Below are 137,068 nucleotides of genomic sequence, written 5' to 3'. Positions count from 1 at the left end.
CATGTACAACGTCTGGAGACACGTTTTTCCACGGTCTTAGATGAACGTAAGTGGCCGCCTGTATCTCTTACTCCTTTTAAGTTGTTACCGGATAGAGAATTATGTCGCAAACCAAAGGGTCGACCTTGCTCGACCAGAATACGTAACAATATGGATATCCGAGAAACAGCCAGTCAAACGAAGTTGTGCAGATGGTGTAGGAATTCAGGCCGTACAAGTCGATCATGCCCTAATCGCAATAGTTGAATGTAATTGTAAAAAAATTAAGTTTGTGAAACTATTAATTGATAAATTGTATTAATGGTTAGTAAAAATTATCAGATTATATAAAATTATTAATTGTTAATACCAGTCAAAACATTTTTCCAACTCTAACATTATGTGAATGTAAAATTATTAATTGATAAATTGTATTAATGATTAGTAAAATTATCAAATTATATAAAATTATTAATTGTTAGTACTAGGAAAAAACATTTTTCCAAATCTAACATTATGTGAAAGTAAAATTATTAATTTCATTTAGGGTTTTTAATTTAATTCGGTTAGGGTTTTTAAGTTAAGGGTTAGGGTTTTTAAGTTAAGGGTTTAGTGTTTTTAAGTTAAGGGTTAGGGTTTTTAAGTTTAGGGTTTAGGGTTTTAGGTTTTTAATTAAATTAGGTTAGGGTTTTAATTTAATTAGGCTAGGGTTTTTAATTTAATTAGGCTAAATTTTTTAATTTAATTAGGTTAGGGTTTTTAAGTTAATTAGGTTAGGGTTTTTAAGTTAAGGGTTAGGGTTTTTAATTTAATTAGGTTAGGGTTTTTAAGTTAATTAGGTTAGGGTTTTTAAGTTAAGGGTTAGAATTTTTAATTTAATTAGGTTATGGTTTTTAAGTTAAGGGTTAGGGTTTTTAATTTAATTAGGTCTAAGGTTTTTAAGTTAATGGTTTAAGGTTTTTAATTAAATTATGTTAGAGTTTTTAACTTAAGGGTATTAATTGTTAGTAAAATTCTCAAATAATATCAAAATATTCAAAATATTCAAAAATTTCTATTTTATTACATCAAATAAACTTCTATTTTATTACATCAAATAATATCAAAATATTCAAAATATTTGTACAAATAAATTTAAATACGGCAATCAATGTCTATGCCCGGGGGATTCAGCGCCACATGGCGGCCGTCGACGGTTACGCGCTGGATTCCTCCTTTCTCTAGCTTCCGGCGGCTGTTGTTGTTCCTCCGGCGGGGATTCTGGTTCTTCCGGTACGACATCTGGTTGTCGGACTTGGGACGATAATCTACCTTCAAAGAATAGTGTATGTGGAGGTGTTTACATCACAAATGGCAACGGTGTTTGAAACCCATACGTTGGTGGGGATTGGTAAAAAGGAGAGCTCCCCGACAGCCCCTCTTGCGATCCCTCGTGCGCTGCTGGCCTATATATCGGCGGTCCACTCGGCATAACAAGAAATGAAGCTAACCGGGCATTTGGCTCCAATCTGCCATAGGACTCGGAAAAGAATACATATAAGGGTTAGGATACATATAAGGGCTAGGAAACGCACCAGGCATCATCTGAAAAAGGCGGTTACATGGGTATTATCGGTTGAACTGTTGCGTCGGGTGACTGTGTCGGTGCTCTCGTTGGGCCTGGTGATTGCATGGCCGCTGATGATGAGCCGGGTGAATGTCTGGGCCTCGTTGAGGGGCTGCCTTCGTCGTCTTGTCGTCTTGGATTTAGAGGTCCGCGCCTTTCCCTTTCGACACGTATTTGCCGCTGCCTCTCCTCTGGCGTCAATAAATACGGCTTGCCATGGATCCTAAACCATGGCATGTATTCTAGAACGCACACTAACTTCGGAACGATGATTGGTTCCCGAGTAGGTATATATTCATATCGATCTTCCCACATTTCTATGTACTTGGACCAGTATCTCATCCAATTCGTATTCAATTGCCGAAGGTCGACTTTGTGTTGATCGTCAAACACCTTAGGATCCACGAGAATCGGTTGTCTACATCCAAACTGTCGTAGCACTCTGTCTGTCTGGTGCGGCTCCATGGTTGCGTAGTTGATCAACACGACTTTCACGTGCCAAGCTTGTGGATTTTGTAAGAACTCTTCCGGGATTACTGCCTGAATTGCCGGATCCTCGTATGGTGTCCATTGAAACTATATGAACATGATAGAAATATTAGTTATATACATAATACTAAATACTAAACATCAATCGACTAGCGAATGTATGGAAATATCTATTTTATTTAAAACTTACTTATGCTTCCGACCGTTGGTCCAATAGAAGCCGTATATCTTCAAGAGAGGATGGTAATCGAGCATGACTTGTCGGATGGTTCCGCCTAATTAAATAAATTTTTAGCATACTTTTATTTTTAAAAATCTACATAATAATTGTAAAATCTAATATAAAATTTACCTCGTTATGAGTGGGAATGTATATGGGTGGTCCACTCGAGGACGTAGAAATGGAAAGCGAAACCGTGCCCACGACTGCAGTAGTGATAGGCAACCTCCGATTTTTGCTCTCATCGGTTGCGCTGCCCCGTACATCTCCCGATATAACGTTGCCAAGACGACAGATCCCCAACTCAATTCACCGGCTGCTCTAAAATCTACGAGTTTTAGCAGCCATCTTAGATGTAGGCGGCTCCGTGACGTGTCGGGCATCAGATAACCTCCAATTAATTGAAGAATGTATGCCTGAGCATATCGGATTCTTTCAATTTCGGTTGAATCTTCATCCGGATCAGGGAATGTGTCACGTAACCAGCCCATCTCGACCTTACCTCCCTCCATTTTCTCCGAAATAGCACCGAAAAGCTCGTAGCACATCGCCCCTCAATCGCTAGATTGGGCAGACCCGGTGACTGGGTTCCCGTCCACCGGCAATCCCAATTGCAGACTGACATCTTCTAGAGTGATAGTGCACTCTCCACATGGAAGATGGAATGCGTGCGTCTTGGGTCTCCACCTCTCGAACAACGCACTGATTAGTTTCGTGTCCACCTTGCATCCCCGGCCTACCGTTGCCACGTGCCAAAAACCCGCTTTCCGTAAGTAGTTCTCTACCAACGGTGATGGAGTAGCATGCATATTCCGGATATTGCATTCCAATACCCGATCTACAGACTTTTATAACAAATAAAAAATTAATCATTATCTAAAAATGCATAAATAAAAAATTCTTAAATAATATATAAAAATTAAATTTAATACTTACCATTTTCATTTGTTCCACCGATATGTGATGCTTATCAAGACGAGTCAATTCTCCGGCCATTGTTGAAATCGTACAAATTTTTACGGTTTAAAAAAAATTAAAAAAATATTTTTAAAATTACTTAAAAAAAGGGAGTTAAGAGAAACTTAATAGGAACTTGAGAGAAAATTGAAATTAAATATGGATTTAAGAGAATTTTTGAAGGAAATTGAAAGGAAATTTGAGAGAGGATTAGTTTGTGAAAAAAAGGGGTGGGGGTATTTATAGTTTTTTTTACCGTTGGGGGGGCAACGGTCAAATTTTTTACCATTGGAGCACTATTCACGAGCGGGGCAAGTCGCGGCCACGTCAGCGCGATTTATTGACGTGGCAGCAAATCGCGTCCTAGAGGGCGCGGTTTGTTGCCATGTCAGCAAATCGCGCTGACGTGGCCGCGATTCCCTGGCGCGTCCCCTGACATCGCGCTGACGTGGACGCGATTTTTCGAAAAATGGACCATTCCGGTAAATAATTAAATAATGGGCCCATTTCGGTAAATTTTTTTAAAAAATGGCTTTTTTCTGTAAATTGCCCAAAAATTCTATCACACCTATGTGCATAGAAACCATAAATTTAGAAAATAGACATGTGTTTAAAAATAACATATAATAAATAATGAAACATATAGTTTGAAACTAATTAATCATAATAGCACATAAAATATGTACGATATTAAAATAAATAAAAAATAGATTAAATTATGAGTAAAATGACATTTAAACATATAAATATATCATATAAACAATACTAAATGCACTATAATTATTTTTATTGATTTTGTCATCAATTGTGAGTTAGTGTCGAATTGAGTTGTGATGCTAATTCAATTAACAACATTATTAATATATATACACCCACTGGTGGAGATAGTAAATTATGCGTATTAAAAAATGTATAAAAAATATTAAAATAAATCCTTGGTGGAGTGGTAAATTTAATATTTTACTAATTCAATTGGTGTGTTTTCAAATCTCACCCTATGCATATTTTTCTTAATTTTTGTTAAAATAAAAAGACTAAAATACCCTCGAATAATATGACTTATTTTAATTACGGAATGACATTTTTGTAATTTCCTAATCGGGTTGGTATCCAATTAACCCCTGACACCATCTTTATCAGGGATTTTATTAATAGTATAGATAATTATAAAAAATAATATGCCACATAAAATAATGCAATGAAATTATTATATTCTTTTTCTCTAAATCCTCATAAATGAAAGTGTTAAAGTAATTTTTTCGTTTGAGGAATAGACTTGATTGCCATTTTTACCCTTCAAATTGAAAGTTTTGCCAATGCGTATCTTTGAGAAATATTATTGTGTAGGGATAACTTCTAATGACAGTTATTATATGTATTCATTCGTTTTATTAAATTTAAACTAAAGTATATGCCAGCAATGGTGACGGCAAAAGGGTTCATAAAAGTTGAGGCATTATATATAAAAGTCAATTAAAAAAACTTAAATGTTAAAAAAATCCTAGAAAATAATTAAATTTCATTAAGTTTTTAATTGAAATCACAATCAATTGAGTTTCTAATCGAAAGTTAGCAATCAATTGAGCTTTGAAAAGTTGTTTTCTATCGAAACCTATAATAGATTGTTAAGTGATGATAGGGTGGTCGATGGATCGTTAAGTGATGATGTGGTAGTTGACGTGGTGGCTGATGTAGCAACTGCCGTGAAAAAAAATGATGATGTGGCATTTGACATGAGAAAATATTAACATAGAGAACTTAATTGATTTTTTTTAAAAATTATCTTACAATGTCTTAATTGATTTTAAGAAACTATAGAATAATATTTAATTTTAAAAAACAACTATAAAAAAATTTTAAAAAATTATAAAAGTACTAGTTTTTAATTTTTTTATAATTTTAATAAAATTTTTAAATAATTTATATACTTTCCTACAATTTTTATTTTTTTATATTTTTCTAAAATTTTAATAGTTCTAATAATTTTTAAAAGATCTTTTAATAAAAAATTACCGCTCTTTTTTGTTTTCCCTTACATGCTATTTTATATTTTATCCTTATGAACTTCTCTCACATCATTCACTTTAAGTCACCAAACACTAATGGCATGTTTGGTTGGCATGAATAACTAATTGATTGAGGCATGATTCAGAGAATAACAATCATTCATATGTTTGTGATACGAGTGGCCCAACCCAATTTAAGGTCCATGATGGAGATGGAGATGGATTTAGTTTCCCTCAAGGCCCAATCACGAGATCCAAATCTAAGCAGTTGAAGTCAAAACTCAATTTATTCGTTCAAGAATATATTATTGGATCTGGTGCCTTAAGTGTAGTATTTTCGTCTAAGTACACTTGTAATTTTTTCGACCAGATTGGTTAATAAAATTATTCATGAAATACATTAATACTTTTATATTTTCCTCACATGGTTTTTTCACACCAAGCAAAATGGAAGCAAATGTTGCTCATTGGTTATCTAATGTTTAACTAATATTAAGCGATATTACGTGATCGGATCGTAGTATAGAAAGACAACTTATATTAGTAGACGAACCTAAACATGTCCTTAGTCTAATTGAAAATGAGCAAACCGATTAAAAAACTAATATGTCATCTATTAAGTCCAATTGGGGAGATGCATTGTCTTGGGCATCGGAGCGGATGACTCCTAGAAGATAGAGACATAGATATAGCTGATTGGACTGACAGTACATCGAACTGGACCTAAGCAGAATAGATCATGAATCCATTTATGGATTTATTCACTTGTGACGTTCATAGCGTGACATACCTAAATCTTGAGTGGCTGACGGGCTATGTATGCGTGACTCGTACACTTTGATGTAAGTAAAAACCTGAGTTCAAATAGATAAGGAACTGAAAGCTGATGCGTTGGGTGTACGACTTCTGCAGTATGTAGTGTCATTCACAACAGTGGAATTCATAGCCCAAACATGGGTAAATGATATCCTCTCGTTGGCATTACATGGTTGATGAAAAGTAAACTTGGCCATAGGTCGTCCGTCTTTGTGATAGATGACTTGATCACTATTTGATAGTGATTGACTTTTCATGAATGAAGATGTAATTGTTACTATGAGATAAAATAGGATCATATTGGGAGAACGCATATTATCCCAAAGATATCAATGATATCTTATGAGGGTAACACACTTATGACAAGGTCATTGGAGGAACACTGAGTAATTGCTTTCGTAATGGTATGTCATTGAGCAGAGCTTAGTCACGATACTATAGTGGAATGACTTCGTAAATAAATGAGTTTATAATTAATAGGTGTAAAGTTGGAACTTAATTATAAATCATTTGAGCCTCAACCATATATGTTCAATTGGTCCCTTCGCTAGCTCGTTGAAACCAGAAATGAATTGCGTGTTTGAATAGAAATGAACAAAATGTATAGAAAAAGAGAAATGGGAAACATTCAAGAATGATTATGGTTTTCTCCGAAATAGAGAAATGGAATCACTTGAAAATAAATGTAGGTTTCCAAATCTCCAGATCTTTTTGGAGTTGAACAACTTGAATACGATCTTCCTCTGCTCCTGTCTCATTTGGTATCAAATTTGGGCATTTTTTAGTTGTTTTCCTTGTACTAAATAAAGTGTTTCACCGGTTTTACTTAAATAGCCTCTAAAAAATTGTTTTTACCTTGAATTTTTTCAAAAAATCATTGATTTCAGTGGGTAAATGAATTCCAATTGATTTGAAATTTTGTATACTATTTCTTGGCACTTTGTGTTAGAAAAAATCCAGTTCAAAAATGATTTTTTTGTATAGCGAAAAATTAAAATTTTGAAAATCAAGTTGATTTGTGATATTTATATTAATAATTTTTTTCCTAAAATTGCACCTATGTTTTGGGCTAGACAAATCCTTATTGTTCACGATTTTCAATTGAACGATCTTCTCCGCTATTCTCGTACCAGAAATTTCTTCGAGTGTAAGTTCAAACACTTTTGAATCAAACACAAAACCAAAAAATATTTTCTTTACTTTCAATGGGAAAGTAAACTTCTCTCTTAATAGAAACCGGTAAAATTGTTATTCTGACAAAATAGAATTTATTCTAGAAAAAAAATCCACTACTTTCTGCCAGGATAACAATATCTCAAAGTTGTACGTAACTTCTTCTATTTTTAGCCCTACCGGTGTCATCTATTTATAGGGAGAGGAAGTGAAACCCTAGTTGAATTAGTAAAAGCATTTAATGTGTATTTAATAGAAAAACAATCCCTTAGTTGAACTAGGAGAGAGAAGGGTAGCAACCCTAATTAAAAATACTAAGGTTTGTCATCCTTTTGTATTCAATATGAGGGGTTTTGGGCCTCTCCTATATCGGGTCAAATTATAAGTGTTTCCTAAACTTCTAACTCAGAACTTTATAATTCAATCCAACCCAATAAATGTTTTTCTATTTTCTAAAATAAAAATTATAAATTAATTTTAATTAACATGTTTTTCTATTTTCTAAAATAAAAATTATAAATTAATTTTAATTAATTACTTTTCTCTAACTCAATTCTGATTCCGGTTAAATCATGGAAACTTTACCTTAAAAGAATCTATGAGAAAATATATTTAATTTTTCTACATTCAACGGATTCATAATAACCAATTAATTTAACTCCATTTTCGAACTTCAATTAATTAATTAATTAAACTCAAGATTAAGGTATGCCACACTTTGAACATCACAATTGAATATATCTATAAACAGATTCAAGATCTATTCTTCTTGGATCCAGTCCGATATACTGTCAGTCCAGTCAGTCACATTTGTTTCTATCTTTTGAGAGTCATCTGCTCCGATGCCCAATACAAGGCATTTCCCAGTTAGACTTGATAGATGAGATATTAGTCTTTCAATTGGTTTGCTCATTTTCGATTAGATTCAAGGCATGTTCAGGTTTGTCTACTAATATGAGTTGTATTTCCGTATTACAATCCAACCACGTAATACCGCTTAGTTTTAGTTTAAACATTAGGCAACCAGTGAGCCAATATTTGCTTCTATTTTGATTTGCATGCAAAAACAAAATGAGGACATTATAAAATTATATTAATGTAATCCATGAATTATTTTTCTTCCTTAATTACATGTTCATAGTTTAGCAATCGCTTAATTGCCGGCTCTTGTGAGTTTGATCCTTAGAATACTATGATGTTCCATTGAACATTATAAATATTACAACTGACCTATCACACTTGCAGATACCGCTTTATTATTTGGATGTAGAAAAGTAATTACTAAAGAAGAACACCAATTTGTAATTCTTAATGGATTGACACCTAAATATGAAAATATTGTTTCAATTATTACCTCGAGTAAGCAAAAGTATGATTTGGCTGGAATTTGTTCTACCTTATTTGATGCTGAAGCTCGACAGATGATGTTAGTGTCAGCTTCTATAGTTATATCTGCCAATGTTTTTGTTCAGTAAAAGCAATCTCAGGTTTAGCTTACTGCTCTTGTATCTCAGTCACAAAGTGATAATGGTCAAAAGTTTGTTTACTCTCAATAAGGTTACTCACCTAGACCATACTATCAAGGACAAAGATATATTGGTTTTAAACCTCGAGGGAGAGGAAGATATTGTAACAATTCAAGACCTCAATGCCAATTATGTGGCAAAATAGGGCATATTGTATCCAAATGCTTATATTAATTTGATACATCTTTTGAGGGCAAAATTTCTCTTTCTCTTATTGTGCTGCTATGACAGGATCACCTTCACCATGACCATATCATCAAGCCAATTTTTGTGTACAATCACCTACAACTACTTTTGTACCTACTCTATATATTGCTTCACCACAAACACCTACTACTTATATACCTGTTCAACAACCATTGAACACATGCCTTACTCTTCAATAGATGTTTAAGTCAAACACTTGTTATAATTCCCCTCCATTGTATTATATAATATTGTTGTTGTTGCACCTACTTTTGTTCTAAACACAAATCTTTTTTCTTTAGTGTTTGCTTCTAATATAATATCCATACCCACTGGTTTAGCTTTTTCTCAGTTATGTTCACCAACTATTGTTTTTTGTAATGACTTGAAAGTCAATGGTGTCAAAGAATGTGGTTTCGGGATCCCATTTCTTTAGTGAATTGAATTTTTTTATAAGTAATTTTGTAACACCCCTTAACCTGATTCGGTCACCAGACCTAAGCTACAGGATGCCACAATAGATAACGAAACATATAACATTTGTAAACACATTTAAACTAAGTTTCAAACAGACTTATGAAAACCCTTAAATCAACCCGAGAACACGTAAGGACTTAATTGTAAACTTAACAAAAAGTATGAAAATTTTAGTAAATAAGGGTCATACGGCCGTGTGTCCAAGCCGTGTGACAAGTTGTGATTATTTGTGCCTGAGTTACACGGTCGTGTATCCTATTAAAGCTGTGTGGATTAAAATATAAAAATTTAACAAAATTTCACACGGCCAGGTGGCTAGGTCGTGTATCTAACTAAGACCGAGTGGAACAAAAATTTACCTCCTTCAGTGGTCACACAGTTGTGTCACCAACCCATGTAGAGAGACACGACCGTGTGCCAGACCGTGTGCAGCATAAAGTGCCTTTAAAAGTAAGTTACCTAGTTCATATCATACCAAAACTCATATTCATACTTATACCTAATGTTAAACTTGTTCAAACATGTCAAAACACACTTTAAAACATTGTCCTAATCTTCTAACCAATATGCCATATTGGCAACCAAAACAAACCTAGCTAACATGAACCATTTCATGGCATTCAACTACTTGTAATTGGTTCGTGACGAAATGTGCAAGTATACACAATCGTTATCAAGTAATAAGTAAGTAAAAAGAGTATCGTCTCCACAGGGACTGTATCTATTAATCAACAATTGTAAAATTAATAATTCACAAATTGGTTAAGAAAATAAAATATTTGAAAGTGATGGATGTCCTAATTAAATTAACAACTACTATGCAAATGAGATGAAGTAAAATGCAATGGATGTTTAGCAACGATTCACAAGATTTAATAACAATAACATAAATAAGCTAGAACAATTACAACTCTTAATTTAATTCATTCATTATCATGCTTAATAATGTTCTAGAAAAATTCAACTCGATCATTTATGAACTTGGAGTCTAAAATCATAAGCTTTTTCAAGATCTTATATTTATCACTTAGTAAAACATGCATATTTTTATGTCAACATTTGACTAAGGATTCTTTAGAATTTATGCAAAGTAACAGGGACGGGCCAGGTTTGAAACAATTTAATCACATAAATCTAAAGTTATGCAAGGTAATAGTGTTCATTCGGAATTATTACGAACCTTTAATCTATTTTAGTTTGGATATAAATTAAGCATGCATATTTCAATTATTACGTCCATTAATCACCATCTAGTCCGAATTAAGCGATTAATTCTAATGCAGTCAAACATACCTTAATGCATGAACAACATGAATGATTTTAATTGGAAGCATAAATAATTGAGGCACAGAACAATATAAACATGAATTGAACGAATTGAATCAAGGCATTGCAACCATTCTAGCTGGACAATTTAATTCATCATTATTAATAGAAAGGCAATAAAATAATTTGCAAACATGTTTATTAACTAAGAACAATTTAAAGATAACAAAAAAAGAAACTCTGAGATGAATTCGGTGATTTCCCGAGAACTATCCCTGGTGGCTTCCTTCAATTTTCGCCGTTGCTCCGATATAAATTACTACTAAAGGTGGCCCACCAAGAGAGATTTTCTCTCAAGAACTTCTTACTAGGGAAACTCTCAAAGAGAGGATAGAGAAAATGAAGGAAAATGGAAGGCTTTAGGCGTGGAATAGAAAAAAGAATGAAGTGAGTGATAAATTATTTGAAAGGCGAATGAGGGGTGGTATTTATAGATGAAAGAAGGCTTGAGAGTTTTCTAAAAATAACATGAACATCCCTTGAAAGTCTCTCATTCATGGCCAACCATAATTTATGGAAAGAGGGGTTGATTTTTGCTTGATTGAAAGAAAAGGGTTGGACGACAACCATAGGAATTTGTTAGGGATAATTTGTGATTTTTTACACATGTAGATACCCTTAATTAATTGTTCCAAAGCTGGTTGGGCTGCTCATTGTTGAATTTGGACTCTTTCCCCCTTAAAGGACGGTTTGGGATTCAATGTGAAGAGCAAACTTATTCCTTCCATCAATCCACTTCCTAGTGGCTTGGAATTAATTCCTTGAGTCCAATACTCAAGCTTTGTTGTCCCATATTGATTAATATTCAACTCATGTCCATGTGTCATCTATAATAGCTTCAAATATCCAACACATTGGTGTACCAAGCTGCAACAAATTTAGCACATAATTATGTATTTACCAAAATGTAGCAACATAAAGTAAATTATGTAAAATTAGAATTTAATTACTTAAAATTACAATCTTACTTTAATTATACCCAATTTCTCAATATGTGCTAAAAATACACAATTTGCTATCAAAATGCTCAGAATTTGCATAAATTGTTAGTTAAAAGATGTGTAAAAAGTCTATATAATTTAGAGTTATCAGTAATATATCAGTCCAACCTATCACTTGCCATCTCATTTTCATAGTCATAAAACCATACCAATTCTATCATATTAACACAATCCTAATATTATAATTTGGCTATACATATGCTTTTAGCATAACTTATTAAAGTGCCATAATACACATCTTTAAACATCTTATCAAACAACCAAAATCATCATCATCATTATATCAAACCATTGAACATTCAAAACCACAAAAGTACAATTCCAACCCTATATACATGCCACATAACCAAGTCTAAATCAATTGAGAAACTACTAAATTAGAGGTAGGGGAGTGCGTGCTCCAAGTTGATCCGATCGACGCGTTCCACAAAATATCAACTATAGAAACAAAACAAAAAAATGAAACTGAGTAAGCATTATATATTCTTAGTAAGTTCATATGAAATTTATACAACGTACATTGACCTTAAAATAATTTAAGCAATTAAATTCATTTGGTAATTAACATGGCATCCCCGGTTTCCTTGTACTTTCATAAACATTTACATAAAACAACTAAATTGTTAGTTTACTTATACATCAAGCACTTATAATGCAATTCACATATACATGTACAACAATTTAATATAGCATAACATATGACATCCAATTCATATTCAATTTATAACATAGATACTAGAATATTTATTCATATTACATCCAAACCATTCTCAATTCATACATATAACAAATGATTTCACATTTAATCTTTTTATTCATATCATATTCATTTAATTATTGTTTTCTGTAACACCTTAAACAAAAAAAGTTACCATTTCAAGCTTACTTAGGCCTTAAGCATTTCAAATACCAATCATTTATCCTATTCAAATTACGATTAAACAAACTCAAAACATGCCAAAAAAAATCATCCTAAGTGCCTCACCAATGTACCCTCATTGGTACCACATTTTATATCTTCAAAACAAATCAACAATGCACCATCCAAATCCATGTTTAATGTATGCCAAAATCACTAAATTTAGCCTAACCTAAAGCTACTTAAGACATCAAACTTTAAGTTTCATACACATCAAGCCTTTGGTCAAAACATATATTAACATTTAGCTTCAAACAAAAACATATACTTATAACTCAATTTAAATTACATTCACAAAACAACTAACAACCAAAGACATCCAAGGTACATGCCATTACAAAATTAAACATCACCACACTTGAGATTGGGATTATTGTTGGATGTTGAGTCGGTAATCAAAGAGAGTACCTAACCTGCACACGAAAAACAAAACTGCACACTGAGTAAAACTCAGTGATATTTCTATAATCCAAACATGTTAAGACATGATATGATACATGAATGCTCAAATTGAATTACATCATCATACTACTATCTAAACATACAATTACAAGATATCACCATTTCAATTAATTTCATACACACATGCCTTGGTTCATATTAAACACTTACCATAGCCACAAGCTAATGATTAAACACATAACTTAGTGATATCATCACATGGTAAGATATAGTACATAAACATAACATCTCTTAAATCATACCTTTCCTATTCATGAACATTCATACTTTAATTATTGGTACATCATACTTTTCCATATTTATCATAGTGAAGTCAATCGAAACCCTTACCGGAGCTCACACAAAGTATGCTAAACGATGGTCGAAACCATCCCGTTTCTATAATCGATGAATATTGTGAAGACAATTAAAACCCTGATACATGTTTCCTTTGTGCCATAGTCCAACTATGGTATTACATATGCATTGCCATGGCCCTACCATGGTCTTACATTCGTAGTGCCATAACCTAGTTATGGTCTTATCATTAGAATGTCATAGCCCAGCTATGGTCTTACATATAAACACTGTCATAGTCCAACCATGGTCTTACGTCCATAGTGCTATAACCAGGTTATGGTTTTATCATCATAATGCCATAGCCTAGCTATGGTCTTACATATAAACACTATCATGGTCCAACCATGGTCTGATGTTTGAATAATTGCCATAGCCTCACTATGGTCTCACGTGCGAATGCAACTTGTCTCCATTGATATAAAAAATTATCATTTTTGTAACTTTTTACAATTCTTGTTCTATCAACAATCAATTTAATATCAACAATTTTACATCATTTTAAACTTTAATGTTCATAAACACTTAGAAATATAATTAAGTTCATATTTGTAACACCTCGATTTTTGGGGTCAGAAGATTTGAGATTTGTAGGTAGGGTCAGTGGCTAGATCGAGAAATTAGGTTAGTTTTCACATTTTAATGTCAGATTTGAGTTTTCTTCTAGCTGTCACTTCTATTTGTTTCTCCTTTTAATTTTGTTTGAAATCGTTGGGTTCCGTTGGACTTCGTTTCTTTTTGGTGTTCGGGTAATTTAAGGAATCGAGTGGGGAGAAATTGTGTTGAGGAGGTGTTTTGATCTTCATTGGTGCTTGGAATCGTGAATTCAAGTATGTGGTTGAAAACCTTTTTGTTCTTTTAACGAATTACTGCTTGGGTTCTACGATATTCGACAATTTCGGTGTGTTTTCGCAATTGTTTGTTATAAGTGTTGTTTTGTTTTGAGTTGATGGTGAATCATAGGAAAATCTACAATTTCTAGTATACTTTTGAGTTTAGGTAATTGAGGGGTCGATTTGGTGGAGAATTACGTGTTATTCAAGCTGTTTCGGTGTGGTTTCGTGACCACACGGGTGGGTCACACGGTCGTGTGAATTTGGGAATTTAGGGTTTTTAATGATTTTTGGGGCCACACGGGCATGTGTCCCCACACGGTCGTGTCTCCTCTACTATTAATTTTTAGCACTTTTGGAAAGTGAGTTCACGGGCTGCTCACACGGGTGTGTGCCCCTCCACACGGGTATGTGTAGCCTTCACATGGGTGTGTAGACCCCCACACGACCTGGGCACTTCCACACGGTCGTGTGGCCTTGTGTCGCCAATTTTTGTAGTGTGTTATTTTTTGACTTGTTTGTGATCATGTGTGTTTCGACCCACAGTTAGGCCTTAGCAAGGGTGGTTGGGACTCTATTGGCTCGGACATATCTGTTATATGCAATCATTGCATTAGTTATGTGACTCGTTAATGTGATATTGTCTAATAAATGAGTATTTGCTTTAGTGGTTAAGTGATGTGGGTGTGTGTGATTGTCTGAAAATTGTGTACATCGATTCTGTAATTGATTGACTGATTACGAGCTTCTGCGTCTGTGTAATTGTCAGTGTTTGGTGTGCACTCTTGCATTTGCATTATGATTTCGGGTTTGGGATATGAAGAGAAGGAAGTCTGATCTGATTTGGAAATTTCAATTGCAATACGTCTGTATAGAGGTTTACCGCACATTACGATACTTCTTACAGCTAAGCTACATACTGTTATTTACGTGGCTTTGTTCCACAAGCATGGTGTGTAGGGTTGGATGGGCCTTTTAAGGTCCTATATGGTGTGCAGGGCTGCTTGAGTTTCTTATAGCTCATTTGTGGTGTGAATGGGGGACGAAGAGGTGTTTGGCTGGATGGGTGGGTTTCATGTTGATGCATTTGTTCCATATTTTGTCTGCTGTCTCTCTGACTGCGAGATTAACGGTATATAGATCGATGTGTTCAGTACTGATGGTTCTGTTTTGGTTGTGATGATTATTTGGATATTGGATTGCCATTGTGATTTTTTTTAATTTTATCACTTAATTTTCATTTTTCTGTTATTTCGAACTGACACTGAGCTCGTGTAGCTCACCCCTCAATTTCCCTTTTTTAGGTATTTTTGTATGCTGCTACTGGACTCGGCATGTCCGAGATCTCAAACAACCACGTTTAGAATCAACTTTAAAAGTATTTTTATAAATTTTATATTTATAAATATATGGTTTGAACTGTAAATTTTATTTTGAATATTGTGGTATGAATTTTAGGTTTTACGCATGTAAGCATGTTTTGGACTGAAATTTTTGTAATATTGGGATTTTACAAAGGAGATTTTTATGTAACTTAAATACCGTTTGTTTTCTAGATGGTTAAAATAAAATTTTTCCTACGATCACTTTGGTGATCAATGTAACCTCCGAGATTTGGTCTAAACTTTTAGGCTGAGTTTTGAGGCGTTACATTTAGTGTATCAGAGGCAGGTTTGCAAAAACTCACCCTGTGTTTTTACGTATCTGTATGCCTGCGCGTTCATTTTTTTAAAAAAAATTGATAACCGTACCACAGTATTTTAAAATGATATGTGTTTCACTGACTTTGAGGAGATAAAATGTCTAAGACTCTGATGCTGGTTCGGGTAGAAATTCAAAACTGTAAGATTAGAAATGTAGATTTTCATATTTATTTTGTGTTTATTTTCTAAAAATGTAGATTAGTCACAAGACCAATATGAATTCTGATGGTAAGCATGATCTTGAGGGTCAATCTGGTGAGACTCTCGAAGAGTCGTTAGCTTCTCTAGGACGTGAGCTTGTTCATGAGTTAGAAGTTAATACAGTTTCGCCAGCTTCGGGTAGCAGTAACCCGAAGGTTAGTATCGAGGCATTGACTCTGGTGGTGAAAGAGGCGTTTGAGAAAGTCTTCGAGGCAAGTTTAGAGAGGAATAGAGAGTTAGTTCAAGGTAGATGCGTGGATTGTGGGAAGAAAAGGGATCGTAGCCTTTTAAGGTTGGAGCCTTGGTCTTCGTAGCGTATAAGAATGCAGTTGGGTGTTAGTAAAGGTTATGCAGATGGTTCTGGTAATGGGGTGAGTGTATCAGATTGTGGGCACAGTAAAAAGTGCCATTCGGGAGACTGTTGGGAGAAGTTGGGAGTGTGTCTTAGATACGGGATCACGGATCATCGAATTAGAGAGTGTTCGCGATGACATTGAGACAGGTATGACTGTAGGTTGTAGTTATTTTGTGTGTTATTTGTGGGAATGACATTGATTGCTTATTCGTTGGATAACGTTTGTATGTGTGATGAACAAATATGTATCTGCTTCAATGACCAAGTGTTCTAGTTGTTGTTTGAGGTTTTAGGTTCGAGTGTCTATGTATGCAAGTACGTTGATCTGGTTTAGAGGTTAGATGTTCGGATTATAGGTGTGAGATTTAAATGTTTAGTACGGTAGCACTTTGGGTTTAGAGTGCGCAGTGGGAGCATAGTGCTAGAGTTTGTTTTAGACCACTGTTCTGTTAGTAGGAAATTTTGGGGACGAAATTAAGGAGGGGTGAGTTGTAACACCCTGATTTTTGGGGTGAGAAGATTTGAGATTTGTAGGTTCAGTGGCCAGATCGAGCAATTGGGTTAGTTTTTACGTTTTAGTGTCAGAATGGGCCTGTTGGTCTGGTGGTTGGTTGTGTGTTAGTTTAGCTTGGGGTTTCGGGTTCGAATCTTCATGTGCGTTCAGGGGAATTTGTGTTGTTTTTGTTGTTTTTAAGTTTTAAGTATTTATTCATTTAGTTATTTATTTTAATTTTAATTTATTTTATTTTTTGGAAGTAAAAGGGAAAAAATCCCAAAAAAATCTTTTTTTCACGTTTTTTTTCCTCTCTGTTTTTTTCATATAAGTTTTTTTCTTTTCTTCTTGGTTCTTCTTTTGAGATTTCACAAAAAGAACTTTTTGCGTTCCTCTGCCATTGATTTCTCCTACCTGTCACTTCTATTTGTTTCTCCTTTTAATTTTGTTTGAAATCGTTGGATTTCGTTGGACTTCGTTATTTTTTTTGTGTTTGGGTAATTCAAGGAATCGAGTGGGGAGAAATTGTGTTGAGGAGGCATTTTGATCTTCATTGGTGCTTGGGATCGCGAATTCAGGTGTGTGGCCGAAAACCTTTTTGTTCCTTTAACGAATTGCTGCTTGGGTTCTACGATATTTGACAATTTCGGTGTGTTTTCGCAATTGTTTGTTATAGTTGTTGTTTTGTTTTGAGTTGATGGTGAATCATAAGAAAATCTATAATTTTTGGTATACTTTTGAGTTTAGGTAAATGAGGGGTCGATTTGGTGGTAAATTACGTGTTATTCAGACTGTTTTGGCGTGGTTTCGGGACCACACGAGTGGCCACATGTGCGTGTGTCCCACACGAGCGTGTGTCCCACACGGGCGTGTGCCCCTCCACACGGGTGTGAGTGGCCTTCACATAGGCGTGTAGACCCCCACACGGTTTGAACATTTTCACATGGCCGGGGAAAACGGACGTATGGCGTTATGTCGCCAATTTTTGTATTGTGTTTGTTTTTGACTTGTTTGTGATCTTGTGTGTTCTGATCCACGGTTAAGCCTTCGCAAGGGTGGTTGGGACTCTGTTTTGGCTCGGACATATCTGTTATATGCAATTGTTGCATTAGTTAAGTGACTCGTTAATGTGATATTGTCGAATAAATGAGTATCTGCTTTAGTGGTTAAGTGATGTGGGTATGTGTGTGACTGTCTGGAAACTATGTACATCGATTTTGTAATTGATTGACTGGTTACGAGCTTCTACGTGTGTGACCTCACGTATACTACCAGCGTATCTAACGATATTCTAAATGGTTCAATGGACATAGTGTTATTACGAGATTATACAAGTTTGATACGAACTAGTACAAGTATTTACATGGAGATAGTTTGTATATATGATATACGGATAAACGGTAGAGATGTTACATGTACATGGAATTTTGATAATTGTTTAATTCATACATGATTATCAGTTTTTATGTGTATACATGGCTAACTTGGTGAATGGTTATGTGATAGGCTTTCGCCAAATTGAATTAAGTTATGCTTTGAATTACTTACCTAAAATTATGGTTATATGATAAGTTTAATTCCATGTTTTACGAACTTACTAAGCTTAATTGTTTACTCTGTTTATTTTTCCTTGTTTCATAGTGTCTATGAAGCTCGTTCGGATTGGAAGTCGTGAAGGGTTGCATCACACTATCAAATAATATTTTGGCACTTTTGACTTATATATATTTGGGTTAAATGGCATGTATAGGTCTTTTGGCTATTGGAAGCCCATATGTTTTGTAGTGTTGTAGCCATTTAATTTGGCTTGAATTTGATTATGTATATATGTAAATAGCCTTATAGTATATGATGTATGGAAGTTATATGAATGTCTTTATTTTGAGTTGGTATTTTGGGTATCAAATGGTTGAGATTTATAAGTGGCATACATGCCAAGTTTTAGGCACAAAGATTTCATATATGTGTTTGACCAATTAGATACATTTGGATACTTAGTTTGCATGATTATGAATGATCATTTGAGGTGCCTATATGTATCATGATGGTAGGTGATATTATTACATGTTATAAACTTGATATTGGTTGGTTTTGAACACCTATTTATGCCATGGTGGTATGCATATTAATGTGTGTAGGATGGTAACAATTTGGGTGAGAAATATGGCTTGAAAAATGACCTATTTTTATCCACACTGGTAGAGACACGGGCATGTGTCTCAACCATGTGTCCCATGTAACTTCCTTAGAAATCAAGTCAGTAGCTTCACACGGCCTAGCACACGGGCGTATGGCTTGGCCGTGTGGCACAAGTCAGTATACTCTCCAGTTTTTACACGGCCTAGCACACGACCTGGCACACGAGTGTGAGGCCATTTTGAAGGGTACACGGCCTGGCACACGGGCGTCTGGGTTGGCTATGACCTAAGTCAGTGAGTTACACGGTGTCGGACACGGGTTAGGACACGGCCATGTGACCCCATTTCGAATGCCCACATGGCCTGAGACACAGGCGTGCCTCTTGACTGCGTGAGACACACGGCCTAGCCACACCGGCATTTGTCCCTTGCACTTTGAAAAATTGCAATGTTTTTCTAAAAATTTCTTGAGTACTCGATTTAGTCCCAAACCACTTTTAATGTCTATTTTGGGCCTCGAGGGCTCATAATTGGAACCATATAAATGTTTATGAATGGTTTTTGAATTGAATAAGAAATGTACATGAAATGTTTGATTGATTGAGTTATAAGTCCGGCAATGCTCTATAACCCTGTTCTGACGTCGGATATGGGTTAGGGGTGTTACACTAAAGCTACTTAAGACATCAAGCTTTAAGTTTCATACACATCAAGCCTTTGGTCAAAACACATATTAACATTTAGCTTCAAACATAAACATATACTTATAACTCAATTTACATCACATTCACAAAACAATTAACAACCAAAGACATCCTAGGTACATGTCATTACAAAATTAAACATTACCACACTTGAGATCGGGATTGTTGTTGAATGCTGAGTCGGAATCAAAGTGAGTACCTAACCTGCACACAAAAAATAAAATTTCACGCTGAGTAAAACTCAGTGATATTTCTATAATCCGAACGTTTTAAGACATGATATGATACATGAATGCTCAAATTGAATTATATCATCATACTACTATCTAAACATACAATTACAAGATATCACCATTTCAATTAATTTTATACACACATGTCTTGGTTCATATTAAACACTTACCATAGCCACAAGCTAATGATTAAACACATAACTTAGCGACATCATCACATGGTAAGATATAGTACATAAACATAACATCTCTTAAATCATACCTTTCCTATTCATGAACATTCATACTTTAATGATTGGTACATCATATTTTTCCATATTTGTCGTAGTGAAGTCAATCGGAACCCTTACCGAAGCTCACAAAAAGTGTGCTAAACGATGGTCGAAACCATCCCGTTTCTATAATCGATGAATATTGTGAAGACAATTGAAACGCTGATACACGTTTCCTTTGTGCCATAGTCCAACTATGGCATTACATATGCATTGCCATGGCCCTGCCATGGTCTTACATTCGTAGTGTAATAACCTAGTTATGGTCTTATCATCAGAATGCCATAACCCAGCTATGGTCTTACATATAAACACTTCCATGGTCCAACCATGGTCTTACGTCCATAGTGCCATAACCAATTATGATCTTATCATCATAATGTCATAGCCTAGCTATGGTCTTACATATAAACACTGCCATGATCCAACCATGATCTTACGTTTGAATAATTGCCATAGCCTCTTTATGGTCTTACGTGTGAATGCAACTTGTCTCCATTGATATAAAATATTATCATTTTCGTAACTTTTTACAATTCCTGTTCTATCAACAATCAATTTAATATCAATAATTTTACATCATTTAAACTTTAGTATTCATAAACACTTAAAAATATAATTGAGTTCATATTAATGAACTTACGAAGCTAATTTGCAATAATGGCTCCGAGTTTCTCAATCAATGATCGACGTAATATCAATTTGTTATTTTCGTTTTCAATTATACGCATCAGTATAATCTAATATTATGCAATTAGGTTCATATATTTCACTTAAATATAAACTAAAATTAAATTGAATGAAAGTTGCGCCCAACGCTAGTCAGATAAATCGGCGAATAATTAGTGAGCCCAGCTCTAGTTGGATAAACCAATGATATTTGCGCCTAGCGCTAGCCGAATGAATCGACGATGTCAATTATTCATTTGCAAGTCTATAATTTTTACTTTTCATAACTAGATATCAAATTTCATAATTTAATAACACTTCCACTCCAGTTATTTACTAATCATACATTAATTTATTTCATAATGTCACATTCCATAAACCTCCATTCAATTGAGTTAACTTATACCTCTATAAACTTCCATTCAATTTAATTAACAATTACATTAGGAATATATATTAAGGCATCAGCTCAAGTGCCATCTATCTTATTTATAAATCTTTATATGAAGTTTGAAAAATAAATTTATTTTTATTTATTTATTTTTTATATATCTTAAAAAGATACCAATAAAATTTAAAAAATTGATATACATATAGTATTTTCAAGGAAAAATAATCTTTAATACTTCAACTTTATATACTTCAGAAAAAGTATCTATGAATTTGAACAATTGCCGTGAATTTAGACAACCATGTCCTATTTCATTTTGCACTTCACTTTTAAATGATTTTTACTAATTTTTAACTTTTTTAAATTTTAATTAATGTTTTAATAAATTATAAATTTTGAAACAACCATCCAAGTTCATTTCGGTAAAACATCAAAAATATTTCTTCAAAATTCTTTTTAAATTTTTGAATTTTTTTATTTCTTTTGCTAACACGGCAACTAATCTAACACTGCCACATCAGCAACTGTCACTAACATGGAGGGCCATGTTAGCACCATTAACAGCCACATCAGCACCGTACCAATCAAAGGGCTTAATTGCCGCAATAGATTGAGGACTTAATTAACTGTGTTTTTCGCGGAAAGGGCTTTAGTCAAAGGTAAGGGCTTATATACCCCTTTACCAAAAAGTTGAAAGAGTTCCACGACATTTTGTCCAATTTAAGATTCAAGGATCAAAATCCATTCAGGAACTACAAGTGTGCAACATAAGATCAGAGCAAAGCAAACTTGAATCTAATCAGAAAATTGTTTCAAAAGCAAAAGAGAATTCCTAATGTCAAACCGCCACCAGCAGCGGCTGAGTAGCAGATATGAAGCAAAGAATCACAGCCTTCTTCCGCGTCTGCCACCCTTTCTACGAGTACTATCGGTGGGAATGGGGGTAACATCCTCTGAGGTAATGAAAAGGTTACATGTCAATTCACAAGAGTTGGAAGTAAATGCACCGAATGTAAAAGAGAAACAAAAGGGTGAAAATTTTGTACCTATGCGTCCAATTTTCATGCCAGAACGAGCAAGGGCTCTAAGTGCTGACTGGGCACCAGGACCAGGTGTCTTGGTTTTGTTCCCTCCAGTAGCTCGAAGCTTTATATGAAGGGCTGTAATACCCAATTCCTGCAGATGATAAACATGAATGAACATAAATTCAAAGCATTTAATCACACATAGCACCATAACTTAAAAGGTAAAGCAATAACTACTGACCTTGCAGCGTTGAGAAACATCTTGTGCTGCAAGCATGGCAGCATAAGGGGAAGACTCATCCCTATCAGCTTTCACCTTCATACCACCTATGGTTGTAAAATATGCAGGGATTAAGTAGGAAAAATACTCTTCATAGAAACACCTCCGAGCAGGGGCATGAATATCAGCACAAATTGCAAAGTCTAACTAACATTTTATTATAGCTTCGCAAATTTCATTACTGTTGTCCAGTAGTTTAATTAATAAAATAAGATGTCAAAAGAACCATTTTTGAAATACAAGCAGCATAAACCATACCAGTAATGCGAACCATTGTTTCCCTTCCAGACAAATCTGTCACATGCTGCGAATTCAATGATATCATTTTAAAAGGGATGAACTACCAGGAAAATAACAAAATCAAGGAGAAGCCAATAAGGCTATTACTTACAATAAATGTGTCATTAAATGAAGCAAAAATGTGAGCCACCCCGAAAACATGCTCGCCATCTCGTACAGCCGGCCCAAGGGTAGTATTCTCCTCCTTGGGATCCCTAACCTTTCTCCTCGACTACAAAATATACCAAAAATCATTGAAAATGCCACCTAATCCTGCCTTAATCTAACAAAAAGAAAACTTAAAGAAAGCCATTAATCTAAATAAACACCATTGGCAGAGAACACACGGTTAAATCTAATTCCAATATGAACTTTCCCTTTACAAGACTAAGACAAAGCTTTGGGCGTTTCCAGTATCTATTTAGCTTCAGTTTTTTACAAGCATAGAAACATAACAAATAACAAAGAGAGAGAGAGAGAGAGAGAGAGAGAGAGAGATTACATAGTTTATTACATTGTTACAGTTAGTATGCAAAATTCCACTTCCTTTAAATTTCTATTTTCTGTATACCCAAATCCTAATTTTTTTCCTCAGCTACCAAACAAGACTTAGATTAAGATTGAGAATCCAAATACATGGAAAACGAGACTTACCATGGTTATCAGGCAAAATGAGAGACTGAGAGAGCTGTCAAATTAGGGCTTTTCCAATTTCAGCTTTCGAAGAGATGCTGCGACATTAGGTGCAGTATTTTATAGTTAGGGTTTTGATAACATTGAGAGTGAATGACGAAAAGAGCCTTCAATTAGTTTAACTTTTTATGGCTTTTGCAATCAACTTAAGAATATAGCCTTATATTTTAAATTATTATGTATTTAAATATGTTAAAACTTAAAAGTCCCTATACTTAAAATTCAGTCCATTTACTTTAATTTTAGGAAATTAAGACCCTTTACTTGTAATGATTTAAAATTTTTGACCAATTTAATTGACAGCACTGTCCAAATTTATTGCTTGTCACATTAACATAAAAATCATAAAAGAAGAGCAAAATAATTTTTTGACCTTCTAACTTTCTTTACAAAAAGGTCATTTTAATTTTTCATTTAATATTTTTATATTTTTTAGTCATTGAACTTACGCTGTTTGTCAAATCACCTCTAAAATAGAAGGAAAAATTAACATTTGTTAACTTTACTAACGTGACACACACGTGGATTGCTACACGAATGCCACCTTAGCAATTAATATTTTTTTTAAGATTTAAAAAAATAAAAAAATTATAATTTTTTAAAATTATCATAAAATTATAAAAAATTAAATATATATATTTTTAAATTTTTAAAAAATTAATTAATTGCTAACGTGACAATCAACGTGTATGCCACGTCAACAAAGTTAACAAACATTAACTTTTCCTCATTTTTGGATGATTTGACAAATAATACAAGTTCAATGGTTAAAAGAGGGGAAATTTTAAATGAATTGAAATGATTTTTTTATAAAGTTGGAGAATCAAAAAAGTCATTATACGTTATTTTTTTAACCATCAACTTTTACTATTTTTTTTTCTCAGCTTATTTCTTACTCTTCAAAAGCAGGCAGTTTTAAAAAACAAAAAACTAAAAGCTTTTTCATTTTTCAATAAAAATCCTTAAAATATTTATTTATTTTATTTATAAGTTTCCCAAAACTATGAAAAATATAAAAACTGCTTAAAATTATAAAAAATAAAAAAAATGTAATGTTTACTCTTTGAATTGTAATAAGATGGTCCCAATTTTTTGAAGCCCAAAAACCTATTTTACTATTTAAAAAATAATAAAAATTTAATAGATATTTATAAACTTTTATAATTAGATTTAAAATTAAAAATATATTATTATTTAAATAAAAAATCCTTGTCATGTATTATTTACTAAAAGAAAGAAAATATATTATTATTTATTTGTTGAAAGGTTTATTTGTACCATAGTTGGCCATTACCTTTCAAATCTAGAATGGGTTTGCTGTCAAAATCTCTATTATTTTCCATTACTCCCATAGGAGCTGTAATAGAATAAATAATAATTTCAAACTTATCAATTAATTAATTATTTTTTACAAAATACCTAAATTGCCCTTATTCAATTTTAATATCTTGGTTTCTAGACAAAAAGAATACCCGTATTAACTTCTAAAAGCTCCTTTAAAAGTTGTCCTTAATATAAAATAAATTTAAAATGGTCAAACTATTTTCCCTTCAAAATTTATTTCTAATTTTTTTAATAAAATTGTTATGTAATAGTTTTTAAATAATTCACTTTTTGTCTACAACAGTATCCATATTACAAACAAAAATTAGTCAACTATTTTTCATTTTTTTCATAAGTCAAGTTTATGCTTTTACATTGTTTAGAATAATAAAACTAAAAAGTATTTAAGATTTTATTTCTAAACTACATTAATTATATATGTATACATATAACCACATTTTATAACAATTTTATCTTTCAACATTCCTTCCTCATAATGCTTTATTATATTCGTAATATTACAAATTTCTTCTATTATATTTCAAAAGCTTAAGCATATATTTTTCAAGTTGTTTACATCTTTTAATAATGTTTCATCAATAATTTTAATTAATAGGTTGTTATTTAAATAATAACAATTTTATAAAACACAATTCGTGCATGGCATGGGATAGAAAATTAGTGTATATATATATGTGATGCTCCTTAATTTTATAATTAAGTAAATGGATATTTACTTTTAATTAAGTAAATAGGTATCAAACGGGTAAGAGACTAGTATACACATTTGTTTCTTACGAATTCAACATTTTTTGTAATTGGGGTATTTGGGTTTATTTATAAATATTTTTACTTTTAATTAAAATGAAGAGTTTTTATAAATGAAATAAAAAAAAATGGAGCTTATACTTATAGGAAAAAGCATAAGAGGTTACTTCAACAAAATGTAAAAAATTTTTTTAGCATTTATATTTTGTTTAACACGGTAGATTCAAGTTATCCATACAGTAGGTATCCATGCTAGGTTAGATCTTAAAGCCTAAAATAACAGTTAGGTTGATGAAAATATTTGATTCATACGATAGTATTATACTGTGAAGACTCAATTAGAACGTTTTGAAGTTTATGAATCAATTTAGAGTAATTTGGATCCATAGGCTGAGGAAAAGACTTGCTTGATACGATACTATTTGTCGAAACCATCTTTTGAAAAACAAAAAATTTTAGGTTGTCGACTTTTTTAAAAAATTAAAATTGGGAGTCGCCACCAATCTTTATTAGGGTGTGATTGGATCACCTAAAAAACGGCTTTGGTCTACGAGTTTTAGAAAAACGGATCCGGGAGTCAGTTACGTATGAGGAAGGATTAGCACCCTCGTAACGCCCAAAATTGGTACCTAGTTAATTAATTAGTGTCTTAAGGTCGAGAATTTGGAAAAAAACGTAATCCTTAGCAAAACTTAAAAGGCTACGTATTAAGACCCTTATTATTTCCGAGAAAGAAGATACCACACCCAATGCGTTAGGGCACAGCATTCTAATTTTCCCCAAAATGAATTGGGTCAAAATACTTGCACAATAAAATTTTAAAAGAACATCCACTTATCCAAGATTTAAGAAATCACACCCAATACGTTAGGGCACGATTCCTCTAGAATCCCAAACTCGGAATATTTCCTTTACTTTAAAAGAACATCCACTTATCCAAGATTTAAGAAATCACACCCAATACGTTAGGGCACAATTCCTTTAAAATCCCAAACTCGGAATATTTCCTTTATTGTTTTTAGAAAAAAAAATTTTCATTTCGAGAAATCAATGCGTCACATCCAATACGTTAGGACACAACTTGTTGAATTCCCAATAATGAATTCTTATTTTTTGATTAAAGAGAAATGCTCGATTGTTAGACTTAACGAAGAAAATCGGAACCCAATACGTTAGGGCTTAATTTCCTTGAAAATCTTAAATTCAAGCATTCTCTCAATTTTGAAAAGTTTGAAATCGAGTAAAGAATGATGTGATGCTATATTAAATATACAATGCAATAATAAATATTACAAAGGCCTAGAAATAATATAAATAAATGAATAAATAAAATCAATATACATAATAAAAATAATCACATACAAAATATCAAATAAATCATAAAAAACAATTTTTTTAACATATAAACGAAAACATGAATTAATAATCGAATGAAGAAAATAAACAAAATATAAAGAATAAAAGGCACATAATATATACATTGAAATTAAAAGCCATACACATAATTTACATATGTAACTTTGGATTAAAATTTATAAAAGCAGAATATATAATGCATTTGTGAAAATAAAATATAAATTATAAAGTAAGTGTTAAAAAATACATATATTTGAGCATTTAAAAAAATAAATATATTCATATATATATACAAGTATATAAAAACTGGTTAAAAATATTAATATGTATACATACATATATATACAAAGATAAATATAACATATCTAGATTATAAAAAAATAATTATATATAAATAAAATAAAATAAAAATAATTACCTCGTATTAAAAAATAAATATGCGAAAAATATTAGTTTTTAAAAAAATATAAATACGCACATAGAAACAAGTATACATATATATAGCTAAAATAATAATAATTACATATGAAAATAATAATAATATTAATTACATTAACAAAATTAACTAATTTTAAGAAAAATATAAAAAGGATTAAATTGAACTACAAGTAAACAAATTTGGGGTCAATCTGCAAATAAATAAAATTTGGAGGACTAAATTGAACGAGCGAATTACATAGAGGGGCTGGAAGGGAAATTTTCCCTTCTCCTCTAAAACGGTGTCGTTCAAAAGGATTAAATTGGAATTTAAAATAAATAAAAGGGTAAATTAAAAAATAAAGAAAACTTAATTACAAAAACATTAAAAGGCGGAGGGGCTAAATAAAAAAATAAATAAAATTCGCAGTGGTATCACATTCTCCCTTTTTTAAAATCGTGAATAAGTAAAAAAAATAATCGAAAGAAAAAAATAGTAAGCCACCTTTAAAAAACTGCCAATCGTTCTTTTTTATTCCTCCTCCTCTTTTCTCTTTTTTTTTTTACAATGAAGGGAGAGGCCTCTATTTATAGTTGAGCCTCCCAAAATCCAACGGTACAGATCAACGGTTGAGATTAAAGGGTATCTACAAATTAAATCTCTAAAATTACAAAATCATATCTTCTAAGATTACATATCATATCTAAGATTGCATATATCATATCTAAGATTGCATATCATATCTAGGATTGCATATCATATCTAAGATTGCATATCATCAAAAATTATGTTTCCATATGTGAGCCCGGGCTAAAATTGGGTATTACACTATTACTCTGAAGACCCAATCTAAACATTTTAAACTTTAGGTATTTAAAGCCTAAGCTTACAAAATACCTAATAGAAACAATAGTATCAATTTAAGGACTCAATTAAAACGGTTTGAAGCTCAGTAAGCAAGCAATTTAGAGAGACCATTGATGCAATTGAACCAAAGGAACATGACTTTTAATAGGTTTGGAAATTTAGAAACCAATATAAAACGACCATACACAATTCAACGCTAGAGAGCAATGAAATTAAAGCAAAAGGCAATTTAAAGGGACCAAAGATGAAATTGAACCAAAAGTAAAAACGCTAGAAGGAGGGCTTGAACCTCCGACCTTGTGGTTAACAGCCACACGCTCTAACCAACTGAGCTATTCCAGCCTTTTGTTGTTAAGCTTTTCAATAGAAAGCATATTCATGGAACCTGGCTCTGGACAGTGGAGTCTCTTTTGTAGCTATATTAACTCAAATCTTGAGAACTAACCCTTCATTTGTTAAGCAGATGAGCAGCATGTTTGAAGCTACTTGGGTGTCCACCCTACAGTCCCACAACTTGGAATGAATATTGCAGTTTGAGCCTCCAAGAAATCACAAACAGCTTTGGGTTAATAAATGAAGTTGAAGTCTATTTTAGCCCAATTCCACATGTCCTAATTAATTGTCAATTTGGGTGTTGGAAGCCCAGTGTAGGCGGAATCAAAATTACAAGTACATCTTTGGAGTTAAAACGGATGAAACTAAAAATAGACACCAAGATTAGCTCTAATACCAATTAAGTAGAAACGTTAGCGGTCAATGATGTTAGAAATATACAACAAAGATAGAAATTTGAGTTGTTTGATTTTCTCCCCTTTTTTATTCAAATATTACCTTTAATTCTTCTAATCCAAACTCTTATTTCCTCTTTTCTATTTTAGTTATATTAATTACACATTAATTGTGTTTTGGATATAGCTTCTCATGTCCCCTTTAATTAATTTGTTGTTTTATTTTTTGAATTGTTTATGCTTGCTTGATTTAGAATATCCTATATTTTAAATTTAATTTAGGCTTTGATATTAAGTTTTAAGTTTGGTTTTTTTTTAGATTTTAAATTGTGGATTCAAATGTTAAGCTTTTAGCATTTAGATTTTTTATATATTTAGATTTTAATATTTTTAAGTTTTAGGTTTTAAATTAAAAATTCTCAGATACTAAATGTTAGGCATTTCAATAGCAAGTCTTAAATTAAATTTTGATTTAGATTTCTTAGATAGATTCCCGAATTTAAACATAAAATCCTTTCACTTAAACCAAAGGGAAATTACTTTCAATAGAAACGACCACACACAAGTCAACGCTGGAAAGCAATTAAATTAAAGCAAAATGCAATTTAAAGGGACCAGAGATGAAATTAAACCAAAAGCAAACCCGCTAGAAGGAGGGCTTGAACCTCCGACCTTGTGGTTAACAGCCACACGCTCTAACCAACTGAGCTATTCCAGCTTTACGATAGGCGAATTATATTATTTATATTTATATTAAAAACATAAAATTAGTATTAAAAGATGTTTACATTGAAATTTATTCAGTTTAGGAGAGATAAAGAAAGAAAAAAGACGTTGGCATTTTTTCTCATTTATGTTTTTTTATTATAATAACCATGTACATTTGTTTTTTTTTAAAAGAGTAGGGGATTATTTTTTTAAAATTTATCATTTAAGTAAAATATTTTTAAATTCAATTGCTTTTAAATTTTCATTTATAATTTTTTTAAATGATCAGAATCTATATTGAGATTATTTAAAAATTTAAATTAATAAAATATAATTTTAGGATATAATTTATACGAAAACGATGTTTAATGATTTCCTTTAACCATCAAATCTATAGTAAAATTTTAGATTTTTTTATATTTGTTTGACCATAGAAAATTGAAAGGAATAATTCAATGAATATTTCTAACTACAATTACTCACTCTAAAAAATGAAACTCATCTTTAATTTGCTTAATAGTAGTTGCTTTTGAAGATGTAGGATGCCTAAACAATGTTTTTATACTCTTAAATTAATTCGGTTGGTTAACCGAATTAATTCGGTCGGGGTCGGTTAATAATTTTTTGGAAATTTGGTTAACGTCAATTCAGTTCGAAATCAGTCGATTAATCGAATGATAGCAAGATAAATTCGTATTTTTAATATATTTATTTTTGGCTAATTATCAAATAAAATGATATTAAATTTGGATTTTTCTTATCAGGAATGAAGTTGGTGTGCTGAATTCAAACTCTTACAAAAAAAAGGGCTAAATTGGAACAAAAAGCAAAGAGGAGGGCTTGATTGAAAGATTGAAGATTCAAAGATGATTGGATAAAGATTGAAGGGTTGAAGATTTTTTTAAAAAGTGGCTGGATAAAGATTGAAGGATTTTTTATATTGTTACAACTCTGTAATTAGTTTAAATTCTAGTTTAAATTTGATTTTTAAAATTTAAATTATTTAGTGATAATATTTAGAATTATTTAGTGATAATATTTAGGAAAAATCTAGCTAAATTTTAACACTAAAAATGTGTATAAATACCTAGTGACTACAACCAATTGAGCACACTTCGGCTTTGGATTTGGCGTTAATAAATTCTTTCTTTTTTTTCTTTCCTTTTTTTACTTTCAACCTTTTTGGTTTAATTACCTTCCAAGGCCCTTTCTCTTTCCACTTTCCATAATTCCATTTAAATCATTTATTGTAATTCTTTTCATAATTAACTAAACCCTTTTTTAGCTTTACCCAGAAATTGCTCCAATAAAACAATCGTGAGATACGAGCCCGCTAAAAAAAAACCTCTCAACGCAGTATTTTCTATCTCTCTTATATATGGGATAGTATAAATTCGTCCCTTAAAGTTGATTCAACTTCGATTCAAAAAGTGCACGTTGAGTTGGAGTTGTTTGGCGTACAGTTGGGAAGACAAATTGGTTGTGCTATGTTCGAATTCCCACGAAAAAATTGGTGTGTCTAGGTGGGAAAAGCCAGTTGAATTTCGTCAAGGGAGATAGAGATCGGATTTAAACAACCCACGCGGTTGAGGCCGTTGATTCGAGTTGGGCTTTTTAGAGCGCAAGACTGTCAAAATCTTAAATTGCGAGCACGTGTATCGTAATTAGAGATTTGGAAAGAGTCGGTTTGCAAGTCGTATCGGGATTGACTACTTAAGGAAAAGTTAGCGATCGGGACGCTTTATAACTAGCTTATTGCTTGGAAGGGAAAATCTATTTTAAGGATCGATTCAAGATTGGAGTACACCGAGGCTAAGGTTAAGCTTAAAAAAATATTTTATTTATCCATTTATTTTATTTTCTTAAATTTATTTATTTTTCGCATTTTTGAATCTGTTTTATTTTAATTTCGTATTTTCTTCTTTATTTATCTTAACCAATTTAAACCCCCCATTTTTTTATTTTTAGCATTTCTACACATAGGTCATGGGCACAATTGTGACCGCGACTTCAATTTTGGTCACGAAAAAAGGCGAAATTAGATAGCCAGACCCTGTGGATTCAATCCTACTGCTCTATGCTACTAATTACTACTATTTTTTCGTAGGAATTTATATTTAGTGGTTTCGACACCCATCAAATTTTGGTGCCATTGCCGGGGCTTGGTGAAAATTTTTAATTTTTATTTGTTTTCTTTATGACCAAGTCAGAATCGGGGGCTCTAGCATTTGAACCGGAGATAGAAAAGTTGACTCGTACACTTCGAAGAGAAGCTATTGGACGTGATAAACAACCCGATTTTGAAGAAGGATCTTACACTAAAGATATCTACTCATCTGAAGATTCAGACAAAATGACAGATCAAACTATACGCCAACTTGCAGCTGCACCAAATGAACAACAACCGCTATGTATAACTTATCCGGTGGGCGAAACACCGTTTGAGTTAAAGTCAGGATCAAATACATTTATTGCCTACTTTCCGCGGTTTAAAAAATGAGAACCTACATACTCATCTGAAAGAGTTTCACATGGTTTCTAAGCATGAAACCAGAAGGAGTAACTGAAGATCAAATAAAACTACGAGCTTTTCCTTTTTCATTAGTTGATTCTGCTAAAGAACGACTGTTTTATTTACCTCTGGGATCTGTTAATACTTGGACTGATATGTCTTGATTGTTTCTTGATAGGTTTTCCCAGCAGCTCGAGCAGTCGAATTAAGGAGAAGTATAGTCGGAATACAAAAAAAAGAAGTAGAGTCACTCTATGAATATTGGGAGCGATACAAGAAGTTGTGTGCAAGTTGCCCACAATATGGTATGTCTGAACAATCACTCCTACAGTATTTCTACGAGGGGTTACTCCCAATGAAAATGAAGATAATTGTTATCGCTAGTGGAGGGGCTCTTGTGAACATGACTCCCTAAAGAGCTAGGGAATTAATTTCGACTATGGCTACAAATTCTCAACAGTATCGACCAACCACCTATGAAAACTACGAGAAGAGTTCATGAGTTAAGTACTCCTTCTATAGTAAATAAAATTGATGAACTTACTAATGCGGTTAAAAATATGCTTGCAGGACAGATGAACCTAGTTCAGTTGTGTGGGATTTGTGCTAAGCTTGATCATTCTACCGACTCGTGCTCGATTTTACTTGAGGACACAGCTGCACAAGTAGATGTTGTTGGGAACTTCCCAGGGTCACCTCAAAGACACTATGATCCATATTCGAACACATACAATATAGGGTGGAAGGATCACCCAAATCTAAATTATGGATCGAACCCTCGATACAATCAATCATATCAACCAAGGCCACCTCCGCCTCAACAATATCAACCTCCAAAGTCATCTCTTGAAACCATGTAGAAAGGCTAGCCGTTAGCACTGAAATGTTCCAACAAAAGACTGAAGCGCATCTCCAGGAAATGGATCAAAAAATAAGTAAGTTAGCTCTTACGGTTAGTCGTTTGGAGAACTAAGGAAAATTACCATCTCAAACTAAGCCGAACCCACGTCCAAATGCAAGTGCTGTAACCGTAAAGGATGGAAATGAGTCAGAACTAGCAGCTCCTACTGAGCTGATGCCTTATAAACCATTTGTTGTACCTCCCCCATACTCTGGAAGGCTCGCCCAAGTTAAAAAGGAATGAGAGGAAAAAGAAATCCTTAAGATATTCCAAAAGGAAACCCTTTACTTGATGCTATTAAACAGGTTCCACGCTATGCAAAATTTTTAAAAGAACTATGCACTAGAAAAAAGAAGCTCCAAGGAAATAAATGGGTGAATGTAGGAGAAAATGTTTCTGTAGTACTACAAAGGAAAACCCCGCCGAAGTGTAAGAACCAATGTATGTTTTATATATTCTGCAAAATAAGTACTATTGGCATAAATAAAGCCATGTGTGATATAGGAGCATCTATTAATGTAATGCCTTTATCTATTTTTAAATTGCTAAACACGGGTCCTTTGAAAGAAACGGGCGTGATTATTCAATTGGCAGATAGGTCATGCATATATCCAAAAGGGGTGCTGGAAGATGTCCTCGTAAAGGTAAATGAACTAATTTTTCCTGCAAATATTCACATCATCGATATGAAAGATGACCATTCAAGAAATGCTTCTGATGTTCTACTTGGAAAACCGTTCTTAAGTATCGCACATACAAAGATTGATGTTTGAAGTGGAACATTCACTATGGAATTCGACGGTAGGTGGTAAAATTTAATGTTTATGAGGCGATAGGCCAACCTAGTTCAATGTCGAATATTTTTAGTGTTGATATTATTGAACCACTAACGAAATTTCATTTTGAGTATCATGAAGGGGATGAATTACAAACTGTACTTTCTAAAAGTTTAGACCTCAATACAATGGATAAATTGAAGGAGATAATGACGTTCAGAGAACTAATTCGAGAAATCATAGTTCTATTGGAGACTCTTCAATTCCCTAGAAGCCAAGGTAAGTATTTTGAACTTTCTCCTTCTAAAACTAAACTGTTGCCTTCTATTTTGCAGGCCCCTGAGATAGAGCTTGAACCATTATCGGAACACTTGAAGTATGCCTATCTAAGTAATGGAAACACTTTACCAGTAATAATTTCCAGTAAACTTTCGGGATTGGAAGAGGATAATTTAATTCGAATCTTGAGAGACTACAAAGGGGCTATCGGATAGACGATCGTCGACATAAAAGGATTAAGTCCCTCATCTTGTATGCATAGAATATCGATAGAAGAAAACGCAAGCCTAAAGAGAGAAGCTCAAAGACGCCTTAATTCACTAATGATGGAGGTTTTCTAAAAGAAAATTCAAAAACTATTAGATGCTGGGATGATCTATCCAAATTCTAATAGTAATTGGGTTAGCCCAATTCATGTGGTACCTAAGAAAACTGGTATGACTGTAATAAAAAATGTAACAAGAGATTTAGTTCTCACTCAAGTCCAAAATGGGTGGACGGTCTGTATAGATTACAGGTTGTTGAACTCTTTAACTCGAAAAAATCACTTTTCACTTCCTTTTATTGATCGAATGTTAGAATGTTTAGCAGAAAAAAACTCACTATTTTTGTATTGATGGTTATTCAGGTTTTTTCCAAATTCCAGTAGCACCGGAGGACCAAGAGAAAATAATGTTTACATGTCCATTTGGCACATTAGCCTACAGACAGATGATGTTTGGACTTTGCAATGCACCAGCCACATTCCAGAGGTTTATAGTAAGTATATTTTTCGACTATGTTAAGAAAATAATTGAGGTATTTATGGACGATTTTACAGTTTATGGCAATTCTTTCAATGACTAACTGTCAAACCTCGTTAAAATTTCAGAGAGATGCCTAAAATTTAATCTAATTCTTAATTATGAAAAATGTCATTTTATGGTAGATAAGGGATTGATTTTAGGGCATATTGTTTGCGTTGAAGGGATCATGGTCGATAAGGCCAAAACTGATGTTATCAAATCACTTCCATACCCTACGACTGTGAGGGAAATTCATCCTTTTCTTGGTCATGTAGGTTTTTATAGGCGCTTTATTAGGTACTTTTCTAAGATTTCGCGATCGCTCTGCAATCTCTTGTAAAAAGATAAAGAGTTAAAATTTGATCAAACATGCAAAAATGCATCCGAAACTTTCAAACAAAAGCTTGTTTCAGCTCCAATAGTACAACCGCCAAATTGGGACTACCCTTTCGAGCTCATGTACGATGCAAGCGACCAAAGTGTAGGAGCTGTCCTTGGGCAAAGAATTGGGAAGGAACCTCACATTATATCCTATGCCTCTAAAACATTAGATGCTGCTTAGAGCAATTACTCAAATACTGAAAAAGAATTATTAGCTATTGTTTTTGCTTTGGAAAAATTTAGATCGTATTAATTAGGTACTAAAGTTATTGTTTTTTCTGACCATGCAGAGTTGAAATATTTGATCGGGAGAAAAGAGGCAAAACCTAGATTGATTTGATGGATTCTTCTCTTATAAGAATTCAATCTCGAGATCAAGGATAAAAAAAGAAGTGAGAACCTAGTAGCTGATCATTTGAGTCGAATTCCCTTCTCAAAAAACTACACACCTCTTAAAGATGACTTCCTAGATGAAAGTCTTCTGTCAGCTCGGACAGTTTACCCATAGTTTTTAGATATGGTAAATTACCTCGCTACAGGTATTGTATCTTCTAACTTATCACGTTCTGAAAAGGACAAGCTCAAAAGAGACTCATGATATTATATTTGAGACGGCCCATACCTATAGAAACACTGCTCCGATCAGGTAATTCGACGATGTGTCGCAGAAACTGAGGTACAATCTATCCTTTCCTTTTGTCATTCTTATGCTTGTGGAGGGCATTTCGATCCTAAATGCACTGCACATAAGGTACTTGAGTGTGGATTGTTTTGGCCACACATATTTCGTGATGCTTATTTATTTTGTAAAACTTGCGATAGTTGTCAAAAAGTGAGGAATTTAAGACGAAAGAGTGAGATGTCCCTAACACCTATGCATGTATGTGAAATTTTTGATGTGTGGGGCATCGATTTTATGGGGATTTTTATTTTATCATTTAATAATGTTTACATTATTCTCGCTATAGATTATGTATCTAAATGGGTAGAAGCTAAAGCTACCCGACATGCTGATGCTAAAATTGTAGTGGATTTTCTAACGAACTCTATCTTTTCCAAGTTTGGCACACCGAGAGCATTAATCAGCGATCGAGGAACTTATTTCTGCAGCAAGGTAATTGATACTCTACTGAAAAAGTATGGGGTGACACATTGTGTGGCCACGACTTATCACCCACAAACAAACGGTCTAGCAGAAGTTTCGAACTGCGAAATAAAGTTGATTCTGGAAAAGATCGTGAAACCCAATAGGAAAGACTGGAGCTTACATTTAAACGATGCATTGTGGGCGTACCGTACTGCTTACAAGGGACATATAGGAATGTCCCCTTACCAACTCATATTCAGTAAACCATGTCACCTTCCAGTGGAGTTAGAACATAAGGCATTTTGGGCACTAAAAAGGATGCAACATGGAGTTGGACGTCATAGGTAATTATCAAAAATTAGACATTCAAGAACTCGAAGAGATCCGGCGAGACGCATATGAAAATGCCCAAATTTATAAAGACAAAACCAAGGCGTTTCATGACCAGAAAATATCTCGCAAACAATTTTTAGTTGACCAAAAAGTGTTACTTTACGATCCTACACTAAGAATTTTTTTGGGTAAGCTTCGAACCAAATGGCTTGGTCCTTTTATTATTACTAAAATATTTCCTCATGGTGCAGTTGAAATTAAAAACAAGGAATCCGGTAAATGTTTTAAAGTCAATGGTCAAATGCTAAAACCCTTTTACGAGAACTTTCAAGTACACGTGGTGGAGGAATTATTTTTTGAGGAGCCGAACGATTAAATTTTCTAAGTCGTCGAGCTAATGACGTTAAAAAAAAGGCTGTATAGGAGGCAACCCATATTTATTTTTATTTATTTTATTTTATTTTGAATTCTAGTTTAGTTTGAGAATTAAATAAAATATTATTTTAATACATTTGATCATGCTGTTTTCCAGGAACAACCACCTTCACCTATAGACGAATGACTTCATCGCATTGAAACTCGTATCGAAATAATGGAAGCCAACATCTCAAACATCCTCACCATTCTACAAAGCGATCACTTCCATCGCCCTCCGCCCATTAAATATAAATGGGGAGTACACTTTCTCCATTCATATTATTCTTTTTACACATTTAGGGCAATATAAGCTAAGTAGGGGAAATTTTCTATCATGCCATACATTCTTTTTGCATGTGTTTTGCAAAGAATAATTTCTTAATTCGTTTTGGAAATAAACCTCTAATTCTTATGTTTAGTTTATTTAAATAAGTGGGTGAACCATGAAAAACTATTGCTAGCTTGATCAATGGATATTTTGTAGAATTGAAAATGTGATGCCTTAGTCAATATTTCATGAAAATTGTTGGTCTTATTGAACTTGCCTGATGAAAGTACTCGTTAAAATAAATAAATAGTTTGGTTAAGAGTGAAGATTCAGAAATGTGACCAAGTTGAGTAACTGGGATGAGGTACTTGGGTTGTCATCTCATTTTGCGTCAAAAGGTTTGGTGACGAGTCGAAGCTTGTAACACTCCGCTAATCGAGCTGCCTTGAGAAATAAATCTATTAGGAACATGTGAAGCTAAGTAATCGGGATGAGGTGCTTGAGTTGTCATCTCATTTCGCGTCAAAAGGTTTGATTATGTCTCGAATTCGTTAAAAATAAAAAAATTAAACAAAAAGAACGTGCCAAGTTGAGTAACTAGGGTGAGGTGCTTGGGTTGTCATCTCACTTTTCGTAAAAAGACTTGACTACGTTTGAAAAAAAAACACAAAAAATGTATATAGATATAAATAAAGGCATATGTTGAGTATGACCGTTTTGCATGTTTGATTGAGCCTAAATTTAGTGAAATAGTTGAGTTTGACATATTGTTTGAGATTTTATAAAATGCTTATTGATTGAGTTTAGCAATTGTTTATTTTTGATTCACCTAATTGTTTGATGTATGCTTGACTAGGAAATGGGGTTTTGATTTTGAAAGGGATTGACAAATTATTTTTAGTGGATATCATGCTTGAGGACAAACATCGACTAAGTAGGGGAAATTTGATTTCAAGATAAATTCGTATTTTTAATATATTTATTTTTGGCTAATTATCAAATAAAATGCTATTAAATTTGAATTTTTATTATCAGGAATGAAGTTGTTGTGCTGAATTCAAACTCTTACAAAAAAAGGGCTAAATTGGAACAAAAAGCAAAGAGGAGGGCTTGATTGAAAGATTGAAGATTCAAAGATGATTGAATAAAGATTGAAGGGTTGAAGATTTTTTTTAAAAGTGGTTGGATAAAAATTGAAGGATTTTTGATATTGTTACAACTCTGTAATTAATTTAAATTCTAGTTTAAATTTGATTTTTAAATTTTGAATTATTTAGTGATAATATTTAGAATTATTTAGTGATAATATTTAGTGATAATATTTAGAATTATTTAGTGATAATATTTAGAAAAAATTAGCTAAATTTTAGCACTAAAAATATGTATAAATACCTAGTGACTACAACCAATTGAGCACACTTCAGTTTTGGATTTGGCATTAATAAATTCTTCTTTTTTTTTTCTTTCCTTTCCAGCGTCAATTCCCATCCTGTTTCATTCATTTTTTTTACTTTCAACATTTTTGGTTTAATTACCTTCTAAGGCCCTTTCTCTTTCCACTTTCCATAATTCCATTTAAACCATTTATTATGATTCTTTTCATGATTAACTAAACCCCTTTTTAGCTTTAGCCCGAAAATTGCTCCAATAAAACAATCATGAGATACGAGCCTACTAAAAAAAACCTCTCAACGCAGTATTTTCTTTCTCTCCGGTATATGAGATAGTACAAATTCGTCCTTTAAAGTTGATTCAACTTCAATTCAAAAAGTGCACGTTGGGTTGGAGTTGTTTGGCGTACAGTTGGGAAGATGAATCGGTCATGCTGTGTTTGAATTCCCATGAACAATTGGTGTGCCTAGGTGGGAAAAGCCAGTTGGATTCCGTCAAGGGAGATAGAGATCGGATTGAAATGAACCACGCGGTTGAGGCCGTCGATTCGAGTTGGGCTTTTCAGAGCGTAAGGCTGTCAAAATCTTAAATTGTGAACACATGTATCGCAATTAGAAATTTGGCAAGAGTCGGTTTGCAAGTTGTACCGGGATTGACTACTTAAGGAAAAGTTGGCGATCTGGACGTTCTTGGTCGTTGTAACCAGTTTATTGCTTGAAAGGAAAAATCTATTTCAAGGATCGATTCAAGATTGGAGTACACCAAGGCTAAGGCTAAGCTTAAAAAATATTTTATTTATCTATTTATTTTATTTTCTTAAATTTACTTATTTTTCGCATTTTTGAATCTGTATTTTAATTTCGTATTTTCTTCTTTATTTATCTTAACCAATTTAACCCCCCATTTTTTTTATTTTTAGCATTTCTACACATAGGTCATGGGCACGACTGTGACTGCGACATCGATTCTGATCATGGAAAAAGGCAAAATTAGATAGCTAGTCCCTGTGGATTCGACCTTACTGCTCTATACTGCTAATTAGTGTTATTTTGTCGTAGGAATTTATATTAGGTGCTTTCAACACTCATCACTGAATTAACCGAACTTAATAAATAATGTTATAATATAGAAGTATTCGGTCGGGGGTCGATCAGTTCGGTTAATTTTTTGGAAGTATAAATTAATCGGTTGGTTAATTCGTTTAATTTTTTATATGTTTTATACTTGTTTTAACCAAAAATAAAAAAAAAACATATAAATTTTGGTTAATTCGATTAACCGACCGAATTAACTGAAAAAGTTTAGTTCGGTTAAATTTTTTTGAAAAAATTTCAATTCTATTAACGATTTAAAAAGGTCGATTAATTCGGTTAATGGTAGTTCGAGTCGGTTAACCGATTGAACACCACTAAAAAGTGATAGAAAATGACCAAATTTGTGTAGTAGCCCAAGTGCTAAGGTTTTAGTATACTTCTCCTTGCCCTAAGTTTTATCCATGACAACTCTTTTTCTCCCATTTATTTTTCCTTAATTTTGGAAGAACGATTAATTTGTCAAAACAGCCCTCCGAAATTTGCTTAACCTAACCATTTATAACTTCCTTCCTAATCAAATTACAATTCTGGTTTTCCTTTTCAACCTAAACTAAAATTTATTTCCCTATTTCTTCCCCATTCTTTCTTCATCTCTTCTTTTACAATTATTTTTTTCTTTTGCTGGAAATTTTATTTTGATCCCAAGTTTGAGATTCAGACCCGTTCAATCCATCTTTCGTGTCAATTTAACGTAACACCATCAATTTTGTTTCTAACGTGTCAAGATTGGTAATCATTCATATTTTTGATTTCATAGAATCCTAAAACTCTGGAATAAACATTGTTCTTGTCAATCTTTCAAATTGGATACGAATCTTTTATGAACTTTCCCAAAAATCTTGATAGTTTTGATAAATCTTAAAAGTTGATATTAATTCTTGTGTTTTGTCGATCGAAAGTCCCATTATAGGTATTCCGAATCAAATTCGGACATGAGGATCATCGTACGAGACCCAACAAGTTAGGTGTGTGTTCTTTTTTGAGAAAATCAAGACAAAATTGAACCTAATCCAGACAAAAAGACCTACCACATGGGCGTGTGGGCCACTCGTGTGGACTGTACGACCTCGCACATGGCCATGTCACTCCGAAAACCTTAAGATGTTCGACTTTCACATGACATGACCTCACACACGGTCATGTCTCACCTGTAGGTCAAAATTTCCAATGTCACATGACTACAATCTCTTACACGATCTAGCCACATGGTCATGTACCCCTTCCACACGGCCCAGAGCTTCCCACACAGTCATGTGTCCCTTGAAACTTGGAAATTATAATTTTGACCTAAAATTTTATAATTTGATCAGATTAGTCCCTTAATAGGTTTTGAACTATTTTTAGTGAACTAAATTATGGAAATAGGTCCCTGATGATATTAGATATGCTAGAAGCCATGATTGATCAATTTTATATGCTATTTAATTAAATTTATGAATATTTTCATAAATAATGAATAATATATAGTACCTTTGTATCTATATACTTGCAATTGAATGAATAACGTGCCCTATATTATTATCAATGCTGAATACATGCATAGCTTGAATTTCTACTGATTGACCATGTGATAGATTATTTATTATGCCTTAAATGCATTGCATGGGGTGGGTTGATATGATCGGAGGAAGTAACAACAATATATCTGCATTTAAATGTTTGTTGTGTACCTATAGCCAAAGCAGATTCCAACTGCGTCATTTTGTTGTACATTCACAACCATCTGACAGCTTTTATCTGCGAGTATGTTGTACTTCCACGACCATTGGCAAGTTTCATCTGCAACATTTTGCTGTGTACCTATAGCTAAAGTAGATTCCAACTGCATCATTTTTGTGTGTGTCTACAACCATTGGCAGTCAAGGCTGCCATATAATGGTGGTTAATCCACAAACTGGTGTTATGGTGGTTGGAGTTCTGGAGAACTCAATGTGGTGTGTAACGGTGGGGGTAGGATAAATATTGTTTAAATCTGAAATTGTATAGCATCTTTGATATCATGTTCATACAAATCTGGAAATGATGTTATGAAATTTATGAGCATATGAGTGGATACACATATTTAAATGTGTGTATATTTTTATATGGTTATAGTGGGCTAATCTGAGAATTTGACTATTTTGAAATTTGTGATTGTGAGTTCTAATGCTTAAATGATGATTACATTGAAAAATCGTACTCTGAATTAAATTGCTATATATGATAATTACTTGCAATGTTATTTAATGTGTCCTAACAACTGTTTTAATTGATTTTATTGTAAATGAACTCACGTTGAGTGTCATAGCTCACTCCCCCTTTAATTTTCATCATTTCAGATAACCCACTAGGTTAGGACGTGGGCGAGGCATCCGGAGGGACTCGACTTAGTTCATTTTTTATCTTAATATTTTAAGTTCCTTTAAATTTTTTTATTTCCTCAAAAAGATTGTGTTATTTATTTATAAACCGTGACATGAGACTTAGGATTTAGGTTTTATTTTATTTTGGATAACATTAAACCATAAATTTTAATAAGGCTATTAGACTATTATTATTTGATGAACTCCGATTTTATTAAAAACATAAGTAATTGTCACCTTTTCCGCTGTTAGATAATAAACAATGCTTGAGGAATAATAAATAATGTATTTAGCAAAGTTTTCTAAACAAATTAAAAAAATGTTTTAAAAGGATCGTTTTCAAAAATACTGATAGATTATTGAGCCACTTTGGTGACTAATGTAATCTTCTGAACTTGTGTCTAACATTTAAGTCGAATTGAAAAAATTATGAAAAATATATAATAAATGATCATATTAAAAAAAATATATTCAAAAGAAAATATACTCAAGAGAAATTAACTAAATTAAATGTGTTCAATAACAATATAAAAGTATACATTGATTAAATCATGTAAAATGTGATATAGTCCAAATTAGAGTTGAAAATATTTTGTAAAAAAAATAGAGTTGAAATTTTATATTAAAACAACGAGTTGAAAATATAATAAATATTGTTGAATTTAATCTTTAAACACTTTAAAGTAATTTAACTGTGTCTAAAAAATAGGAAAAAAAAAAAAACTTTGTTTTCATTACCACCCTGACCTTCCATGCCATAACAGCAGCTGGTGCTCTTCTTCTGACTACCATCATTTCTTAAAGCAAAAGTCAATTTAAAGGGACCGAAGATGAAACTAAACGAAAAGTAAAAAACGCTAGAAGGAGGGCTTGAACCTCCGACCTTGTGGTTAACAGCCACATGCTCTAGCCAACTGAGCTATTCCAGCTTTGTCGTTGAACTTTTCAATAAATTAATTTCAATATTGGAAAGCATATTCATGGAACCTGGCTCTGGACGGTCGAGTCTCTTTTGTAGCTATATTAACTCAAATCTAGAGAACCGCTCATGAAGTTGGATGATTACAACTAAACTAATCCTTCATTTCTTAAGCAGATCAGTAGCATGTTTCAAGCTACTTCGCTATCCACCCTACACACCCAAAAGCTTCAATAATATTTGCAAAAGGATTGAGAAACCCTATATTTTCAACCTACAATTTGTATATTACGTTTAGAAAAACAGCTTTTCAATTAATTACTCAAAAATGAGATTCATTAGAAGCAACGACTTCTTCCGACTTCCAAGCTGGGCTATTTCTTGTTTGAATTGGAACTTAGATAAAAAATTTAAAATTTAGACCCCCTCAAACTCGAACAAAAATAATTATTTATTTTTTGTATAATAATTATAAATAAAACATAAACAGCAATGTCTAGACAAAGATGTGAACTAAAGGTGATTTTTGGGAGGTAACCCAATTTATTTTATTTTTTATTAATTATATTTTATTTATTTTAATTTATTTTGGGCGTGGACATATTTTTCCAAGTTTTGGTCAAAACTTTTTACCTTTGTAGACACGTAATTTGAGGCTTGTTTTACTTTAAATTGCCAATAGATTTTAGTCCATTTTCAAGGCCCAATGGCCCACTATTGCTTTCAATTTTAAAGCAAGGTTTCGAAACACTAAGATCTTATGACCGCATAATGTGAACACATTAGAAAAAAACCATTCATTTCAGCCAAACAAAATTAGAATAACAGACTAAATTATTAAAAGATACCGTTTTTCTAAAAATTACCAGATTAGGTCATTTTTTTCTGAAAAATTACAGGATTAAGCTAAATTTACGAAAACCTTACTAATTGGAAGCATTTTCAATTCTAGTTGAAAGCGTTTTAAAGTGATTTGCAAAAAAAAGCTTCCAACTAGAAGTGTTTTCTACCCTATTGTCTTTTTTATTTTTTTTGATGCCACTTCTTGTGAAAAAAAAACCTTATAAAAAAGTCATTATATAGACACCAAGTCTCATTTCCCTTATTTTTAAAAATTAAAGACAAAACTTTATACATTAAAGTCCAACAAAATAAAACATCATAAACTCTTATACAAATATTATCGTTGTAAAGAAAGTCCAATAAAAAAGGAAAGACAAACTTACACATATAGTAACACATAATATTTTATATATAGATATTAAAGTGTAAAAATTAATAGAGATAATATAGTGACACATATTTTAGTTTTTATCTTTGAATATGTTAAATATATATTATTTTAGCTTTAATTTTTAAAAATCAAGTGTAGCCTTTAATCTTATATTGTTAGTTAAAAGAGTAAGTAATCCCATATAATCTAGGAACAAGCTGCAAATAGATTATAAGCCCATATATACTCATATCCCATATCTCATCGCTTAAAAAATAAGGAAAATGAGACTTGGAGTCTTTATAAAAACCTATTTTGTAAGCTTTATTTTCACAAAAAATGACACCAAAAATAAAAAGAAGAAGAAACAAACATTGGGCATCCCAATTAGAAGTGTTTTCCGTAAATACAGCCTAATCCCGTATTTAAAAAAAAAAGACTTAATCTGATATTTTTTTAAAAAAAAGGTATTTTTTAGTAATTTAGTCAGAATTACAAGTAATTGAAAATGAATAAAACATTTTGATAAAAGTTAACTGTTAGTGGTGTCAATAATAAAAAAACCTTAAAAATATACAAAATAGATAAAAAAAAACAAAAAGGAAAAAAAGATTTGAGAAAATCAAAGGTATGTTCCTTTTATTTTTTGGCTCTCAGCCATTTTTTTAGTAGGCATGCATGTAAGAATAATTGGGTGTGCCTCCAATGACGGCGACCACTAGGCCTCTATGGTTGATGGGCACAATGAACCCTTGGCTTCTTTTTTTGTTCCTATCCTCTTTCTTTCTATTTTTTTTCTTTCATTGTCTTTTTTACTTTTTCTTACAAAACTTAAGAACCCAAAAATAAAAAATGGGAGCCTCTTCGGTTCTTATTTTCAAAAGTAAAAAGAAAGTTTATTAAGATATAAATTTTTTAAAAATCATTTTAGGAATTTTTTTTAAAAAGAGTTTCAATTTATCGACCATTGTGCTCCGGGGTCGGAGAAGAACACAGAGTAGAGAAGCAAAGGAAAAAAAGAGGAAGACATAGACATACTTTTTTTTTGGTAATAAAAAATGAAATCAATTACAATCAGTCATGTGGACAATGTGGGAAATCCTTTGTTAAGCTTGCCAGTATGTGCGGTGCAAAATTTGCATTTCTTGGAATCTGTTTGATGACCACACGCCAATCACGCTTACAGACTTCTTGAATTCCTGAGACCAAATCTCTATTCGTATGTCTCTTAAGGCCACCAAGGATATTTTTGACAGCTGTATCACAATCAGTTTCTACTCTAACTTCTTTCCATTTGGCGCTCCATGCAAATTGTAACCCATCGTATATGGCCTAAAGCTTAGCTTGTTCAACACTGCAACTACCAATATTCCTCCCAAATCCCCAAAACCATTTGCCATGCTCATCTCTTGTGACAATAGTTGAGGAAGCGAGACCAGAAGATGGGTTGCGTGCACCATCGACATTCAATTTGAAGAAGCTAGTGGGAGGTGAGAGTCATCTACAGTCCTTTCTACTAATGCTGGAAGGGACCCCGATCTTTTCTGGCCTCATCTAGATACACTTTGCCCAACCCCACGAAGATTGAATGACATTTACTGAATTCAAAGGAATGTCATGAAAAAATCTTAAAATCCTTTTGTTTCTATAGTCTCCAACAAACAATGCTGAAAAAGGATGACCAAGCCACGTCTTGGAAATCTAAACTGAGATCATTTCTTAAATTTGCTAAGATCCAATCCTACAAAAAGTAAGTGAAAAATTGGGTAAAGAGGTTCGAAGGGAGAATCTGTTTCCAAACATCCTTAGCATGTTGGTTTCTAAGAACGTGGATACAAGATTATTCAACAAAACCACAAGTTACACAAGAAGGGTCATTAGAAATCCCTCTTTTACATCACTCCAAATTAGTCAAAAGGCGCTCCTTCAAGACTAGATAAAGAAATTGACGAAATTGTTGAGGGCCTTCAAGTCTCCAAACTAAGTTTCATTTGTCATTAAAGAATTTTTTAAGAGCATATTGTAAGTTCACTTCACTATATAGACACCATTTGTAGACCAACTAGATATAAGAGAATCTTGTCCAACCAAGGGATTAGGTGCTGGAATTCCTGCAATATGTGAAATAACATTGCTATTAAGAAAACATAAAAAATAATCCCAATTCCAATCACCATTGGTGGAAATAGCCTTATTCAGAGTGATAAAAGTGTCAATGAAGGAAGGGGAACGACATTAATTAATAAGAGGACCAAAATTCGCTTACTAATTGTCTGTCCAAAATTTCACAATGGAACCATCACCAACAAACTAGAGGAGGCTTTGGCAAAGAAGGGGCCAAACCTTTGCTAGTGAATTCCAAATGAACGAGTAGTTACTCTCTGAAGTGTGGAAGACATACTTTTTCAAAATAAAAATGAAAGAAGCAATTGAGTTAAATCAATTTTTTTTCTTGCTTTTATAGAGGCACTAATAGGATTTTTTCAAATGAGCCCCTCCGTATTTCTGAGGTTGCAACTAGGGGCTGCCTTTTGACACAATTGCAACTCTAGTCTATTCGGTTTTTAATTTTGTTCAAAATTTGAAATTATGAGCAAATTAATTGCTCTTTTGGTCCCTTTATTTTTCACAAATTTATTTTCTTTTATCTTATTTGGTTTCTTTTATTTAATTTATTTGATTGATTTTCTTCCTTATTTATTTATTTATTTTATTTTGATTCAAATTTTAGTTTTAATTCTAATTGAAAGTCTTATTTTCTCTTATTTTAAATTCCCATTAATTTTATTTACACCCTCTTATGTATTTATTTCATGCATTTTAGTTATATTAATTGGACATTAATTTTATTTTGGATATATATTCTCATGTTTCCTTTAATTATTTTTTACTTTTATTTATTTAATTATTTGATTTAAATTTTGATATATTGATTTGTTTATTATAGGTTGATTTGTAATTTGAATTTATAATATCCTATTTTAGATTATTTTGATATATTCTAAATTTAAGTTAGGTTTTGATATTAGAGAACCTGATATTATTAGAAAAAAGTTTGTTTTTATTTTAATTTTTTTATGTAAATGTAAGTTTGTTTTTATTTTAATTTTTTTTATGTAAATGTTAAGTTTTTAGAAGTTAGATTTTAAATCTTTAGCTTTAATATTTTAAGATTTAGGTTTTATGTATTGCATTTTAAATATTAGGTTTTAAATTAAATTTTGATTTGATTTTCTTAGATCTTATATTTTAAGCTTTTCAATATTAAGTTTTAAATTAAATTTTGATTTTTCTTAGAATTTAGGATTTTCAACTTTAGATTTTGAATTAGATTTTTGAATTTTAGATTGCTAGATTTAAACACAAAATCTTTTCACTTAAATTAGATTTTTATATTTCTTTGGATTTTATATATTTCTAATTTCAAATATTAAACTTAAATTAGATTTTTTTTCGATCTTAAGTTCTAGATTTGAATGATATGTTTTTTTTTAAGATTAGATTTTTAGTTTCCTTTTTATTTTAGATTTGAATAAGATTTATATTTTTGATTTTAGATTTATGTACTATCATTTTATTAGACTTTAATTTTTATTTTCAATCAGATTTTAGATTTTTACCGTTTAAGTTTAAGTTTAAGTTTAAATTTTTATTTTAGTTTCCTTATGTCTAGCTTTGTTAGGTCCCCTCGACCCAAGCAATGTTAAGACAACTTGGTGGCTCAATTGGGGGACCGATTTTGATAGTCAACCTAGGAAGGGTTTGGTGTTAAGTTCTCTTATGTTATGTGTTGTATATATTTGATTCATTGATATGTATATATATTCTTTATTCATTGATTGATGTTCAACTTCATTTTTTTTTATTTTACATGTATTATAATTGTCATTCATCTTGTATCATGAATTCGATTCTACATTTAGATTTGCCCCATTAAAAGGAATGGTCTCAGGCTTTCGTGCGGCCTTTGCCACTGCATAAGTTTAGAGACCATTTCATGGTTAAGGCTGATGTAGCGTTCATGTGACATCATCACTGCATACTCTATTGAAGCCTTACCTCCCAATGGCTAACCTTTCTAAAGGGAACACATCTATCACGAATGAAGTTATTTCAGACTTGGGTTTCTTGTGCATTAGGGTCAGCTATAAGCCAACAAGTAGTTTCCATTTTAATGTGTAAAATTATATATAGGAGTTGAACCTAAGCTTCGATAGAATTAAAACCTTGTAAGTTGCATCATTATTTTTTGTTACTCATGTTAATTTGATGATTCTCTATCCTTTTTTCATAAATTTGTATTAATATCAAATACTTTTTGTTTCTTGATCTTTTGTATAATAAATCATTTTATTGGTGAGATGTACTTTGTCAGCATTTTTTGTTTAGTATGAGTGTGTACATGTCTTTCAGTGAACATCATGTTTCTTGATTACGACACATATGGTCCAATAAGATTCTTTTTGGTTTTATGTTCATACATTCGTCTTCCTGAAGCATAGTATTTGCATATAATCATCACATTATTAGTTTTATAAACCTTTGTTTTGTATTCTTGAATACTTATAGATTCATTATTCATTCATAAAGGTCCGCGGATAGTTCATTCATACTCCACCTTGTCCTAGGCTAAAGATGACAGAAGAAAGGATAGCTAGATTGGAAGAGCATATGAACACGCTTATGGAAAAGATGGCCACATTATTTAGAGAGAAAGAGAAGAAGGGTGATGGAACTGTTGTAATGGGAAACCATTCTATCCAAAAATTACCCTACAAGGAGGGAGAGTATTACCATGAGGGAACGCATGTTTCAACACTAGGGGAAACCATCCAAGTACCTAAGCCGAGAGCTACCCTAGAGGAAGAAGAAATGAAATGACTTGATAAGGGAAAAGTCATTGAAGCTCACCAACTTGATTTGCTTAAGGAAAGAATGAGAGAAATTGGAGGATTCGATTCCTTTGGGTCCATAGAGGGCGAAGGCTTATGCCTTGTTCTCAATGTGGTAGTACCTCCGAAGTTCAAGGTACCCAAGTTCGAAAGGTTTGACGAAACTAGTTGCCTTGTCACTCATTTTGTCATGTACCGCTACAATATGGTAGTATATTCTAGAGACAAGAAGCTTCTAATGCACATTTTCCAAGATAGCTTAACCGAGTGTACTTCTCACTAGTACATAATTAGTTAGAAATCGATTCTGTACATAGAAAGAGTTAGTTTGAGCCTTCATAGCACAATACATGCATATTATGGACAGGCACTTGAAAACTTAACCTGATAACGCTAAATTATATAAACATTTACAACACTTTCTAACTAGTAATTCATGAAAATTATGTATTTTTTATTAAAAATTTGTCAAATTGGATGAATTTAAAATAGAATTATATCTTTACTTAATTACATGCTAATTTTACATATTTTTTGCCAATTCGAAGTAGTTTGAAGCACTAGAAGAAAGAAGACAGCTGTGATGCTTACCTATTGATGCTCAATGCTATAACATTTCTACAACATAAGCCATGCAGACATGGGTTGATAAATAATCAACATGAGGCGCCTCAAATTAAGTATTTGGACTCTCAAATTCACCTTGACCCGGCTTTCAAATGGGTCACTGAAGCTGGGCCTACTGCCAAGAATGAAGCCCAAATTATCCACTAAAGGAGGAAAGAGGCCAATCGGCCATGGGGATGTCAAACCGTCCAAGGAGGACTTGGTAAACCACCAAATCAGCTTCTAAAATAAGCAACCAACCTCCATTTCCACAAAATATGCAAACAATCCACTCCCTCCACCTTTTCTCCCTTAAATCAAGCATGAATCAAGCTAACATCCTTCCCAAAATACCAAACCATCCATCCACCTTCTTTAACTCAAGGGGCCGACCACCTCTAAGAGAAATTCAAGGGGAATCAGATGCTAAAAATAGCAAAGAATCTATGGGGCTCTCAAGTATAAATAGTGGAGTTACATTCAATTCTCATCATGAACTCATTCTTCATATTTCATTTCCTCTACACACATCCATCTCTCTTTAATTCGTTTCACTTATTTTCCATTCATCCATTTCCACTTGAGAGAGTATTTGTAAGGTTTAGAGAGCAGCCACTTTCGACAATATTGAGAGCTTTTATGCTTGGCAGTCATGACAAGAAGAGAAGAACAAATGAGGAGCAAAGTGAGTAATACTATAGAGATCCACCAGAAACGTCTTAGTAATTCTCTTTCTCTTCAATCTTTTATTTTTGGTCAATTCAAGAAACATGATTGCAACTAAGTTTTTTTCTTTGAATATAATCATGATTGCTTAATTTTGTTGGCATTAGAATGATTTAATTTCCTTAGCTTAGATTATTTAGCTTTGCTAAAGGTGTTCTGTGCATTTGATTTGTTTATTCATTTAAGTAAAACTATGAACATGTTTCTCATGCATTGTGAATGAAGGGAAGTAATTGAATTAGTTATTTAATCCAATCAAGATTATAATTAATTGACACAATACTTGAATGATGTATGTTTGATCACTTAGTGATTGAATTAGTAATAATATTAAAATTATGGTTACTTACATAACCTTTGTATGATGTTTGCTTATGAAATTGTGAGTTGGTTGAACATAGAAATGTGCTAGATGAACTTATTAATTAAGTAAATACAACATTATAACTTAATTTAATAGGGTTAATAAATTGTCAACTTGCCACGAAAAAATCTGTAACATCTTTTAACATTGTTTAAATAATTCTAAAAGTTTGAAAGGATAATTATTCTAACACATGCATGCTATTGTGGTTAACTCTTAAAAAGTTGCATAATTCAGTGTTTATTTTATTTGTGAGCACACTTATTTTAATTTTTAGGGTAATTAGGAAATTCGTCACACTTTTTATTTATCTCTTCACCAACCAACTTGTTAAGTGTTAATTTTGTAACTTTTGATTTACATTTACAGTCTTTGTGGAGAGGATAACTCTTACTTACTACTTTATTACTTGTCAACGATTGTGTACACTTGCACATCAATTAAATATTTCAAGACAAGTTTTTGGCGCCATTATCGGGGACTGTGATTTAATCATTACTTGTCAAATTATTTTTTCAATTTGGTTTAGTTTTCTATTATTTTAGATAATTTTTGTGATTTTTATTTTAGGAGTTTATGAGCATTGATTGAATTATTGCCTTACTTCCAGTTGACCCTGAAATCAGACGAACTTTCAAACGAAGAAGAAGAGAAAGACAAGCCTAGAGACAAGTTGAAGAAATGTATCTTGAAAACCAGAATCAAGATCAAGGGAATGAAACTGCTTATGCTCGTAAGCCAGTCCTTGTTACTGATGATAGGTACCAAGCTATAAGACAGTATGTCGTGCAGTTTTTCCATGAGCTTACTCTGGGTATTGTTAGACCTAAGATCGAGGCACCGCAGTTCTCGTTCAAGCTCGTGATGTTTCAGATGCTTCAAACAATGGGATAGTTTAGTGGGATGTTTAACAAGTTTGTCCAACATCCAATCAAGGAGTGGCTACAGTAAATAATATTTCCTTTTGGCCTTGTTTGACTTCCTGTAATCCATATGAATCCTTCATCCTGTGATTATTTTTGCAAGAATTAGCTCATTGTCGTCATTCTTAGTCATTGTAATTCCATCATTTTTCGGTGTACACTGAATAAGGCTCACCCAAGAATTTTTAGAGATGGGATAAATGATTCCGGCTTCTAACCATCGAGACTTGAATTTCTTGGGTTAAATACTCGAGATTGGATCAACCTTTTTTGTTCATCGATATATCCCTTTTCATTATTTTCTAGCAATAACTTGAGAGTACACAAAGAAGAACTGTTACTTCGAATATTTGTAATAGTCTACTCGATGCCCTTCTTATGTTTTTTCAAAACCACAGATAGCTCTACTTTTTGAAAAACTATTGGATTAATGACAGGTGAAATATAAAAAGAACCTACATGAGCATATCTCAGGTGAGGAGGCAAAATCTTGAAGTTTAACTCGCGTGGTTCTTCAATTGACAGTCTGGGTTGCTTGTATACACAAAATGATAGCTATAATGACGTAAACCAAACTTTAGGAGAGAATCCTTTTGAGTTAGCTTCCAGCAAAGCTAAACACTCATCTTCTTCATCTCGATTTGGAGAGTTAGATGAAGTACCTTCCAACGGATCATTTAGAGAGTTAAGTTCTAATTTTGTAGGAACTGACAAATCTACCTTGGAAATAGTAACACAATCTTTAACTTCATTAGGAAATCTTATGTTCTTGAGTACACTAAAGGTCACCTGTTCATCTTAAACTTGTATGGTGAATTCACCTTTCTACACATCGATTAATGTCTTATCGGTTTCCAAGAAAGGCCTTTCCAGGATGTTAGTACTTCCTTATCTACTTCAAAATCTAAGATAATAAAATCAACATGAAATATGAATTTATCAACATGTACCAATACATCTTCAATCTTCTCTTCTGGATGTGCTATTGATCTGTCTACTAGTTGGAGTGTAATAGTAGTCAGTCTGGCCTCACCAACACCTAATCGTCTAAACACTGACATAGGCATCAAGTTGATACTCGATCCCAAATCGCACAAAGCTTTACCACAATAGGTTTCTCCAATATTGCAATGTCTGGTGAAACTCCCTGGATCTTTCATCTTAGGAGGCAAATTGTTCTACAAAAATAAGCCATATTTTGTAGTTAGGGCTACAATTTCAAATTCCCTAAACCTTCTTTTCTTAAAAAGGAATTCCTTCATAATTTTCGCGTAGTTGGGCATTTGATCTAGGGTTTCCAAAAGTGGAATGTTGATATGCATTTCTTTCAATACATCCAAAATTCTCTTAAATTGAGTATTCTGCTACTGCTTCTAAAATATTTAAGTATATGGAGGCTGTAAGAACTTAACTTTTGGTGGACAAGTCTTCTGCGACACTTTTTCTGTATTAGACACAGGTGTCAGATTATCAGTGCTGATTGGTTTAGGGTTTACCTCAATACAGATCACAAAATTTGGCTTCTTGAAGGTGGGAGTTTCAACACCCGATTAAACTTCCTCTTTGTTTTGGACTACAATAGTCTCATCTTCAACCTTAACAACTTTGGGCTCCAATGACCTTCCACTTTGCAATGTGACCACCTTGCAATGCTCTTTTGCCGAACTTATTGGTTTTTTAGTGTTGCCAGGCAAAGCACCTTGTGGTCTATTTTGAAGTTCATTGGGATGCTGATCTACTTGATTCTTCAAATTTCTTAAAGTGACATCATGCTTTGCAAATATGCTTTCAACAAGTTGTTTTGAAATATTCAGCTTGCGGAGGTTTATGAACTTGTTGAAGAAACCTTGACGGTTGATTAAGTCTAGATTGCATATAAGTGTTACTAGGACCGGCTCCTTAATTACTCCATAAGAAATTTGGGTGGTTTCACCATGAAGGATTGTAGTAATTTAACTACAGTCTTGACCCACTTTTGTTTTGATTCTGATTACCGATGTAGTAAATAGACTCTGGGTTTGATGGGCAATTTTTGAACGTGTGTCCATCTCCACAATAAACACAAGATATGTTTTCAAACTTGCTTGGCTGATGTCCTGTCATGCTATTGAAACTGTTAACAGTAAAATTTTTAAGCATAGAGGACATAGAATATACTTAAGCTACAAGAGAAGTAAGGGTACCCACTTCATGTACTCTTGCCACTTTTCTTCCTGTGGCTACTCAGTTGATTGGCCACTAGTAGTTATTGCTAGCAATTCTTTAAATAATTTCGTAAGCCTCATTGTAGGACTTAGAAAGAAGTGCTCTATTTGCAGAGGCATCTACCTCTATTCTCGTGTGTATGTTGAGACCATTATAGAATGTCTCCAATTGGATGGAATGTAGGATCCCATGGTGAGCGCATTTTTATAATAATTGTAATACCCTAAATTTTAGGGTTAGAAGTTTTAAGGTTTATGGTTATGGTTAGTGAGAGGTTAAGCAATTGGGTTTATTTTCACATTTTAATGTCAGAATGAGCCTATTGGTTCAGTGGTTGTGGGTGTGTTAGTTTACCTTTGGGTCTAAGGTTCAAGTCCTCATGTGTATTAAAGAGGAATTAATTTTATTCTAGTTTTGCTTTTTAATTTTAAAGACTTATTTATTTTTATTTTTATTTTAAACTTTAATCTGAAAGAGGGAGTTATCTCAAAATCTTTTCACACGTTTCTCTTTTCTCTCTTTTTTTCTCATGTCAGTTCTCTCTCCTTCTTACATTATTCTTTTTGTTTTCCTTTATTTTTCTTTTTGGTCGGAGTATTAAATTGTTGGGGGGCTTTTTGCATCAATTTTGTTTGGCAATAAATCTTTGAGTTTAGCATTTCAATAGAGGAATTGCATGATTAGTTTGTTTAGGTGTGGAAATGTGTAAGTACCTTTGAATTTTGATTTGATTTTCTAGTATCTTCATTATTGTTTATTAAGGTTTTAAGATAGTTTTGTAAGCTAGTAATTAAGTTACAGTTTTATGGAAGAATTGATCAGTTCTTGGTGCCCAGGGTGCTGATTTAATGTGTGTTTCTAAACTAATAGAGGTTAGGGACCTTTTATTGAAGAAATTCTCAATTTTCAGTCTATTTTGGTATGGTTTCGTGACCACACAGGTGGCCACACAGGTGGCCACATGGGCGTGTGCCGTACATGGGCGATTCACATGGCCGTGTGACTTTAAGAATTAGGGTTTTTGGGTGAATTTTGGTGTCATATGGCCTGACATACGGCCACATGGTTACTGTTTCGGAATTTTGTAAATTTTCACACGGGCATGTGGCTTGGACACACTGTCATGTCTCTTAGCCACACGGGCGTGTGAGTTTTCCACACGGTCGTGTCTACATTACTCCTTAATTTGACATTTTTAGATAGTGAGTTACACGGGCTACTCACATAGCTATGTAACTCAGTCACACGGACGTGTATCTCCTCCATACGGTTGTGTGCTTCTTCCACACAGACGTGTGCTTCTTCCACACAGGCGTGTGCCTCAATTGCATGGCCATGTTATTCTTCATACGACCTAGATCTTTCCACACGGCCGGGGCACACGACCGTGTCGCCCTATTTCGTAAATTTTTGTTCTGTGGTGTATTGTGGCTCGTTTTGTATTTTTGCATGTTTCGACTCTCGGTCAGGCCTTTGTAAATGTGTTAGGACTCTATTTTCCACTTAGATCCGAGTGCTTATTTACAATTACAGGATTTAAGTTAATTGTTTGTTCATGTGTTTAGGTGATGTGATAAATGAATTTGAGGTATTTTTGTTATCGTTACATATTAATTATAATGGAAGTAAAGCTGATTCTAAAATTGAATGACTAAATATGAGTTGCTATATTTGTGAGACCATTAGTGTTTGGTGTGCATTCATACATTTGCATAAAATTGTTATTTTTGGTTGCGAAGAGAAGGAAGACTGATTTGACAGTTGAACTACAATATTTCTGTACAGCAGTTTACTGCATTATTTTATACTTATGTAAGCTCAGCTGCATATCTTAATTCGAGTGGCTTAGTTCCACATATGTGGTGTGTAGGTTGGATGGGCCTATCAAGGTCCTATGTGGTGTGCAGGGTGGTTGGGCTTGCTATAGCTTATTTGTGGTGTGCAGGGTGGTTGGAGAGGCATTTGGTTGGTTGGGCTGGATTTTATTCGGATGTATTCATTTCACATTTATGTATAAGTCTGTCTGTATGATTGTGAAATTAATTGCTTAAGAATTTGAATAGTTTGATGTGTTTCTGCATTGGTGTGTTTTGGAATAATAACTCTATGTTACGTTTGCTATTGGACTACTTGTAAGACTGATTATTTGATATAAGTTGTTTGTATTCTATCTCTGTGCACGTATCAGAATTATTCGCTTTGCTACTTTGTCAACCACTTTTTGATTTGATTTTGGACTCACACTGAGCGCGTGTAGCTCAACCTCCTATTAGTTTCCTTCCTTTTAGGTAATTCTGGTGTTTTGAAGCTAGACTCGACAGCCGAAAGTCTTAAAAAGTTATGGTTTAATTCGGTTTAAATAAAATTTTCATAAGTTTATGCGGTGGTTTTAAGATTATTTGTATACTGATTATATAAACTGTGGTATGGGTTAGAGTTTGACTTTTCAATAATCTATGTGTTTTCAGTTTTAGGCAACATTTCAGAACTTGCTCACATGGTTTTTAGATAGGTTTTTGCTATCGTTTCAAGGTTCTTACATATTTGAGAAAAACATATATTTTTCGTACAACGTTTATTCTGAAATTTTGAATTTCAAATGGAAACTTTTGGTATGTTACGAAGTTGTGCAAGAAGTGTTAATTTGATTTATTTCCAGTTGTTTTCAACGTCAAGTAGTTATTTTTTTTCAAAAGATTAAATAAGTTTTAACTAAATTCATAAAGATGAAGCAATCAATGATATTTCTTAGTTTTAATCAGAGTTTTTGTTTCTGCCACTTTGTTGGCCAACGTAACCTTCAGAATTCGGTCTAAACTTTTAGCTCGGGTTTTAGGTGCTACATTTAGTGGTATTAGAGCCAGGTTTACAAAAACTTGACCTGTGTTTTTACGTTTCTGCATGCGCATGTATTGAAAATATTTTCGATAAACTATACCATAGTGTTTTGAAAGGATTTGTGTTTTCACTGAATTTGCGAAAATGAGATGTCTGAGACTTCGATGCTGGTTCGTGTGAAACTCTAGGAATGTAAGATTAGTTCCATAAGATTAGAACTGTAATGTTTAGATATTGATGCTTGTATTCGGTTTTGGTATTGAAGATTTCTTAAGAGTAGTTTCGAGGTTCGATATGGATTCTGGTGGTAAGCGAGATTATGAAGATCATCTTGGTGAGACTCTCGAGGAGTCGTCAACTTCTTTGGGATGTGTGTATCTATTCAGGAGTCAAAGGCCAAAGTAGTTTTGCCAGTTGCGGGTAGCGATAAACCAGAAGTTGTTACCAAGGCATTGACTCGGGTAGTGAGAGAAGTGTTAAAGAAAGTTTTCGAGGCTAGTTTAGAGCGAATTAGAGAAATGGTTCACAGTAGATGTGTGGATTGTTGGAAGAAGAGAGATCATAGTCCTTTGAGGTTAGAGCCTCAGTTTGCGAAACGTGTAAGATCGCAGATGAGTGTTAGCAAAGGTGATGCGGAAGGTTCTAGTAGTGGCGCGAATGTTTCGGTCTGTGGGCATTGTAAGAAGCGTCATCTGAGTGATTATTGGAAAAAGTAAAGAGCGTGTCTTAGATGCAGGTCCACAGGGCATCGGATTAGGGAGTGCCCTTATCAACATTGAGTCAGGTATGGTTGTAGGTTATTTTGACTTTGTGTGTTATGGTTGAGAATGATTTTATTGATTATTCGTTGGAGAGTGTTTGTGTGTGCGTTAGTAATATAAGATTGTTTTTGTAAAGGTTGAGTTTGGTATGGTAGTGCTTCGGGATTAGAGTGCGTAGCGGGAGCGTAATTGTGGGATTGGTGTTAGACGACTATTCTATTAATGGGAAATTTCGGGGACAAATTTCTTTAAGGAGGGGTGAGTTGTAACACCCTGAAATTTAGGGTTAGAAGTTTTGAGGTTTGTGGTTAGGGTCAGTGAGTAGGTTGAGCAATTGGGTTTAATTATTATGACATGAAAGAGTTAGATTAATTGTATTCTTTAACTGAGAATTATTAAAACGGTTTTAATGATGTTACGGAAGAAATCCATGGCAACTTAGCTATTTACTAACCCATGAAATCACATTTATTTAATTATTAATTTTTTCTAGTATATTTCTATGTTCAACCAACTTATTAATTGTCATAAGCAGGCATCATTTAAGTGAGGTAATAGTGATATATATATTGAAACAATTTAATCACATTAATCCTACGTTATGCAAGGTAATAAATTTCTTTCGATATTATTACTAATTTGACCTAGTGATATTTATATACTAAAACAATTTAATCACATTAATCCTAGGTTATGTAAGGTAATAAATTTCTTTCGGTATTATTACTAATTTGACCTAATGTATCATAAAAAGATCAAACATGCACCATTTAGATATTTTGTCAATTAATTATAATATTATTTTGATTAAATAATTAATTTGATTGTTTCCCTACATTTATAATGCCATTAATAACATGTTCATGATTTTACCTAAATGAATAAGCAACCAAGGTACATAACATTATTAATAGAATTTTAACAATCTAAGCTAAAAGAATGCAATCAATCTAACAACAAAAAAATTAAGTTATTTTAATTAAATTAAAAACAAAAAATATTTAGCAATCATGTTCATCAATTCAAAACAAAATAAAAAGTTAAAAGGGAAAGAAACTAGAAGACAAATCCAATATTTTTCTGTAGCTTAGCTTGTGTTCTTTTTCCTCCTTTCTTCAACTTTTCTCTTTCACACAATTGCCTTCAAGATGTCGAATTTTGCTACTCAAAGAACTTCTGGAATGCTTCTCTCAAACTCTTGTATTGCTCTCTCAAATGGGAAATGAAAGAATGAAGAATGGGAAAAGAGATGGTGAGTGAGGGATGAGTTAAATGAGTGAATAACTGGGGGCTATTTATACTTGTAGAGGCTGACTATTTTTAGCAAATGAGAGCCTTGAAAATCTCTCTTCACATGGCCGGCCTTTGTTTTAAGGAAAGTGGATGGATGGCTTTGCTATTTTTGCTTGATTCATGGGAGAGAAACCTTGAAATGAGGAGGGGAGTTGGACGGTTACATGTGGGAATTTTGCGGCTGATTTTAAATGTTTTACCAAGTCTGGGGTGGCTGATTTGGGCACTTCTATGGACGGCTTGGCCTTCTCTTCCTTAGTGGATGATTTGGGCTCTTATCTTTTTAGCAGGTTGTCCATTTTTGCTGACCCAATTCTTGAGTTGGGTCAAGAGAATTTCCAGAGTTCGATAAGACTTTTAATTGGGCGTCCAAAGGTGACCATATATCAACCCTCTTCTACATCACTTATGCTATGGAAATGCTATAGCATTGAGCATCACAATATGAGCTTCAAGATTGCCTTTTTCTTTAGTGCATCAATTGTCTAAAAAATGAAAAAAAAATCATGTGTTTTAGTGTATAAAATGATCAAATTAGCAAATTCATCTTACTATCAGCTAATAAGACAAAATTATAACAAAAATCCAAAATTTGTTATCAAACACTTGAAAATTGTAAGAATTATTAGTTTAAAGTGCTAAAGATAACGTTAGATTTTAGAGTTATCACACCCCCAAACTTAATTCATTGCTCGCCCCGAGTAATGACACTTTATAGAGGCAAAAACACATAATTGTAACGTACTAAGCATAATTAATTCTTTGTATGGTCATGCATCAGTGAAATTATACTCAAATTAAATTTTTGCAAATATGTAACTCAAGTATATCTATCTTCCAAATTTCCTAAAGCATTAGAGTGCTATTAAAAATTATGAATTGAATGCCTTCTCCTCATGAATGTGCACTAAGTTCTCTCCAATCAATTTTTGTTTCCCTTGAGTAATGCTAAGCAACAATCCTAAAGTTTAAATTATGTCTTCATATGTTGAGCTTAGTAATTCCTCTCCACTAATGTAGTAGGTACATGAGTCTAAATCAATAGGTCTTTAACATGGTAGTAATGTGGCTTGGGTCAAGGTAGGAAAAAGATAGAAAAATTTTAGGCTAAACCCTTAGGCTCAACTTACCTCAGACTTTCCAAATGCAATTATCTCCAAAAACTCCAACTTATTTTCAATATGCTCTTTGTACTTCCTTTTTTTCAACAACTAAAATTTCTTTTTTTTTTTACAGCAACATACAAATACCTTTTTGAGCATACAACTATATATACCTCAGTATTTTGTACTTGTATTGAGCATCTTGTACTTCTTTGTAACTCCCTCAAACTTAAACACAAAAATATTCTAGACGAATTAAGTCTAAGGTTTGAGAAAAATAAAGATAAGTATTAAATAAGAAATGACTCATTAGTATAAGGTTTAGAAAAAATCAAGTCATATAGCTCAAAAGTAGGGTTTCAAGGGATAAATATTTAGTAATTACTCACCTTAGTTATTTAGTAATTACTCACCTTAGCTTTTGTTTTTAACATTTCAATTCCATTACACAAAAATAACTATCTAAGTTCTCAAGATTCATAAACAATTAATATATATAAACACATTTAAATACACTATGAACTTACCTAATGCAACCAACAAGCAAATTTGTTTATAGGAATTATTCTGCAATTTTTTCCTTTTTCCCCTATGATTTTTCATACGATTCAATCCTTGATATGCAAGAATCCAAATTTGGCTCCATGCACCAAGCTCTCCTTCCATGGAGTTTTTATTTCTAATTTTCAGTAGCAAGACTAATTGTAGATGATGACTTTTATTATTATTATTATTATTATTTTAACATATGTTTTATTATAATAATTTTATAAAACACATAATTTTTTAAGTCAATTCCCCCAATAACCATCCATAAACATTAAAAAGGGTCTAATTACCATTTAGATCCTTAAACAAGCATTAATAATGCATTTTAGCTAATAATCATCAATAGCGATTAACTTTTACGTCTTTTATGATTTAGTCTTTTTTCCATAATTAACTATCTACTAAACACAATTTTCAAACCAAGCTCCAATCCACCCATATATTAGCTCCATAAATATTAAATAATAATATTTTTTAGCTCAATTTATGAAAATGAGTTCTTGATACCTCATTTTCCAAAATCACAGACTTTCGGTACACATTACTTTTACCTTGACTAACTAACAAATGAATAAAATCTATTAAATCATGATTCACTATTATACTATATTTAACTCAAAAATGTTAATTAAATATATCTATGGACTCTCTTGAAAGAATTTTGATCCCAAAACCACTGAAAAATGGGCTATCACAACTTTCCCCCTTATGAAAATTCATCTTCCAAATTTTTATCTGTGAAAAGAGTTAAGGTACTAAGATCTCATTGATTTTTTTCTATTTCCCACCTATTTTCCTTTGTACCATGACTGTTCCACAAAACTTTCTCTAACGATACTCATTTATTTCACAGTTCTTTTACTTCCTATGCTAATACTTTGGCAGGTTCTTCACTGTACTATAAATCGGGCTGCAATTCAACCTCATCAGGAGTTATCACACGTGAAGCATAGAAATCTAAAACACACCATGCATCTTTTCGAGTCCCAGAGGTAACGCCAATTTGTAAATCACTAGACTCATTCTCTCTATAATTTCATACAGCCTTATGACTTTCGGGCTAAGCTTTTCTTTTCTGTTGAACCGTAACACTTCTTCAATAGGAAGACTTCAGTAATACACTATCAATTACCTAAAACTTGGTATCTTTTCGTTTTACATTCGCATATGACTTCTAATGGTCTAAAGTAGATTGTAAATGATCTCAAATAAACAAAACCTTTTCTTTTGTTTCATATAACAAATCAATTCCTGCTAGTTTCTTATCATTCAATTATGATTAATACAAAGAAATTTGGTATTTACATCTGCATAAAGTCTTGTAGTGTCATTCTATTATTTAATTTATATAAATTATTATAAGTAGCATTAAGTTTGACGGAACTAACATTTCACTATAAACTCTAAAATTTCTTAACACACATAAACAATTTCAAAAACACAGATTCCTGTAATTATCCTAACTGACCACTGAAGTTTGAAAATTTTCTACAAGTTTCTGTTTAGCTAACCGTTCTGGAACATACTTCCTCAATTCTTGAATTCCCTGTAAAATACCAGTTTAGTTATCAGCTCGACTAGAATAGAACTATCACATTCTCAATTCAGGTGACTATTCCTAATTTTTAGAAATTTCTAGCTTAGCAAATCATTCGTCATATTAGCTTTTACCCGGATGATAATTGATGATTAGATAACAATCTTTCCATAACTCTAAACATCTATGCTAACTCAGATTCAATTTTGAAACTTCTGTTAACATATATTTTGCTTGTTTGAAACTCTGTTGGCATTTATTTAATCAAACAAGACTGCCATTTGTAACAATTTCATCAATGCTAGAGCTATCATCAAAATCCTTGAACAAATCATCTATAACATATAGTGAATCCTAGAGAACTATGCACTTCTATAATAATTCCTGATGTTTCCCTAGTTCATAATTATCAAGAGTTGGTTCGACGTAACTCAGGCATTTTCAGTGGTTATCAAAAGATCTAGAAAAACTTCTCGAAATTAGAATTCATATATACTATTTTTCAAAAACACTTGATTCTCTCATAAAATATGCAATATTGTTTTCCAATGTTGATCATGTTCAATATAATTCCTCATGTTGATTTAATATCATCGATATCATAGCAACAATTTTGTTCAAATATAGCTAGCAAATTCTGTCTATTAGATCTGTAAAACGACTAAGCGATCGATAATCTATGCGGTGTTATCAGAATCTCACATTGTTTATATCAAGTATGGAAAGTAATCTTCGACACATATGCTTCATAACTCTAAGCTGATAACCACCTGGTCGAAAATCAATACTAAAAAAAATAGTAGTCCTCTTTTACTAAACAAGTAGCTCATCTCTATAAAATAACAAATACTAATTCTTCATGGTATCTCTGATATTCTATCTGTAATCATTATACAATTCTCATAATCTCATCTTTCTTTTTCATAAAGATAGTATCATTTTTCCATATTACACACTCGGTCGTATGAAACCTCTAACAACCAACTCTTGCAACTGTGCCTTTAACTCTTTTGATTCAGTCAAAGCCATTTTATATGAAGCAATTGATATCGGAGTATTTTTGGGCATTATCTCAATTGCAAACTTAAATTATCATTCTGATGGTAATCCAGGTTCTTCGTTAAACATATCAGTGAATTTCCTGTCTACCGGTAACCAATCAATCTTCAACTCTGATGCTCATGCATGTAAAATGTAAGTTAAAAATGCTTCACATTTTTTACAAGCCATTCCCGAAGTAGAAATCACAGGTATGACATTTATAGCACAATCAATTTTGTCTAACTCAACAGTAATTAACTTGTTAAATCTAATATCTCAAATCGATTTATTTCTCACTACGATTTACTACCGCTTCATGCAGAGTGAACCAGCCCAAACTCAGTACTACATCAATCTCATGGAATGATGATAACATGAGATAAGTAGGAAAAATCACAACCCTAAATTCTCAGTGAACACTTTTTACAAATTGAACTGACCGTGACATTTTGAGCCAACGATTTAGTTACTAAAACGTCAAATTCAGTCTGTTTTATTGGTATGTTCTTTTTAGATACTAAAATGATATAAATGTAAGAAGGAGTCGACCAACCACCAATGCATATATATTAATATCAAAGAGAAAAAAAGTACTAGTTATAACATTTACGGTAGAAGCCTCCTCTCTGGCTTGAATGGCATAAGTTCTAGCAGACACCCTTATCTCATATCCATATGTCTTAACCTTTGTTCAATCGCGAGTATTTCCAGCGTTACTACTTTGTCCTGGTTGTTTGCCTCTTTATGAAACAGACATCTATCTAACAACTTGATTTTCATTAATGCTTGACTTCTTTGGTCAGCTTCTCATAAAATGTTTGGTAGATCCGCATCGAAAATAGGCTCTGATCATAACTCGACACACATCCCTGTGAAACTTTCCACAATAATCACAAACAAATTTATCATCATTACGGACATTGCCAATACTGACTACCGACTTCAATTGGAGTCTTGAATCATTTTGTCTTGATTTTTTTCTTCCTGTGAATCCAAATGATGTGAAATTGCAACTAAAAGTTTCTTTTGATTTTTTCGAGAATGGATTTGAAAATAATTTAGATACATTTCATTTACTAGAGTCACGAAATTTCATTTCAGCCTTTTTCTTACTATTACAGATTTCTTCCATTTTCAGCGCTCAATCAGACAAAACGATGAACTCCCATATTTCCATTTCTCAAATCAACATTTTAATTCCATCATTCAATCCTCCTTCAAACGAACATAGATCTCTTCTTCAGTTGGTACAATCTCACGTGCATACTTACTAGGCTATATAAACTTTCACTTATATTTTGATATAAACTCATAAATATTAATTAAATATATATACAAACTGTTACAAGTTCTGAATAAATCAGGCCATATAGCTCAAAAGTAGGGTTCCAAGGGATAAATATTTAATAAGATTGGCTTCAAAGACTCAAACTATCAAAAAAAATTTTGCCATACCTCCTAGGATTTTGCCTTAATGAAATTAATAAGTTAATTCTAAAAACTTAAGCTTTCATGCATTCTTAGTTTTTCTAAGGAAATCATGGTAGTCCTTATACACAATCACTAATATCTATACACAAATCATAACTTAGTTAGCATAAAAATACTTGGAATAATAAGGATGTTATGCATACACTAAAGCTAGCATTATTGTGCAAAAAAAAAAATTAAATTTTGTGCAAATTTCAATTAAACATACATTTATGAGAAAATTAATTATCTCAGATTACAATATGGTCCCCCCACTAAAGAGAAACAAAGTCCTCATTGTTTAAAAGCACAAGGTAGGGTCCTAGAAAAGGGAGGTGGGTCTAATTTGATTGCTTAAATACCAAACCTTTCCTTGATAGAGCCAATCCTAGACATGCACATTCTCATTGCCACACTTCTTATTTTATGATGAGCATATTATAATCCAACACTTTTTATTCATAAATTACACTTACTTATTGTGTGAAGAGGGAAAAATAAAAATAAAAATATTAAAAAGTATTTAAGCCTAAAATATCCTAAAATGTTAAGGAAAATAGAAACCCCCTTATTTATTTGGTAGAATCATCGTTGTTCGATATTGTTTCCACCTCTTCATGACTTCGTTCCTCTATCCGGGGTAGCAGAATCTTCTTGCTCGGTCTTCTGAGTCGGAGTCCAACGCTCAAAAATAAAATCTTGGACAATTACACAAGCTAACTGGCGATAGGTTGAGCGAAACTGTGAGAAGGCATTGACGGTTTTGTGCGGTGGTGGTAAGGTAGGACGACAATAATAGGGAGTTGGTGAAGGTGCGGTTGGAAGTTGGGAAGATGAAATAATGGTCGGTGATAGGTTTTGCTTCGAGAGATAAGGGTAGTGGATCTACTTTTGGAAGGAAAGGGGCGACAATTGAGGGTTTATAAGGATGGTGTAAGGGTGGCAGTTTCAGGTTTAGAAGGGGGTGGTTTAGGGTTGAATAGGGTGTAAGGGTGGCAGTGGAATGATTTAGAAAATGATATAAGGGTGGCGGCTAAGTTAAATAATATATGAGGAAACAAATTAAAACAAAACTAAAAAGAGATTAGTACTTAGGTCAAAACGACCCTTTATTCCACACATTTTTTAAACTAAAAATTTAAACAAAATTAAATAATAGCAATTAGAATAAAATAAATGGCAATTGAAAATATAAAACAAATAATGAGCTTCAAGACCAAAGGAAAATGACTTTCAATAGGTTTGGAAATTTAAAAACCAATATGAAACGACCATACAGATTTCAACGTTAGAGAGCAATGAAATTAAAGCAAAAGGCAATTTAAATGGACCAAAGATGAAGTTAAACCAACGCTGGAAAGCGATTTAAAGGGACCAAAGATGAAATTGAACCAAAAGTAAAAACGCTAGAAGGAGGGCTTGAACCTCCGACCTTGTGGTTAACAGCCACACGCTCTAGCCAACTGAGCTATTCCAGCTTTAAGATTTTTGATAAAGTTAAATCTAATATTGAAAAACATATTCATTGAACCTGGCTCCTGACAGTGGAGTCTCTTTTGTAGCTATATTAACTCAAATCTTGAGAACCACTCAGAGACATAAAAGCTTAAAAATATAAGCATTAATGGCTAAATTAATCCTGGATTGGAATTGACTTAAATACTTTACGTACTTCTGAAGGGTTTAAAGGTTAATACCAACATAGACATAACTATATACGCTCAAAAAATATATGATATTATTGGTCAAAATTGCGACAATGTTTACATTTAAATAGTAAAGATAGCTTAAAGAAACATCATATTATCTAATAAAGTGTGATGAATTATGTACAAATTTTACTGTCGTTTTGGGTAAAAGTATCCTTTGTACTTATTTATTCTCTTTTACTTAAAAAAATCTTTATACGTTTCATAAAATAGTAAAATAAGTGTTTTTTTAATTTCAACTATTTTTATTATTAAATGATTATTTGGAATTTGTTTATATATTCTCTGCATATATATATTTTATTATCCCCATGATATATGTTAGATATTAAGGTTTTATTCTTCAAATAAAAAATTAATTCCATATTTTTTATTGTTATTGTTTAATAATGAATTTTTAACAAAACGATCCATTTATATTTTTATTTATTTAATATGTAAAATTAGTTTTGCGTATTTATTAAGCACACGTGTTCCATACGTTCAAAACAACTGGAGCGTGGGACCAAAATTTTCAATCACCACAACACGGTCACTTTCAGTTTAGTTGGTCAAGTTTTATGTTTTTCTATTCCTTTTTTACTTTATGTCGACTTAAAGAGAAAATTATACAATTCTAGAATAAAGCCCATGAAATTCGTACGGTATATATTAGATTTACGGTAAATATTTATTAAACATTTTTATAAAAATTAAATTAAAAAATTAATATAAAAATCAATTGATGCATTAATTATAATAGTAAATACATTGTGTTTTAAGGTCAAATCAATAAATTTTTTTATTGATTTATTATATATGAAAATAAATAAAAACACCTTCATAAAAATATAATTTAATTTGTATATAAAAATGTAATTTAATAATTTCACAATTGAGTTAGTGTCCAGTTGGTTCGTGATATTAATTCAGTAAAATACCTAATATAAGTATATATACAGGTGCGAAGCCAAGAATATTGATTAAAGGGTATATTTATATAAAATAGACATGTTGAAAGTAGGCTCGACCCATAATGCAATTTTTTAAAAATTTGGGATAATATTGGCCACCGAAATTAACAATTAGAAAAAAAATTATTTAAATACTCAAATTGCATAAAATATTGTAATTATTTAAGCAGTAATTATTTTACCAAATTAATATTTAAACACTACTTTGTATTAGCTTAGCAAATTAAACTAAAAAAATATTATAAAAAATTATAAATCCTATAGAAGAAATCAAATTAAGAAGAAACTTTGAAAACCTTTGAGAGGGCAAACAAAAAATTATTCTATTTATAAGCATTAATTATAAGATTTAAATAAAAAACTTAAAAAAAGATTGAATTGAACTTCTACAAAATTTATGGATCGCAACCTGCCGGTCCTCCTAATTTTGGCCCACATACATATTCTAAACCATGCAATTTGGCTCTCTTGAAATCCTAAAAAAACTAAACATGAATTCCTCTAATCGATCTCCTGAAAACATCTTACAGCTTAGGATTCAGAATTCTAACGTCTCAATAATCAATTTATGCTAGTAATTGTCCAATTTACGTGCCAATATAATTGTATATAGGTTACTATCAATTATGAGTAACGATTATTTCATTTTACAAAGTAATTCTTTTATCACGGTCTATTGATTTACTAGAGATCTTGGGATTCATGCTGTTTGAATCCCATGAATTTAGTTTTTAGTTCTATTCCTGGTGAGGCCATTTTGAGAGTAGTTATTGCAACAATTATACGACTTGAAATTCCTAACTTTTTACTTATTTGCTTGCATCACTTTTAGGATTTTGTCTAGTTAATGTCATGAATATATTTGAAGAAGAGATTGGATAAAAAAATTTTACTTTCAAGGATCCTAATGTGATATAATTACTTTATATATCCAAGAACATATGGGATGGTTTTATGAATAATTATCTCTATGCTTTTTTTTTTTTTTAACAATTCAATTTCTAGTGATATGAAAAATGCGGTTTCGGAACCTCATTTTCATAAACCGAATTCGTAAATATAAAATAGGAATATAGTTTGATAAACTTTTGAATCGACAAACTACATTTTTATTCATTATATTAGTAAAATGACATTAGAATGATTTTTTATTATTAAAAATTGAATATTAAGATTTTTTTTATTACAACTAGAATTACACTCTTGGTTCATATCAAATTATACCATCATTATAATTTAAATTATTCAATTTTGAGTTACACTTTTATTAGTATTTGGATAATATAAAACTAGAATTATAAATATAAAATAGATACATTAACAATCAATATTTAAATAAATTCATTCAAGTAATATCTAAACAAGTCACAAAAAGAAACTTTGAATTTCATTATTCTTTTCATTCAGATTTTAGTTATGGTTTGAAGTTTTTTTTATTGTTATAACATTTTAATTATGAAAATAGTTACTGTATTTTAATTATTTTTGAAAACTTGGATAAAATTAATTTACATTAATAATTATTAAAAAATAAAATTATATTATTTAATAAATTTAAATATAAATAAATAAAATCATGTGCAATACATGTGATCAATAGGCCGCCTTAATTAAGTGATATAGTTACCTTTTTAACCCTTTAAAATTAATATTTTAATGTAATTCCTTTTATCCTCTTCATTAAATAGAAAAAAAGAATTGTATTATTAATCCCTCTAAAAAATTAATAATATCTCCCTATTTTTTAAATTTTATCTAGGTCATTTAATAGAATTTTTTGTCTTTCACCCCTACATGTGACATTAAATAACTGATAATAGACAACATGTTAAATTTTATCAACTTATACTATTATTGTTATTGAAATATTAGTTGAGAGAATATATATCAAAGATATGCAGACTTCATTAGTTTTTTTTTATGTTAAGGAAAATGGATCAAAATCATTAAAATGGGTAAAGTTGTTATAAACAGTTGGTGTGTGGGAATAAAAATAAATTAATGAGAAATTAATAATGGTTTTAAGATGGGTATCAATGTCACTTTTTTTAAGGTTTCATTTACTTCAACCTATATGTTAGTGCGCAAAATAGTTAGTAGCAAATGAACGTCAAGAATACAAAGAAACCCAATGATTGTTGATGTTTTGCACTGACAGAAAAAATTCACTAAGTATTGAGCGGAACATAGCAAGAATATCAATTTCTATAAAGAATTTTTGCAATAAATCTTTATGGAACAATATAAGAATAATAGAAGATAGAGGAAATTCAAAAGAAACAAAAGTTTCTATATTTTTGGTGTACCATACAAATGAAATTCTATTCTTATATATAGAAGTTCTTAGGTCTCTTCATAACGACATACTATCCAATCACATCTTTAACAATAAACATAATTATTTAATAAATACCTACTTGAATAATCATGACTCTTTATTAGTAATTAAGTGACATAATTCTTAGTAACAAGAGACATAACCCATCACTGTGAATAGTGACAACTCTAAGGTTAATAATCAAGTGACATAACTTTTAAACCACTTGTAACTTTTCAATTATAACTATTGGAACATTATAAATTTTTTGAAAGTGTTCCAACACAAACATCATCTTATGAAGCTAATGTAAAATTAGCTAAGAAACATGTTGTATTGAGATATAGGTTTGAGTCCCACCATGCGCAATTGCGATGTGTGAGTCTTTGTCCTAGCTTGTGCAAGTCCTATTTGTGGGTTTTATCTAGTTTGGTTCGGTTGTTTCTGGTTTTTTGTTTACTATGCTTTTGTACAGGTTTGATTCTACATTCAAGGGCAAAAAGAGAGGCCAAGCAGGGGCACTGCCTCCTTTAAAATGGAAAATTGTTGCTTTAGGCCCCTAAAATTCATAAAATCTTAAGTTAATATATAGTAAAATTATAATTTGGCCTCACAAAAATGCTAGAATTTCAATTTAGTCATTTCAAAACCATAAAAAATATAAGCCAGTATAAGGGTAAATTTGTATTTTTAACTCTCATAAAAAAATATAACTTAATTCTAACTTTGCCCTTGTCTACATTTTAGTTGATCTAAATATATTTATACTTGTATTATTTTTATAATTATTTTGTAATTTTAATAGTAATATTTTAAAAAAATTCTTTTACATTACCAAATTTTGGCCATGCTTATAATATCATATTATTGACTTGAGAAAGAAAATTGTTAAACCAAACATGGAAATCATGACAAAATCTTAAGGCACCTTAATAACATAATACCAACTAATCAAATTTCAAATAATGTGATAGTCAATGCAAACCCGAAATCTTATGGTTTAATGCACATTTATTTTGAAACAAGGACTGATGCATTTTATTAGAAAGAAGATAAAAGTTAAAACACTCATAATTACCCTTCCGCCTCATTTCCCTACCCATCTAGCTGGCAACAGATTAGCTCAGCAAAAGGGCGGTGCCTCGGGGATACCCCTAACAACCCTAAACTTAAAACAATTAAAGGAACCCTAAGGAGTTGAAAAAAAACAACCAAAACAAAAAACATTTCATCTCCTAAACTAAACAAAATCAAACTATCCTAATCCATTCATCTTCCTCACCATATCAAACGGCATAGATGCATCGGACAATATTCTTTTGAGAGTGGCAGCCTCGCACTAGGCTTCAATTAAACCTCTTTCCTTTTTCCCCACATCTCTAAAAATTGAGCTCTTCAGATTATCTCCTAAAGACAGAGATTCAGCAAAACAACTTCGGGCATAGTTCACAAAAAAAAAACCAAACTTTCCACCGTACTCCTTTGTAGTGATTGCTTCGACCTCTAGTGGAGCCTCTTCCACTCAGTATCTTGGCTCCTCACACCAACATCCCCAAATGGACATTTCATGTACAGCTTTGTTCACCGAGCGTAGGACAAATTGTGAGGTAAAAGCTCTAAATCTCTCCCTTCTCTATTGAATTTCCTTCATTATGTTCCCTATTACAGATCTGTTAGTCATTTGGACTTCTAATTTCTTCAGGATCGTGAGTGCATCCCCTTCGACGCAGATATTGTTGAAACCCAGTTCTTCGAGTAGATGACCACTCGTAAACAGGCATATGCTTCAACTGTTACTGGGTCTTGGATGCTGTTCAGCGGGTAAGCACACGCCCCTATAATCTACCCTAGATTATTCCTTAACACTATGCCTGCTATCCCTTTTTGTAACTACTTTTGATAGGAAGTATCAAAATTTACTTTAATTGTGTCTCCTTCTAGGGGTTCCCATTGTGTCTCTCTTTGTAAAAAATGGGTTGTTGAAATCTCCTCTAACTGGCTTAGTTCTGCAACATATGCTTTAACAAATTTGACCACCTCGCTGATCCGCTCTCTTATTCCTTCATGCACTAATTTGTTTCTGTAATGCCAGACTGCCCAAAAAGATACTGCTCTATTTATGTTCTATGTATTGTTGTTTTCCTCGAACACATATGCTAACCATATTTTCCACTCTTGATGTATATTTGTTTGCGAAACCATCAAACCCACCTCTTGAAGCACATGTTTCACAAACATACAATCTCAAAAGATATGCGCTATTGGTTCGTCCTCCATAGCACATATCGAGCAGAGGGCCTTATTCCTTAATATCATATACTGAAGATTTTGAAACGTAGGCAAACAATTATTTGTAACCTTCCATAGATGTATTCTAATTTTATTTGGGATGTTAAGACTCCAGAGTCTTGTATAATAAGTTTTGAGGGCATCGTTTTTTAGATTAGTATCTGTATAGGCTTCACTCTGGTTTGTTGTAATGCACCATTTATCTCTACTTTTAACGGAGTATTCTCCCATACTATCACATCTCCATACAAGAGTATTTGGCATGGAGCTGTTTACTAGAGGGATGGACAAAATCTTTATGGCTTGCTCCTCTGTAAATAGTTCTTCAATTACTTCTGCTTTTCAAGTACAATTTCCTCATTAATAAGGTCAACAGCAGTAGTGAATCTAACATTAATATTCTAAACTATAACTTTCCCATCCTCAGGTCTTGGAACCTAGTTTTTGTCCCAAATGTTTACCAATCTTCCATTCCCAATTCTCCATCCAATACCTTTTTGTAAAATGTTGTGCCCCTTAAATGCTCCGCAACTAAAAGACGGGTGAACTCCTAACTCTGCGTTCATGAACTCCTTTCTTAGATAATATTTGGCTTTCAATGTTCGTGCGAATAGGCTTGAGGAATTGGTAATTAGTTTCCAACCTTGTTTTGCTAAAAGGGCTTTATTAGAAAATGATAGATCTCTAAAACCAACTCCCCCTAACGCCTTTGGGGTACACATAGATTTCCAAGCACACCAATGTATACCTTTATTTGTAATTAAATTGCGCAACCAAAATTTACACATCAGACCTTCTAATTCTCGGCATAACGAAATTGGCAAAAGAAAACACTGCATGGCATAAATTGGGATAGCTTGTAAAACAGATTTAACAAATATCTTCTTCCTTCCAATTGAAAGATTTTGAGCACTCCAACCACTACACCAAAACAGGCTTTTAGCGGCGTTTTTTTAGGCCTTTAGCGGCGCTTTCACTAGCACCGTAAAAAACGTCGCTATTGACAGTGTCGCTAACTTTTGCGGCATTTATGTGAAAAAACGCCGCTAAAGATCATGTTCTTTAGTGGCACTTTACCCACAAACACCGCTAAAGAACAAGAACTTTAGCGGCGCTTTACCCACAAACACCGCTAAAGAACATTACCTTTAGCGGCGCTTTACAAAAATCGTCGTTAAAGAACATGATTTTTAGCGGCGCTTTACAAAAATCGTCGTTAAAGAACATGATTTTTAGCGGCGCTTTACACACAAACGCCGCTAAAGAACATGATCTTTAGCGGCACTTTACCAACAAACGCCCCTAAAGAACATGATCTTTAGCGGCGCTTTTATCACAAACGTCGCTAAAAGTACGGTTCTTTAGCGGCGTTTATAAAAAAACGCCACTAATTTTGGCAAATTTGTAACATCCAATTTTTATCCATATACAATCCTTCTTGTAACATAAAATCCAACCAAAAACGGCAAATTTAAATGATACTTCAAATTCAATGAAAGATATATATATGATAAAAATTGATAATAGAATTATAATTCAAAATATTCTTACAATAATATTAAAATTAACAATGTTAAAAATATTCTTACAATAACTAAAGCACATTAAAATGTTTACACAATCACCTTCCAGAAACAGGTGCAGCAGTAACCAGAAGGAAAAAAAAGAAGAAAAATACACAAATCCAGAAACAACGGTTTTTGCCAATCACAAGAATGACAGATTACTTAGAAGTCTCCTTGCTTTTGCGCTGACTCTCCCATGCTTCCCTCACTTCATTTATCCCAGATGACACATCTGCAATGAACATCCATTTTTAACATTTACTGTCAGTCACATATAATCACAAGAATGATAACGAACCTATCATGACCTTAACCATTGGTTTCAATTTCCAGTGCAAGATTACCAGTGACTTACTAGGGACAAGAAAGTCACTCATCAGATTTATGATTTTAGCCTAACTTCATTGTATAATTACAAAGCAGAACCTATGACTAACTTCATGCTGGGCAGTGTTTACCTCAAATCATAAATTACAAAGCCTACCTTCAACATGAAATTCCTTAAATGATGTGGATAGAAAGTGGTGAACATGATTGATTCAGGTCATCGCTTGATAAAATTCAAAAATTCAGTACTTACCATCTCTTGGCTGGGCACCTTTAAATTTTCTACTCTCTCTGCCAGTAAATTTATGATTAAAGACATTTCCTCTGGTTGTAACAGATCCACCTCAGAAAATTAAAACCAATAAACAAAAACATAATAACCAACTAGCAGTCAACTTGTCAAGTCAAAGCACTCACGCATAAATCATTGCAAATAAAAACTATACACAACCAAACAAACTTCATAAGGCAATCAAGATAAAGTATAACTTGAAATAAACCACAAAAGTCTACCTTTCTGATACTGCTGATCAGTGATAGGCTTCTTATTAGCCTGATAATAAATGGTACAAATAATGGGAAGAAGAAATACTGATGGTGTGGTAATCTATGGAGTCAGCTACAGAACGCCTCTCCGACTCGAGTACAGAAATCGCTTCTTCAAATTTTAATTTCATTACCGCTTTCTCACACTCCTTTAATTTCTTGGTAGCATCAGGATCATTTTGACCTGATTACAGAGGGAGGAGAATATATTTCAGACATCACAAACCATATGTCACATGTTAATGCAGGGAAATTATATGAATTTCATGGGAAAGGAAAAATAATGCATCAACAATAGAGGCAAAATAAGCAAGGGAAATAAATACAGTTAACTCTAAATTGAATCTATGGAAATAGGCATCACTAGCAAGAACCCTCTTCCAGGTCCTTAAATGATATCAGCCAGAAAACCATATCTAACTTCTCTAGGCATAAATTTCACTAGACCAATCTTAGACAGGATGATGTAAGAAAGGTGGATCCATCTGCAATGAGTATTAATTGCAAAGGAACATGGCAGTATATCTCAGGTAAAACAAGAAATAACATCATAAGATTTTCTCACTCAAAAGCAAATTTATGCATACATGCAGCTCATAAAATAGAGAACATGATAAGACTGGTAAAGTTATCTCAAATCTAAAGTTACCAAGCACATCTCACCACCCCATACAATCTCTAATACTAGAAGGAGAAATAACTTGTTAATCTCGTCTTAAACAGAAAAAACATCTACAACAGAAAAGTTATCTCAAATCTAAAGTTACCAAGCACATCTCACCACCCCATACAATCTCTAATACTAGAAGGAGAAATAACTTGTTAATCTCGTCTTAAACAGAAAAAACATCTACAACAGGCCATAGGTGTCAAAAGGAAGAGAAAAAGAAAGAGAATTTCTAATAAAATTAAAATTATTTATTAGAAGGGCAAAAACTTGCTACAATTATTAATGAATTAAAAAACATGTAAAAAGGATTCATGAGAAATAATTACAGACAATAGAAACCTCTGAATGAAAGAAGTTAAACAAAGACAATGAAACAAAAATCTTTTTGAAATATTACAACCCAAGCACATGTTGAAAATCCTTTAGTGCTTCCTTAAACTTCCCCATGGCAAGATAAGCTGCGCCTCGTCTGTAATAACCCTGTAAGTTAGAGAACTATCAGAACAAGAACAAAAATATATTCTGCATAAGAGGCTGAATCACTTCAGTAGATAAAGCATGCCTTTGAATATTTAGGATCCATTTCAATTGCCTTAGTAGCATCCTTTATGGCACTACCATATTGTTCGAATTTGGTGTGAGCTTCAGCACAATTGAACACAACGAAATTGCAAAAATCATTATCATAATCCTCGTACATGCATTTGACTATAAACATTCTGCACTTTCTCTATGCAGAATCAAACACTTTAAAAAAAAGCCAATGGAAGAAATACTTGTTAAAAAAAAACTAAACGCAACCAGAATTCACTTCAAAGAGTTCAAACAAATTTCATGCCCTCCAAGCCAATGGAAGAAATAACCCACGTTGCTTAATAAAAGCTCTATGTTGTTTATAACAATTTTACTTCAAAATAGAAGTGTTCAATAGGTATAACAAACAAGAAGACAAAGTCCAGACTAAAGAGAAAATATATCAGCACTAAAGATGAAATAAAAGACCTCCCTAAAATCCACTGAAATAGGAGAAAGGAAAATGAAAGAAAATCTCCCGAAAAGCACCCAAAATAGCTCACTGAACCCAAGAACCAAAAATAAATTATGAGATCCAAAATCGACAGGGGTGAAAGGATAAATTTAACATTAAAAAATGAAAGAAAAAATAAAGAATTAAAAAAGAGAATTAAACGCGTTCCAAGTCAATTTCAAAAGGAGGATTGGGGATTCTCATCTCATATTCCAGATACTCTATAAGGGTCCATATGTTCAAGAACTGCAAGGATGAAGCAAATAACAAGTTCTAATTTTTCCAAAGAATTCATTATAATAATTCCAAATGTAAATTCAATTGCAAAGTAACCTGATATGGCTTTCTGGCCCCAGTTTTTCCATCAGCTTTCTCATCAAATTATCCTCCCTTCCTCTTTGCCTTTCCTTCACAATTTGCCGCTATATGGCCCATCTGATTGCATATGAAGCATTTATCTTGCTCAGGGGTGAAGACAATCTAAAAATATTTCATAAACCCTGTTACTTTTGGGCCAGGAGGGAACATGATAATAGAATGATAAAACATCCTTCGAAGTAAATGATAACAGAGAGAAAAAAGTGGTATCATTTTCTGAGTAAACGAACATAAAACGTAACTGAAATGCAGAAGAGAGTGAAAAATTAAAATAGATAAAGAAGTTGTATGTTGAAGGAAATGGAAATAAATGATTGAGAAGAAGTTGAGAAAAGGAAAGTCACATGAAGAATTAAAACAGATAAAGAAGGAAATAAATGATTGAGAAGAAGTTGAGAAAACTTTACCTTGGGTATGTTGAAGGAAAGAAAGAGGCTTCAGAGTCACATGAGAAACAGATAAAGTATGAGCTCTTCTGAGATGTATGCAAAAAGAGGGAGAGAGGGGAAGATGATGATGAAGACGGTGGTGGCAGAGAGAAACACTTGGGTGTTTTGAGGATACCAATTTTAGGGGGGAAAATTTAGGGATTTCAGGGGGGAATTTTGGAATAAAAGCGCGTAAAAGTGAAACAATTTTTGCGGGGTTTTACTATGCTAATTTATTTTATAAATTGATTTATTTTTTGCTATCATAAAAAAGCCGCAAAAAATTATTTCATTTTGAACAAAATGACGCCGTTTTACTATGCTAAATTTTTTTTTATAAATTGATTTATTAATTATACCTAAATATCCATATCAATCTATTACTTTTTTTAACTTATTTATTAATTCTATTTAAACTAATATTTAAATATATCAAATGGTTTAGATTAAAATTTTTAACTATAAAAGCATTAATTAATTGTATAAAATTTTATCATTTAACAAATCTCAAGTAAACCTTAACCTTAAACCCTAAATTAATCATTCAATACATATAAAGTCTATCTATTATATATCTTTTAAATAATTTAAACTATACTCATAATTTCAATATATTTGATTTATTATTATCTCTTTTACAATTATATAAGAACATATTTAAAATATAATTTTAAAAAATAATTAATTTAAACCCAAAACCTTAACCCGACTCTTGAATCCCTAAACCTTAAATCCTTAATCCATAATCCCTAACTTTTAACCCCTAACGCGCTTAACCCTTAAACCCCTAACCCCTAAACCTTAAATCCCAACCCCTAAACCATAATCCCTAAACCTTAAAATATGAACTCCTAAACCGGCCTTAAATCTTAAATAAATCATATACCCTAAACCAAAAACCCTAAACAAATTTATTATTATCTCTTTTACAATTATATAAGAACATATTTAAAATATAAATTAAAAAAATTAATCTAAACGCCCAAAATCCTAACTCGACCCTTAAATCCCTAACTCTTAACCCCTAACATTTAACCCCTAAACCCATAAACCCCTTTCTCAGCCTAAAAAACCTAGCTAGTATTAATTTCTAGTGGGTATTAGACCAAGTAACAACCCATAAACCCCTTTTCATTCACTTTCTTTGATTTATTTAATCGAACTATCAAAATTTATTATTCTTAAAAAAATTATTCTATTTTTTATTCTTTACAACACAACAATTTAAGTTTTATGATATTTTATTTTACTCATAATTTAATATATTTTTCTAGTAAAGTAGTTAAAATAAACTGTGATTGAAAAATAATAATAAATAGTTAGGAGTTAGGACTTCTCTTTAATAAAAACATTTTGTATTAAACAATATTATTTGTTATCATTTAAATGTAAATTTGACCAATATATAATAAATACAACGAAATATCAATTTTTCAACTTATAATAAAAAAATATAATTGAAACATTACTTGAGAATATATCAAAGAATGAGATAATTGAAATGGTTTTAGAATTTATTATTATTAGCGGTGCTTTTTCAAAAACGCCGCTAAAGGCCCGAGTATTAGCGGCTCTTTTTCAAAAACGTCGCTAAAGGCCCGAGCATTAGCGGCACTTTTTCAAAAACGCCACTAAAGGCCCGAGCATTAGTGGCTAAAGGCCCGAGCATTAGCGGCGCTTTTCTAAAAACGCCGCTAAAGGCCCGAGCATTAGCGGCGCTTTCTCAAAAACGCCGCTAAAGGCCCAAGCATTAGCGGCGCTTTTTCAAAAACGCCGTTAAATGCCCCAAAAACTCAGAAAACGGTGTCGTTGGGCTTAGGCTTTTTGCGGCGCCTTTCAAAAAACGCCGCTATTGCTTACTTTTAGCGGCGTTTTCCAAAAGGCGCCGCTAATGCTTGACCTTTAGATGTGTTTTTATAAAAGCGCCGCTAATGCTTGATTTTTAGTGGCGTTTATTATCCAAACGCTACTAAAAATGCCGCTAAAAGCCTGTTTTGGTGTAGTGAACTCTTGACTCTTTTAAGAAAATTTTCTTTTATATTGACAAATGTATTTTTTTCTCTCTCCACCATCATAGGTAACTTAAGGTATTTTTTGGGATTATTCGAAATTCTTACCCCAAATTTGTTTCCAATTCGAATTCTGCCCCTTTCCATTGTATTATTGCTAAAATAAATCATGGTTTTATCAAAGTTTACCAATTGTCCGTACATATCTTCATATTCTTTTGTAATTCCCTTCATAGTCAACGCCCCTTCAACTATGGCATTTCTAAACAATATGTTGTCATCTGCGAAAAAAAAAATGTGTTAAAGGAACCCCCCTCTTCCTACCTTGACTCTTTCTATCTTCCCTTCTGTTTTTGCTAGGTTTAGTAATCTTGAAAAACCTTCTACACATATAATAAACATGTATGGACTTAAAGGGTCACCTTGCCTAAGCCCCCTAGTCGGTTTAAAATTCCTTCATTGTTCCCCGTTTAATAACGCTGAATAAGACACTTATCACACATCTCAAAATCAATGTCACCCAATTTTCACAAAAATTGAGGCTTCTCATCATCCTTTCCAAAAACCCTCACTCCACCCTATTATAGGTTTTGCTCATGTCAAGTCTTAATGCAAAATTCCCATGCCCAAATCATTTCTTTTTGAAGGAATGTAAAACCTCATAAGCAACTAGAATATTGTCAGTAATTTGTTTATCAAGCACAAACGCACCTTATGTTTCTCCAATAAATCTGTTAACATTAAGATGATTTTGTAAACGGCATTACACAAACTGATTGGTCTAAACTGGCTCATATTCTTTGGTGTTTGAATTTTGGGAATCAACACGATATTGATGTCATTTATCACATCAATCTCCTTATGGTTGTTCAATACCTCCAAACAGAAATTGATAATGTCTCTCTTTACAATATGTCAAAACTTTTGATAAAAGAAAGCGGGAAAATTGTATGTTGAGAAGTTTTTAGTGGTGTCATTGTTTTCAAAGCTTCGATTATATCTTCTTCCTTAAAGTTGGCTTTCAGTTCTTCATTAATACTGCTTGGTATACACGACTATATGTTGTTCATAAGCAAATTGCAAAAACTCAGAGGCTTTGTCGACAACAACTTTTCAAAATAGTTTTTCGCTAATTCCATTAATTTTGGTTCTCCTTCCACCCGTTTCCCACTCATGTCTTCTAGTTCTTTAATAGTATTCCTCTACTTATGGTAGGATGCAAAATTATGAAAGAAAGAGGGGTTTTGTCTCCCATTCGTAGCCAATTAACTATCGTACGTTGTTCCCAAAATAATTCCTCCTTATCAGCTTCCATGTTTAGGGCTAATTTGATATCCATAATTTTTGCTAGTATTTCTTCTTCAGGATCTTCATTGTTCAGAAACCTAGCTTTGCATGCAACTCCACTTTTCATTGTTTGCTCATTTTTTTCATTCGGCTCCACTTCATAAGAAATTGTCCCAATTCTTTGATTTTTTCATGTAGCTCATTCTCATTCCTTGCCCAACCTTATTTTACTTGATCCTCAAAGTCTTCTTCAAGGACCCAGTCAGCATTGAACCGAAAGGGGGATGACATTTTGCCAAAATTGTATCCCTCTTTCCCAGTGTGTCTATTAGTACTGGAAAATGATCTAAAAAACTATGAGGAAGGTGAGAGACTGCATATTCTGGAATTATAGTCCACCGATCCAAATTTGCCACTGCTCTGTCCAACCTTTCTCTTATATTATTAGTGGCCAGCCTCTCCCACACCCAAGTAAACCATTATCCTTGGAAGCCCAAAATACTCAGATCACACTCCTCCAGCAGATCCCTAAATGCTTCCATTTGTCTTTCTTCTCTCAACCTCCCTCCTTTATTTTCAAAGGAGAACATCACTTCGTTGAAATCTCCCATGACCAACCATGGTGATTCGTTTTCAACCTTTAGTTTTCTCAATGAGTTCCATAATTCTTTCCTCATACTTACAACAGGAGCTCCATAAAAACCTGTGAACCTCCAATCATCTTCCCTATTATCTTCCTAAAAATCAAAATCAATATGAGAATTGGAAAAACTCTTTAGAGTACTATTAACATTGTCCTTCCAACCAAGTGATAATCCCCCCTTGACCTATTTGCACTGACGTCTATCCCATTGATATAGCCACATGATCTTCTTATTCGTTCCATCTTTCTTAAGCTTACCTTTGTCTCTATAAGAAACAAAAGTTCGGGCTGAATCCGTCTCAAGCTATTTTTGAGATGTCACACCGTCCGTGGTTGCCCCAACCTACGAACGTTCCAGCTCAAGGTTTTCATTGCGACCAGTCAGCCAGCTTACTAGAGGCCATCGATATAATATTTTTTGAGTCTGTTTCCATTGGTTTGCTATTCCCGTCGTCACCATAACCTATCTGTTGTCTCTTCTTCCCACCTACTAGACCGATAGGGTAATCTTCTACATCCACCTTTTCTCTATCCTCTCTAGGAAGTTCTAAAGAACGTTCAACCCCTTGCCTAAATGCCCCATTGCCTCGATCATTATAATAAGTATACCACTTTTTCCTTTAGTTCTCAAAGTTTTTTTTGTCTATTTTAGTTCCTAACATTATCAAAAATTTTTAGTTTATTCCATTGGACATTAAAACCTAATAATTGAGATATTCAACGAATCAGACATTACCACATGTTATACGATAACGTTATCATGGAAAATCTTTAAAAATTTAAAAATGGAAAAAATAATTTAAAATTTACATAATTATAAATTACAAAAGAAATATAAAAATATAAAAATTACTATTTTTAAAATTTTAAAAAATATTTAGAAGTTTTAATATTTTTAAAATTTTATAAATCACATTTACTAGAGCTTGAACATGAGATTGTTGTTGCTTAGAATGATATCACCTACTATAATTGTTTTATAATTCAATCAAATGGAATTTATAATAACTGGTAGATCTTTTTAGGTGATAAATTGGATAAACTTTTTTTTCAAATTATTTAAATACATTTAAATAATAAATAAAATTATTTTTATTAGTTTTATCTATTGTTTTCAAAGATAAATATCATTATTAGTTTTTCTCAAATCATATGTATCTATACCTATACTTATTCTTAAGACTTTGATTTAGCATCATGGGTTAACCGGATACCAACTAGGTTGGGGCAAGATCAAAATACCTCTCTTTACAAAGTAAATTGTATTATTTTGGGAGGTACTATATACTCACATAATAATATTTGAACTCATGTCTTTTTAATTTTTCATATTTGTACTTTACCATTCAACCAAAGTTGTAATTTATATCAAATTTTTTATTTCTTAAGGTATCCTTCTGGAGCGAGCTCAATAACTAATCCTCCGTATTCTACACGTCCATTAATAGGGTATATGCTGGCCACAATTTTTAAAGTTGCTCCACACCTAAAGCGAGGATCAAACTCTCGACCACTGGTTAAGGTAGGAGAGACCATTGCCATCTCACTTAACTCCCATGGTTAATTTATATCAATTGTAACAACTCGATTTAGGGCCTAATCGGAATAATAGTTTTGAAACCTCAAATCTGTAGTAAGAAAAATTTATTCCGATTAAGTTTTAATGTTTATTGTGTGATTGAATGACTGTGTGGAATTTTTGTTACGAAATTTTATTGTTTGGGTATCCGAATTAATATTTAGGACTAAATTAAAATAAATGAAAAATGTGTGTTCTAGTTCATAAAGGTACTTGATTGGAATGAGTTTTTAAATTAGGGGTCCTTATATAGTAATTAGACCATTTTATGTCATAATGGACAAAAATAGACATGAAAGGGTAAAAATTTAAGGAAGAGTAAAAAGGGCATCTTTGTAAATTGGTAATTAAATGGACTAAAAGACAAAAAAAGCTAAAAAGCTCAATAGTAAGTCCATCTTTGCCCTATTTTTAATGCTCTTTACGTTTTTGAAACCCTCATAACACGATCTCTTTATGTTTATCATTTATTTGAGCTAGGGTTGATGTTTGAAAATTTACCCATATGAGAAATGATTCTGTTTTGATGTTTAATGGTAGAAAATGAATGCTCGGTGTGTAGTAAATGACTTTTACTGAGTGATTTTCGATGAAGTTGTAAAAAAAAGACTAATTTGTAAAAAGTTGTAAAATGTGTGTAAGTGTGTGAATAAATGGAAATTACGGACTATTATAGTGATGAAAATGGTTCGGTTAGGCTTAAAATACAAGAAAATTGAATAAAAAATTTTTACGAGCCTAGGGGCAAAAGTGTAAATTTGACAAAGTTTAGGGGTAAAAATATAATTTTTTCAAAATGTGAATTTAGGCTAATTTGAGTAGCAGGATGAATAAATGAGTTAAATGTGTTGTTATAGATCAAGGAAAAATGAGATTCCGACTTAGAAAGGGGGAAAACAAAGAATATGACGAATAAGTCCTTTTCACCGATTGTGCTACTGAGGTAAGTTTTTATGTAAATAATGCATCCTTTTTAATTATGTTATCATATTTTATTACGTTTTTATAAAATGTGGCAGAATATTGAATGAAATTGACAAGTATCGAAAAGTGAGAAATTTCTCGGTTTAACATTAGGAATAGAATATGATACAAGTGACATGTCACTAATGGCTCAAGTGTGGTACTATGTGAAGGCCACTTTGAGAAGACATAGCTTTGGTCACAAGTGTGGTACTATGTGAAGGCCACTTTGTGAAGAAGGTAGCTTTGGCAACAAAGGTGGTACTATGTGCAGGCCATCGGATATCCGTTATTATTCCGATGTGTTTAACGGGAAATGACTAAGTGTAAATGAATATGACATGTGATGAATAAGTGCAGGTATGTGTGTGTAAACTTATGAGCAATTTACTCGATATATAATTGAACTTTGGTAAGATTGGTACATAGTAAGTGTTACAAAAAAAGTTACTATAAAGAAAACATGAAAGACTGAAATTTAGAAATAAAATAGTTTTGGATAGCAGCGGTTGTGTGACTTTGAAAAATCACCAAAAATGGTGGAAACTGAATTAGAAGTTGAATAAGATGTGAAATAAAATATTATTGAGTCTATTTTCATATAAAAGAAACTTTGTAAGTAAAAGAATTTCATATTATGAGATATTTTAATTTTAGTGAGATAGGGTCAGAATGATTTTGGAATCCTTTATTCTGAATTTAGAAAATCATTAAAAATTGTAAAAATATAATTATAGGTTAAAATTTATATGTTTAGAATCCTTAATGAGTATTTTCAAAATAAACAAATGAGAACATCATCTAAATCCTGTAGAAGGAGATAATTAATTTTTAGTGAAGAAGGGTTGAAACTATCAGATAGCAGAACAAGGATGAATTTAAAGAATAAACTGTACTTATTGGATAAACTAAAAATTCTAAAAATTTTATGGTAAGAAGATATGTGAGTCTAGTTTTGTGGAAAATTATTAGATCTTAATTTGGAGTTTTTTCTCTCAAGATATAAATAATTAAGTGACCATGACTCGAGTAGATAGCTTGAGATGAACATGAATAAATAGTGGAACTATGTGCAATTATGATTGTATTATCTTGAGAACATATTGTGAAGATTAATAAAAGCCTGTTAGTAAATCACTTATTATTTACATACCTACTTACTAAACTACAATGCCGACCCCCCATTCCTTTCCTTTTTCTCATAGTGTCACAGATGCTAGCTCGAGTTGGAGGTTGTTGGAGATTCTATCACACTAACAAGTTTTTGATTGGTATTGTATCAACGATCTTCAAGTATTTTTAAGTCTATGGCATGTATAGGGATTTGATTATGTGTGTATATGTTATTATGAGTTGGCATAAAATTTTGGCGTATAATATTTGATGGTTCATTTTGTATAAGGCTATTGAGGTTGGCTAATATTAGTTAAGTTATATGTTTATGATGTTGTATTTTGTGGATGTGCAAACTTGCATGACTTGGTTGAATGAGTATGTATTGGGCCTCGTAGGCCCTATTTAGGGACTTAGAGATAAAAATTTGAAAAGTTTTAATTTGGATGAAGTTTTATGGCTCGGTTTAATACGTTTACAAGTGTATGTGTTCCGGTAATGCCTCGTACCCTATTCTGGCTTTGAATACGGGTAAGGGGTGTTACATTTAGTTATATCAGAGCTATGGTTTAGTCGATTCTCGGGCTAACATAGCGTGTGCAAGAGCCTAGCTATACATGCTATATGTGACCTGTGATAGTGTGATATCTCCCGACTCCGATTAGATTATTTTTTTCAAAGTAGAGATGCTTTGCAACCGAGCTACCATCGATAATGCTAAAAAGGGATAAGTAAGCTCGTATAACTTAGTGAATATGTTGATCTGCTTAAATTGATCTTTGTGATTTGCAATGATATGTATGTGTTAATGGATACAGTACAATGGATTAACCAAAAGTTGAGGAATATGGATAAGATGTTATCGTTCCAATTGAACATTGCATTTTGATGCATTAGAGTGAGTTTTTGCAGTGAATAAAGTGAAAATTTATTTTGCGATGAGCTTATTATGATTGATTGATATTCATATGTGATAATGTTGAATGTATTACCAAAATATTTGAAAATGTGTTTATGATTAATAGAAACCTAGAGATGTGTAATCAAAGTACATGATATTGTGTTGGTATTAAATGCTATATTGTATGTGTGTATGTATGAGAGTCAAAACTTTAAAGGCTTTACAATCTTCACCCGCTTACCGGTATATATGACGAAGTTCACGAGATTTATATTGAATAAGCTCACAAGTGGGAAAACTAAAGAGTTCAGTGGTGGAATAATTAATGATGTGATTAGAGACGGGAATGATTTAGCGAGCAAAGACAGTTATGAGAAAGATATCAGATTATTCTAAAGATTACTTGGAATGCACAAAGCCACAGCTAGAGGAGGAGTTAATTTCGGTTAAATCGACTCATTCAAGTATGATTTCTAAAGATTGTATTTATTGGGAATTCTTCTAAGTTGATTTTCTTAATGAATGAAATATTATGAGATTAGTGATGACAAAATTAGTTAGAAGAATAATCTTTGAAAGGTAAATATGTTTGAGTATGACAGTTACAGTTAAGCAATTTACGACTATCTCTTTTAGGTATTCTATGTGTTTATATATTCTCAAAGGCATTTGTAATTTCTCGTTTTCTGATGAAAGTATCGTTGGTCTGATTGATCTATGATTGACATTCCACTATCTTCTATTGGTATTCTATTTCGTTACATCTGAGGTAAAAAGTTGATAATGAATTTATATGAAACTATTCTTCTGTTTCTTTTGGCTGTTGTTCTATTTACATCTATATGGAAAATGTACTATCTCTATTACAATTGATTTCGGAATGTATGAAGAGTGTTTTTTTTTCTTTTGGTTTTCTCTGAGGAATCGTCAGTATCTCTATTATTTCATATGAGTGGTGTTCTCAGACATTTAGTATGGTCTTGTATCTCAGATTTCATTATCTCGATTTTCTTATCATCCTTATTGTTTAATTTATCAAGTATGGCTTATTTTTGGAGTTGATATTGGAAAAAGTGTGGATTATGACAGTCAAGTTCAAATTGTATACTGATTTTCTTTCCTCGGGTAATTTTGATTGTTATCAGTGATGTACTATTGAACGGATTGGAATGTGTTTTATTACTAGAATGTAAAGTATCGAATGTCATTACGAATTGCTATAGTACATCACTGATAACAATCAAAATTACGAATAAATGGAAATTACGAATTGCTATAGTGACGAAAATGGTTTGGTTAGGCTTAAAATACAAGAAAATTGAATAAAAAACATTTTACGAGCCTAGGGGCAAAAGTGTAAATATGACAAAGTTTAGGGGCAAAAATATAAAATTTTCCAAAATGTGAATTTAGGCTAATTTGAGTAGGAGGATGAATAAGTGCGTTAAATGTGTTGTTATAAATCAAGGAAAAACGAGATTCGGACTTAAAACAGGGGAAAAACAAAGAATATGACGAATAAGTCCTTTTCACCGATTATGCTACTGAGGTAAGTTTGTGTTTAAATAATGCATCATTTTTACTTACGTTATCATATTTTATTATATTTTATAAAATGTGGTTGAATATTGAATGAAATTTCCCGGTTGAACATTAGGAATAGAATATGATACAAGTGACATGTCACTAGTGGCTCAAGTGTGGTACTATGTGAAGGCCACTTTGAGAATAGATAGTTTTGGTCATAAGTGTGGTACTATGTGAAACCCACTTTGTGAAGAAGGTAGCTTTGGCAACAAAGGTGGTACTATGTGCAGGCCACCGGATATCCGTTATTATTCCGATGTGTTTAACGGGAAATGACTAAGTGTAAACGAATATGACATGTGATGAATAAGTGCAGGAATGTGTGTGTAAACTTATGAACAATGTACTCGATGTATGATCGAACTTTGGTAAGATTGATACGAAGTAAGTGTTACAATGAAAGTTACTATAAAGAAAACATGAAAGAGTGAAATTTAGAAATAAAACAGTTTTAGACAGTAGCGGTTATGTGAAATTGAAAAATCACCAAAAATGGTGGAAACCAAATTAGAAGTTGAATAAGATATGAAATAAATGCTTATTGAGCCTATTTTCATATGAAAGAAACAGTGTAAGGAAAAGAATTTCATATTATGAGATATTTAAATTTTAGTGAGACAGGGTGAAAATGATTTCTGAATCCCCTATTCTGACTTGGGAAAATCATTAAAAATTGTAAAAAAAAATATTTATGGGTTAAAATTTATATGTTTAGAATCCTTAATGAGTCTATTTTCAAAATAAACAAACGAGAACATCATCTGAATCCTGTAGTAGGAGATAATTAATTTTTAGTGAAGAAGGGTTAAAACTGTCAGACAGCAGAATAGGGATGACTTTAAAGAATAAACTGTACTTATTGGCTAAACAATTTAAAAATTTTATGGTAAGAAGATATGCGAGTCTAGTTTCAGGAAAAATTATCAGATCTTAATTTGGAGTTTCGTCGCTCAAGATATAAATAATTGAGTGACCGTGACTCGAGTAGACAGCTTGAGATGAACATGAATAAGTAATGAAACTATGTGCAATTATGATTGTATTATCTTGAGAACATATTGTGAAGATTAATAAAAGCCTGTTAATAAATCACTTATTATTTACATACCTACTTACTGAGCTATAATGCTTACCCCCCATTCCTTCCCTTTTTCCTATAGTGTCACAGATGCTAGCTCGAGTTAGAGGTCGTTGGAGATTCTATCACACTAACAAGTTTTTGATTGGTATTGTATCAACGATCTTCAAGTATTTTTAAGTCTATGGCATGTATAGGGATTTGATTATGTGTGTCTATGTTATTATGAATTGGCCTAAAATGTTTGCTTATAATATTTGATAGTTCATTTTGTATAAGGCCATAGAGGTTGGCTAATATTAGTTAAGTTATATGTTTATGATGTTGTATTTTGTGGATGTGCAAGCTCGCATGACTTGGTTGAATGACTATGTATTGGGCCTCGTAGGCCATATTTAGGGACTCAAAGATAAAAATTTGAAAAATTTTAATTTGAAGTTTTATGGCTCGATTTAATACGTTTACAAGTGTATGTGTTCCGGTAATACCTCGTACCCTATTCCGGCGTCGAATACAGGTAAGGGGTGTTACATCAATTTTTTCACAAATATTTGTTACATAATTTTATTTTTCATACACATTGTAGGTGTGTCATAATTTGCTCATATATTAAGAATTTGACTAAGTTGATGTCTCGAATTACCTGGATACCATCTTAGTTGGATAATGATGAAATTACCTTTTAATTTATTATATATATATTAAAATACAAGTTTGATTTTCTCTATTTTTTTCAAAAAAAATATTTTATTTAGTTTTTTTTCCAAAATTATATGTATCTATTATATTTGTAACATCCCAAAAATGGGGATAGAAGAATTGAGTTTGCAGTTGATTGATTGATTGGATTTAAGCTTGAATACGCATGATTGTTAAAGTGTGTTAATGTATGTTTTAGTGTAAGTTATCATGATTTGTGTGATCTATGTATGATATACGATATGTTAGGATAGGAAAAATTGGGATGAAAACACGAAATAATATGTATAGGTGTCAATGTGTCATATGTAATTTGGGCATGTTTTGTTATCCCTGCAATTTAGTCTTGATTTTTATGCTATGCAATTGAAGTCCCTAAATGGTATGAAATGGCTTGAAAATTTGCTTGATTAAGTCTTATTTGGATAATTCCATAATTTTACTCTTGATTTTACAAAAGGGTTTTACTAAAATTATGATTTAATCCTTAAACTTTGTTTTAAAAATTAAATACGTTTTACTTATCAGTTCTAGAATTTTCTTTAAATTATTGCCTTTATTAAATTGTTTTATATTGTACACATGATTTAATTATTGAATTAATAATGTTACTTATGTCGTATGTTAAATAAGAAATGAATATTAGGCTTAATGGTTTCCGTGTATCTAAGTCATTTTATTGGAGTTTACTAAGGGTGAAATGAATTAAAAATATTAATATTGAGACTTGACTATGAGTATTAATTGTTATATATAGACTAAGATGGAATGTGCTTGAACTATAAGTTAAATAAGTTAATAAAAAATTTTGAGTAAATGTGTAAGCTAATAAAGAATATGTAAGTCGAAATTGAAATAAATATATATATTTAATAAATAAGATTAAGTAAGAAGTAGGCTTCAGGCCTAATGGTTAAGTGATAGCTTCCCTCCTTAGAGAGCTTAGGTTCAAACCTTATTCTTATTTCTTTTTCTTTTAATTTTCAGCAAGCTAGAATAAAAACCAGACAAAAATAAATATTGTCGGGGGTAAACACTAAATAAGAAATAGGCTTAATCTTAAAGGTTAGCATGCTAGACACGCTAGAGCCCTTCCCCGGCATTAGCCCAACGGTTAAGGCATTGGTACCCCTACAGACCCAAGTTCTAGCCCCCTATTTCCATTTTTATTTCATAATTTCACCAAAAACACAAAAAAACCATATCAATATGATTAAGCATCAACAACTAACAAGAAATGGGTGACAATCAATGGTTAAGTGTTAGTTCCCCCTTAAGAACCCGAGTTCGAGCCTCTTCCTCCACTTTCATTTTAATTTCAATTTTTGGAAAATTATTGTGAAAACTTCAAGTGTAGAACCCTAGGAATTTAACCAATTCTTTCCTAATTAGAATTCATATCTTACTCTTTCCTCAAAATTCCAATAGAACTAGAATTCTACCATCCTTTTATCTTCTTTTCCTAATTAGATTTTCAATTTGCTGCTTTTCAAATCCCAATAGAAATTTTCTTTTATTTCTCTTCCTTTACATCATATTTTTCATCATTTACTATTGAATATTTTCTTTCTCATATTGGATGAACCTCGTTCTTGATTTCTTAGGGGTATCATCAAATAACATCCTTAATCTTCGCCAAAGAATCGGTAAGTACATCTCAATTTAGTTGTTTAATCTCAATTTTCTGTAGAATTTCTATCCACGTTAATTTTGCGATCAATTAAAGGATCATTTATGGATCTTGACAAAATCTTTTGGGCAATCTCCAACAATGGATTCAGGCACGCTTCCACATGTAGTCTTACTTTTGATTTGTTCTTGATGATCTGACATGACAAATCCTGATTTTATTAAGTTTTGTATCAAGATCTTGTTTTACGGTTCTGAGAAGTGGTATCAGAGTCTCGTTATGTTGAATAATTGAGAATGAATATTTTTAGATTAATCCGTTCTTGAGAATTTATGAATTTGGTGTTTCCATTTTTTGGATTTATATTAAAAGTTTTAAAGTTATATGTTGAAACTTTGAATTTTAGGATTTAGAATATTGATTAAATATACGTTGAATCTTTAATTAGGATTAAATTTTTTAAGTTTTCTTATGAAATTGGTTGTAAAGAAATTGGTTTAATATATATCTCTTGTGAGATTGGGTTCAATGTATATTTCCATTGACGGTTTGACTATTGATAGTTTGTTGTCTTACATGTATTCCATTAGAACTAGGGATTTCCTTCATTAATGTGTATATTTCCATTATTCTTGTTTGGCTTTAATGTATATCTCGAGGTTCAATTTTGTTTAGTGTGGTAGATCCTACGTTTCAATTTTTTTTTGTTGCAAATATTGTATATTTGCAAATCGTGTAAGTAATTCAATTTCTTTTTAAAATCCTATACGACATTTGGTTTAAGGAAAAAAAGGAGGTTGACAGTATGGAAATTGATTGATACATATTCACATGTTTTGATTGATTCATATAAATATGTTTCGTATATACGCATGGCTTAATTCATATATACTTGTTATTATTATATATACATTTATATATGTGATTTTTTTAATTTGATTGAAAGATGAGATTAAGAGAAGTATTTTGAAACAAATAAATTTAGATTTTGGCTTTAAGTTTTAATTAAGGATGTCTAATATTTTAAATAGATTAGTTGAAACAAAATGCCGCCAAAGTGACATCTTTTGCATAGATTAGTTTATTTAAAATATCAAAATAATTATATATTTTTGTGATTCATGCGTTTATTAATTGACCCAAAGATAAGTTAATATTTGATAGAATTTCAACGGCATTTGTGGTGATAAATATGTGACAATTATATGGTACTTTATATGAGCAATAAGTTAGTCCAAAGATTGATTAATTGTTTGACATAATTTATTCTTAATATTTGATTGCTATAGCAAGAGTATCACTTACTGTTAATATTACTATCCAAAGACTTGATATTAGTGTTGTGTTTGGTATCTTGAGATGGGATTAGCCATTATCTTGAATTTATTTTTTAATTATAAATATTGATATGAGCTTGTTTTTATTTGTTTTTGTTCTTTATTCAGCTAGTTCATCTTCTGTCACCACAATATATGCTAATATAAATTCTATACCTATGCTTAATGGGACTAATTTTAAGGAATGAAAAAGACAGTTAGTTATAGTGTTTGGTTGTATGGACATAGACCTTACACTAAGGGAAGAACAACTTGCACCTATCACTGCGGAAAACACCCTTGATGTTAAGTGGGATTTTGAGAGGTGTGATCGTTCAAATCACATGAGTCTAATGATCATGAAACAAAATATTCCAAAAGCCTTTAAGGGTATATAATCTGAAGAGATTACACAGGCCAAGGGTTTCCTTGACGAAATTGAGAAACGTTTTGTTAAAAACAATAAGGTTGAGATGACATCACTTCTGACTTCTTTAATGTCTACGAAGAATAAGGGTCAAGGAAACATGAGGGAGTACATTATAAAGATGTTCCATGTTACTTCAAGACTTAAGGCACTTAAGATTGAGCTCTCTGAGGAATTGCTTGTTCTTATGATTTTGGTATCCCTTCCTGCGCAGTTCAATCAATTTAAAATTAGTTATAATTGTCAGAAGGAGAAACGAACTCTAAATGAGCTCATTTCTTATTGTGTGCAAGAGGAAGAAAGGTTGAAGCGTGATAAGTTTGAAAGTGCTCATTTGGCCAATGCCTCTAAAGACAAGGGCAAAAAAAGAGAATATCATAATGAAGCTGCTAAGGGTCCAGCTCAAAAGAAACAATAATAAGCTACATAGAGTTGTTTCTTTTGTAATAAGTCTAGACACGTGAAGAAAGAATGTGCCAAATATCATGTCTAACGTGCAAAGAAAGGTATAATTCTTAATTTGGTCTATTTTAAGGTTAATTTAGCTTCAGTATCTAGAAACACTTGGTGGATAGGTTCTCCTGCTACTACACACATAAGTGTTTCTATGTAGGGTTGCCTGAGTTTTCGAAAGCCAAGTGATGGTGAAAGACACATCTTCGTGGGCGATGGAAAATCAGTAGAAGTGGAAGCAATTAGGCATTTGAGGTTCTTATTAGGAATTGGTTTTTATTTGGATTTAAAAGACACTGTTATTGTATCGTCGTTTAGACAGAATTTAGTTTATGTTTCTTCGTTGGAAAAATTTGGATATTATTGTTAATTCGGAAACAATCAATTTAGATTGTCTTTAAATTCGAATGTTGTTGGAACTAGTTATTTAAATACTTCTGACAACATTTATTTGCTAGAAATATTTGCATCCTATAATGAAACCTTGCATGTGGAATCACGTGATATTAAACACAAATTAAATAAGGAAAGTTCAGCATCATTATGGCATAAGCTCTTAGGACACATCTCAAGAGGTAGAGTTGAACGCCTTGTGTTTGATGGTATTTTAGAGTCCCTTGACTTCACAGATTTTGATGTCTGTATCGATTACATTAAAGGAAAATAGACCAAAACCAAGAGATTGGGTGCCAACAAATCTTCAAACGTCTTAGAATTAATTCATACTGATATTTGTAGGCCATTCCCTACGGTATCCTGGAATGGTCAACAATATTTCATATTATTCATAGATACTCACGTTATGGGTACTTATATCGCATTCATGAGAAATCCCAGTCTCTGGACATGTTTAAAGCTTGTAAAGCTGAAGTTGAGAATAAACTCAACAAAAGGATTAGGAACGTCAAATCTGATCGTGGTGGTGAGTACTACGGTAGATATGATAGTTCAGGTGAACAATGTCTAAGACCATTTGTGAAATTCCTAGAGGAATGTGATAACATCCCATAGTAGACCATGCTAGGATCACCCAGTATGAATGGTGTAGCTAAAAGATGAAATAGGACTTTTAAAGATATGGTAAGGAGCATGATTTCTCATTCTACCTTACTTGAGTCCCTCTCGGGAGAAGCATTAAAGACAACAACTAACATTCTGAATAGAGTACCCACTAAAGCAGTTGCGAAAACACCTTAAGAGCTTTGGGTAGGTCAAAAGCCTAGTCTAAAGCACTTTCACATTTGGGTAATTTTCATGCTATGCATTCATAATTGATCATGTCATTTGAATATATTTGTATATGTGACCACCGATGAGTTTAGTCATGATTGATATGACAAAGATTGCTTTTATCCTATATGGATATAGTTGATGGACGAGATTGTTATAGAATACCTGTTATATGATAGTAAATTTTGAGCTCATAAAGTTGTACATTTATCAGGAAACATATATTGCCTAAGTGGGAGATTGTTAGATTAAAATCCTCAATTATGGATACATATGTATAATGTATAATGCTATTATAAAGTGTGATACAAAATTAAGTGACTAATTATGATATAAGTATCATAGGTTTTAAAGTGTTATGGAAATAATGTGTAGTTATCGTAAGTTGTATTTATAATATGATGAGGGGCCAAATTATAAATACCCAAAACTGATTTAATAATAAAAAATTTAAAGAGGTAATGATCCCCAAGAAATAGGGTTATCTTATATATCTTTTCCATCCCCATCAGATAATTATACTAAGAGAAAAACTATTTTCTTGAAAGATCAAAACCAACTATTTTATTTGAAGATCAAAACCTTCTGGCAATGCCTAATAATGGATTCAGGTACGCTTCTATATATAGTCTTGTTCTTGATTTGTTCTTGATGATCTGGCATGACATATCTTGGTTTTATTAAGTTTTGTATCAAGATCTTGTTTTATGGTTCTAACATACAAAGCCCTCTTCAATAGAATCCAGGCTCTTTGGAAACCAATTGGTTCTTTCCAACTAATTGATACTGACAATGGTTATTACCTGATAAAATTCTCCATGCACCAAGACTATTCCAAAGCCTTGACAGAAGAGTCTTGGGTTGTGTTTGGAGGTTACCTAACAATCCAACTATGGAGTAGGGACTTTTCAACAAAGGAACCTTACCCTTCTAGGATTGTGGTATGGATAAGGATGTCAGGGCTGCCATATAGATTTTACAAGAAAAAGTTGTTGAAAGTTGTAGCAGGGACATTAGGGGAAGTAGTTAAAGTTGACTATAACACGACATAAGGTCAGAGAGGTAAATTTGCAAGGTTTGCCATTGTTGACTATCTTAATAAACCACTCAAAGCTTTTGTTAGTATTGATGGTGTAATGTATGGTGTTGAGTATGAGGGGTTGCCATAAGTCTACTACCAATGTGGATGTTATGGACACACTTAGGAGAATTGCCCGAAAGTGGTAAAAGAATTGGTGATTGTGCGACGTCTGAAGAATAATTTAAGAACCTTACCCCCGTCTATTGAGATGATAGCAGTAGGACAAAGTGTTTATGGACCATGGATGCAGGCGTTTGACCGAAAATTTCGCTCGGCAAAACCAGCAGCAGAAAAGTCGATTGGAAAAGAGTAGGTTGGGGGAAGAAAAGTTCGAAAAATACGCGGTTTGACATCCTTACTGAGGTGGAAGTATCAAATTTTGTGGAATTGGTAAGAGCTGGCAGTGTTAAAGATGTTGAGATCATAGAAGAAAGATTTAGAAAGAAACATGACAAAAAGAAAAGTCGTCTGATTGAAGGGGAATGAATTGCAAAAAATAAGGGTTTTGGAAAACATACGGGTTTGGCTAATGGCAATTTAAGGGAAGGGAATCTAGTGGTGGGCCATTATAATTATGATAAAAGTATTACACATAGGCTAGTTGGTAATGAGGGTTTAAGAGTCCTGCGGGTAGGTGAAATGAGTGGATCCAAAATAGATGGGCTAGACGAGATGCTCCCTATGGTTATTGAAAAAGAAAAGACCCTTCAAGGCACATCTAAAAAAATAGTGCTTATTGTCGATGGTTGATAGTACTTGAAAAAACATATGTTTTCTCCCTACTGATTGGTTAATTTGTCCCTATTTAGTTATCTTTAGTACATATTTTAGCATTTTCAATTTAGCAAATTGTATTTTATAACTTAGTGGATCTTAGCCTATTTATCCTTAATTTTGTCATGTTTTAGTATTAATGTCGCTGGATGAGTATTTCTAGATTGCCTTTATAATTGTCATCGCACCTGGCAGTTGTTCGGATAAGAACAAAAATGTGTAAGTTATCCAGTCTGGTACAACTAACTTGTACATAGAGAGGCAACATGATTTTGATGAAAGGACACCTATGCTATTTGGATAAATTTTAATATTCACGTGAAAAGAAAAAAAGAGGAGAGAGGCTTTTTGGGGTATTATCTTCTTCAACCTATCTTTTGAAGCTTTTCGGCTATGGCGGCATAACCCTCCTATGGGTGAACTGACGTGAAAGGGATGTAAACCAGCTCTTGACGAGGAGCCTTGAGTGCGACACAAGAGGGAATAGAGGATTCAAGTCGAGTTGTTTAGGAATAGTATTCTCCACTTGTTTCTTTTATTTTTTCTTTTATAAACGCTGGTGATTACTTTCTATTTCATGTTAGTACAAAAGTACACATGATTTCTAAGCTAAATGTTATTTTATTCAATCTTGCTTCTACTGTTTAATCTTTGGGTTTGAATGTTTTTAGAATGGAAGTGTTATTGCGGTCACTGACACTGGAAAGTGCAGTGATAGTTCAAGCTAACAAGTATGACAATGAAAGTTGCTTGAGGATTAGAGGAATTTAATCCACTTGTTCTTAATAGTGTTCCATTGCCATCATTGGAATGTGTGGTTAATATGCATGTTTAAATCTTAGATTAAATATAGAAGTTAAGCTTGGTAGGATATTCGTTGCAATTTAATGCATCGACAATCACCTATCCTTTTATACCTTGTGAGCACTTAGTATTCTGTTCAATATTCACGTTCAGGATCTCAGTTTATCATTATCATATTTTATCTTATTTTTTTCAATTTATTTCTTCGACAACTACTCTCATAATTTATCTCGATTCTATCTATTTCTTGCACTAACATTGATAGACAAAAGACAACCATCCTCGTGGGATCGATATCCAACAGAGTCATATCTGTATACTATACTTGCATTGGCAGTGTACGCTTGCACATTATTGCTATGACGTTAAACAGCTGATCAATGGTGATAATAATCCAAGGGTGGCACGTGGAATGAATGGAGCATGCAAAAATAAAGGACTTATGATTATGAAAAATAAAGCACTGTTAGTGAAAGAAATAACAAAAAAAGGGGACACAAATTGTGAAAAAGAAATGAGAAAAGAAGACCCGCTAATCTTATACTGGCAGAATGGGTTGATTCCATCTCAAAGGAACTTGATGGTTCAAAATGGATGATTGAAAAGTCTGGTCCAAATCATACGGTGGGTGATCCTGTGGAGGAGTGTATACACCAGGAAGATATCAGTGTTCCAAGAATTTTGAACATTCTACAAGGAGAATTGTCTCCACCAACACAGTAAGTGTGATTCTTCCTTTTTTTAATTGATTTTATGATTTTTAAAATAATTTTTTGGAATCTTTAAGGAGCAGCTAGCAAATTTGTTATTGTTTTGCAAAATATGTTGCAACTACAAAAGCTGGATATCCTTATTTTGATGGAAACAAGGGTGAGTGGTAAAAAAGTAGATGATATTATCTGGAGGACTCGTTTTGAATACTCATATAGGGTCGAAGCGAAGGGGTTTCCGAGGGGTATTTGGCTTCTGTGGAGGAGTAACCTAAAAATAGAGATTCCTGAAGTTTTGAATCAACTTCTTCACTATAAATGTGTCAGAAAAGGGAGGGGAAAAAGTATCTTTTTCACTACGGTTTATGCGAGCCTTAACGCATGTAAATGAAAATCAATGTGGAGTCAGCTAACAAATTTTGGAGTATAGGAAAATGTTCTATGGTTGCTTGGGGGTGATTTTAATGCCATTATATGTTGCAATGAAAGAAAGGGAGAGGCAGGGAATTGAGCAGATATTGAAAATTTATTTCAAAAATTTTGTTTGATAATGGTTTGTAAGATATGGGATTTAAAGGGTCATCTTGTTGGGAAAACGGGTTTTCAAAATGCAACGGAAAATAAATTTAGGGAAAAACCAGAGTTGTAAAAATTTTTCCAAAGCAAGATCTTGGTTGTGATATCTAAAGTAATAAACATGTTATCAAAATTGTACCTCTTCGATTTGTCTAGGATGAGCACTTCGACCAAGTAGTTTTCTTCGCTAGCTTCAAGCTCATGTTTGCTGAGTTTGGGCTCATTTTGAATTAGAAAACTTTTCACAAAAATTAACAATGGTGTAATTTTGTAATTTCTCTAAAGTTTTGGGTCAAGTTATAAATCATAAAAATATCTCTAGAAATTTTCTGAAATAATCTCATCAAAGAATTTTCTCTCTACAACTTTCTATTGAATTCAAGTGTGCGTAAATAATGACCCAAGGCTTTCTTTATATAGGGAAAGTATAGAGAGTTCAGCTATGATTAAACTTAATCACTTTAATCTTAAATTAATATAATAATTATCAAGATAAATATTATATTAAATTTAATAGTAAATCTTATTAAAATAATAGAATGTTTATGTACAAGATAAATATTAAATTAAATTAAATATTAAGATAATAACTTTAATATTAAATTAATAAAATACTATTAAGATAAGTATTAAATTAAATTTAATATTGAAGTATTAAAATATTATTATTTTTGGAATAATTAATCTAAAATTAAATTCTCTGGTAGAATTACAGTAGGAATGCAACTTTTTCATAGCTCAACCACTGATGACCAACCGCCGTCGGCCACCAGGATGCTGCCCTCGCAGCCACTGGTACCACTGTGTTCGGTGATGAAATTGTGACACCCTTACAACACCTCGAGCTGGTTCTGCTATTGTCGATTCGGTCTAGTTCAATGACAACTCAATCGGTCTGGTTTAGCCACCGGTTGGACCGTCGCCTCAGTTCGACCAGTTTTTTGGTCTTGGTCTCAGTTTTGGCCTCTCGGACTCAATTTACGATCTCAGGTCCAACTTTCAAGTTCAATTACCCATGGGGCCAATTTTCTGACTTGAAAATTAACTTCTAAAAATATAATATTAATTTTAATTGATTTGATTAACTTATTTTTACTTGATCAAAATTAATTTTTCAAAACATCACTTAGATTTTCCAAATTAATTTTTTAAGAAAATTCTTTAATCAAGTTCTCTAGTTGAACAATTCTTACGACCACCTAATTTAATTCCACATTGAATCAATCGAATCCATTAAATTATTCCCAAAGTCGTAGAATTTTCTTCTAATTCAAATGTAGTCCAGTCGAGCTTTTGTTGAGCTAGTAGAGGGACCAACCAGACATATACAATTAGCATATAGTGATTGCAATTATGTCTAGAAGCATCATTCTGATAATTTGTAATTACTTAATCATGGAGTTAGTCCACAAGAAGTACCATGATTGAAAAGTCCTTATGGTATACTTTTTACAAAAGAGATTCATCCAACTGCTTTGTCCAATGACCTCGTCATGTGTGTGTTACCCTCATATGATATCCTTGATTCCTTTAAGCTAAATCCGCTCACTCAATACAATCTTGTTTTATCTCATTGTCACTATTGTGTCTTCTTAATGATTAATATGATTATTTTTGACAAATGACTGTAATAAATTGCTCGTTCGAGAATAAGCAACCCAAGGCCACGTTTCATATTGATCAATCTACACAATGCAAATGGGAAGATATCATTAACTCTTTAATTGAGCTATGAATTCCATTGTTGCTAGTAAAGCCATGCCATACACTAGTTATGTACCCAACATACTGACTATAGGCTTGATAATTTTTAGAGCATAAGCCTTCACTTATTTCAAAGCACATGAGTTGCATACGCATGGTTAGTGACTAACTCAGGATTTAGATAACTCACACCATGAATGTCACAAGTGAATTAATTCAAAAACAGATTCAGAATTAATTCATCTTGGGTCCAGTCCAATGTATCTTTCTACCAATGAATACATCTACGTCTCTACTAGTGGAGCCAACTGCTCTGATAGCCAAGACTAGTCATCTCCCCAATTAGAATTGTAGACAACATAATAATCCTTCCCAATAATTGAATCAAATGCTCACTTTGATTCTTTTAAGAGATTACGGGCTCATTTAGATTATATATTGAAGTAAGTTGTCTTTCTCACAATGTAAACGTTCTTTTCAATGCCACTTATCTTCAGTTTGAACTTTAGACAATCAATGAGCTAATATTTGCTCGTCACAATTTCGCTATGCATACAAAATATAAAAGACAACAAATACAAAAGAAGTAATGGTGAAATGTGAAATTAACTTTATTTATTTATTCATTGTTCAAATAAATAGAAAACAGTTACATGTTTACTACAATATGAACACATTTCCCAACACCTCATTCACTTAGAGTCAGGGTTTACTTTTTCAATGTTTAGATTAGTATGTTTGTAGTGCTGCTTGTATGGAGCATTTTCACGAATCTTCTGTGACTCATCTTCATCAGATTGGATTGGATCATAGTCCAATCTACTTTTCTGTGAGAGTTTGTGACTTGCTTAAGTTAGAATGGTCGTTTTGTTTTTTTGCTTTCTAGCTAGACCATGACAATTTTGAGTTGATGTTAGCTAATTCTTGGGTTAGGGATGGTAGAGTTGTATTGGATATTAATAATTTCCTCTCTAAAGTCAAAGAGTGGAATTTCAGCTCTTTTGGTCATATTAGTGGCAAGAAAAGATTGCTTCTGGCTAGGCTAAAAGAAATTAAGAAAAAACTTGATCAGTATCCCTTAGAGTTTCTCTTAAATCTTAAGAAACAACTTAGTTTGGATCTTAAGGAGGTGCTTAGTCAAAAGGCGAGTTTGTGGCAACAAAAGATCCCTTGTAAATGGGCATGTGAAGGAGATCGAAATACTAAGTTTTTCATGCTAGCACCATTAATCGGAGGAGGTCGAATAGTATAAGCATGTTGAAGCTTAGTGATGAAAGCTAGTGCAAGGATCTTGAAATCTTGCAACAAATGGCCACTCAGTTCTATAAGTCTCTATTTACAAAAAATTTATGAACTTGGATTGGACTTGTCCACTAAGGGTTTTTTACAAGATGTCTGAAAATGAGGTTAAACCCTTGGAAATGTCAATAACAAATAAGGAGGTCCAGAGGATAGTGTTCGAGATGCCACCTTTGAAAGCACCTAGAATTGATGGGATACATGTAATTTTTATTAGAAGAAATGGACAGTGGTGGGACATAGTGTCTGTGAATTCTTGAGAAAAATTTGGAATCGTGGTAGGTTTGATAGTTGGCTTAATCATAGGTTATTCGTTTTGATTCCAAAGGTGGAAAACCCAAAGTCGCTAGCCCAATTTTGCCCAATTTCGCCCAATTAGTCTTTACATGGTATTGTATAAAATTATGGCTAAGCCCATAATTAATAGGCTAAAGTCTTTGATGCCAAAATGGGTTTTACCGAATTAGTTATTTTTTTTCTCAAGAATGAGTATTATGGATAACATTATTGTGGCTCAAGAAATAATTCACTCAATGTGCAGGAAATCGGGCAAAAAAGGATGGATGGCATGGAGGATATGTTAGAGGATATCAGTATTCCATTTGGTGTCCAAAATCTTATTATGCACAGCATTAGCTCGACAACCATGCAAGTTATCTAGAATGGGAGCTTATCTAATGTCTTTACACCTTCTAGTGGAATAAGACAGGGTGATCCTTTGTTGCATTATATTTTTATTCTTCGCATAGAACAACTGGCTCATCTTATTATTAATGTCGTTCAAAAGGAAGAATGGAAACCAATTAAACCATCCAAGAATGGTACAAGTATCTCCAATCTTTTTGTTTTTTGCTGATGACTTAATCTTATTCAATGAGGCGTCTGTTAAACAAATGGTGACCATAAAAAAGGTGATTAAGGATTTTTGTGGCAGATATAAGCATCAAGTTAATTAACAAAAACTCAAATTTTTTCTCGAAAAAGGTGGACCATGATTTGAAGATGAGTATTAGTGGTGGACTTGGTTTCCCCCATGTGGATAATTTGGGGAAGTATCCAGGTGTGCCACTCCTTGATTAAAAAGTGACTAAAGATACCTTTCAATATATTGTGGACAATATGCGTTAGAAATTGGCAAATTGAAGGCTAAATTGCTTTTGCTAATAGGTCTTATCACGCTAGCTAAAGTAGTGCTAGCAGCCATTCCTACTTATTTTATACAGTTGTCGGTTATTCCAAAAGGTATTTATTTTGATATGGAGAAGTTTATCTGTAATTTTTTTTGAGGTCACTAAGAGGAGAAAAGGGGGATAAATCTAGTGAAATGGGAAGATATATGTAATGATACAAAAAATAGGGGTTTCAGATTCAAGAAGATTGATCGTTAAAATGATGATTTCCTCATGAAAATTGGATTTAATATTGTTCAGAAGCCAGACCAATTAAGGGTGCAGGTTCTTAGAATGAAATATAAATGGATAGGTACACTACCTCTTGTGTTATATGCAGGTAAAGCATCTCGTTTATGGAAGGGGATTTGCGGAGTTTGGGCTAATGTACGGGAAGGAATAATTTGGAATGTAGGAAAAGGTCTTGATGTTGATTTTTAGAGAAACAATTGGGTTAAGGAGTGGGGTCCTCTAGTGAATGTTTGTACACAAACTGACCATGTACTTGTTGCTCATGTTCTGGTTATAGATATGGTTTCACCGAGTGGGGATTGGAATTGGGATTTATTTAAACCTGTCTTGCTGCCTCCAGTGGTGTCGACCATTTCATCTTAAAGTCCTTTAGGATGTGGATGACTTTTTTGGATGGGGTAAAGATAAGAACTATAGATTCACGATTTGCTTCTATTTGTGGGGAGGAAATAGTTGAAAGTCTAACAATATGCTTTTAGTGAAATCGGAACAGTGGTTTTATGACCACATATCTGAAGCTGAAAAATTTATTTTATTATTATTTTATTGTCTATAGTATAATAGTAGTACTGTATAAAAATTTCGTTAAGAAATTTTACCGTTTACATGCTTAATTTTATAAAAAAGACTAAATCACGTAAAGTGCAAAAGTTGTGTTCCAGTAGCTAAAAGTATTAAATAGCTATAGAACTTTAAATTTTAAGTCCTTATATGGTAATTAGACCAAAAATGTGTTAGTGGATGAGCATGGTTTGGCATTATTTAAATTTGATTAATTTTTAAGGTTAATTTGGGTAATTAGTAATTAAAGTTAAAATTAAATAAAATAAAAACAAGCTTTTATCTTTATTCTTCAACTTCAACCGAATGTTAGGGTTTGGGAAGCCATTGTTGAGCTTTTAATTTCGACAACTTCTCATTGCTTGATTGTAAGTGATTTTTATCCTGTTTTTAATGCTTTCTATGTTTTCGAGATCATTGTACTTAATCTAGCTAGCTCGGGGACTAATTTGTGAATCTGTTAAAGTATTAGAGTTTTTCCATGAATGAATATAGGTTGTTTTTGATGTTTGATGGAAGAAAATGGATAGTTGTTGTTAGATAAACAACTTTTGTTAAGAGATTTTTGATGAAATTGCCAAGTAGGAACTAGACTGAAAAATAGAAATTTTTACATGGTAAAATTGTGAAATAAATGAAATATAGGGATTTCTAGGGACGTAATTGATATTCGGATATGATGGGTTGTGGTGAAATTGCATAAATTTCCATTTTTATGAGCTAGGGACTAAATTGTAAGAAATTAAAAGTATATGGGAAAAATTTTAATTTTTCTAAAGTATGATTTTGGGTTAAATTGAATAAATTACTTATTGAATTAAGCTAAATTTATCTGTATAGATCAAGACAGTCCTCGTACGGCTTTAGATCAGGGTAAATAAAAAGTTTCAGATTAGTCGCCTCCGTATCTATATGTACTCGTCGAGGTAAGTTCGTGTGATTAAAATGTATTGATATGTTTTATATTGATTTATACATGAATTATGAGTTTCCATATGTATATACGATTGCATATCCAATGACATACGACGATTACCGAGCCCCGTTTGAACCTTAGGAATTCGTAGGATACATAAGACATCTCATTAGGGTTTACATGATTCGGGTGCTGGTCCTGAACGTCCTACCAATGGCCGAGGTTTGACATGTGTTGTGGATACTCCACAACATGTGTGAGCAGCATCATGTAGCTATGTTCTGACCCACAGCTCGTGTGAGCTGGCCCATATTCACAGCTTATGTGAACATTCTGATTCACAGCTCGTGTGAGCATACATGTACAGGATTTGCTGGATTACAGTTATATGTGTTAGCACACTATATGTAAGAGTTCCAACGATATTTTAAATGGTTCAACGAGCATTATTGTAATACGAAATGGTAAGAGTTCGATACGGGCTATTACAAGGACACATGCGAATTACATTGAAATGTTGTTACATGGTATATGAAAAATTGAAATGGGTGATACATGTATTTAAAACATAATTATATGTTGTACTGATCTGTGTTTATATGGTTTCTGTATATGTTCACATGGCTAACTTGTTTGATGTATATGCATAGCGTTTGGCCATATTATGGTTGGGACATGCTATGTTAACTTATCTATTACGTGACTAAATGGTAAGTTTTGTTTTATGATTATACGAACTTACTAAGCTTTTATGCTTAATTGGTGTTATTTTTTGTCCTTTATGAATCAGAAGCTTGTTCAGGTTGAAAGCTTGTCGGAGTTATATCACACTAACCATCGGCTTTATCGGTATTTTTGGATGTTTTGATTTTGGTTATAATGGCATGTATAGAAATTTTGGCTAATGTTGGCAATGTGGTTTGGTTATTGAAATGGCTATTTGGTTTGACTTGTGTTACGGCATTTTGATGATGAAATGAACTTATTTTTGGCATGTAACTATTGATCTTAATATGGTTGATGTTTGGCTTGTTTTGTTTGAATGTTGGAAGATAGAATGAAAGCATAAATATGCATATTGTATATGTGCCTTGTGATATGTTGAATATGTGGTGAATTGGTACCTTATTATGTATGATTTATATGGTTATGTAATACCAGTTATAGAATGGCTTTTTGGTACCAAATGGTTTCTGTTTTTGGTAAGTGAATTCAATGGTATGTATTGATATAGTTTGAAGTTAATTTTTTATTTTGGCCAACTTGAGTACATGGTAATACATGTTTTGAATGTTGTCATTTGAGGTGCCTTTGGGCATATTGGTTGTGTGTTATTATACCATGTGTGTATAGCTTTATTATGCATGAATTTTGTGCCTTTTGAGGCTTGTTTATTGGTGCAAAAGTGGTTGTAGGTACTTGTGGTTATGGGTGAGAAAAATGGCTTGTAAAATGGCCTATTTTTGTCTACACGGGTAGAGACACAGACGTGTGTCTCAACTGTGTGTGACACATGGGCAGGTGACACGGCCGTGTGTCCTATTTAGTTTCAAAGGGTTGGAAGTCAGGCTGTTAAACGGCCGAGCACACGACCTGACACACGGGCGTGTGAGGGTATTTTGAAGGGTACACGGCCTGTCGCTACTTCGAATGCCCACACGGCCTGGCCACACGGCTGTGTGACCCCTGTAGTGTTGAAAATTTTCACTATTTTCTGAAAATATTGAGTTTCCAATTTAGTCTCAACTTTTTTTTAACGTGTTTTTAGGGCTTCGATGGCTCGTATAATAGACAATATATATGATTTTGATTGGGCTTAATATAATTATTGATATGATTTGAAATGTTTGAAATTTATGTTTGTGTTATTTGAAAACTCTGGTAACGCCCCGTAACCCTATTTTAGCGACGAATATAGGTTAGGGTGTTACATTTATTAGTATCAGAGCCACGGTTTAGTCGATTCTAGGATTGAACGTATTGTGTGTGAGTCTAGCTATACATGCCATTATATAACCTGTGATTGTGTGATATCTCCTAACTGTTTTAAAACATGTTTTGCTATAGCAATGACATCCAACTGAGTTGACTTTGATGAAGTAGAAATCAATGTGCAAGCCTCTATTCATAGAGTACCATCGAGCGGTACAAGGCCGTACCAGAGGGCCGGAGAGGAGAGGCTAAGGAAACCTTCTTCCAGATGATGAGTGAATGGTTTATCAAGTTCGTATGGACGAACCCGGGTGTTCAACAACCTCCACCCCTCTTGTTCCCCAACCGGTCCCCATCATTCCACAAGGTATGGAACCAATTCAAGTTAGTAGGTTGCTTGTTGATAAGATACGTAAGTACGGGGCTGAAGAATTCAGAGCTACTGCTAAAGTTGATCTCAAGAGAGTAGAATTCTGGTTAGAGAATACAATCAGGTTTTTTGACGAACTATCCTATTCACTGGCTGAATGTGTTAAGTGTGCAATATCTTTGTTGAAAGATTTGGCTTATCACTGGTGGAATACATTGATTTCTGTTGTGCCCAGAGAGTGGATCACCTGGGAATTCTTCCAAACTGAGTTCCAAAACAAACACATTAGTCAAAGATTTTGGGATAAAAACGTAAAGGATTTCTTGAGCTCAAACAGGGTTATATGGTTGTGTTAGAGTATGAACGGGAATTTGTTAGACTGAGCAAATATGCCCGGAAGTGTATTCTAACCGAGACTGTCATGTGTAAGAGATTCAAAAAAGGGTTAAATGAAGACATAGAACTTCTAGTTGGAATTCTCAAACTGAAAGAATTTTTTGTATTGGTTGACCGATCACATAAGGCCGATGAGCTGAGTAATGGGAAAAGATATGCTGGTTCTGAAACTAAAGACTCGAGAAAGAGACCGACTGGGAAGTCATATCAGTAGGCATCAAAGATATCAAAAGAACATCACAACCATTCTACAACTTTAGTGGGGTACTTCAATAGAGACAGAGGTAACCGACGTTCGAGTCCTAAATTTCAGGCTACATCTGTAGCAAGTCTGGGTAGTGTCAAAGATACCAGACCCAAGTGCAAGCACTGTAAAAGACCACATTACAGTGAGTGTTGATCAAAGAACGGAGCGTGCTTCAGGTGTGGTTCTTTTGACCATATTAGAGATTGCCCAGAGAAATCTAAGAAAGAGAGAGTTCAGACTACGAGACCAAGCAACACAATTGCGAGAGGTAGACCACCTCGTAATCCAAAAAATGTGAATGTTAGTCATGGAATAACAAAAGACCCTGCTGTGAGATTCGAGGCTCGAGCACCAGCTAGGGCTTTTGCTATTCACGTATGAGAGGATGCTTCTGCGCCATATGTTATTACTGGTACTTTCTCTATTTTTTATACTGATCTTACTACTTTGATTGATCCGGGATCAACCCATTCATATGTTTGCACGAATTTAGTTTCTAGTAAATATTTACTGGCTGATTTGATGCTATCACCGTTTGATGAATTTGACGTGATTTTGGATATGAATTGGCTAACTCTACATGATATTATTTTAAACTATAGACAAAAGCTTATTGTATTGAAATTTCAGAACAGTGAGACACTTTGTATTGAATCAAATAGCGTTAGTGGGTTGCCTGTTGTTATATCAGTCATGTCAACGTAGAAATATGTGAGAAAATGTTGCAATGTTTACCTTGCTTAAATATTGGATACTAAAGTGTCTGAATTGAAGCTTGAATAAGTGGCAGTGGTTTGTAAGTATCCTGATGTATATCCAGAGGAGTTACCTGGATTACTACCAATCAGAGAGGTTGAGTTTGCTATTGAACTAGTACCGAGGACACCATTGATATCGATAGCACCTTACAGAATGGCTCCTACTGAGTTGAAAAAGTTGAAAGTATAGCTGCAAGAATTGACAGATATGAGTTTTGCTCGACCCAATTTTTGACCTTGGGGTGCACTGGTTCTATTTGTTAAGAAAAAGGACAAATCAATGAGATTGTGTATTGATTACCATCAGCTCAATAAGGTTACAATTAAGAATAAATACCCGCTGCCTTGAATTGATGATCTGTTTGATTAGTTGAAAGGTGCCACAATATTCTCGAAGATTGATCTTTGTCCTAGCTACTATCATCTATGAGTTAAAGATTCAGATGTGACAAAATGCATTCAAAACCAGGTACGAAAACTATTAATTTCTTGTGATGTTGTTTGGTTTAACTAATGCACCTACAGTATTTATGAATTTGATGAATAGAACTTTTAGACCGTATTTAGACAAATTTGTTGTGGTTTTTATTGATGATATTTTGATATATTCACGAGATGAGTCTGAGCATGTCGAGCATTTGAGAATTGTGTGAGATAAACTACTTTTTCCTAAATTTAGCAAATGTGAGTTTTGGCTCTGAGAAGTCAATTTTCTGGGACATATAGTTTCGGCCTAAGGCATCAAAGTTGACCCGAGTAAAATTTCAACAGTTGTTGACTGGAAACCACTGAGAAACATATCCAAAGTTAGAAGTTTTCTGGGATTATCTGGTTATTACCGATGATTCGTCAAAGGGTTCTCAATGATAGCTACACCGGTGACGCGACTATTGCAGAAAGATGTGAAATTTGAATGGTCTAAGAAATGTCAACAAAGTTTTAATCAGTTGAAAGCACTGTTGACCGAGGCACAAATTTTGGTTCAGCCTGAATCGGGTAAAGAATTTGTGATTTACAGCGATGCATCTTTAAATGGTTTATGTTGTGTTTTGATGCAGGAAGGCAAAGTAATAGCTTATGCTTTTAGACAGTTAAAGTCGCACGAAAAGAATTATCCGACACATGACCTAGAGTTGGCAACTATTGTGTTTGCGCTAAAAATTTGGCAACACCATTTGTTCAGTGAAAAAGGTCATATATTTACCGATCATAAGATTTTGAAGTATCTAATGTCAGAAAAATATTTCAATCTAAGACAACACAAATGGCTTGAACTGTTAAAAGATTATGAGTTGATCATTGATTATCATCTGGGAAAAGCGAATGTAGTTGCTGATGCTCTAAGTAGTGAGTCTTTATTTGCTTTGCAAGTGATGAATACGCGACTGACATTATCTGACGATGGTTCAATCTTACCTGAATTGAAAGCTAGACCGATATTTTTACAGCAGATCTGTGAAGCTCAGAAGTGTGATGACGAGTTACTAGCTAAATGGGCACAGACTGAGTCAACTTTTGATTCAAAATTCTAGATAGGAGCCGATGATTGTTTGTTATTCAGAGGTAGAATTAGTGTACCAAATAATACAGAGCTTATTTAGAGAATCTTGCACGAAGCTCATAGTGGTAGCTTATCTGTTCATCTGGGAAGTAATAAAATGTACAGTGATTTGAAACAAATGTACTGGTGGTTGGGAATGAAACGTGAGATTTCTGACTTTGTATCAAGATGTCTGATATGTCAATAAGTTAAAGTTGAACATCAGATACCTTCTAGATTACTGCAGCCAGTGATGATACCAGAGTGGAAATAGGATCGAGTTACTATGGACTTTGTATCAGGTTTACCCTTATCTCTGAGAAAGAAAGATACTATTTGGGTTGTTGTTGATCATCTGATGAAGTCTACACATTTTATTCCGGTACGTACATATTACTCTTTTGAGAGATTAGCTGAAGTATACGTTTCTGAGATTGTCAGATTACACGGGGTGCCAGTTTCCATTTTTTCGGATAGAGATCCGCGATTTACATCACGATTTTAGAGAAAGTTACAGGAAGCTCTAGGTACGTGATTGTATTTTTGCACTGCATTTCATCTTCAAACCGATGGTGAGCCCAAGCGAGTAGTTCAAATTCTCGAGGATATGCTTCGTTGCTATGTATTAGAGTTTGAAGGCAATTGGGAGAAATATTTATCGTTGGCTGAATTTGTGTATAACAACAGTTTTCAGTTGAGCATAAAGATGTCACCGCATGAAGAATTCTATGGTCGTAAATGTCGAACTCCATCATACTATACTGAGCTCAGTGAGAGAAAGATTCACAGGGTTGATTTGATTCATAAAACTGAAGAAAAAGTAAAAGTGATCCGAAATAGTTTAAAAGCATCTTTAGATCGTCAGAAATCATATATGGATCTTAAACGTAGAGACATAAAATTTTAAGTTGGTAATAGAGTATTCTTGAAAGTACTGCCTTGGAAGAAAGTTCTTCGGTTCGGTCTCAAAGGGAAGCTAAGTCCGTGATTTATCGGGATGTATGAGATTACTAAAAAAATCAGACTTATTGCGTATCGGTTAGCTTTACCGTCAGAATTAGAAAAGATTCATAATGTTTTTCACGTGTTTATGTTACGACAGTACTGATCTAACCCTTCACATGTTATCACCCGACGGATGTTGAGATTCAGCCTGATGTGTCGTATAGTGAGGAACCGATTAGGATTTTGGCACAAGAGGTGCAAGAATTGAGAAACAAGAACATAGCTTTAGTAAAATTTCTCTGGCAACGACATGAAATAGAAGAAACCACTTGGGAACCCGAGGAAGCTATGAGAAAACAATATCTAAACCTCTATTATGGTAAGATTTTCGAGGATGAAAATCCCTTTAGTGGGAGAGTAGTAACAACCTGTTTTCAGTGAAATCGGAAAAGTGGTTTCGGGACCACGAATTCAAAGTCAAAAAAATTATTTTATTAGTATTTTATTATCTACAACATAATAGTACCATTGTATAAAAATTTCGTTAAAAAAATTTACCGTTTACATGCTTAATTTGATAAAACGGACTAAGTCGCATAAAGTGTAAAAGTTAAGTTCTAGTAGCTAAAAGTATTAAATAGCTATAGGAATTTAAATTTTAAGTCTTTATATGGTAATTAGACCAAAAATATGTTAGTGGATGAGCATGGTTTGGCATTATTGAAATTTTGATTACTTTTTAAGGTTAATTTGGGTAATTAGTAATTAAGGTTAAAATTAAATAAAATAAAAACAAGCTTTCATCTTTATTATTCAACTTCAACTGAATGTTATGGTTTGGGAAGCCATTCTTGAGCTTTTAATTTTGGCAACTTCTCCTTGCTTAATTGTAAGCTATTTTTGTCCCCTTTTTAATGATTTCTATATTTTCGAGATCATTGTAGCTTAATCTAGCTAGCTCGGGGACTAATTTGTGAAAATTGTAAAGTATTCGAGTTTTTCCATCAATGAATATAGGTTTTTTTATGTTTTATGGAATAAAATGGATAGTTGTTGTTAGATAAACAACTTTTGTTAAGAGATTTTTAATGAAATTGTGAAATAGGGATTAGATTGAAAAATAGTAATTTTTACATGGTAAAATTGTGAAATAAATGAAATATAGGGATTTTTAGGGACCTAATTGATATTCGACTATGATGGGTTGTGGTGAAATTGTATAAATTTATATTTTTATGAGTTAGGGACTATATTGTAAGAAATTAAAAGTATAGGGGCAAAATGGTAGTTTTAAAAATATAATTTTGGGTTAAATTGAATAAATTACTTATTGAATTGAGCTAAATTTATCCGTATAGCTCAAGACATACCTCATACTGCTTTAGATCGGGGAAAAGATAAAGTCTCGGATTAGTTGCCTCACATCTATATTTACTCGTCGAGGTAAATTCGTGTGATTAAATTATGTTTATATGTTTTATATTGATTTATACATGAATTATGAATTGCCATATGTATATACAATTGCATATCCAACGACGTACGGCGATTACCGAGCCCCGTTTGAACCTTAAGAACTAATAGGATACAAATGACATGTGGTTAGGGTTTACATGATTCGGGTGCTAGTCCTAAACGTCCTATCAATGGTTGAGGTTCAGCATGTGTTGTGGATACTCCACAACTCGTGTGAGTAGCATCATGTAGCTACATTCTAACCCATAGCTTGTGTGAGCAGACCTATATTCACAGGTCGTGTGAGCATACATGTACAGGATTTGACGGATTACACTTATGAGTTAGCACACTATGTGTGAGCTATCCCTGGTATCCAACAGTATTCTAAATTGTTCAATGGGCATTATTTTGATACGAAATGGTAAGAGTTCGGTACAGACTATTACAAGGACACATGCGAATTACATTGAAATGTTGTTACATGGTATATGGAAAATTGAAATGGATGATACATGTATACGAAACATAATTATATGTTATGCTCATCCATGTGTATATGGTTTATGTATGAGTTTACATGGCTAACTTGTTTGATGTATATGCATAGGGTTTGGCTAAATTATGGTTGGGATATGTTGTGTTAACTTACCTATTATTTGACTAAATGGTAACTTTTGTTTTATGATTATACAAACTTACTCAGCTTTTATGCTTACTCGGTGTTATTTTCTGTGTCTTCTAGTGAATCAAAAACTTGTTTGGGTTGGAAGCTTGTTAGAGCTATATCACACCATCTATTGGCTATATTGGTATTTTTTGATGTTTTGATTTTGGTTATAATGGCATGTATAGAAATTTTGGCTAATGTTGGCCATGTGTTTTGGCTGTTGAAATGACCATTTGGTTTGGCTTATGTTATGGCATTTTGGTGATGAAATGAACTTAGTTTTGGCATATAAATATTGATCTTAATATGGTTGATGTTTGGCTTGTTTTGTTTGAATGTTGGAAGATGGAATGAAAGCCTAAGTATGCATATTGTCTATGTGCCTTGTGATATGTTGAATATGTGGTGAATTGGTACCTTATTATGTATGATTTATATGGTTATTTGACACTAGTTATAGAATGATATTTTGGTGCCAAATGGTTTGTGTTTTTGGCAAGTGAATTCAATGGTATGTATTGATACAACTTAGTTTGAAGTTAATTGATTATTTTGGCCAAATTGAGTACATAGTTATACGTGGTTTTAATGTTGTCATTTGAGGTGCCTTTGGGCATATTGGTTGTGTGTTATTAGACCATGTGCGTATAGCTTCATTATGTATGAATTTTGTGCCTTTTGATGGCTTGTTTATTGGTGCAAAAGTGCTTGTAGGTACTTGAGGTTATGGGTGAGAAAAATGGATTATAAAATGGTCTATTTTTGTCCACACGAATAGAGACATGGGCATGTTTCACCTGGCTATTCCATCCAAGGTAAGATGTCGCCTAACTCTTACATCATTAGTAAGTGCCTTATTAACATATGCAAGCCAAAGGAAGACTCGTACCTTTTGAGAACTCGGTAAATGCCAAATTTGATGCCATACTTTACCTCTTCCTATAACACCTTTAACCCGTATCCGTCACCAAAGCAGGGTTACGAAGCATTAGCAAAGTTTTATAATCAAATGAACATAAATTTCAAACATTTCAAATCATATCAATAATCATATGAAAACCAATAAAAACCATACATATTTTCACTTATACGAGCCCTCGGGGCCTTAAAAACACGTTAAAAACAAATCGGGACTAAATTTAAAACTCAAAAAAATTTAGAAAATAGTAAAAATTTTCAACTTTGCAGGGGTCATACAACTGTGTCCCAGCCTGTGTCTAAGCCCTGTAACTCACTAACTTGGATCACACGGCCAAGCCACACACCCCTTTGAAATAACCTCACACGCCTATCTGCCAAGTCGTGTGCCAAGCCGTGTATGCAACCCTTTGCATAAGGTGAACATTGATGGTGTTGTGTTCACAATGTCTAGGAACGCTTTAGTCGAGAGAGTAATCCAGATAAGCATTGTAAGTGGATTTCTGGTTTTTCTAAATATATTGGTTGTTTCTCTGCTCTTAATGCCAAGCTTTGGGGAATGTTGGAGGGTCTTTAATTAGCTTAGACCTTAGACCTTCAACAAGTTGTGCTAGAGATGGATTGAATGGCAACTATACAATTGATTCAAGCAGAGATAGTGGAGGTTTACCACTCGGCTGTGTTATGAGCAATTAAAGATCTCATTCATCATTTCTAGAAGATTCAGGTTACACATGTGTTTCGAGAGGGTAATCGAGTTGCTGATGGTATAGCAGCAATGTCATTTTCAAGGCATCAGACAGGAGTGTTTATCTGTAACCCTGAATGAAATCCTTCAAAGGCTACATGATGATTGGATAGGAGTGACTTGGCCTCAACAAGGCTAGTCATAGTTTTTTCTTCTTGTACAAAAAAAATACAATAGATTAACCGCATATTTTATTGGGGATAAACTCGGTTTAAGCAACGAACAAGTGAAATAGCGAAGAAATTGAAAATACCAAAAACAAATATTTTACATGGAAAAACACCTTTAGGGAGGATAAAAAACCACAGACAAAAATAATTTCACTAAAATGATAAAAATGAAGAGTACAAAAGATGAAGATAAACCTAAAACCCAAAATAAGAACTCTTAAAATGTAAACACAAAATTCTCTGAAAGCTTGTAAAAACTAATGCCGAAATGTGTAGTGGGTTATTTTTCTAGTGTGGAAAAAGGGCCTATTTATAGGCTAAATTTACAAGTCAAATAATAGTAAAATAACCTATACTAATCAGAGTTTATGTGAGAAACTTAAAAAAAAATTTTAACTAAGAGAAGAAAAGCTAAAAAATACGAGGCATAACTTTACAAATCTCCACCTTGACTCGTATTTTCACAATGTCTTCTTTGCCAAAGCCCACCACGGGCTTGTCTTGAACTACGCAAGATATTAATTGAGTCAAAGCTGTGCTTAGAAGTTGAAGGTCTTCTAGTCTTCGACTTGTGCACTACCAAATCAAAACTGACCTGAGTCTGATTTCCACGAACGCAGTGCCCTATCTTTTCAAAACCTGCATCTATAAGAGGATCTTTCTTATACAAAATTGTCATACTCTTTTCCCCCATGAATAAGTTGTCTCCGCTTCAAATGAGTCGACTCCGACTCCTTAATAGATGAGGGACATCCTGTTTCAACGATGACCATTGATTCTTCTAGAACATAAAGACTGACAATCTTTTCACCTTTCATCAAAATGAGAGCCCCACGGGATAACTTAATGCCACTTGACTCGATGTTAACTTTACAACCCTTCGAGTACAAAAATCTTAAGAAGGTAAGATTTTTCTTTAAGTCAAGCACATGTTTGACATCTGACAGTGTCCTAATTGTCTCATCATCCATCTCGATTGGGAAATCATCAGTTGAGGGTTAAGGAGATTGATGTGCACAAGACAACATTTAGGACTCGGTACGGTCATTATGAGTTCCTAGTGATGCCTTTTTGGACTGATGAATGCACTAGTAGCTTTTATGGATCTGATGAACCGAGTGTTCCAACCCTATCTGGATCAGTTCGTGGTGGTATTTATTAACGAAATACTGGTGTATTTGAAAACTGAGGATGAGCACGATGAACACCTCAGAGTGGTTCTACAGATTCTGCGAGAAAAATAACTATACGCCAAGTTCAGTAAATGTGAGTTCTGGTTACGTGGAGTAACGTTTTTGGGACATGTGGTTTTTGCTGAGGGGATTAGAATCCTCAAAAGATTGAGGCTGTCTTGGATTGGAAGTAGCCTAAGACTGTATCTGAGATCTGTAGTTTTCTAACACTGGCGGGATATTATCGATAATTTGTGGAGGGTTTTTCTTTGATTGCCGCACCCTTAACTAAGCTGCTACGTAAGGGTGTGTCGTTTAACTGGACTGATTTGCAGTAAGAAAGCTTTAAGAAGCTCAAGACTGTACTAACTTAGGCCCCTGTTCTTATACAGCCAGAGTCTGGAAAGAAATTTACTGTTTACAGCGATGCATCAAATGTCGGTTTAAGATGTGTGTTGATATAAGAGGGTAAGGTGATTGCGTACGCGTCTCGTCAGCTTAAGACTCATGAGGCAAATTATCCGATGCATGACTTGGAATTGGCCGCAATAATATTCGCATTGAAAATTTGGAGGTATTATCAGTATGGTGAGAAGTGTAGCATTTACACCGATCACAAGAGCTTCAAGTACCTCCTCACTCAGAAGGAGATGAATCTTAGGCAGCGTAGAAGGATTGGGTTGCTTAAGGACTATGACTGTATGATTGAATACCACCTTGGTAAGACTAATGTGGTGGCCGACGCACTGAGCCATAGAGTCATGACTGATCTGAGGGTGATGTTTGCTTGCCTCAGTTTATTTGATGATGGTAGTCTGTTGGCCGAACTTCAAGTTAAACCAACGTAGATAGAGCAAATTAAAAGTATACAGATAGAGGATGAGTTGTTGGGTTTTTGTTTCCGACAGGTTGAGAGTGGGAATACCGAGGATTTTGGATTGAATAGCAAAGGGGTGCTCTATTTCCATGGGAGAATCTGTGTACCAAAAGATACTAAATTGAGACAGTCTATACTGCGAGAGGGGCATAGTAGCCCTTATGCTATGCATCCTGGCAGAAATAAGTTGTACCGCGACCTTCATGAGTTATATTAGTGGCCAGGTCTTAAGCGAGAGGTTACCGAATTTGTGGCTAAGTGTTTGGCTTGCTAGTAGGATAAGGCTGAGCATCAGTTACCTTTGGGGTTGTTGCAGCCAGTTAAGATTCCACTTTAGAAGTGGGAGCGGGTGACTATAGACTTTGTTAGTGGGTTACCCCTCACACATAATAAGAAGGATTCTATATGGGTCATCATGGATTGATTGACCAAGTCCGCCCACTTCATACTAAGGGTGAGCATTTGGTCGAATCGAATCGAAAATTTTCGAGTTAATCGAGTTTTCGAATCTCATTTTATCATCCTAACTTTATTTGAAGTTTTCTCGAATCGAGTCGAGTGAGATGGAATTCGAATCGAATCGAATCGAATATATTTGTTCGAGTTAAATTTAAAAAAATAATTTTGGGTCCTTGTAACCATTGTCACCCATCGTAATAAAATTTGTTCACATTAATCAAATTTTTTATTAACTTTCATCACTTCATAATTTATTTATTAATTTTTTATATATTGGTTAGCTTCTTTGCTTGCTTAGTTGTTTCAATTATCTTCAGATTCTTGTCACTATGTATTTTAGAATTAAAAAATATATTAAATGTTAAAATATGATTTTTTAATAAAAGTTATTTTAAAAATAAAATGTGAAATTAATACCAATATAAAATTTTAACACGAATATTTTATGGCATAATTAATAATTCAATTTTAATATAAATATTTAATACGACTAAACAATTCAATAATATAAATAATATAAAATGTGAAATTTAATTTAATAATATAAATAGTAGATATAAATAAAATTATTACTATTTATGTTTAGTGATTTTTTTGGATAATTTTGATTTTTTATTTGAGAGTAAAGGGTGAGAAGTAAAAGTTTAGGGGAAAAATAAAAAGTTTTGGGGAATAAAAGTTTGAGGGAAAGTAAATAAGGGGAGTAAAATTTTGGAGGGAAAATATTAAAAAAAATTGGAGGGGGGAGGGTTTGGGATAAATGGGAGGTGGGATGGGAAGAGAATAAAAGTTTTAGGGGAAAAGTGGGAGGGAGTAAAAATTTTGGGGCAAAATAAAAGGTTTTGAGGGTTTTTGGGAGTAAAATTTTGAGAAAAAATAAATGGGAGAGTAAAATTTTGGTGGGAAATGGATTTTGGGTAGATTGGGGGGTTAGGAGGGGTAGGGAGTAAAAGTTTTGGGGGGAAAGTAGGAATGAGTAAAAGTAAAAAGGTTTGGGAGTTTGGGATAAAAATGTAAAATATTATAGTTTGATATTCGAATTATTCGAATTATTCGAGTTATTCGAATTCGAAAACTCAACTCGATTCGAACTCTAAATTCGAAAAAAAAATTTGAGTTGATTCGAATAACTCGATTAACTCGATTCGTTTAACTCGAAATTCAAAATTTTTTCAATTTTTTCGAGTCGAATCGAGTTTTGCTCACCCCTACTTCATACTAGTTCGTACCGACTACTCTTTCCAGGAGCTGCCTAAACTGTATGTGTCTGAGATAGTGAGACTGCATGGGGTACCGGTTTTAATAATATCTGATAGGGATCCTCGCTTCACGTCTCGGTTTTGGAAGAGGCTCCATGAAGCTCTGGGTACAAGGTTGAACTTCAGTACTGCGTTCCATCCTCAGACGGATAGTCAGTCAAAGAGGGTGATTCAGATACTGGAGGACATGTTAAAGAGTTGCGTGATTGATTTCCGATGCAGTTGGGAGGATTACTTGCCTCTAGTAGAATTTGCTTATAACAACAGCTATTAGTCTAGCATTCAGATGGCACCTTACGAGGCATTATATGGTCGTAGGTGCCGCACACCTTCATGTTGGACTGAGTTGGGCGAGCGACATGTTCTGGGCCCTGAACTAGTTTCTGATACAGAGGATAAAGTTAGGTTGATTCGAGACCGACTGAAAGCAGCATATGATAGGCAAAAGTCCTACGCTGACCTGAAGTGTCGAGAGATTGAGTATTCGATGGGGGACTTCATTTTTCTCAAGGTCTCACCGTGGAAGAAGGTACTCAGATTTGGTCGTAAGGGCAAGTTGAGCCCTAGATTTATTGGACTTTACTGTGTGCTTAAGCGAGTGGGACCAATTGCTTACCAGTTGGAGTTACCTCCGGAATTGGATCGGATTCACGACGTGTTTCACGTCTCTATGTTGAGGTGCTATCACTCTGGTCCCACACATATTGTTCCAGTAGAGGAGATTGAGGTTAGACCAGATTTGACTTTCGAGGAAGAGCCGGTTTAGATACTGGATCGGGATGTAAAAGTTCAAAGGAGGAAGTCTATTCCACCGGTTAAAGTTCTCTGGCGTAATCATAGCATCGAGAAGGCCACGTAGGAGCGTGAGGATGCGATGAGTCTATTCTGATCAGGTAAAATTTTGAGGCCGAAATTTTCTTTTAGGGGGTAGAGTTGTAACGCCCCAAAAATCTCTTATATATTTATTTTTGTATGATTGTGATATAAATATTTGTCTACTTTAGTGGTTATCTATTCTAGGAGTGTTTGTGAGGTCCCAAGTTCAAGCCTTAGCTTGGGCAAAATTTTTGTTTTTATGAATAAATCCCTACCTCTAGTCACTAGGTTCCTAATTAGTTGTTGGTAAATTATTGTCAAAATAGGTTCGCTGGTCTGGTGGTTAAGGTGTTAGTTGGCGTCTGGGAGGTTTGGAGTTCAAGTCCTTGCGCTAGCAAGGGGGATATATTTTTTCTAGTGGTACCGTAGAGAGTTTGAGTGGAACTGAAATGCCGATGTGGTAGAGGTGTAGTGGGAAGTGAGGAGAGAAAATTAAGGGATTTTGTATAGGGAGAGAGAGTGGTGGACGGTTTTCGGGTGTTTGAGTTGTAGTGGGAGAGTGTGGGAGCAGATTGAGGGATTGAGTGGTTATCTGATTTAGTTTAGATTTTCTTTTTTTTCTCTCTTTTTGGAAAATTTTTTTCTCTCTCCAATTCCAAATTCTAATTTTTTTGTGTCACCTTGCACATTGCCGAAATTCTCTGATCTCCCTCTTTAGTCTTGTTTTTCTTTTCTTTCACTCTTGTCGAAATTCTCCTTGAATCCTCTCTTGTCAACTTTCATTTTCTTCTTTTTGTTTGCTATCGACTGCTTGTTGAATTTTTTCTTCTCTTCTCTCTGTTTTGGCTTCTCCATTAGTCCATTCCTTCTTTAATCTTTGTTGCCGTATTTTGTCATCTCTGTTTTGCTTTCGTACGTTGGTGGTAACTTTCGTAATTGTGGTGTATTTTGATTTATGGATTCTTGTTAAATCGGTCGACCATTTCTTTGTTGAAGGTTAAGGGCTAGAGCAATATGGTTAGCGTTGGAGCGGAGTGGTTTTACTGTTACTCGTTTAATAGGTAAGGTGGTTATGTTTTGTGAATTAGGGGAAGTTTTTCTATTCTTTTAATTATAAAGATGTGAATTGTTGTTAACATTGGGTTTTTCAGAATCGTCAACAGCGAATTGTGGGAGTGGTGACCTATCTTGCTTGGATTCGTAGTTGGGGGTTGCTCGATTTTGAAGGTGCTGGTGATCTCGGAAGTGCATTTTCGTCACAAACAAATTAGGTTTGTAAACACAACTCTGGAAACGAAAATCGGTGAAAAGCCAAAAAATATGATTGTCGACGCCACACGGGCGTACAACTGCCCGTGTGGTAGGCCGTGTGATCGAACATGGGCATGTGATCGACGAGGCTAGCCATGTGCAATTCATGGGCCAGGTCAAATTGGGCCATATGGGCCACACGGGCGCGTTGTCCCCACACGGGCCTATGGGAATATTGGGCCAGGCCGTAAGATCCGTACAACCAAAACCATTTTGGGCTGTGTGGGCCACACGGGCGTGTAGTCCCACATGGGCATGCAGCATGAGCCGTGGGCCCATTTTCATTGTTTGACTACTAAGGTTGCCCGGTTGCCCGAGTCGACTGTGGACCTACTGTAGGGTCAGCAAGTTTACCTAGACCCCTAATTGACTGAAATGATTGAAAAACTATTCTATGCCTATATAAGATAACTATGTACATCTGTATGTTGAGCATGCTATATACACTATATTGATTATATGTGATACCATGACATGTCTGTATGATGCATTACATTGGGTTGGGAATTGATATTAATTGGAGGAAGTGTACTGAAAGGCTTCAAGCCTAACTTACTGGCAGGTCAGCTACAACTATTGTCTAGTGCCGCATTTAGTACTATTTGGAGTGTAGGGATGGGTGGGTTGATTATATCCCTACATGGAGTGTAGAGGCTGGTTGGGTAAGATTTTATAACTACATAACTGTCACTGTTACTGTACTGTGATGGGCTAAGGCCTAAACTGATACTGATACTAGTATTGAAATGGGTTTAGGCCCAAATCAAGATTATCTGTTATTGTCTGTTTGTTTGCATGGGGATTACACACTGAGTTTATGTAAACTCACCCCTTCTGTTTAATCTGTAAATTTAATCCCCATACATAGGTGGATCAGTGTGGTGGAGGACTCAGCGGTGGCCACACGACTCCTTTTTGTTATTTGATACTTATTTACGATTTTAAGTTTTATTTTGGGGTATTTTTCTGTAATAATGGCCTCTATGGATTTTTACCTAAAATTTGGATTTCATACTATTTTTTGGTTATATCTGCTAGAAGTAGGTAAAACTCAAGTTTTCAAAATAAAAGCATCGGTTTTCAAACTCACTATCATGTGACATCGCCAGATTCGGCCGTAACATTCAGACCGGGTTGGGGTGTTACAAGTTTGTATTCTCTAACCACCGAATTATGCTCTTTCTTTCTTTCTTCAACCCCATCATTCTTCCCAACAACATCTAGATTCAATTTCTTTTTAAGCTCGACTAACCATTCCACGCTTCAAACAGTGATCGTGTGGACTTGCTCTTTCGAGTTAGTTTTAGTGTTACTAGGTAAGCTACCTTACTGTCTCTCCGAAACTAGTTTAATAAGCTATCCAATCCGATTTCAAGACCTTGAATCGATGCTTGCTAATTTTTCAAATTTGTCTTAGTGTTCTAAAATCTAGTTTCAGACACTGAAATAAATTTAGCTAACATCTCCTCAAGGTTCGGTTTCTTTTCTTACTGATAAGGTTGCTGAAAATCCGAAGGGGGTCGTGACCTTTGATTACCTTGACCATCCCAAGAGAAATTTAGGTGATTCCTCCATCCTAGATTATAATAATTTCTATATGAGTTATTTTGAAGTCTAGATCTGAAGGGTAAACATTCTGGATTGATCATCCCCGTTCCAGTTGCGTCACATTACATTACCGGATTCATCCTGTTATTGCAACTCAAACCATCAATCTTCTTACTCAGTGCTTCCACCTGACTAGCCAACATAGCAACTATATCTATGTTAAAAATACCGACTGCTTTAATTGATTTTGTTCTCATGACTTGCCACTGATAGTTATTTAGTGCCATCTCCTCAATAAACTCTTGAGTTGCCTCAAGTGTCTTATTATTCAATGTTCCGCCAATTGCTGCATCAATTAGTTGCCTAGTCGAGAGATTTAAACCATTGTAAAATATTTGAACTTGTAACCACAAAGGTAACCCATGATGAAGACACTTTCTCAAAAGATCCTTATACCTCTCCCATGCATCATATAATGCCTCCAACTCAATTTGAGAAAAAAAGAAGATATTTCATTCCTCAATTAGTTGTTTTAGCTAGTAGGAAGTACTTCAATAGAAACTTCTCAGTCATTTGATTCCAAGTCATGATAGAGCCTCGTTAAAGTGAATTCAACCACTATTTTGTATTGCTCCTCAAAGAGAATGGAAACAACCATAAGTGTATGACATCATCAGTAACGCTATTAATCTTGAATGTGTCACAAATCTCTAAAAAGTTAGTGAAGTAAGCATTTGGATCTTCATCTTGTAACCCATCAAACTGGACATATTATTGTAGCATCTGAATTGTGTTCGGCTTAAGCTAAAAATTGTTTACAGCAATGGCCAGTCTGACGATACTTGATTCAACCCCAATCAGAGTAGGTTGAGCATAATCATACATAGTCAGAGGAACAGGACGTGCAGGAGGCTGCTAATTATTTTGATTATCATCCATCTCTATAGTAAGATCCTTTTCCTCTTGATTGTCTATTAAATTTTGTTGACCTTTCTTTGCTTCTCTAACCTCTCTATGATTTCTGCGAGCAGTCTTTTCAATCTCACTGTTAAAAATTAACGATTCTAACGAGTTTCCTCTAGTCATAAACTAAAAGAACCTGTTAGAATCAAACAAACGAAAAAAATAGGATGTAAAAATTAATTAAAAATATTGAAATAAAAATAAAAAATATCTAAATTAATAAAAATAAAATTTTCCTAATATTTTTTAGTCCGCGACAACAACGCCAAAAACTTGATGTCCACGAAACCAACTAAAAATCCAACTAAGCAAGTGCACCTATCTATTAATAATATAGTTACGATGAGCAAAGATATAGTTTCCATGAAGACTAAAAGTACTAGTAATTACCATCTTTCTATTATTTAATTGATAAATTTGATTGATTGTTTAAAATTAAAATTAACTAAGCTAATTAACTACGAATGCGACAAAGAACAAATCAGGAAAATAATCGAGTAAACAACCAAGAAGCAAAACAATACCTAGGAAAGAATTCACCTAGATTTTATCTGTCATTATCAATATTAATTATGCAATTTCTTCACTTAGTATCTTGATTCATAGAAATCCCTGAATTATGTTAATATCTATTTTGAGAGTAAAAGCAACCAACTTTAGGTTGATTAATTAAAATTTTTTTCTAATTAAATCCCCTATTCTCGCATTAACTCAATCTATGGATTCCCCTATTAGATTTGACTCTAATCCGATAGATTTATGTCGTTCTTTTTCTAGGATTGCATGCAACTCCATTCAATTATGCCAAGTCTACTCTTAAATAAGGTCTATTCCTCTTCTGATTTAAGCACATCAAACATGGATTAATAGTTTAGAAAGATTGAACCAAGAATTAAGCACACATAATTAAGAAAAATATCTAAGTGTTTATTGCGTAAAATAAAAATCAAACGATAGAATCCATCATAGGGTTCATCTCCCTAGGTGTTTATAAAATTGGTTCATGCTAGCAAATAAAAAAAATCCAAAATACAATATAACAACAAGAAATAAAGAAACTCATAATAATCTCCAAAGAATCCAAGGGGAATCTTCATTTTTTATGGAAATCAACTTTAATGGTGTTTTTCGAGTTGTTTCTTGAATATTCTATGACGGCTCACTCCTATCTTCTTATTTTTGTCATATATAGGTTTTAAAATGCCCGAAAAACCCTGAAAATCATGTTTTTCCCCAGTTTGGAGTGCAGTTCATGTTACTTTTAGCATTAACATCAAATACTCACCCTTAAAATTCATCATTAACATCGAATACTCACCCAAAATCGCATTAAGAATGAGACTAAAACATGTTACTTTTAGCACTATCATAAACGTGTAGTGGGTTATTTTTCTAGGGGGACAATGGGCATATTTATAGGCTAAATTTGTTGGTCGAATAATATTAAAATAACCTACACTAATTAGAGTTAAAGTTAGAAACTAAAAAATAGAGTTTAATTGGGAAAAGAAAAGTCGAAAAATACGAGGCATAACTCCACATATTTGGTTGGATGAAAAAGTAAAAGGATGGGAAGAAGAAGGGAAATGGTGAAAAGAAAATAAACTTTAGATAAGCTTAGTAGGGAAGAAGTGAAATGGTGAAAATAAAATAAACTTTGGATAATCTTTTCCATCTTAATGCATAAAAATCAATCATGCCAAATTAGAAAAGATAGATAGAGAGAATAAGAAAGATGTATTTGTTAGTTTAGAATTATGCATATTTCAGTTCATTTTTTCCCTTCATTTTTCAACATTACCAAGCAATCGAGGGAAAGACAATTATTTTTTCTTTCCATTTTCAATATTTCCTTCCAAGAACACCTATAAAAAGAAAAATTGTGTTTTTCATCCTTCTAGTTTTCTACCCCTTAAGTTTTTCATAATTCCAATTTTTTTCCTCTCTACTAAGCAAAGCCTACATGATTAAATAATAGAAAACATAATATAGAAAATGTTTTGAACACACAAAAAAAATGCAACTAAGCAATATCATACAATATATATGTGTAAATACTTAGTTTTGGCTACTAATATTTTATCTCTTCTTAAAGATAAACAAGATCATGTTTAAAAATTTGCACTTACAAAGATAATAACAAAGTTAACCAAGAACAAGTAGCAGTGTTGCTACACTTAATATCTCTTTCGAAAAAACAACTCTTGTTTAAAATAGTGGTTGCTCAGAACAATCGTTGTTTGAGTGGTTACATTCAGAACAACTATATTTAAAATAGGGTTTCAATTTAGAACAATTGTTATCTAGTGTAACTTTCATTTGACAATAGCTCCTTTTGAGAACAATTAATGTTTTGGATAACTCTTGTTTAAAATTATTGTGCTTGAAGAATAATTATACTCAGAACAATCATTTTTCGAAACAACTTCTCTTTAAGACAATTGTTCTTCAAGAATAGTCATTGTTAGGAACAATATCTACGGAGAACAACTTATGTTTGAAATAGGTCAAAATAAATTTAATGCAGAAATGATTAGCAAGAGCAACCCTTTTTTAAGAGTAGCTAGTGTTTTAAGAGATGTTCTACAAAAGATATTTTACAATGTACTACTTCACCAAAGCATAAAAAGTGGAAATAACTTCGAAATATGCTAGGTTTCTTTGGTTATTGGGATATTCTAGAAAATTTGGTTTGGTAGATCAAATATGAAGGAGGTTTCTTCTTAACCTTTTCTATAATATTGAGTGCTTTTCCCTTCTTTCAAAAACAAAGTGAACTATTGTTCATTATTCACTACCAACATCAGCAACAACTTAAATTCTTTACTAATAAAAATACATTATGTCTTTGTAACTGACATTATTTTTCATTACTCTTATTTAAAGCTTAAATTTGTAAGTCTCATTATTGGACACTATAAATAGGAGCCCTTCATAATTAGTGAAAGGACTTTTGGAGCATTTTGATAGTCTAACCTTAAGAACTCTATCTAAAGCTCTATCAACTTTATTATCTCGCTCAACATTATTCTCAGCTACACACAACCTTTCTCCACCTTAACAACCACAACATGCTATTGTGCTCGTTGTTATAGGATGTACTCTAGTCTTCCTCCTCGCCTTTTCTCAATACATTCCGTTCACTAGTTTGCAACATTTCCTCCCTCCACCAAAATTTTTTCTACAATAAAATACAAATCCGTGAATTATTAATTTACTCCTATAAAAAGTTATATAAATATAAAAGAATTAAATAATGAAGAAAATACACCAATATAAGAATTAGCCTGGTTCCAGCTCAGTGTTTCACATCAGTGATTAGCACCTATTATCACGTTGATAAAAACAATGAAAACTACATGATGCAGGTAGAGAACTTTTATCAAGTTAAAAAGATAAACAAATTTAAGCGTATAAAAGTAAATAACTTACCTAATTTTATTATCATTGATTGATTTTTGTCTAGTGTTCAATATCATTTTGATAATTATTATTTAAGTTAATAAAAGTATTTAATTTTAAAATTATAAGAATGTTTTTTTATATATTATACATCATATATATATTACACGGTTCTTAAATTCTTAAAACATGTTCACATTATAAAATTTTGATATGTGGTAAAGAAAAAAAGAAAATATTAGTAGAAGGAAAACTTGTAACATAAACCTCTCTATTTTTTATATATAATTTTTTACTATATTTTTATTCAAAATCATTATAATAAGTATGTAAAATATTTCTTAAAATTTGTTAAGTTTTTTTTAAAATTAAATTTTCTTTATATTGTTTATGAATTTAATTAATAAAATAAATATTTCTATATATTTAATCAGATTTTTTTAATTGTTACATAAAAATAAGCTAAATTTTATGATTTAATTCAACTTGGTGCTTTGTTAATGTAAAAAATATATATACCAACACAATATTAATGATTTGTAAGAAAATTTTACAATATATAAGTAGTTATTTGAATTAGATAATATTCACAAAGAATAATGTAGTTGTTGACCCATATCATTACAAAATTAACACTAAAGTAAACTTGTTTTTTTTTACCCATATCTGAATATTTCCTCACATGGCATACGTATTAACTTAATATGTGTTATTAATCGTAATGAATAATTCATTTTATTTCTGTGAAATTTAGTTATTACGGAATTCATGATTTCAATTTTCACATTAATCATGCATTATATTTCTATTTGTGCATTTTTTCCAATTTCACTTAACTTTCGCTAAACACTAAAATAATACAATTTCAAATTTTATGATTTACATTTCCTCTATCTCATTCACATAGTTATAAATTTTATCAATCATAATTTCTCTAACTTATTTACCATCTTTGTATTTTTAGTGTGTCACACAATAAAACAACTGACTTACCTTTTCCTCAAAATAGTTCCTTTAGTAATCATATATACTAAAAATTATTTTTAAAATTATTACTTCTTTTAACTTATATTTTAAGATTATTATTTCTTAAATTTTTTTATTAAATACATGCTAATATTTTTATTTAATAAATAATTTTAAAAAATTATCTTACATGCACGAATAAAAAATCTTTTTTTCTTTTTAATTCAGTATGACTATGACATGGAATACTCTCTTTCCACCTTTCAACACGAATTCCCAACTTTTCCAAGAAAATTTCCTACCTTTCCATCTCCCTTCAAAATCCATTGGCTTATCTCTAATCATACTTGTTCCAGAAGCTGGGCTAACACCAGTCAAAAAGAAAACATTGATATTCCCAAACATACGTTTCAACTTTAGATTATTTGTTTCACTATAAATAATTTGAAATTAAATAGATAATTTTCATGTTTGAATGACTTTAATAAAATATTTTTATTATTTGATAATTTTTTAAAATTATTTTAATAAAATAAATACAACATGAACTATATTTATACTAAAAAATTATAAGAAAACATTTTTTAAATTGAAATTTATTTTATAATATAATATATAGACTTAATAATAACAAATATTTAATTAAAATTAAATTTGAACGTACACATATGATATATATGAAAGTGAACAATGGCAAAATTGGAATTGAATAAGATAAATGAAATTAAAAGTATTTTTCAAAGAACATACTCATATCTATACTATCAAAATATCTATATTATATACTCTAAAATTTCATGTATAAATATTTATATATTGTAATATATTTATTATTAAAATATTAATATAATATTTTTAATAAGATTTTAAAAATATATCTTAAAATTTTTAAATTATTATTAATGTTAAATTTATTTTTAAAATAAAATTTAATTATTAAATAATTTTATTAAAATAACAAATAATCTTAATAATTTATTTTATGATGGATACGTATAGTATGTATAAAAAGAAATGTGTGGTTTCCTTTTTGTTTCTTTTAAACTTGTCCAAAAAGTGAAAGGATTTGAGAATATATATAGGCCCAAAAAATAGGTTTAGATAAAAAAAATAAGGTCTGTTTTCTAAACGAGTTAAGCATTGGGTAAACTTTTTTTTGCCCGGGCCTAGCCTGAATTTGCAAAAAAAAAACCCTATTGTTGGTTTGTACTATTTTGGTGTTGTTTTGCCATTGGTTTGATACAATTTCGCTATTATTTCGCTATTGTTATAAAATAAAAAGACAGAAAGTAAAGAACAAAGAGAATGTGAGAGCAAAGAGACAGTGTATTTTATTGATCAATAGAAATATTTACAAAGCTTCTCTAAAGTCTCTATTTATAGGCATAAGAAGTATAAATGAAGTAAAGATCTACTTCTAATGACTATTAGAATTTAAAGTATATCAAAACTTATCTTGATTTTGATGAACATCTACTTAATAAAATATTCATAACAACTACTATTTTGTCGTTATTGTTTGGATATTATATAACTATTATTTTATTGTTAATTTTACTACTATTTTAAAGGCATTTGCTTGCTAAATCAAGATATTTTTAAAAAAAAATTTGACTTCGACATTTTAATGAAATTAATTAAGGACACAAACTATTTTGACTAGCTAATAATATTGTAAAATTACATGAGCCAAATTATGTCAAATTAAATCATAGATATTAAATTCTAAATTTAAACTTAGTAATCATATCTTTACCTAAAATAATGCATACCTAATATAATCATTTGCCATTTGATTTAATAAAAAAAATTGGTATTTTTTTTAAATTAATGGTGTTAAAAACTAGACTTGTCTTTTAAAATCCTAAAGTAGAGGAGTTAAATTCTTAAAAATAAATTAAATTCTTAAAAATAAAAGTATGATAACTAAAATCCAAATTTACAGAGAGTATAGAGATTTGAAACATATTTTAATCTTCGAAATTTTACTCTATAATTTGGTAAAAAAAGATAAGAAACCCAATGCAAAGTGTGGGTTAGACATACTAGTAACCATTTATAAAAGGAAAGCTTATATTGACACGTATCTTTTTTTTTTTTTGCATTATATAGGAAAATGATCAAATCTCATTTTTGGTGCCCCTATTATGCTAAAACTTAAGATTTAATTTTTATACTTTAATTGCTAACACAATTTGGTCCATATGTTTTATAATATTACTAGTTAGTCAAAATAGGTAATAATGTTAACTATAAATTAAAATTTTTACATGTATTTAAAAAAAATATTCCGACAAAATTTTTTTTTGTTATGTTGATTTATTAAAGACCTAGAAAACTATGCTTGACAAGTGGAAAGTGGTATATAATGTTAACTCTAGATTGGTGGCTGAAAGCACTCAATTGAAAGAGGAAATTTTGAAGCTTATCAAACAGGTGGAAGGAAAGAAGTCTCAACTTGTTGTTGAACTAGCAAACCTAAATAACACTCAGAAGGAACTTGAGACAAGAAAACAGATGCTCAAAAAATTCATTGCTAACAATGGAAAACTCGATGAAATACTTGTATCAAGAAGAAGGAACCCTAGTAAAGAAGGTTTGGGTTATGTTAAAAAGAAAGGAAAAGTTGTTGATAAAATTTTTACTATATTTGTCAAAGCCACAAATGATGTTCAAGGTGAAAGCTTAAAGAGGCCTACTGTTATCAATGTTGATAAGCAAGTGACCCACACGTACTTGTGTGCAGAAAAACAAACAATTTTATGAAACAATTTAAAGAACGGGTTTTAATTGAAAGCGTACAATGTCAGTTGTAATATTTGTAGTGTTAATGGGATACTCGAGTATCCCAAGGATTGAACCCAAAGGATTTCCAAGTGGCTATATATGTGTATCAAGTTAATTACAAGTTAAACAATTACTAATCTAATCAAGTAGAAAATTATTAGTGTAAGTCCAAAGAAATTTGTTTATAAACTAAAATTAAACTATTAATTAAACTAACTAAACTAAACTTTCATCCTAATGTTTTAGATAATGTAAATGATTAAAAGATGGTCGATTGATTAGTTGAGTGCTAATTAAACTAAAGGACCTATACTGATTATTTTGGTTGCCACTCTTAGTTCGAAATCTTCTCTCGGTCTCATCTTAGACTAAAAGATACCACCTAAGATTACATCTCAGTCTCACTATTTGGCATGACTATATCAAACTATCTAAAGATAACTTCTCCCCTCGGACTCGTTTATTTAGGTTTTTCGTTAGAGGTGTCAATTCCAATATATTAAGCACTTCAATATAATCTAACAACCAATCAATCAAGAATAAACATTAACTTAAGCTAACAAACAACCAACCAATCAACCAACCATCCAACAATTTAGCACATAATAAAACTTAAAATCCAAACAAACATTTTATTGAACAGTTAATCATCATAATATAAAGATAAGAATAAGAAATGCTCATTTAGATGTGGAACCAATGACACCCAAAAGCTTTATCCATCTTCATTTACAAAGTCTTTTATAAGAAAAAAGAAAGAAAACTACAAGAATAAAATCTACTCTAAAAATAAAAGAGAAAACCTAAACTAAAAATGAAAAGAAAAAGAAAAGAAAAGAAAATCGAACCCTAAAATTATAGAAAACTAAAGGAAACTATCAGCCAAAAAAATATCTAAACAAAGGCTTATAAAGTTGTATTTATAGCCTACTACCATTTAACCTAACATTGACCATTATGCCCTTAAATAAAAAATAGACTTAAGCTTGTTTGGACAGAAAATTGCCTCTACAAGTTTTCACTCGTCGGGCAGCGATATCATTATACTCAGGCTTGGGTATCATGATACCCACAATAATCTTGAGATTGGAAGTATTGGGGGTCTTGGTATCGTGATACCCAAGGTCTAATATTGCCATACCATTATAGATGGCTTCGATTCTCTTTATTTTAGCATTGTCAGGGGTAATACGATTTTCATGCTTCGATATGGCGATACCACCCTTTTCAATGATATTTTCTTCAAGTTCAGACCATTATTGACTTGTCACACATGGTTCCCCTAAGGACCCAAAATTTAGGAAGAGACGAGGAGTTAATTAAATATAAAAAAAAGTTGATGAGCTCTACTAGGAAATTTAGAAAATTTTAGTGGCTAGCTCGTTAGCTGCACTTTCATTCAGAGTTCACTAATTCGGCATTGCCTTTGGAATGTTATCCCAAGGTCATTTCACACATTATGCCACTAAGGCATATTCTTGACTTTAGATGTCTTCCATTGTCTCTAGAAGCTTCAGAAACTTGCTTGATTAACAGATAGGCACGAAGGTGTCCACTAGCCGCAAAAGCGACCATGAATCATTAGATAGCCCCAAGGGCATCTAGATACATACAATGGACTTCGCCACGAAGGCGCTTTCAACAGAATCAACCATGAAGGCTCTTCTCCTTGACGATTTCTCCTCAAATGCTCACATGTAATAGGGAACAGCCACAAAGGCTTCCATATATAACATATTCTGCCACTAAGGCTCGCATGAAACAGAAAACAACCACAAAGGCTTCCATATATAACACATTTTGCTACTAGGCTCACATGAAACAGAGAACAACCACAATGGCTCATATATAATAGATTTAGCCAAAAAGGTAATAGTGTTTTCGATGATAGGGATTTCCCTAATCTCATCGTCATGAGGTTTGCCTCTCATCGCCCGGTACTCACCCAACCGTCCATTTCATATTTTCTCCACATGACGCCATAGTCCCAAACTAGGCCTTACAGTGTGTGGTATTCATATCGCTATATGATGCCATAGTCCCAAACTAGGTCTTACATTATATGGTCTTCACTTGACATGGCCATGGACTTCCATATCAGAATTCGCGTTTACTGTCCTGACAGACTCAGACGCAAGCAGACTCATGCTTGACTCACTCATTGCTACATAAATCAACTTGCAGGTGCATTTACATTTTCAGACATGCAACTCAGACTCTTTGTGAAAAGATAATCATGCTTCAAGTACACTCATGCATGCACATACTTTTCAACAGAACATAGACTTATCATTCAGCTCATTTTTTCTTGCATATTCATCTTTTTCATACTTTATTTCCATAACAGAGGCGCATTGTCATTTAGACATTAAGCTACACATGCAGGCTTATCAGATACACATATTCACATAATCAACATATCATACATATATAGCTTTCATTTTGTTTCACAAATTAGTCTTTTAACACAGAAGAAATAAGCATATAAATATACATGCAACAAACAGAACAGAGTTCATAGGGTAGTCACAGGACCCTTACGATATCCTCAACTAATCCACATATAATCCTCACCTTTTGTAGCTTCATACATCAAACCTGGGCTTCCACTGAGTAGATCAGCAGCCCCTAAATGCTAAAGCACAGAAAAGTCATCAAGACCTTTCCATCTAGTTCATTTCTTTCCTTACTTGAACAACAGAATCGTACAACAAAGCTTTATCATTTTCGTTACTAAACTAAACAAATCTGCTCTCATAGCAATAAAGCTATGAAACTTACCTTAACAGGGGCACCTCAGAGCTTACGCTCTCGTTCCAAGCTCATCCTAAAGGATGAGAGGTTTTTCCCCTCAGCTTACTCTTATATAACCAGAGAATACTTTAGGAGGAAGTAATGAACAATTCCCAACACTTACTCGGTCAACAAATACTTTCTTTTCTTCTAGTGGATGACTGACACCTGTATTAATCCATGTGATTTACTAGGTAGATTCACGATAGTTGTTAAGTAACACGTACGAGCATACATATGCATACATAGCTTATGCATGGGTCCTAGCCCATCCTTCGTTATGGCGTAGATGATAGCTCAACTGATCATGCATTGGCGCATCACACCTTCTTGGTGATAACTTTAGTACTTGAGTCCACAATGTGCTTTATTGGGGTGCTTTCCTAACAACATCTCGTATCAAATTTTGTTATAGACTACGTGTCTACATATACGTTAAAAGTCTTAGTGGGTCAGATAACATTTTACTTTCCTATCTTCCTTAGGTCCTACTCTCCCAAGGGGTGAGATAAGGTATCTTTCTTGTCTTATACGCTTTTACTTGTCTTTTGACTTTTTTAGGACTCCAAAAACATCACATTAACCATTTGGTAATCTTATATAAAACTTACAAATTCCAAGAAACTAATCAAGTGTTTTCCTTTGGTTCTTAAATATTTTAGTTCATGTTCAGTTAAGCTTTAACTATTGTTTCCATAAAACTTAACCGAATCAAGGCCGTCGTTAGAGGGTGTTCTTCATTACTGACATATGCTTCTCGTCACAACGTTCACTTGCCTATAACAGACTCCGCCCATCCTATGCACGGTAATAGAGGCTTCTGAGGGTGAACCTTTCTTTAAAGACTTACTCATTATTCACTCCGTGCTAACCTAGTGTTCGCCAAATCCAAAGGCGTCATGGGCGCACCCAAATGGTTCTCATCTTTGGAATAGCTTAAACACCATTCACTTCTATATGTTATCCAACCTATTTTCTAAACAGTATTCAGATACTAAGATTTTGCTGGGTGGGATGCTATAACTCTCCCCCTTTAAGAAATTTTCTCCCCGAAATTTTGTTTCCCAGGTGAGATCACCACGACCACACACCAATAACGTTTTAGTTTCTAACTCATTACTTGCATATCTCCTAATATTACTTTTAAACCTTTCGAATCCAGCATTTGGCGACTCTCTTTCTGAGCGCAGATACTTAGCGATTTCTTTGAACAACTGTCAATTCCCGATTTGAGAATGTAAATAGTCACTTGACTTAACTATTAACTCATTATTACTCTTATTTAATATTATTTATTTCCCTACGCTAATTGGCATTTTTTGGTTCGGTGAAGCCAATGATTACAACCTATTGAACATCTTGTGCACTTCTAACTTTTTCTATAAATTGGTATAGTTGACGATCATTTTTCTTAAACCTATACAATATTCCTTCTTACTCCACTATTTTCTTTCTTTCATCATTTTTTTCTAAATCTTTCTCCTCTTTTCCTTTCATTTCTATTTCCAAAAATGACTTGATCTTCTTCTCTTACTAGGAGATCATTTCTATGCCCAGAAAACTCGATCTCTATCATTCTATTTTTGTACAACTTTATCATATTATCATTACAACAGAAAAAGAAACTTTAACATACGTGAGAGTTCCTTCTCCTTCTTCTTTCTTTGTTTGAGAACTGGCTATGCATACAGAGACCCTTCTCATTCTTTTTTCTTTGTCTGAGAACTGGCTAAATCGTGCTCTGATACAAAGCTTGTAATGCCCTCCACCCGACCCAATTTATCGGATCTGAGTATTAGATGTTACTTCTTAAAAAAAGATGTAACCTAGACTCTTCTATTCACCTATGTACTAGACGAACAATGACTTAATAAAATTTTCTACTTTCGTTTACTGAATTACCTTGTGTATTCTTATTACAAATTGTGTACATAATAAAACTACAAAGTTCGTTTAATACGCCTTGCTTTTACCAAATACATAATCAGAGTACTATAACTTATGCGTACACTTAAACTTCGTCATAAGACTTCTCGTATAAACTCGTGTGTTATCATTACTTCTAACCAATCGTATGACTCTCTTAACTTTTCCTTAGGTGTAGACTGTTACTTCACCACAATCTGTCTCTTTTCTGTATGCATATCATCTCGGGCCACCACTCCTATGGCGTAGCCTTGGCATCGTATATCGTCTCCCATCTTTCTAATAGATCCTATGATCAAAGGCATCCATAATAAGTTTACAAGAACTTAGTCTGGCATTATCATGCATTTATTCTTCATTCCACATTAAATATAAACATTGCACTTTATTTTCTTCTTAGACGGGTACTTACTAGGATTAGCGTTTCACATATTAAACCTTTAATTACCTCATCTTCATTCATATTCTGTAATGTTCTTACCTTAGTTGGAATCATTTGATGTTCTTTTGGTCTTGAACTCATGACATACTTTCATTTCACTTCTCATTCTGTGGACAGGGTGGACTTCATCCATTTCCCAGCATGAAACGTTCCTCACCAATATTTCATTATCGCCAGCTCATTAGCTTCACTTTCATTATAAGTTTGCCAATTTATCATTGCCTTTGGAATGTTGTCCCAAGGTCATTTCATAGGCAGCGCCACTAAGGCGTATTTTTGACATCAAATGTCTTCCCTTGTCTCTGGAACCTTCAGGCAGTAGCTTGATCAACAAATAGCTATGAAGGCATCCACTTTACATAGATAGCCATAGAGGTATCCATACACCATTAGATAGCCACAAAAGCATCCACACATCATTAGATAGCCCCAAAGGGGTCTAGATACATACAATAGACTTTTCCATGAAAGCTCTTCTCCTTAATGATTTCTCTATAAAGGTTCACATGTAATAGGGAATAACCACAAAGGCTTCCACATATAACATATTTCACCACTAAGGCTTACATGAAACAAAGAACAACCACAAATGCTTCCACATATAACACATTCCACCACTATTACTCACATAAAATAGAAAACAGGCAAAAAGGCTCGCATATAACAGATTCAGCAACAGAGGCATCATTTTTAGGTAATGGTGTTTTTGATGATAGGGATTTTCCAAAACTTATTGTCATTAGGTTTTCCCCTCATCTCCCAGTACTTACCTAACTGTCCTTTTCATCTTTTCTCTACATGATGCAATAGTCCCAGACAAGGTCTTACACTATGTGGTTTTCATATCCCCATATGATGCTATAGTACCAGACTAGGTCTTACCCTATATGGTATTCACTTGCCATGGCCATGGACTTCCATATCAAAATTCATGATTACTGTCCCGACAGACTCACACGCAAGTAGACTCAACATGTAGACTCATGCTTGACTTATTCATTACAACAGACTTCAACATGCAAGTGTATTTACATTATCAGACATGTAATTGAAACACATTATTCAAAGACAGTCGTGCTTCAAGCACACGCATGCATGCACATACTTTTCAATAGAATAGAGACTTATCATTCAGCTCAGGCTTTCTAGCATATTCATTGTTTCCATACTTCCTTTTAATAATAAAGGTGCATTGTCATTTAGGAATCAAGCCACACTTGCAAGCTTATCAGACATACATAGCTTTCATTTTGTTTCATAGATCAGTCCTTTAACACAGAAGAAATAAGCATATAAACATGCATGCAGCAAACAGAAAAGAGTTTATAGGTTACTCATAGACCCTTACGATATCCTCACCTAATCCTTATGTAATCCTCACTTTTTGCAGCTTCATACATCAAACCTGAGCTTCCACCGAGTAAATTAGTAGCCCCTACATGTAACACCCCTAACTCATATCCGTTGCCAAAATAAGGTTACAAAACATTACCGGATTTTACATTTTCAAAACAAACAAAATTTTTAAACATTTTAATTCACAACATCAATCATAGAAAAACCAATAAATGACATACATATTGTCCCCTCTACGAGCCCTCGAGGCCCTAAAAACACATTAGAAACAAGTCGGGACTAAATCGAAAACATTATATAATTTTTAGGAAAGAAATGAAAAATTTCAAACTACTGGGTCACATGGTTGGGACATACAGTGTCCTAGCCCGTGCCCGTGCCCGTGCAACTCTCTAACTTGGGTCAAATGGCCAAGCCACATGCCCGTGTACCGGGCCATGTACCCTTCGAAGTGGCCTTACACACCCCTATGCTAGGCTATGTAACTGCCTGACTTGCAACCCTTTGAAAGCTATAAGGGACACACGACTATGTTGCATGGCCTTGTGTCACACACGATTGAGACACACGCTTTTTTCCCTGGTCGTGTGGACGAAAAATAGGCCATTTCCAAGCCATCTTTCTCACCCAATCACGCACACACCTACAACCAGTTTTCCACATGTAAACAAGCATTCAAAATGCACCAAATAATGCATCCACAACCTAAACCAATAAGGTAAATGTGCATACAACCAGTATGCCCAAAAGGCACCTCAATCACAATAATTAAACATGTATAACCATAAGCATAGTTTAGCCAAAAGTTCAATCAACTTATAACTAAGTTTCTGTCAAAACTTACCACTTTTTTTACCTATCAAATTCACACAAAAAATACCAAATTGACAATTTGACATTTAGCACCATTAGCCATATATGTCCGTTACATTCCAAATACCAAAATGAC

At 32.9% G+C, this 137,068-nt stretch overlaps 1 protein-coding gene, 2 long non-coding RNA genes and 5 other non-coding genes across 18 annotated transcripts; 2 read left to right on the top strand and 6 right to left on the bottom strand.

Annotated features, from left to right (window-relative positions):
- Nucleotides 1-22,119: 22,119 nt before the first annotated feature.
- LOC107949453 (40S ribosomal protein S14-3) lies at nucleotides 22,120-23,899 on the bottom strand. The gene is made up of 6 exons (XM_016884105.2): nucleotides 23,710-23,899; nucleotides 23,168-23,287; nucleotides 23,035-23,080; nucleotides 22,738-22,823; nucleotides 22,518-22,647; nucleotides 22,120-22,424 (listed from the first exon to the last, which is right to left on the bottom strand). Exons 1-6 carry the CDS (start codon nucleotides 23,710-23,712, stop codon nucleotides 22,357-22,359), a joined length of 453 nt encoding a protein of 150 aa, XP_016739594.1. The 5' UTR covers nucleotides 23,713-23,899; the 3' UTR covers nucleotides 22,120-22,356.
- A 4,849-nt stretch (nucleotides 23,900-28,748) lies between these two features.
- TRNAN-GUU (transfer RNA asparagine (anticodon GUU)) lies at nucleotides 28,749-28,822 on the bottom strand. Its single transcript has one exon. It is a non-coding gene; the product is annotated as a tRNA-Asn (tRNA).
- Nucleotides 28,823-29,852: 1,030 nt separating this feature from the next.
- Nucleotides 29,853-29,926, bottom strand: TRNAN-GUU (transfer RNA asparagine (anticodon GUU)). The gene has a single exon. It is a non-coding gene; the product is annotated as a tRNA-Asn (tRNA).
- A 13,412-nt stretch (nucleotides 29,927-43,338) lies between these two features.
- Nucleotides 43,339-43,412, bottom strand: TRNAN-GUU (transfer RNA asparagine (anticodon GUU)). The gene has a single exon. It is a non-coding gene; the product is annotated as a tRNA-Asn (tRNA).
- A 22,915-nt stretch (nucleotides 43,413-66,327) lies between these two features.
- On the bottom strand, nucleotides 66,328-66,401 carry TRNAN-GUU (transfer RNA asparagine (anticodon GUU)). Its single transcript has one exon. It is a non-coding gene; the product is annotated as a tRNA-Asn (tRNA).
- A 4,586-nt stretch (nucleotides 66,402-70,987) lies between these two features.
- On the top strand, nucleotides 70,988-85,068 carry LOC107949451 (uncharacterized). Of its 2 annotated transcripts, XR_005908954.1 has the most exons (4): nucleotides 71,064-71,509; nucleotides 71,605-71,723; nucleotides 82,461-82,593; nucleotides 83,508-85,068. It is a non-coding gene; the product is annotated as an uncharacterized lncRNA (long non-coding RNA). The 2 variants fall into 2 exon arrangements; XR_001697743.2 differs by lacking the exons at nucleotides 82,461-82,593; nucleotides 83,508-85,068 and having other exon boundaries at nucleotides 70,988-71,509; nucleotides 71,605-72,423.
- On the bottom strand, nucleotides 73,736-77,385 carry LOC107949452 (uncharacterized). Of its 10 annotated transcripts, none has more exons than XR_005908953.1 (5): nucleotides 77,112-77,359; nucleotides 76,660-76,806; nucleotides 75,639-75,779; nucleotides 74,337-74,813; nucleotides 73,736-73,988 (listed from the first exon to the last, which is right to left on the bottom strand). It is a non-coding gene; the product is annotated as an uncharacterized lncRNA (long non-coding RNA). The 10 variants fall into 10 exon arrangements; XR_005908948.1 differs by having other exon boundaries at nucleotides 75,700-75,779; nucleotides 77,112-77,354; XR_005908950.1 differs by having other exon boundaries at nucleotides 74,337-75,779; nucleotides 77,112-77,385.
- A 36,833-nt stretch (nucleotides 85,069-121,901) lies between the features above and the next one.
- On the top strand, nucleotides 121,902-122,009 carry LOC121214246 (small nucleolar RNA R71). The gene has a single exon (XR_005909831.1). It is a non-coding gene; the product is annotated as a small nucleolar RNA R71 (small nucleolar RNA).
- The last annotated feature ends 15,059 nt before the right edge of the window (nucleotides 122,010-137,068 follow it).

Source organism: Gossypium hirsutum, chromosome D01, assembly GCF_007990345.1.
Source record: "Gossypium hirsutum isolate 1008001.06 chromosome D01, Gossypium_hirsutum_v2.1, whole genome shotgun sequence".
NCBI lineage: Eukaryota > Viridiplantae > Streptophyta > Magnoliopsida > Malvales > Malvaceae > Gossypium > Gossypium hirsutum.
The sequence above is the reverse complement of the archived record's forward strand: the minus strand, read 5'-3'. Positions and strand labels throughout refer to the sequence as shown.

Bases quoted from the DNA above. Each gene is read 5' to 3' on its own strand.
- LOC107949453 (XM_016884105.2), bottom strand. The intron at 22,824-23,034 runs GTATGGTTTATG...TTACAACCATAG, and splicing joins AACAATGGTTCGCATTACTG to GTGGTATGAAGGTGAAAGCT. The intron at 22,648-22,737 runs GTCAGTAGTTAT...TATCATCTGCAG, and splicing joins ATGTTTCTCAACGCTGCAAG to GAATTGGGTATTACAGCCCT.